The following is a 144,179-nucleotide window of genomic DNA, read 5'->3' on the forward strand; positions in this document are numbered from 1 at the left end:
TACTGTATGTTTTGATCTTTCAAATCTTAGCTTCCACTTATTACATGAATGCTTTCCAAGGTACTATTAAGTAGAAGAATACACATTAAAAAATTAGTTTTTTGTAAGCTCATTCACATTTAGGCAAATAGAGGAATAAGCACATATGGAGAAGTTTTTCCAAATACAGATGGAAACCAGGATTGAGTAGTTGCATAAGAGAAAGGAAAACTACTAGAATAAAAATCCAGTTTAAAAAATATTGAAAAGGATGAAAAAGAATGAAGACTGAGAAAAGACCCTTCAATTTGTCAAGAAAGATCTTCAAGAAAGCATTTTTAGTAGATTACTACTAATAGAAGACAGAGGTCTAGTGATTACAGAGGAGTAACCAGTTTTTACCATGTAATCATTTAAGTAGTTTACATTGAATGGAATTAGCACATAGTAGCAGTAGGAGCAATAGAGGGTTGTGATGTCCAGACTTGAGTTGCTGCTAGTTACCTGCAGTATCCCTAGGAGGGGTCTTGGCTCTGTTTCTATCAGTGTTTCTTTCTACATGAAACATGAGCATTCTTAAACTTTATTTTGATATTCTGAAGTTACTACGGCCAACAGATAAAGTGTATTTTTAAGGAAATGAATCATACTGGATCTTTTGAATCATTTTGATAATCCAAACCAGTTATTTCTGGGGATAGGCAAGAGCTTGAAGCAGTCCATAGAAAACCTAGAAGAAATGATAGGATTATTGTGAAGGACAGTCTTGGTTGGCTCCTTTTTCATGTATTAATATACCAATGAATTCTTTGTACCAATTGTAAGTTACAAATCTCATTTTTAATAAAAGCATTCTCGCGGGATGCCTGAGTGGCTCAGTCGGTTAAGCGTCTGACTTCTGCTCAGGTCATGATCTCACAATTCGTGGGTTCGAGCCCCACGTCAGCCTCTGTGCTGACAGCTCAGAGTCTGGAGCCTGTTTCCAATTCTGTGTTTTCCTCTCTCTGACCCTCCCCTGCTCACGCTCTCTCTCTCTCTCTCAGAAATAAATAAAACATTTAAAAAAAACTATTTAAAAAATTAAAGTGTTCTTAATTCTTAAAGAATATCATAACTTCAGCACTTTTTTATTTACCAAAAGGACATGCAGCTTTGCATAATATCAGGTCTGTAATTGGGGCCTCTTTTCTTACTTGAAGCATAGTCTGATTTAGGAGTGGAGCTGGCATGATGCTGAATATTTCTTTCTCCTTTATTCTCTCATTTTTGATAGTAAATTAAAATTTAGATCAGAGACAACATTTTTACTGTCTGGTTTGCCTTTGTATCTTAAAATTTTAGCAGGTGGAGTTTAATGGATATGTTGGGATATTAGTGAAGAAAATTTGGATTTTGTATAAATAACTGAGAAAAAGAGCAGGCGGTATCACCCTTCTTATTTTGCTTAGACAGTTATTAACTTTGCTTAGATTTCCAAAGATTTTTGTGTTACTACTTAGTAGGAATCATGAATTTTACTCAGTCTTAGGGCATGTAGTCTAACATAGCAATTTCTAGCTTTGGAGATTAAAGGGAGTAATAACATCTTTGAAAGTTAAACTGACATAACACTATCATATGTATTATATATCAACATCAAATATTACTTTGGCAAGACTAGTGGATAACTGAGATTTGTTTAACTCTATCTTGTCTCTGGTAATGCATATCCTGATTTTTTTGGGGGGGGGCGGTCACCTCTTCCTCATGACTACTCCATTTTATTTACAGGGTCTGACTCTATCTTTGGGGTTATTCATGGATAGACTATTGTTAAAATGATTGGTTCAGGGTTAGTCATGTGACTTAACCATACCCAGTAGGACTTTTCTGGAACTAGCAGGAAGGAAAGACGTTTTCTTCCCACTGGTAGGGTTTACAGTAAGAATGATGCAAGTGTGAGTGTTCTGAAGCTGCCATGTAAAATCTGAGAATGTAGCCTTAAAAAAAAAAAAAAAAAAGAGATGCAGAGAGAATGAGTCCTGAAAACATCAGTTGAATCCTGGATCCAATCAGAGTTCATATATATATATATATATAACAGATAATGTATATATGTATATTCCATATGCCAGTAAATTGTTTAGCTTGAACTAGTTTGTTAGGTTTCAGATATGTGCAGCAAAGGGAGTTGAGACAGAGCAAGAAAGACCATTTAGAAATACAAACTGCAACCATTTTTATCGCTGTCATTTAAATTTAATAAATTTTACTTTGTAGAGTAGATTGTGGGGGGTCACTTAGTAGAAAAATGAACATCTTACCACAGGGCACATAGGAATGGCTACTTCATTAGGATGGTAACAGGTATGAGACTTGACAAAAGGTTTAAGTTTCCCTTGTCTGAGTTTCTATTTCATCAGGGAGTTACTTAAAGTATCTGTATCTTGACCCCTCAGTTTTTAACTTGAACAAGTGATTTCTGTGTAGCTACCTCCTATACTATTTATGAGGAGAAAAGTAGGCTATTACTTGCCTATGATTATGACTTGACAGCTAGAGAAATTTTAATCTCTAGTGACTGTCAAACTGAGCTGCATCTCTGCATCCGTGCAGAATTTTTCAAAGATTAAAACATCCTTACCAGTCACTACAATATATGGTTTCAATTTTATCTTTGCTAACATTTTGGGTGCAATTTTACTTTGATGTTATAAAATGCACATCCATTGAGAATGTTAGAGTTAAATAAAATGATATTTTTCAAGAATGCTCACATCGTGTGAAGAAATGAACATCTGTTTTATAGGCTAATTATGTGATGTGGAAGGCGTTTCGTTGTTCATAGCTGTGTTTTGAAGGATTGGTCAACGAGCCGTATCATAAACACTGTTAAAATGGGATTTTGGTGCATGAATAAATCAAGTTCTTTTCTATATTCTCAGCAGATTTTTTTAAGAGACTTGTTTTTAAATGGATTTTGTAACCAGAATAAAACAATTGACTCTAAAAAATCTCAACAGACCAAAAGTCTGATTTAGTGAAGTCCAGTGCTTCTTTACCAGGGGACTACTTTCTTTGGTTTTGTTATTTTCAAAGTTCTGGGTAATAAACGGAGTTTCTGTGACTCTGGGGCCAGTGGAGAGAGAGGGGGTATGTTTCTGTGAAAGGAAACCTGCTTCATAGTGGAGAATTTGCATCACCTCCAATCACATTTGGCAGAAGAAAGAGGAAAAAGAGGAAAACACATAAAGCAGTTGGGACTGTGCTTGAGGCCCCCATAAGACTGCTCCTGAGGCCCCCAAGCCCCCTCCTTTCCTGAAAGGACACAGTGTGTCAGTTTACATTGTCCGCTTACTGGCAGCTTGCCATTCAGAAAAGTGTTTCTCTTTCTCTCAGTTTGCCTTTGAAGTTTCCTGTTGCAGGGACCAGAGGTAATGGGCCGTTTTGCACAGTTTATAGGAGCAAAGCGAAAGCAGCAATTTCTCCTTCAGAAAGCTACTGAAATGTCCCCTGCAGTGAGCATATGTTTGGCAACAACAAGGTCATGTACTTGGCCATTTAAACAGTTTGATCAAAACAAAAGTTATGGTTTTTTGGAAGGGATACAACTTTCCTGGAGGTATTATGACTCAGCCCAAATATGTCAGCACCTTGTTTTAGGCAAGCAATCAGGTGGACACTATAATTTTTCTGAGTTGAGCTGATCCACTGATTCTCCCTGTGCGGAATGTCTTCCACAGCTAGGCTTCAGTGACAAATAATGGGGTAGATGAAGCAGGTGGCCTCTAGAGCCAGACTGTCCTGAGGTTCAAGTCCTGGTCTGTCACTAGTTAGCTGTGGGATTTATGGGAAACCTCCCTTAGTTCCTTGTACCTCTATTTCCTTACATGTAAAATGGGGGCATAGTTTGGCTGTGAGGATTATATAAATTAACATACGTGTGGGGTGCCTGGGTGGCTTAGTCGGTTAAGGGTCCGACTTTTGCTTGGGTCATGATCTCGCGGTTCGTGGGTTCGAGCCCCGCGTTGGGCTCTGTGCTGACTGCCAGCTCAGAGCCTGGAGCCTGTTTCAGTCTGTGACTCCCTCTCTCTGACCCTCCCCTGCTCACGCTGTCTCTCTCTCTCTCTCTCTCTCTCTCTCTCCTAGAAATAAAACATTTAAAAAAAATTAAAGAAAAAAACCATATGTGTAAGTGCCTGGCATGTTGTAAGTGCTCTATCAGTGCAATTATTTTAAATTATGATTATGATCCTTTCTTAAAACTATCATTAGAGAGCATGCTAGTTGGGGAGATGGAGGGGGAAGGGGGGGGAGAGAGAATCCTAAGGAGGCTCCTCGTTGTCAACACAGGAGGATTTGGATCATGATCTGAGCTGAAATCAAGAGTTGGATGCTCAACCGACTGAGCCACCTAGGTGCCCCTAAACTTTGATAGTTAATCCTCTTCTTTTTCTTTTCCTTTCTTTTTGGCTGACCCAGAAAAAAATCAGGGTATTGCAAAATTGGTTCTGGAATACTTATTGACATTATTAGTTCTCGAATATCTGTGGTGATGTCTGACATAGGGATATGTGTGACACAGAATAAACATTGGCAGTTTTCAAGAGACCTTTTGCAATTTGTTTTGACTGGGTCAGTTAACAAGCAGATCATGTATAGCACTTGGTGCTGTACTAAAGGCAATGGGCAAGGCATTGGAAGGTCAAAGAAATAAACTGGGTCCTTTTTGATTGATTGAAGTACCTTGAATCTTAGTCACATGTCTGTACATTTAGGTTTAACATAACATCTGGTTTCTAAGACAATGCCTGACACATAGTAAACATTTGTTGAATAACTGTCACTTTAATTTACAAAGCAGTTTCACATATACCATCTCATCCAGAGTTTCTCAAGCTTGGCACTATTGACTCTTCTGGGCCAGATAATTCTATGTGGAGGGCTGTCCTGTGCTTATAGCAAGTTTGGTAAAATCCCTGGTCTCTGTCCACTACTCCCTTCCCCTCAGCTGTGATAACCAAAAATAACTACAGACTTTAAAAACATCCTCTGGGCGTCAAAATTACCTTCATTTAAGAATCAGTGTCATTTTATCCTCAAGCTTTCTTATTGGAGGGATGGTCATTATTAGGTTTCTAGTTTACTGCTGAGCTAACAAAATCTTAGTGTTTATCCTTTGGCTAGTGACCTATAGAGTCACCACTTGAGCTTGGAAGGGGTTTTGATTGAATCTTAACTTAATGACTTAAATGATCATACATAACATGAAAGTAAACTTGATTGAAGCAGGCAGAGTTTGCATGATTGTAGCATTCAAAGGCCACCTGGCTGATATTGGCCTTTCTGGAGTCAGGACTACATAGCAACTCTTAGGCTATGTTTCCATTCAAGGCTCATCATTGGAAAGACTAAAAATAGCCATAGTGATTGTTTCTGGGGCTACTCCCAAAGGGAACATCTGTCTACTGACACAATAGGGCAACAAAGTACCTGTCTTATTTAGAGAAATGGGAAGAATAGCTTTCTTAAGTTTTCTTGGTGATGGACACAGCTTCTTGATATGGAAGGACATTCGGATTGCGTTTATATTTGTGACAGTTTAATTTAATTTCCTTTCCTTTCTCGTAGAGAACAAAATATTCTAATCTTTCCTGGGGGAAGGAGGAAGGTAAGGGAATAGAGTGCCTGCTGTCTAGAGTTTGGTCTAAATCATCTGTGAAGACCAACCCGTGAAATACAATTGCTGCGGCTTCCAGGCAGGTGTACAGACACAAGAGATCTAAATTTTACATAACTGAAAATAAATCAGGCCTTCTCCAGATGATGCTTCCTGAACTATAAATCTCCTTTGCAGTTTCAAATTCTATCTAAACAACTTGGCATTAAAATTCATTCACTATGATAAGCTGGGCTAGAGCAGGTGTAAGCAGTGATCACCATTAATATAAAGAGGCCAGAGAGAAAGAGATAAAGTAGAAACAGACGTGGAAAGAGGAAGCTGAAGAGAGAGTTGGAGGATACCATGAAAATGAATACATGAGAATGATTTATATGAAGCATTTGGTTAAAAAGAGAATTCTCCGTTTTTAAAATCAGATCTTTTTAAATGCATCACAGTGAACATAAAGACCCTCAAGATAGTTTACGAAAGCAGACAGTGAGACAACATGACTTGACAGAGGTTTATCATTATTTCCAAAGTTCTCAACATCACCAATAAAACAATTATTACATCAACACTAAAATCAAGGTAGGTAAAGCAAAGCTGGAACTCAAAGCATTGAAACCAAGGCTTTCTCATCAGTATAATTTTATGATCTTAGACCAGTGCTTTTCAGATTTTAGCTTAACATGAATCCTGGAGGGCTTGTATAAACAGGTTACCAGGATTCAACCTGGGGTTTCTGATTCAGTAGGTTTGGGGTAATGACACAGGATTTGCCTTTCTGACAGCTCTCCTGTGATATAGATGACAAGGAGGCCATACTTTGCCAACCTTCAAAGTATGGGCTTAGGTCATTGGACCTTCACAAATGTTGTTCTCCTTGGGCATAGAATGAGACTGAATACTGTCTACCACCACAGTATTCCTGCGTGGGGAAGTCTTTTAAAAGTATAAATTAAAAATAAAATTCTTTCAGCTGCAATCTAGAAATATTCGACTGGTTTGGCCTTTTTTTTAATTTGGAACATAATCAGATTATTCTAGTGCACCAAGGATAATTTTATTTTTTAAAGTTTATTTTTGAGAGAGAGAGGGGCATGCTTTTGAGTGCGGGAGGGGCAGAGAGAGAGAATCCCAAGCAGGTTCCTGGTTGTGAGTGCAGAGCCCGAGGCAGGGCTCTATCTCACAAACCATGAGATTATGACCTGAGCCAAAATTGAATTGGATGCTTAACTACTGAGCCACCCAGGTGCCCCCAAAATGGACTTAAATTTATTGGGGGGAAAATATTGGCTGAAATTTAATTTATTTTGGGGGAACAAAATATTGGCTCTCAGCCCTTTTAAGATAGCACATCTCTGGCTATGCTTTCCTTTTGGTTTCTGATTGCTTTTGACAGTTAGAAAATGGGAAATGCTCTTGTAACAGAGAATATGGAAATAACCCTTGCACAAATTGATAATCCATTTTTCAACTTCTCAGAATTCTAGGTCACTAGTAAGTGCTATCCCTCTATATAGTGTTAAGTTTTATACTCCTGTACTAATTTATAACTTTTCTTTACAAATGACCCATGGAGACCCCTAATATAGAGAGTGGCTAACCTGAATTACAGATTTCCAAAAGACAAATGTTATTAAAAGGTAATGGTGATTTGAGTATTTTGTAATCTCCTCCTCAATCCTTTATGTAGTTACATAAACAAGAGACACTTAAGACATCTGGGAAATCAAATTGTTATTCACAAATTAGGAGGAATTTTTACATGTTTGAACAAACATATTGAGTCATGCTATGTTCTAGGCATTATGCCAGTTGCTGGGAAAACACACTTAAATGAATAATTCTAGTTTTAAGAAGCTTACAGTACACGAGGAAGACAACTTACAAATAGCTAATTATGTATAATAAATACCAAGTGAAGGCTGCTGTAATGGGAATACATACAAAATAGTATGAAAACAGGTAAGGAGGAGTAAAAAATATAGTATAAATGGGAAACTGTTTCTAGAAAGTACCTCCTAAGTTACCAAATAAGCTTGTAAAACTACTTAGCTATATAAAACCATAAAAAAAAAAAATGTTTGATAGAGCTAAGTAGCAGAATTAAACTACCAGGAATTTCTAAGAGACTGTCTTATATACTATTCAGGCCAAAATTAGTATACTTTATAATCCTGTCTTTCCATACCTACATGTACATTTCTGAATGGTTCTGAATGGTTCATTGTATTTGAAATAATGATCACTTGCTGATTAGTAAAAGGATATCCTGATGCTGACTATCATTTACTATTATTATCACTGCTGCTATGTTTCACTACTCTTCCTGAAATAAGTATTTCTCTGTGCTTGTATTTTTTAATCATCAGTATTTTTATTTTGGATTTAATAATAAAATATTGAAGTTGGAAGGGAGTTTATATAGTGTCACTGGATGTCAGCTAAGACTTTCAGATCTCTTTTTATGATATGAATGGCATTTCTGCTACATGATAGTGCTTCCTTTTCAAAATTGTAATTGAGCTGTGTTTTGAACCTACTGAAGGAGCAGTAGGCTTCAGGTGATGAGTTTGCTAGGCTTGGAGTGGCAATTGTGTTGGTGAGTGGGCCTGGATAGGGCTACATGGAAAAGTAGAACTGCAGTTATAGTTGAGCAGTGAACCACAGAATTAACCTCCTTTTAATGGGATAAAGATTAAATTTTTTTACATGTGTATATATGTTATGTCCTTCCTAATCAAGGTCATCTGTGTCTGTGATTTCTTAAACATAGCAATAGGGTCTTTTTTATTGACTAAGATGGAAATTACTTGTAACTGACTGAATTGCGTCCCCTCAAAATTCATAGTTAAAGCCTTCACCTCCAATGAAACTGTATTTGGAGATGCGGTCTGGAAGGTTAAACGAAGTCCTAATGGTTGGGCCCTAATCTGTTAAGACTAATGTCCTTACAAGGAGAGGAAGAGACATCAGATATCTCTGTGCACACAGAGAAAAGGCCATGTGAGGACATAGCAAGACAGCAGTCCTTTGGAAGCCAAGGAGATTGGAATCCCCAAAAGACAACCATAGGGGTATCTTGTTCTGGGACTTCTAGCTTCCAGAACTGTGGGGAAATAAATTTTTGGTGATTTAAGCTACCCATCTGTGCTAGTCTATTAGGGCATCTGGAGCTAATACCTTACTTAACAGTAAGAAATAACATATCTTGATTTTATCCCTTTGATCTTATTAGTCTCAATCTATACATTATGTGATGAGATGAAACTGTAAGTTAGGTTTTTCCAAATGGATTTTTCTAAAATACTTTTTTTTTTTTTTGAAGTTTTATTTATTTCTAGGAGAGAGAGACAGCGTGAGCAGGGGAGGGTCAGAGAGAGAGGGAGTCACAGACTGAAACAGGCTCCAGACTTTGAGCTGGCAGTCAGCACAGAGCCCGACGCGGGGCTCGAACCCACGAACCGCGAGATCATGACCTAAGCGAAAGTCGGACGCTTAACCGACTAAGCCACCCAGGCGCCCCTCTAAAATACTTTTGAAGGGATGTATAGGCTCATTGTTTGGAAGGTTAGAAAGCAATGGTCAGAAACTGCCTTGTGGCAAACATGGGTGATTCTATATAGTAATTTAATATGATGATGAACTGTTTGACCTTGAAGATGTCTAAATACTCATCTCTTGGATAATGATTACTTCTTGGCATATTTTAACTTTGCTCAGTACACTTCTTAAGTTCATGTATGGCATGTGCTGTGACTAATGCATACAGAGAGGCCATCAGATCCATTTCATTAAGAGAAGATTAGGTAGAGATTCTGAAAATTTCCCATGAAACTTTGCACAACTCATTCCTTAATTAAAAGCAAACAGTGTTGCTTTCTGGGATTAGACCACCTAATTAGGTAAGAAAAAAGATGTTGATAAGAGTGTTTGGGTAAAAATGAGGACACAACCAAAATTTGCCCCAAGTGAATGCCATTCCAGAAAGTGGGATGCAGGAATGAAAATCAGGGTTTTTTGAATCACCAGTGGTTCTTCTAACTCGTGAAGAATGAAAATCACCAATGCTCCAGCAGCAGGCAGGAGCTGAGCTGATAAGACTTCGGTAAGAGTGTGGAGACTGCAGAGGCTATTGCTCCAGACTCGAGAGAAGGCACAGGGTTTGTTCCCACCTCCATTTGCTAACTCACTGTGTAACCACAGGCAAGTGAGTTAATCTTTCTGTGACTTCATTTGTGCCTTTGTCAAATGGAAATAATAACACCTACTTCATGGGAGTATTTGGAAGTTTAATTAAATCAGTGCTTTCAGCATCTTAAATGAAAGTTGCTATAGAAATGCAAAGTGCAGTCCTTGAAGTCACTTTTTTTTCCTTGCATAGAACATGATGATTGAAACACATTTACTTTAATTGGAAAATTGACTAATTGCCAAAGAAACCTTTCCTTGTGGCATGTAACATGTGTGACAATAGGTCATATCTCTTTATAATAAATTGGATCATAATCTAATTCGTAAACTTAACTATAAAAAATCTAATCTGCATCAAAACAGTTACTTCAAAAATCATTTAACATGTAAAAAATTTTACACTTTGAGGTGGCAGCAGTGGAATCTGGATTACAGTCTAATCTAGAAATGTGGTGTCTGTGTCTCCCACACCACTGTTTATAGGATTGGTTGAATTTGCCAGCTCTTTCTGGTGATTTGATTGATTTTTTTTTTTTTTTTTCTTCCTGGTTTAAACAAAACAGTGCTGTTTAAGAAAAGAGCATGACAACTCTCTGAAGAGGGGAAATTTGCACCAGGAAAAAACAATTTGTGTATATATTGCCTTGTCTGGGGTATAGCCATGTAAGCAAGTAGCTCACTGATAGAAAAGAAGTCAAGGAATTGAGAGGTTCCAGTATTGAAGATTATCTACAGTGGCCGTATTGGAGAGAGTAATGAAGAGTCAGGGCACAAAATTCTGAAAACAAAGAGTGGGACCTGAGGGTCTATAGATGATTCTATAATGAGGTGTAATGATAAGAGATTGAAAACTGAGTCATGGCACCATTAGGATCTATGGCCAATGAGGAATAATGAAGAGCAGAGAGTACCCAAACTCCTTTCCACACTCCAGCGTATTCCTCTTCCTGGGAATGGAAATAGCTGTGTTTTGAACGAGGTAGTTGTATCCTTCAAGGAGAGCCAGGTTTCTCTTAGACTCAGCAGGAATTCTCAGCTGAGAGCACTGACTATATACTAGAATCTTCTCTGTAACTTTAAAATCAATACTGCTGCTGGGCCCCATTTCCAGACCAATTAAATCAAGATCTAAGGGGATGGATCCCAGAGAACAGAATGAAAAATCAAACATAACCCCAAACATCTGTCTAAGAAATTGATTGGGATTTAAGAACTAGGACTCTAGGCAGGTTTCAGTTAGATCAAGATGGCAAAGGGAACATTGAGAACAGAGGTTAGAAAGGTAGAGGATTATGCTTGGATGGACTTTGAATTCTAGAGGACACTCAGTGGGAGTGAGAAGTCTGAAAATCCTGGGATCCCTGAACTATAGAGAGGTTAGACTTGATGACCTCAGGCTGTGAACATTGCATAGTGGGGAGGGCAGGCAGGGAGTCCTCACCAGGGGTGTGCAGAGTTCCCTGGCATCCCTTTCTCTTGTCACCATTAAACGCAAGGAGGGTAGGGGAGGGAATAAATCTGTTCTTACCAAGAAAAGGCCTCTTTGACCACTGCCAGTGGGACTAGTGATGAGTACAAACACAATCCAGACTATCCTTTTATTTTGCTTTATTTCCAATACTTTTTTGATACCCAGATACCAGCCTTGTTACCTGTTTTCTTTAAATTAGCATTGGTTAATATACCTTATAAAAATGTGAATTCTTATTTTGTGGTCATTTCTTATGCTCAGAAAACCTGTGTCTCATGTAGATGAGTACCTTAAGCTTTGATGAACTAGGAGTCCATCATGGCTAGTATACATATGGCATTCAATAAAAGTGAAATCCTCTTGACACAGCCCCCCTGTTAAGGCCAGAAAGGTAAAAGCAGGTCTCTGGGGAGAGCACTAAAACTCAACTTGGTTCTTCTGAGGATTAAATTCTGCAGTCTGGCCACTTGAATATCTGTAAGTTGCTGGTAAAATGAGACTTCACAACTCCTGTGTCTCAGAGAGAGTAAGTTATAGAAAGAAAAATCTACATGAACCGAACACGCTATATGGTTTGATTTAAGAATCTGGGAAATCAGTAAAGGGAACACAGCATTTATATGTATAGGATAACTTTATGGGGCTTAACTTTTCTTATCCCCTTCTTATTCTATAGTACTTTTGTGGCATTTAGGGAAAACAGAACTTACACAAAATGAGAATCAGGAAATGTCCCAATGTATTTAGTTTAATGGGAATAAATGACTATGTCATATACACCCCTGCAAACTTTGCCTTCTGTACCTGACGATATTCTGTTCCCTTAGACCATTACATCACTCTCACAAGGCAGTTATCTTATTTTTCTTGATGAAGCAGTGGGTGTAGGCAGAGCTCTGCAGGATGTTCTGAGGAGACTCTAAAGGCAAGTTAGTTATGACTACAACAGATGTTGCTGATTTTTAGGGAAATGCTGACTTTATACTGTGAATCTCTATCTCTTAGGGAAAAATAAGGAATTTCCAATTGCCTGCTAGCTATAAGAACAGAAGGGCTAAACAGCCTAGCTATAAAAATGGAACACTAAAATTCTGCAAGGAAAAAAAAATGAAGACATCTCCATGCTTATTAGGAAGCAAATTTCTCTCTCAGTAGTTCATTATTTGGTTATGGCTCCATGGATATGAGTAGAGGAAGAGGTAGAAATTTAACCCTTAATTCAAAATACTTGTCCTGCTGTTTAAAGCAAAACCAAACATAAAGGCTGACCACAGAAGTACTGACAGACCTGATCTTCCCCTCTGTTGTTAGTCTAGCATTGTTATTAGTAGTGGCAGTTGTTGTAGTAGTTCTAGAAAGTCTAATAAGCATACTGTTCTACTGTTATCTCTTATAGGTAAAAACTTGAGGTATTTGGCTGGTGTTATTGCAGACTTAAGACTTGGAATTTGTCTTAACCAGTTAATCACAGTATTTAAACAAACATATTTAATCCTATTACAAACATAAATACAAAAAAATGGAAAGCAATTAAAAAGTTACTGAGGAAATAAGCAGCTACCATCAGATATTGAAATAAACAATCTGGAGTTGTCTAAAAATATCAACAATCTCACTCACAATTGATTAGTTCATTCATTTATTCATTCAACAGTTATTTATTGGGAAACTACTTTATTCCAGGCTCCGATTTAGACAGTGCAGATAAAAACAACTGTAAGACAACCATGATCCCAGCCATATGGAGTTTACTTACTGTTTGGCACTATATGAAAATTAAAGAAAATAAGCAGATTCAGGGCATGAAATTGAATCTTGCAGCTGATTCAGAAGCAATAGCATTTAATGAAGTGATGAATGTCTACTTCCTGTTCTTATGAAATTCAGGGCACACCTAGTGTGCACACATAAAGTCCAATGGACTGCAAAATTCATAATAGGGCCTAAGTCTGCCTTTAATTTCTGCATCCATGGTAACTAGTACCTAGTTAACTAGTTAGCTGAAAATAAACTGGTGTATAACCTAAACTTCTTGTTTTCTTCTTAAAAGCTTATTTGGGGAACCGGGGTGGCTCAGTTGTTGAAAGATCTGATTTCTTGCTTTTGGCTGACGTCATGATCCCCCTGCTCAGGAGTTTGAGCCATGCATCAGGTTCCTCGTGGACAGTGAAGAACCTTCTTGGGGTTCTCTCCCCTCTTTGCCCTTCTCCACTCCACTCTCATGTGTATGTGTGCATGCTCTCCCTCAAAATACACACTAAAAAATGCTTTATTTTGTCTTATCCTATTGCCTGCTTTCTTTCTTTCCTTTCCTCATTACACATTCTGATTTGAACTGGCCTCCCTTGTTTTGTGGGAGTTGAAATACTCAGGTTCTAAGAAGCTTTCATTGGATATAAGTTTCAAGAATCAGTCTAAAGGACGTCCCAGCAAGGTTAAGGCTCCCAAAGAAGAATTTCAATGTAGTTCAAATCTATTTATGCTGTAATACTACAATTTCCTTTCTATTTCTCAGGAGCACTAGAAATTATATCCTTCCTCCAGAGTAACATAACCAGTGGGAGTTCATGCAATGACATGTTGGTTCAAATATGGGTTTATTTGAGAGTTTATAGCATCATGAGCCAGCTTCTATAGAGCTTGGTCTAACAAAATCATTCAAACATATTTGGGAAAGTAATTAATTGGACTGTAGGGTCAAGGGCAAGTTTTTAAGTCTGTTTTATAAACATGTTAGCTAGTTCTTCCCCGAGATTTATTTCACCAATACCACTGTATACTTCTGTAGAGGCAAAAACCACGTGTTGCCTTGCAAATTTCTGACTCCTGTTCTCTATTACTTTTTTCTTTCTTAGTTGAAGGATAATTGATACACAATATTACATTACTTTCAGGTGTACAATATGATTTGACAGGTCCATATATTATTCTACGCTCATCACAAGTGTAGTTACCATCTGTCACCAGATGACACTATTCTAATAGCATTGACTATGTTCTCTATGCTGCATCTTCTATCACTGTGACTTTTTCCATAATTGGAAAACTAGATCTTCCACTCTTCCTCACCCATTTTGCCAGCCCCCCTACCTATTCTCTGACAACTACCAGTTTTCTATATTTATGGGTGTGTTTCTGCTTTTTTCTTTGTTTTGTTTAAGTATAAATGGGATCATGTGGTATTTGTCTTTCTCTGACTCATTGCAGTTAGCATTTCATTATACCCTCTAGGTCTGTTCATGTTGTCGCAAATGACGAGATCTTCTTCATTTTTATGGCTGAGGAATGTTTCATTGTGTATGTATATGTACACACATACCCCCCACATCTTCTTCATTTATTCAGCTATGAGTGGAGACTTGGATTGCTTCCATATCTTGGCGATTATAAATAATCCTGCCGTAGACATAGAGGAACATGTATCTTTTTGAATTAGTGTTTTCCTTTCCTTCAGGTATATGCCCAGTAGTGGAATTGCTGGATCATATGGTATTGCTGCTTTTAATGTTTGAAGAACCTCTATGCTGTGTTTTGTTGTTGTTGTTTACAGTGGGTGCTATAATTTGCATGGTCATGAACAATGAATGCATGAGGGTTCCTTTCTTTCCATATCCTCACCCACACTTGTTACTTCTTAGCTTTTTTTTTATCTTAGCTATTCTTACAGGTAAAGTGATATCTCCTAGTGGTTTTAATTTGCTTTTTGCTGATGTTTAGTGATGTTGAGGGTCTTTTCACATGTCTGTTGGCCATCTGTGTATCTCATTTGGAGAACTGCCTTTTCAGATATGCTGCCTCTTTTTTTTTTTTTTTTTTTTTCCAACATATCGTTTGTGGGGGTTTTTCTCCCTGTTTGGTGTTTTGTGTAAGTTATTTACGTATTTTGGGTATTCACCCTTTATCAGATATATCATTTGCAAATACCGCCTTTTCATTTCATTGATAGTTTCTGTTGCTGTGCAAAGGCTTTTAATTTTGCTGGAGTCTCTATAGTTTATTTTTGTTTTTGTATCCCTTGCCTCAGAAAAAGGTTTCTGTGGCTGATTACCAATAATAGCTTATGTTTTCTTCTAGGAGTTTTATGGTTTCAGATCTCATATCTGGGTCTTCAATCCATTTTGAGTTTATTTTTGTATATAGTAGAAGAAGGTGGTCCTGTTTCATTCTGTTGCACGTAGCTGTCTAGTTATCCCAGCACCTTCTATTGAAGTGACTTTTTTCTCTTTTACATTCTTGCCTCTTTGTTGTAGATTAATTGGCCATATAAGTATGGGTTTATTTCTGGGCTTTATCTTGTTCACTGATCTCTGCATCTGTTTTTATGCCAGTGCCATACTGTTTTCATTATTATAGCTTTGTAGTATGGCTTGAGATGTGTGTTCTCCCTTAGTATTTCATATTAATATTTCTTAGGGAATTATTTGGACTGAGTGGGCTTTATCTTGGGCCGAGAAATAGAAGTAGATTCAGAATAGGGAGATAAGCCTAGAGGAAAGAAAGGTTATGTATATGGGTAAGTAGAAGGGCTTTATGATTGGCCTAGAGAAATATGTTAGGTAATAAGGGAAAATCAAGTTACATGTTGGGTGTATTCAGTCAGAAGAGTCTGAAACTGATGTAATGGGAAGCAGAAAACTATGGTGTGCTAATGAACAAGGAGTGTCCTAATGCTTTGTCAAGATGAACCTGACAGTAGAATGTGGATTAGATGTTGTGAAGGCAGGTTGGAGATAGAGATGTGACAGCAGAATTTTGCAGTACCATCTGTAGATATACTATGATGAGGTCTGTATCTCTTGTGGCACTGGGGTGAGTCCGTAAGATGGAGGGGAAAAAAATCTTTTTAAAGGAGAAACAACTGATTTTTGTATTTTAGTGAGAGTTTGAACATAGGGACTGAAAGGGATGGAAGAATTAATGATGTCTAAAACAGTGATATTGGTGAAATGTAAGGGTTTGACTGGTCAAGTCCTCAACATAGAGAACCTATAGTTTACCAGGGAATAGTATGCTAATATAGATGCCATTTATGATATCGAGAAACTTAGAGTCCAGGGTGGGAAGCAGACAAGGAAATGAATAATTGATTCATAGGAAATGTGCTATAATTGAGGCAAGTACAAGGTAATAATGACAGCAGAAAGAGATCAGATAGCATAACTTAGGGAATAATTGGGAAACTTTCTAAAAGAAGCAAAGTCTTAAGCTCATCTTTGAAACACAGGCAAGAATTAATCACATTAGAAAGACCCTACATATAGTGCTGTAAGAAGGAATAGCAGGAGAGGAATGATGAGGCGTGAAACCTAAGTGTTCATATGTTGAGCATTATGGTGGTTGTATTGTGTTAAGGAGAGTAGACTTTATCCTCCAGGGAAGCTAGTGTATGAAAGATTAGCTCACTTATAGATGTGTTGTCTCTAGTTAATGGAGGATTTGTGTATAGGTATCATTTAAATAGCTTGAGATCCTCAACTTGGAGACATGAAATGGACTTGGGAGTCATTCAGTAATAGCTTAAACCATGTGAGAAGGTAAGTTCTTAAAAGGAGTGTAAAGAGGAAAGAACCATGGGTTTTTAAGTGAGTTGTAGATGGGGGATATCCCTAGATAGGTAGTAAGTTTTAGTTTTGGAAACTGACTTAGTAAACTTTCATTTTTATCTCTTTTCCTTCTTGTATTTTCCCTTTCAATCTGAGCTATACAAGGGTCTGAGTCCCAGTTCATGCACAGCCTTTATTGCTCATTTAGAATAACAGATTAGGAGAAAGTTAGAGCTGAAAGAAACCTTTGGGACCATCTAGTTAAGTGGTTTTCATACTTTTTTTTAAACAACAGAAAACGTCTTACAGTAAAGCTAATAACATAGGAACATTTTAAAAGATAGATACAAGTGAGGTTGCTTTTATTGAAAGTGATAGTGGAGGGTTTGTGGCTCATTTTCCCACTTCAATTAAGTTTGTCTATTTTCTTTTTTTGTGGTAGATTCCAAACGAATCTATAGAAACCTCAAGCTCTAAAGGACAGCTTTTGAGAACTGCTAACAGAGCCCACTGCTTTGAGTTACAGAAACTAAGAAATTTTCTCAAAGTTGTATAGTTAGGCCTAACTTTAGAACTAATATGCTGCCTCTCAAGGAGAGAGTAACTCCTCTTGACTGACGTTACTTAGAATACATTAAAAGATGCATTTACTTTAGAATCATGGACAAATCAATGAACATCGAGTTTTTTGCTGGTCCATCCTTTGAAGATAAGGAAGGGGGGGGGTAGCATAGGAGAAGGCAGGAGTGGCTCCTTTACTTTGCCACTTTGCATTTACTCTTTTGAGAAAATCTTGTCCTGCTAAAGAGAAAGTGTATTTCTAAGAAGTCTTTACTTACAGAGGAAATAAAGGCAAACTAAGAAAAATTGAGTGGGTAAAAATGTAAATGCTTTTTCCTTTTAAAAAATGTGAAGGAGAGAAATAATGCACATAACTATGGTAGCCCTTTTAAGGTATTTTGTCCTTTAATAAAACTATATGATAGAACAATTCACCCAAAAGTAAATGAAACCATTTACATCTTTTTTGTTCTTCCTGTGTTTAAAAGCTTACTTTAGTAAGAGATGGGAATTTATCTCCAATACAGTACATTTGGAAAAGTTAATTTCTCATGATCTCAGAACGGAACAAAGTTTAGTGTTTTTAGGTATGAGAAGATATTCTATCTTATACTTTTTTGGTTATTAACATTTGCTATGGGATTATTCTGTTAGACATCGTGAGAATATATAAGGGAAAAAATTGCCCCTATACTTGACAAGTCCTCACTAACGTGGAGGAAACAAATAATGTGATGCAATAATTTCAATACAAGATTAATATTTTGGGAACATGAAAGAAGGACCTTTTTTATAGACTTCAGACATAAGGTAATATTTTAAGTGAATTCTGAATGATAAATAGGAATTTAATGAAAGAGAGTAAGAGGTCAGTCTTGAATGTGGATTATGAAAGAAGGTATAAACTTTAGTCTGACTTACAAATGAGGGACTTACTTGGTCAGGAAGCATTTTGCAAGCCATTGGAAGTGCCCTTGGCCAAACAAAAGGTAAAACTGATTACATAGGAGAGGAATCAGAGGTCAGTAGTCGAAAGAAGCATTTCCAAATAGGGTACTTAATTCTGAGTGTAGAAATGGAGACAAGAGGGTGAATTGAAGAGAGCTAGGAAATGAGTGAACAGAACGAATAGGGAGGTAACTGTTGGGAACAAACATCTGAAATAGGTATTGATTTATATTTTAGACACCTTTAGGTTTTATCTCATTTTATTTATGGAAATCCTATAATGTAAGGGAAGGTACATGTAAACAGCCAAATATCGTAGGAAGGGAGGCTGAGGATCATGTGATTTTTCTTCACTGAGGTAAGAGGGGGAAAAGGAGAGTTGGTGTGGGCAGGTGAAGGAAAGATCAGTACTTGGGTTTAGAACATATTTAGTGTAAAGTGCCTGTGGAATATCTGTGGAGAAATATAAACATTGAAACATAAATGCTCTGCTTTGTTACTTGTAAAATAAGGATGATAATGTTTGTCCTCCCTATTCTATAGGACTGTTCTAAAGCCTTCCATGAAAGAATAGAAATGAAATTGCATTGAAAAATAGAAAGCAATGTACAATGGAAAGTTCTTTTCATTATGTTTGTTTAATGAACATTTTTAAAGAAAGAATGGCAAGAAAAGCTAATTGAAAATTAATTATGTATCTTAGTCATTTTGCTGGGTCAAATTTTACCTGAAGGGCAGAAATATCATTTGAATATAAGAACTTATTACTTATATAGAGACATGTTCTATTCCTTTTTCAATGCATACTTCATATTCTAAGAGTAGCTTCTAGGGGTGCCTGGGTGGCTCAGTCGGTTAAGCATCTGACTTCGGCTCAGGTCAGATCTCATGGTTCATGGGTTCGAGCCCCGCATCAGGCTCTGTGCTGACAGCTCAGAGCATGGAGCCTGCTTCCAATTCTGTGTCTCCCTCTCTCTCTGCCCCTCCCCCCCGCTCATGCTCTGTCTCTCTGTCTCAAAAATAAATAAACTATATATAAAAAAAAAAAAGTAGCTTCTAATGAAGTTTAATAAAGACACTGGAGAGAATAAAAATGCTTTTTATTACTTTTGGTGCACATTTAGGTTGAACCTAATGAGGGTCTTCTCAAGTTCTTTGTGGTGGTGGGGGGGGGAAGATGACCTCACTGACAAGCAGCACTGACTCTATTCGGCATGACTTTGTATATGTAATTGGAGTTTTGTTTGTTTTTAGCGGTCAATTGCATGCATATCAATTACAATAACATCTAAACCAAGGCAACTGTTACAACCTTTTTTTTTTTTTTTTTTTTGCTATTTCTGTGTTGCCGCAGTTGCTAATTTCAGAAGAGGAGTTTGCATTTAAATTTGATGAAGCACACCACATCTGCTCAATTTCAGTCAGATTCTAATGGGGCTGCCGAGGGGCTATGATAGAACTAAAAAGAATGTTCTCCAGACTCAAATAGTTAAAGGAACCTCATAATAGAGACTCTGGGTCACAAAAAAAAAAGATTTGGTCAAAATATTAAATCCCTTTAGAGTTTTTATAGGGAACAACTTAATCTTGAGTTCTGAGGGGGAAAAATACTGATGATAGGATGTTGATAGAAGTAAGTTTTCCTCTCTGCTGAAATTCTTGGATTACAAAACAGATGACAGACATTCAGTGCTCATCATAAAGATATTTAATAAATTTGGTATTAAATTAGATTGCATGGACATAGTGGTGATCTTTTAGGTCCTGGTTTTTTTGAGAATGTGATGAAAGCTGTAAATCCCCTACATGAAAGAATGTACAGCCACATGTAAGCACTAAATACAGCCCATGTTTTCCAGGTTCTTCAATCCCCAGAAGTGTATCCTTAAACTTCCAGTTCAAGAGAAACCAACTTCTGTAATACAGAAATCTTAAGAAATATCTGATCCATGGATTCATAGGAACATAAGCAAGGCATTATGTTTTGTGTGGGGATCGGATTGGGACATTCTATTCTTTGACTGAATTTACCGTGGCAAGCTGCTTCTAAGAGAGCTCTCCATGGACTATTCCTTCATTACATGACTTCCTACCCCAACCCTGCCCTAGCAAACATCCACTAACTTTTTATGACTTAAAATGTTTATTTCCTTCACAACAATTAGTACAATCAGAACTTATTTTTCATTAATACTTTTGTTGCAGCCTGTTCTAACTAAAAATGTAAGTACACGAAGACCTTATCGGTTGATAGCTATATTGTCTAGCACGTAGTTTTGTTCAGGGATTATTTTTCAAATAAGTAACAGTATTATCTAGCTAGAAATCCCATAAAACTACATATTGGTAGCATAAACGAATTCATGTGAAGTCAACAGTGGTATAGACAAAGAGCTTAGCTGGGTGTGTATTACCAAGCTCAGTATAAATTTCTATAACCTGCTTAAATTTAAAAAGGATAATGCTTCTTTTAGGCTGTCCGTTTCTTGATCTTTTCAAGACCTTTGTCATATAATATTCACTTTTTGGAAATGTCTGCTGATAAAGTAATATTTCCAGGTCTGATTGTGGTAGGGAATGATCTATTATGGCATTATTTTAGTGTGTGTGTGTGTTTTTTGTTTTGTTCTTAAGAAAATGGGTTCAAGCTCTTCTAGGCAGACTATAGCATTGGTAGGGATGCCGATTGGTACTGAACTGCATTTGTGTGTATGGTTTATCAGGAAACTTCTTGCAGCACTAAGGTATTTCTGATAACTTCTCCATATTTATCACGTTGCTTCACATCTGTAACTAGGATTAATGTTTTAAGATGGGTATAGTTATGAAAGGTACTGTGTACTCTTGGCAAGGTGCAATCCTATGTCCTTATATCATTTTCAAGTTGTGTTTAACGATAATTTGTACTTGTAAAGCATATTTGGGAATCAATAAATGGAGCTTAAAAGGGGATAAGTTTTCTACCATCTGGTTTGACATTTTGGAGACAAAGCAGGCTCTAAACAGGATTAAAATTCCTCTCAGCTTAATGGAATAGTTCAACCCAAAGGGATAAACTGTATAACAGAATTTTAAGATGTGAATCAGATAAATCAGCTTGGTAAACTCAGTTTGGGAGGCTTTCTTTCTGACTGGTTAAAAGGTAGAATAGTTTTCTAGTCAATAGATTGTTATCAGTTGAATTCATTATTTCATAGGAAAATAGCTACAAGAATTCGATTTTTTTTCCCCCCCAGTATAAGCTCATTTCAAGAATATATTTTCTAAAGCCCCCGGACCTTCTCTGAAGAATCACTGATGATGAGAATTTTTAGCTAAGATTTATTTATGCTGAGCTTACTTAATTTTAGAAGCAGAAACCATTCCATGATCTTGACTTCAGCATGGATACAGTCTATTTAACTGAGTGATAATTTAGTGCCTCTGAACCTTTTGGGGAAATGACCATTTCTAGCTATGAGCAGTCAGAAATTAAGGCTTTGTGTTCTCCTATAACAGCTAAATTTTAATTTGATGCTCCCTGCCTGTAGTGCTAGGTAGACCACTTTATAGTAGTTCTTTTCGTGGGCCACTTACCATGTGGTGATGGAGAAGGCAAAGTAAGATTTGTCTGTAAATGCCCCTTTTTATAATGCTGTAACTCAAGATGTACATAAAGGATATAATCGTACCTTCCTTGTCAGGTCAGCAGGGTGGCATTTTAAAGTTCAGTTTACAAAAGTATCTTATATATTCTTAGAAGGCATAGCTTTTAGAAACTGCAATATCTATATTTTTCATATTATCACTCAAAGGCTACTTTTAATTTTGCTATCAATTACATTCAAATTTAGCATTTGCAGAAATGATTTGGTAGTCCTGAGTGCTAAGTATACCAGTAGGATTTTCTTAAATTTTTTGGAAAAAGAAAGGAAAATTAAGTTAAAGGATTATAGTATGTAAAACTTACATACCTTAGAAAGAAAATAACTCTTAATGAGAACATAAGAATGATTTTGTATATTATATTTTAAAAAATCTGTTTGAAAAATTTATACTTGTAAGTTTGATTTTTTCAGATCTAAAGACCATTTCCCTATTAGGAATAAATTATTTCTGAAGCCGGTATTGAATTGGAATGAGTACTGTGGATTACAAACCTGAAATGACTGAGTGTGGTGATAAAATCCAAAAATTCCAAGTTTATGGTAAATCTTAGTAATTATAATGTTCTATTTAGGCATCTATCATTCTTTTATCCTACATATTGATAATGTACTGAAACGCTATGATTTTATGAACTAATAGATACAAGTGTAGATAATAGCTGTTGTGATTCAAGTGCCACAATTTCAGATGTTACACAAACACAATCAGACCATGATCATGTTAATATGTGAATGGCATAGAAGTTTGTTAATCTGATTAATTCAGAAAATACCAGTTGTACAGTTCATTTAGGATTAAGACTTTGTGAGCTCGGATTTCTTTACTGATTGGATTATGTAGATGATTTTAAAATGCTATTTCCCTCATAAAATTTGAGATTAAAAAACCATGATTAGAGTAAGTTATTTCAGGCACAAAATTGATAATAATTTATTAAGAAAAATGTTTTTGAACTGTAAATGTTTAATGCAAATCACATTTTAAACTCTGACAATAATAAAATCTGTGCTTGTCCTAGCAGCACATACACTATAAATTGGATATGGCGATGAAACCTTACATAGAAAACAATAGAGAGCTTTACAAGCTGCACATCTCACAAAAAAGCTGTGATCATCCAGGTTTTAAATGTGAGTGATACTATATTACATCATTAAAAAAAATAACCAAACAAGTAATGAAGACCCAGATACCCGTCAGAGGCCATCTGCTTAAAAATTCATTCATTTTTTGAAGTTGACTTTGTTTCTTCATACAAACTCTTGATATACAAAGTATTGGCTGATTTATTTTCATGATGTGTATACAATGGCAAGTGAATCCCCTAAATTTTCTAACTCTCAAAAGCAGAGGAGGACTTAGATAAACATTTTTAGAAGAGAAGACAACCTTGCAAAAGGACCCGAGTGGTCACTAAGTCATGCTAACTTTTTGTAGGCAAAAAGGAAATGAAATCTTTGTTTAACTTTGACAGTCTTGAGAGTGAGTTACTTAGTCCTATGACTTTGACAGTGAGATATTTGAGAAGTATGTTGTACTTGTGACATTGGAAATGAATTACTCTTAAGTGTTAACGTTTTTTTACACAATGCCTTATCTGAATTATTATATCCTTACTTTACAAAGGAAGTTATTATGTATGTGTGAAACTAAACATTTACCACAATTTAAGTTATACGTTATTTGTTAGAGAATATACTTTTTAAAATTTTAAAACCAACCCACACTAGTTTCTGTAAAACTGCCTTAGGTAAGTATTCTTAATATATGGAAAGTACATCCAAACTCCATGAAATGTGTGATAAATACTGATTATATGTTTTTGGAGTTATTAACATAAAATATTATTAAAGCTTTCTTGTTTAGCTACATTATTTTGCAAATATAATGAATCAGGGTAATAAGGGGTTGCTTTCCCATCTTGTTTTCTGAATTGTTCTTTGTACAGTTAAACCACAGACCACTCCCAAGTCTTCCCATTTTCTTCCAGACTAATACTGCCAGTAACTCTCCAGAGCTCATAATGTAAATCTAGACGACTTCACAGGAATTTTCTTTTTATGAGTCTTCATATGTGCTTCATGTACTTTCAGATTCCTGACACAAGTAATTACATTATTGCAAGTTGTGTGTAAAATTTAAGTTAAAATACTATACATAATTAAGAACAAAATTTGTTTAGTTGTATAATAACGGAGTAAAATCAACTCCAATCCAAATTTTCTGACTCCGTGGCATTTTTGCAAGCAACAGTATGGGTTGCTTTCAGTGAACAGAGTAACTCCTTACTGAATCAGGTTTAGCATTCAGTGTTAGTGAGCCACTAAACTTGGGGTAATATAAATATTTTATGTAAGGGATTTAGTTGGATTTTTTTTTTCTAGTTTATAGTTTTAAATAAAGGGTTAAGCCGAGAAGATACTTCCTTCTTGACCACACTTGAAAATTGGCCCATAATAAGTACTGAGATTAAACGTCAGTGTATTTTATAAAAAAATATTACTTATTTCAAAGAAGTGAAGAGATACAATTGCACAATGGTGGTTACAATGGTAGAAATACATATTGCCAATAAAATGTTAGCAAGAGATTTAAAAATGACTGTACAGCACCGCATCAGAATTCTAGAACAGCAAAATGATTAATATAATTTTTCCATATAAATAAAATCCTTAAATCTCTTTTAGAAGTAAATGGGAGAAAAGTGCTTTTTTTCCCCTAATTCCTACCAAAATATTTCCTGATGTAGAGCAAAAGACAGTAAAAAAAAAAAAAATGACAATTAAAAAAAAAAAGACATTCATGCATTTAAGCCATCATTAGTCTTTGACTCTAATATAAGGCAGGTCATTAATCTTTTGCAAAACTATAACTTGAGCCATTTAAACTCTTTTTAGTGCTTTTCATGATAAGGACATGATAGGCCCTGTAAATTTAGGTGTTATGATGTGTTTTCAACAGGTGGATTTAGACAGGCTCAGCTGTTGTTTGAAAAACCACTTTATAATAAAAAAAATGCTTTGGAGAAATGATGAAAAGTTATAATAAAGGAACAACAGAATGGATTCTATAGAGTTTATCACAAATGACACTGCTTAGATCAATGAAAACAAATTACATTTGCTTATGTGTCATCCTCAGTCTTAATGATGTGGAAAAGTGTGACATTGAACAGGACCTGGTGACCATTGTTCCAGGCATAAAGAGCTCTATCTCTTGCATTGTAGTCAAGCATGGATATGTGAAAGTATTGGTTATGAAAAGGAATGTCCGTGTACTCATATGTAGAGGTTTTGGTGGAATATGAATAATACACCTTGGCTCCAGTTAAGTGGGAGTTGGTGACATAGAGTGTCCCACAGATCATGAAAGATTCTCCTGCACTTCTCTTAGGATAGCCAGTGCTCCAGCTCTTCATCACCTCCAGGGTGTCTTGGTTAAGTTGGCTGATGACAATATTGCCTGCATTCTGGTTAGTTGCGTACACAGCCCACAACCCAATTTCATCAGCCATTAGGTCGATATCAGAGAATCCACCCCATGTGTAGGGGTAAACGTTGTGAAAACCAGCGTACTCCAGGCTTCGTTGGGCAAGCACTCGCCCCATATCAAAGCTGTATTTGATGATGATGTTACTCTGATACTTGTTAAAATAGAGTGAGCCATTGTAGACAACATGGTTAGTTCCTGCCCATTTGAAAGGGAGGTTGTATGTCCTTGATTCAGCCCCACTGACAAAGTCTGCAATTGACTTGTACTCACGAACAATTTTATTGTTAGTATAACTGTCCATGTACCAGACCTGAAGAAAAGGGGGGAAAAATAAAAGGAGTGACTAATGTAATTTTCTGAGGATCCAAGGTAAAGACAGAGTCCACACAATATCACTGTTCTCTGGATCTGGAAGCCACATTCTCTTACTGGTTACCCCCTGCAATATGATAGTACTACAGGCAAAAACCATGGTATTTTCTATGTGGAAAGTAAACAACTGACTTTACTGCTTTTGAAGACTTTCTTTTTGTTTTTTATCATTTGACCATTCAGTGCATATCACTGAGTGAACTAAACATGTATCAATGCAAATTATGTCACTTTGTTCAGTTTTCTAATCAGTGCAATGTGATAACTGCAAAAAATATCACCTGCAGCAAATTTATTCCATCTTTTGCTCTGAAAAATATATGGTCATGTTTTACACATTGATTTCTCCCTTATGGATACCATATAAATGCTAGTAATGCTTGTTCATTGGATTGGCTTATAAGTACAACTACTCTTTAGGAAACTATTTTACTAATTTAGCCACTAACCTCATTTGGATGTAACCCTTGAGAATCTTAATGTAAACAGAGTTCTGTAATAGACTCTAAGTAGAGCTGTGGTAAGTTTCCAGTATGTAGATTTGCATACTGCAGACATTGTGAACTTCTGAAAATACACCCAAAAGTTTCAGTGCTGTTGACTTTACAATTACCTCTAGATTCCAGAGCTATTTCCACCTTGTTGAGTGAGTTGGTTAGCTCTTGAGTTTTTCACTTAGTGTTATTTTTTTTTTCCTCACACTAAGGAACAGGTTTTAGGAGTATATAGAAAATTTTGTAGACTTGTAATCAGCATTTTTCTAGCATAAACCATAATTAGAATTTACTGGTGAATTGTAGGAACATTTTACTAAAATGTTCTGTAAATATACTAATATTATCAAACTAAGAATACTTGCAAACTGTGTAACACTTCCCAAGTTGAAACTGATATTCCTGAACAAAATAAATAGTTCAGTCGACATAAAGAGCAAGTAAAAAAGAATTCCAAGCAGACATTTGTGGAAGGAACCTACTCTGTTATTCTTCTCAGATGCTAAAGGATCTGTCATCCAAGCACCAAATCGGGTTCCAGATGTCTTGACTGTAATTGGGCCTGTGATTTTCATCAATTTGCCACATGCTGAAATTAGAGAAACATAAACATGTTGGGTGAATATGACCAATGACTGCAACACACATAGTTATACCAAAGTCAAACTCCTACCACACTCATAGGATACCGCACAAGAGTAAGAAAGGGATCCTGGAGTAAAGTAAAACCATGAGATTAATATCACATATTCTGAATTAATGATCATTCATGTTGGGTTCTGTGCATTTATAATTTGAAACATGAGTACTTGGCTTTTTCAGTGCTCTAAATCTAAGAGTGGGGAGTTTTGATTTTTTAAAATTTTTTATAAGTTATTTTGCTTTTGTTGTAAATTTTTTAATGGTTGTTTATTTTTGAGAGACAGAGACAGAGCATGAGCATGAGCAGGGAAGGGCAGAGAGAGTTGGAGACACAGAATCCGAAGCAGGCTCCAAGCTGTCAGCACAGAGCTCTCAGTGCTCGATGGGAGGCTCGAACTCAAGAAATGCCAGATCATGACATGAGCCGAAGTCGGCCGCTTAACCGACTGAGCCACCCAGGTGTCCCCAAGAGTGGGAGTTTTAAAATGGGAAATGATTTGTAAAATCTGGAAAGAAATAGTGAGGGAAGCCATTGTCATTATACCAATTTAGCAGCTGCTTCATCTAAATCGATCAGAAAAATCAAACAACTTGACCATGGGCCTGTTTACCTGATCACTTCCTCTGCTACCCCTTCCTACCCCATACCTTGAGATTTTGGACAACTTCTACAGGCCAGAAAGAACTCTGTAAGCTGATTTAAGGTTTGTTTTGGTGAACAGCTCCTGTGAACGATATTTATAGAATATGACAATAAAATTCAATCACAGTGTACCTGAAAGAGGAGAGTTTTGAAGGGTAAATGCCTTGTGTAGATAGCAGGGGCTTGATACATCAGCCATTGAAGGTGCAAACAAACAAAACCTAAAAAAACACAAACCCTCAAGACCCTGTAGTCACATGCAGTGAAAGATAGAGTATCAATCAATGCAATACACAATGAAAAATGAATGACTTTGTTGAAAAATCGTATTTTTATCATCCTAGCTGTAAGATTTTAGGAAAGCTTCAGACTTCATTAATGCCAAAACCTAAACCAAATAGAAACCCAAATGTTTCTAAAGACTTTAGATAGCAAAAATTAAAAGTGACTTATACACATGGTGAAAGGCAATAGGAGTGCCTCTAAATGTTGACCTTTAGTCTAAACAAAGGAATATCCTATCCATTTATACCCCTCCTCCCTTATTTATTTATTTATTTATTTTTTTACTTCATTTGTTTTTTTGTTTGTTCAATGTTTCTTCCATCCTCCTCTGCCTATCCTTGGAATTTATAAATTTCTAGTTAGTTCCTAATTCCATGTATTTGGAAGATAACCTATCCCTGAGGCATTTGGGTTGCTCAGTCTGTTAAGTGGCTGACTTGATCTCCACTCAGGTCATGATCTCACAATTCATGAGGTGCAGCCACGTATTGGGCTCTGTGCTGACAGCATGGAGCCTGCTTGGGACTCTTGCTCTCGGTCTCTCTGTTCATTGCCGGCTCTCTTTCTCTCTCAAAAACAAACTAAAAGCAAACAACGTATTCCTAAAGCAAATTAAGGACATAACTAACTCCAGCTTGGATTTTATTTTGATTCCTTTTTCTCTATATATGTTCCTGGTAAGAATAATTTGAAACTAGGAGGATACTAAGCTGTTGAGTTAGGAAGATGATAAATGAGAACGTTATATTTTGTGCTATTACTTTAGTGATAATGACACATCTAGTAATCTCTAGGACTTCATGAAACATGAATAGACTACATTTTTTTCTACTTTTGTGAAAGAAATTAGATATGAGGCATTTTATATACTTTATATAAAAGAAATACTTTATAATTTCCTTATACCTGATAAACTAGGCAGATAATTAAGCCTTTATGGCATTATCTATATTGAATAGCAAGATGTTGGGTTAAACCTGTTAAAAATATATCAACTTGGTGTAAGCATATGAACAATATATGGGTAAGTAATATCTGAACTGGACAAAAACAAATCTATTCTGAATGAATCTCATTGAGTATGTGCTCTGAAAGCACAATAAATGAAAGTAATATGATCTTTAATGATGTCCTACATATTATTTCTAAGTTCATCGATGATAGTGCACAAAACATTCAAGTGAATTGAAATAGGAAGATATCCCATCTCCTGAAAAACACCACCAAACAGGTTTACCCCCTTAGGCATGAATAATAAATTCTTTTATTAAACAAAATATAATTAGGTAAATTAGGTAAAATTTGAAAATAACTGGCTTAAATATGATGGACTAATATATGCTTTTATCTTCTTGCTTGCCTAAGATCTAATCGAAATGATAGTAAAGGAGTAAAACATGGATGGAAAAAAGCCCCCAGCAAAAAGAATGGTATAAGAGTTAGTAGAGAAGAAACTGTAACCAATTTCTAGAAAGCAGAAGGTGATAGAGAGTGGTAATTAAAGATGGAGGATAAGATAAGATGCATTAGTGGCCAGACAGAAGAGGCAAATGTTAAGGAGGGAGTTGCTTTGCTTTGAACAAGAGAAGGGACTCCAATACTGGAAGGGAACTGGTGATAGAGTGCACTGAGAGCAGGCCTGAAGAGCAAGTCTTTATCCCTAGATCTACGACCCCAGGAGGCATTTTAAATAAAATCTAAAAATCTGTCTTAAATACTTGAAAAGGATTAGGGCAACCAACGTAGGCATTGGAGGCCCAGAGTGAGGGCTCTTGCATTCTGACGTTGGCAGTCTCCTGCCTTACTCCCTATGGATTAGAGTGACAAGCCATAGTTTCCAAGCAGATTTATTGTTCAGATTTTTAAAAATGAATCGATAAAGATAAGCATGTGTTTTCCAAAAACAAACGGCAAGAATGACTAAAGTAAAAGTGCAGAGAAAACCGACACCATAAGGGCAATAATACAGACAGCAGAAGAGATCCTAGTATCTTTAGAGTTTTGTAAATTGCAAACTGTTCACTGTAAAAGGAAAACAGAAAACTACTGGAAATTAAAAATACTACATTTTTTTAAAAAAAGTTGGAAGATAGCTATCTCAAAAATTAAAAAGACCATACAGAAAAAATATGGATGCATGTAGGATCAATTCAGAAGTTCCTATATCTGAAGAGCAAGTTTTTAGAATGAAAGAGAGAAAAAGTAAATTATCAGGGAAATTATACAGGATATTACCCCAGTTACCAAATCTAAATGCAGGTATTCTATACCCTTCAAAAGTTTGTGTTACCCCTGGAAGTGAAAATGGCATCACCAGACTCCTTCCCTGGGAATCCTACTCCACACATTACCATCAAGCTGCCATAGCTTTGAACTTTGTCTAAGAGCATCAGTGCTTTAACTGAATTTGTTTTGAGCATCTGTTAGTAAAATGTGCCCTAAGATATCAGAAAAGCCTGAGAGAGATTTTTTTGTTTGTTTGTTTAGAAATTCTTAAGAAGTTTTCCATGTACGTTAACGGTGATTGCTTCTTTGCTTTATGCCATTTTGGATTTGGAAAGTTTTCATAGGAATGCTCTAGCACTCCTTGATAGTGGAGGAAACCTTTGTTCAGATTAAAAGGTCATGCTAAGGGGCGCCTGGGTGGCTCAGTCAGTTGAGTGTCTGACCGGCTCAGGTGATGATCTCACAGTTCATGGGTTTGAGCTGTTGTTGAGCTGAACCTCGCATTGGGTTCTGTGCTGACAGCTCAGAGCCTGGAGCCTGCTTAATATTCTGTGTCTCCCTCTCTCTCTGCCTCTCCCCCATTCTCTCTAAAAAATAAACATTAAAAAAATAAAAGGTCATGCCATAATGAACAGAAAAAGATTTACTATTAAAAAATGACTGAAATTTTAGATAAAAGAAGAAATTGGAACTTGCTCAGAGAAAGAATGGCATTTGTTCACATGAAAACATCTGAGAATTAGACTGGCATTGGGCTTATCCATACTGGATGCTGGAAGACAGTAATCAGTATATTTAAGGAGAAAAATCATGAAGATAGAATAAGGATATTATCTCACGTGAAAAGTTTGCAAAAGTTTATCTGCAATATACTTAAGAGGTTACCTGAGGGTATATTGTAACAAAATACACAGTAAACCAAGACAGGGCAAGGCATGAGATCAGGAAAACAGTAACTTCTTGCCCAAGAAGGACAACTGTGCAGTAGACCTTGAGAGCAATCCGACAAACATCTGCAGTAAGGAGGTCTGGACCTAGATCAGTATAATGTCTCAATATGAAGCATACACATAGTGGAATGTTCATTTCCATAACACTTTATATCCAGAGGAAATGGCCAAGTAAAGACACCGTAAGAAATTATAGTGACCTCAAGTTGTGTTCATACTGAAAGCGAATGGAGACTTTGGAGTTATGGAGTTTGACTTACGGCCAGACCATATAATTGAAACTCAGAGTGAGATTTTTAACCTTCTTTCTCAGCAAAGTCAGCTCCCTTAACATAGGTAGCCTCTACTGCCTGTAGGCTGAAGCACAGTTTGGACAAATCAAGAAAGCCAATCAATATTTGCTTCAGATAAGTGCATATTTCATGTTGATTCATTTTATGGGTATGAATGAGCCTCTGAACTCAGTTTATGTAATATGAATTGAGTTGGATAGATAAAACCTGTACAAGAACTGTATTTGGGACTAGAAATCATGCCAAGAATCTCCTATAATCAACATTTCCCAAAACTGAGAGCACTTGGGGTGTCTTGGCTTCTGTGGTGTCCGGGTTTATCCAGCATTATATCCATATGGCAAAGGGATACTGCTGAGCCTAGATCACTTAGACCAGGAATTAAGATAGAATTTACACCGGGACTTAAAAGCTTCTGACACCTAAACTAAAAATGACTTTGCTTTCTTCTTGTAGCGATGGAGATTTTCTTTCATACATTAGAAAGTAAAATTAATATTTAATACTCATTTGTTTGAGAGAGAAAGTGCATGAGAGGAGGAGTTAGGAAGTAGGGGGAGAGGGGGAGGAGTGGGAAAGAGGGGAGGGGGGAGAGAGAAGATATAATACAATCTCAGTCCCACAGCCCTTGAATCATGACCTGAGCTGAAGTCAAGAGTTGAATGCTCAAACGACTGAGCCATGCAGGTACCCCAATATTTAATATTTAAAAGTAAAATAACTTATTCATTTAACAACCATTTACTGAGAGATTATGTACCAGTATTGTGCTAGGTGATGGGGATATACGGGGAACAGGGAGACAAAATAGGTCCATATGTTGTAGCTTCTCAAAATACCATTGCTTATCCTTTCCATTTCTTATTTTATTCTTCTTTTTTTAATCAACTAAGAAGAAGTCATTTCAGACCAAAACTATATTGAGAGGAAAAGGATGTAGCATCAAGTGCACTGAATATCTGTTGATACTAAATAAAAATTATAGAAAGCTAGCCCTGAGTACTAAAATTTATAATGGCACCACTTCCATTAAGATCATTCTCCTTAGAACCTGAAATGTATCTCCTTTTAAATGACATTTACCTTTATTCTTCTACAAAACATACTTCTAAACTGTCAAACATAGAAAAAAACAAGCAAGTGGGGCACCTGGGTGGCTCAGTCGGTTGGGCGTCCGACTTCAGCTCCGGTCATAGTCTCATGGTTCATAGGTTTCAGCCCCATGTCGGGCTCTGTGCTGACAGCTCAGAGCCTGGAGCCTGTTTGAGATTCTGTATCTCCCTCTCTCTGACCCTCCCCTGCTCATGCTCTCGCTGCCGCTCTCATTCTCGCTGTCGCTCTGGCTCTCTCAGAAATAAAACATTTTAAAAACTTTTAAAAAAACAAGTTCAATTAGTTTCTCATGTTTAATTTTCTGTAAAAAAGAAAAATACATGTGAGGTTCTAGAAAGGTCACATTTAGCAACTGTATTTCTTATTAGGCCTCACTGACTTGCTCTTATATGTGCCTCATTGGTAGTTGTCCTGTGTGAAGGAAACTTCTCTCTATAACTTAGTAAATCAGTACAATTTTGTAAATTTTAACTCTAACATTTCTCCATTTTTTAAGAGATGTTTGAAAGGTTTTTCTTTCTTTTTTTTTAATTGAGAGAGAGTGTAAGTAGGGGAGGGGCAGAGAGAGAGGGAGACACAGAATTCAAAGCAGTCTTTAGGTTCCGAGCTGTCTTCACAGAGCCCGACATGGGGCTCGAACCCATGAACTGTGAAATCATGACCTGAGCTAAAGTTGGATGCTTAACTGACTGAGTCACCCAGGCACTCCTAGATATAAACCATTTTAAAAATATGCATGTGAAACTATGTCAGCTCTTGTTCCAAGTAAACATATTTTATATGTAAGTCTCTGGCCAGAAATATTCCTGTAACATTTACAAACTTTGTGTTTTGCATTCTTTGATTATTCTATGTGATCCTCTCTCCATCATTTTCCACTATGTTGACCACCCATCAGCTATCTCCCATCTGCCCAGTGACTCACAATGTGCAATGCCAGCCTCTATATTTCTGGTACCACCTGAGTTTGACCTGGATCCACTATAACTTCCCATTGCACAGTTCTCTTCTTTGAGTAAACCAAATTTAATAGCATTAATCTACAAAGCACACTTGAGGTGAAAAATTAACAGCCTACGTTATTAAAATTTTTAAAATAGCTTAAATGAATCATTCCTTTATTCATTTCATTAGTCATTCATTTATTAAGCTAAGAATTAATGAGCATGGAGCACTGTTCCTATGTACTAGAATTCCAGTGGTAAGCAAGATATGACACCTTTTTTTCTGATGAAGCTTTGGTTTTGATGGGAAGAAAGAATGAATAAAAGAAATAAGCAAATAAGGAAACATATCAGGTAGGAAAAAATTTAGTGTAGATATTTAAATAGAGTAATTTGATAGTGTTTTGAGGGCTGCTTTAGATTGGATGAGTAGGATGGATCTCTCAAAGGGTGATATTTAATCTGAGATCTCTAATTGACAAGAAGTCAGCCATGAAACCATAAGTTGAAGGGAAGGACATTCAGACAGTGGATCAGCTAGGAGAAGGTAGCATCTTAAAGCTGGAGGCATGACTTGAGTCTGTCTGGATTTGGATCCTGATTCTATCACTTATACTCGGGGATCTTTTACAATTTTTGACCTCCAAGTGTCTCATGGGTATCAACCGTAATAATAGCTATTTCACAGGGTTATTGTTATGAAATAAATATATATAACTTAATAAAAGTTACTCTTTTTTGCAGAGGCTCTGTATCTGGACATGTGTGGTGAGTTAAGAGAAGTAGAAATTATTTTTAAAAAAGGCCAGTGTGTTTAGGGCATACTTGGAAAAGCAGATGAGTTTGGAGAGGTGGTCCAAAAAACAGCTATATAAAATCAGAATATTTGTATTTTATTCTAGATATATTGGAAAGCTATCAGAGTGGTAAGAAGATGGGAGGAGTGACAGAAGGCGAGCTACATTTTAAAAAGATCACTCTAGCTAGTAGATGGAAATTAATTACAGAGCAGATACAGTATGGGCAGAAAGACCAGTTAGATTATCCCATTGGTCCAGGTGAGAGATGGAGAGATGATAGAAGTGGTGATGGGGATGAAAATAGTAGATGGTTAGGGTTATATTTTTTGAAATAAAATTGATAGGACTGGCTTCAGAGCAGATGTTAGGATGGAAAGTTAAAGGAGAAACTGAAGAAAATCTTAATAAAGAATAGCACATGATAGCATAAAAATTTTGGCTTGTTCAGCTGGGAAGACCGTAGAGCCATTTACTCATATGAAGTGATTAAAGAAGAAATGGGTTTGGGAGAAAAGATCAAGAATTCAGGTTATTTTAAGTTCATGATTATGAACGTGAACATGAGTATGCATGCCAGTGGAGGTGTAAAGAAGGTAATATAAAAATATAGGGAGTAGAGTAACCCTTTTGAGACCCAGTTTTGACAGTCTAGTGAAAGGCAGAGGCTAAATATTGCCTTGGAGAATGTATACAGAAAAGACAAAAACATTTAGAACAGAGCCCTGGGTAATTGTAATCGGCAAAAGAGCCCCCAAAGAAGCTATAACTGAGATCTAAAAATAGTGTTGTATTAAGGGAAGAAAAAGGCAGCCTTTTAAGAAGGATGAAGTACTGACGTGTGGGGGATACTACTGAGATATCTAATAAAATAACAAAAATGACCATGGAAGTTAGCAGCAAGAAATCACCGTTGATCACAGGAATCAAATGAAGATTGTGTTAAAAACAGAAGCAGTTGGTTTTGAAGACTGTGAGTCAAAGTAGCACTATAGAAGATTCTTTCAGAGGAGAAGAAGCAGGGAGATGTGGGTGGAGAAATATCGGGCCATGGGAACTTTTTATTGTGCTGATGTTACTCATTCCTAAAGGCGAACAAACTCTTCTTAATCTAGTAGAGGGAGACACTGAGATGGAAAAGAGTATAAACAAATGAACCCTATGAGTATATGGTAGTTTATTTAGACACCGAGAGTAACCATGCTCTGTCTTTTAATACTTTTTGGGGGTGGGGAGTGAGGGAGAGGGGTCTGTTTTTACTTCCACAAATTCACAGAAAATTTCCAAGGAAATGTTGTTTGTGTAGTACATTCCATTCAGGTTACAATGCTGAGGAGGGTGTTAGGAAATCTGGTTCTTACTCTAAGCTACAGCATTTTGGGATATGTGCTGTCGGAACGAGCCCCTGAGCTGCAATGTCAAATAATCATGTAAAATTGGATAACTCACTTAGTCTGTGGCGTGGAGTTTCCTCATCTCCAAATTGGAAGTTCTGAAGCTTGCCACTTTGTTACTAATTGAAGAAACAGTGAGGGAATATGGAATCAACAAACTTTTACATGTTGCTGGAAGGAAGGTGGTATTTGTGGTTGTGGTAAAACACACACCATCAGGGTGATCATGGTTGTTGACATCATCTACTCTTGGGAAACAAAAACCCAGGGCTCTTAGTGTTATTGACTTCTTTCCAGCTGAAGTGTATCTTCCAAATATTTACTTGATTCTAAGCTAAAATTCATCTACAATTAAAGGTTCAGGAACTTGTAAACAGTTGGTTGCTTTTTTTAGTTGTAATTTTATGGATCTTACATAAACAGAGGTATTTTCAGATTCTGATGGAGTGGAGAAATTGAAAAATAAAGTAAAATAAACAATAGAAGTCATTTCTAGTTCTTGGCTCCCATAAACTAGTTTTTGTTGAAATAAATCATTATCTTATTTCGTTCATTCTCACTTTATATGAGGATAAAGCCAGACAGAAAGGATAATTTCCCCAAATGCCTGGAAGACAAATGTTCCTGCAAAAGTGGATGGCAAAGAAGGAAGTTGAGTTTTGCTTCATTGATTTTTATCCTGCTATGCTCCTCTGTCTATAGTGAGACACATGAAAATAGTAGTATTTTGTAATTTATATAACCATACACATGGAATATATTCAGAAAACATACATACAGATAAAGGAAGTGACCATTTTATTTTGTGATGACTTGTAGATATTAAACAACTTAAAATCAGTTGCAATCCATATTTATCAATCAGTAGCTCAGGGAAATCTATCATTTGGGATTAAGCAGATCTGTTTGGATCAACGAAGCATAAAAACCATCTGTCTTCTGTTTTTGTCTTTAATCTATAATTGTGTTTTTTAATATCCTGGACTAACAGCTTCTGGATTTAAATCCTAAGGCCATGCCTCTATAAGTAATTTAAATGGGGCAGTGTTATGAATATGTTTATGACAGAATGTTTCTTTTTACTTAAGGCTATTGGAGAACTCATATAGCAAATAGTAGATAGGATTTGATCTTTAAAGTCTATCTATTAAAGCTACTTAAAATAAGTTTGTCTCTACTTTGGGGCATCTGTGTGGCCCAGTTGGTTAAGTGTCTGACTTCGACTCAGGTCATGATCTCCTAGCTTGTGGGTTTGAGTCCCGTGTCCAGCTCTGCGCTGACCGCTCAATGCCTGGAACCTGCTTCAGATTCTATGTCTCTCTCTCTCTCTCTCTCTCTCTCTCTCTCTCTCTCTCTCTCTCTGCCCTTCTCTGGCTTGCACTCTGTCTTTCTCTTTCTTAAATAAATGTTAAAAAAATTTTTAAAACAGTTTGTTCCTACTTTACATAGTGAATTCAGTATAGTAAAATCTGTGTTACTTAAACTTTTATTTGCATATTTAATCCTACCTTTACACTGCTGAGAGAAAGGTGGTGAACATGATGAGTATAATTGATGTAGTAGCAGATAGGGCACTAGAGTGAGTTGTCAGTGGTGTCTAATAAAAAAGATCAAGAATAATATATTTCTAAATACTTGCATTTTTTCAGAATTAAGTTTTAAATGTATTATAACTGACATTTTATGCATGTGTATGGTTCTCTATATTCCTAAATATACTGAATAGGTAGTTGAGGAAAGTGACCATTTTATTTGTTGTGATTTGTTTTACAAAACTTATTTTTGTTTTTTGTTTTTAATTTTTTCACTGTTTACTTTTGAGAAACAGAGACAGAGTATGAGCAGGGGAGGAGCAGAGAGAGAAGGAGAGACAGAATCCAAAGCAGGTTCCAAGCCTTGAGCTGTCAGCACAGAGCCCAAGGTGGGGCTTGAACCCCTGAACTGTGAGATCATGATCTGAGCTGAAGTTGGATGCTTAACCAGCTGAGCCACCCAGGTGCCCCTACAAAATTATTTTTAAAATTGTGTCAACTATTTATGGAATAGAGCTTATATTATGAACATATGTTTAAGGAAAAGCCTATTTAACATCCAGATTAAATGGAGAATTGTATTATGAAATCCCAAATAACTAACTCATGCTGGCCTCTGAAGGCATAACTTTTATATCCTTGAAAGTCCTAAAATTTCGTTGTAATTTAGGACATAAAAAGGAATAAAGTAATCAATTTATGGGTAAAATATACCTATTACCCCAAAATATGATAAAATAACTCGGTCCTAGGATTCTGGAAGAATGAGTCATCATCAAGCACATGGATACTGGAGCAATTGCAATCTATATTACAATCTAGAATTTTAGGGAGTGTAGGGCTGTCCTTGGTGAATGACTCATTTGAAGATCTCCTCAGTTTAATCCATGGAGTTATTTTACTTGATTTCCCCTATTAAATTTCCAAGTTAAATCTCCATCCACTGTGGGCATACAGGTTGACTTTTCTGTTAATTTCTGCTTTCACTGAGATCTTCAATGTCCCTTGTTTTTAGTGCTACATAGAACCCAGTATCATGATGTTTGATAGTGAAATGTTGCATTTCCATTGAAGAAAAAACACATGGCAACAGAAACAAAGGTGAAAAAAGGCTGTGCTTTTGTTGTCTTTTTTCCCAAAAGAGTTTTGGCTTTGTAGAAGAGCTTTTATATTTGACATATATGGATTTATTTCTTGAAAGTAACAAAGATTTTTGTTTTAAAAATATTTGGTCTCAGCTCTGTAGACACTAATTTTTACCCACTATGTTTCAGGTGTTTTATGAGAGTTTTTAGGAATTTAGCTGGAGTAAGACCTAGATGGCCCCTGACCTCTCAGATAAAGGACAACTTGTCTTTAAGGGAGTAAAGATTAAAACGTTAAAAAAAAAAGGCAAATGGAAATTTTCTGGAAAAAAAATGCTGCCAAGTTTCATGAGAAGCAAGACAGGGAAATGTGGGAAACCATGTCAGGGGCGTCCAACCACGTAAAGGAGCAGTCAGAAAGGGCGCCATTAAAAATTTGATGTCTCATGTGTACAATGTAAAATAATAGAATTTGGATAGGTAGGGGGAAGAGTGTTCTATGAAAGGGGAGAAGAAGGTCAGTGTCCAAGTAAGAAAGTATGCATGACTGAGGAACTAAAAGATTGAGAGTTAAAACTTACAGTGAGTGCATAGGGAGAAATTGTGAGAAAAGGGCTGGAGATTGAGGCAGAAGCTAGGTCATCAAGACCACCACGAAAAGCTATTTGGATTTATTTTTTAAGGAAAATCACTTAAACATAGGTGTAATATGACTGGATTTGCATTTGGAAAAGACTTCTCAGAATACCTACTGTGGTGGAGGGGGAATGACTTTAGGTAAAGAGGAGTGGGTAGGATGCCATTGCAGCAACCCAACTGAGAGAGTGATGAATGACAGTCTGGATTAGGGTGGTGGAAGTGAGGAAGCAGGTAAGAGATGGTTTTGAGAGATGGGTTGGAGAGAGGAATGGGCTGAGTGCATGTAGATGAGGTTTAGGGAAGAATGAAAAATGACTTTCTGGCTCCTTTCTACAGCAAGCAATAAAGAAATCTGGGGGGAAAATCTGCCTTTGAACTCAGGGATTGGATTTAAATATATTGCCTCTAACATGTACTTTCGGTAAATTAATTCAAACTGAGCACAAATTGCCAGGAATATTGCCTAATCCAGAGTTCTTGCAGCAGTGTAAAACAGCTGGCCACACTGCTGGTCAAGCAGTAGATGCTCAGTACTGCTGTACTGAGCCACTTTTATGCTCCTTGTCTCCACTAAAATGCAGGCTTCTTGACAGTAGAGAGAGACCATCTGCCTCTCATTTTTGTATCCCCAGATACCTACCAAAGTGGCAGCACATACTGGAGATTCAGTAGATTTTTGTTGGATGAGCATTTAAGACTATTGCCACATACACAATTTGGTTTGCCTTTTAAAAATTTGGCATAAGCATGGTTAAGACTGTAACCCGGATGTCATTACTTGTGACCTTAAGTTTTAAGTGCTTTGGATATTTCTATCGAACATGAAGCCTCAAAACTGTTTGTGTTAATAGAAAGAAGGCATCTTGTGCTTCACTAGATGGCACCACACCATTGCCCTAAAATAGAACTGACTTGAGGGAGTAGAGGGGCAGAGGACTGGAAAGCCTGATTACAGTGCACATTAAACATCTATTGATGACCTCAGGGTGCATGTAAGAGCTTTAACTGTGCTTTCTCCATCAGATTCTCACATGCATATAATATTTTACATGTCTAAGAATGGGATACTTAAGCACAGGTGACTTTATTCAGTCTCTCAAAGGAGAAAATTAAGTGCTTAGGAAAGAGCATTACTGTACTTCATTCAGGCCGCTAGAGTGCATTACTGTTGAAGCTTCCCCCCACTCCTCCCCAACTTCTACTTTGTCAAAAACTTTTTTTTAATGTTTTTATTTATTTCAGAGAGAGAGAGAGAGAGAGAGAGAGAGAGAGGGGCAGGCAGACAGACAGACAGCATGAGCATGGGAGGGTCAGAGACAGGGAGATAGAGAATCTGAAGCAGGCTCCAGGCTCGCTGTCAGCACAGAGCCCAACACAGGGCTCGAACCCACGAACCGTGAGATCATGACCTGAGCTGAAGTCGGATGCTTAACCGACTGAGTCACCCAGGCGCCCCATACTTTCTCAAAAACTTTAATTCTCTAGTAGGAATAAGCCGAATGGTATCCTAGTACTCTCAGTGACTTGTGATTCCTTCAGCGCCTTATTTCCTATTTGAGAGTAACTTAGACCTTGTAGGCAATGAGGGGCTAGTTTGTTTTTTAGTATCTTAAAATTTATGTGATATACAGTGTGGCATTTTTACTGAAAGCAAATTCATTGAAAAGGTGAGTGGAAATGCATTCATCATTGTTGCAATTTTATTCTTTCCCCAGTCTATTTCTGCCCTCTGCTAATTGGTTGTTTGTGTTAAAAGGCTTTTGTGAAGAGTGAAGTTGCCATTGATGGATGAGCCTTCTCGCTCCTGTTACTGTATTGAGGATACTGTAATTATCCAGTGTCCCACTGTAAATCCAAATTGCACGGCAACTGGGTTTTAGATGCTTTTGGAACATTGAACTCCTGATGGTTTTTTTTTTTCCCCCTACATTTCCTGTTAATGGCCCTGATGTTGATTTATACCTGTTTTTTGAGTCCATGGGATCTGATATTTTGATAATCTGGCATTTACTTAAAAATTAATAGTAGGCAGGGCATTAAAAGGGTTCTCGGAGATCATAGGATCCAATCTTTATTAATTTCCGGGAGGTATAAATACTAAGTAGTATTAATAAAACTATAACTTAAGACACCACTCATGATCATGTGTTTGTGTTTTCTTCTGGAAATATAGGTATTAGATACTTCCTTTCAAACTAGAGAAATTTTTAAATGGACCACATGAAGATTACATCATTTTTTCAGGGACTATGTGACTTCATGCTTCATGGAATAAGGGCTGTCTCTCTCTACCTGAACATGTTTTTTACTTTGTAATAATTATGATCCAGTTGATAAATAATCCTCTTTGCTTAAGAGACTCTCAATAGATAGGTTTGCTTATTTGACATAAAAATGGTGTGATGGAGAAAAGTACCCAGTTCTTAGAACAAAAGGCCTAAGTGAGTTACAGGAGTCCTTTGAGTCACAGGCCTATCTACTAGGTAAGTAGGGATCTGAGAGCTGCTAATAATCCAGGAAAGAGTTTATAACATGTGAGAATTATTTTCAGTCTCTTGTAAGGACATATCAATTAATTCAAATACCATCTCATGAACTAAGAAAGTTGAATACCATTTATTGTTGTCTAATATTTGTATTAGTTGCTAGGTTCTGTTTCTGGTTAGTTAAAATGAAGTATTAAGTAGTTAATGCAGTTTCTTTGACCATCATATTCTTTCAAATTTTGTTTATGAAGGAGAATTAATAAAAAGAACCTTTAATTAAAAAAAATATACATTGTGGATTTCAGTCCTAAGGCTTAAGGATACCATGGAAACATCATCCATGTTTCAGTAAGGAGGAATAGGATAAATTTGTGTCTACTTAAATTAAAGCCATTTTCCCCAAATATAGTTTTCAATATTGAAGGGGGCTGTGTGCAGGGAAGTTATATGTGGGTTAAAAACACAGGATTATGAAAGAGCTGAGAGGTGTGTAGATTTCCTTTCCTAACTGTGGTAGACATTATTTCTAGCTGAGTCAACTCTGTATTTATGTTAGAAGTGAAATTCATTTTTAAAAACTGAGCAAATTCAAAGAATTTTCCATGCTAGTCCCTCAGAAACCTGGCTGGCACATTTTAAGGTTTTCAAGGTGTTTACTGGCTATTCTTTTTCTTCTTAAAAAATTTTTTAAAATGTTTGTTTGTTTTTGAAGAAAAGAGGCAGAGCATGAGCAGAGGAGGGACAGAGAGAGAGGGAGACATAGAATCCAAAATGGGCTCCAGGCTCTGAGCTGTCAGTGCAGAGCCTGATGCAGGGCTCAAAGTCCCGAACTGGGACATCATGACCTGAGCCGAAGTTGCTTGCTTAACCAACTGAGCCACAAAGGCACCCCTATTGGCTAGAACTATTCTATTGCCTGCCCTTCCTTTGGCCAACTGCATGTGTACTTAGCAGATAACTGGTGTCACTGTAAAAGCCTATGGCTTCCGTTTATTGCGAGATGCTAGGAACAACCAAGTGAATTGATTCTCAGGCTCTGGAGCAATTCATCTGTAACAACCAGACCCCTTTCAAAGCAAGTCAAAGCCGTACACAGACCAATCCTGCGCACTGTCATTTACAGAAAATCGTTAAATATTTTCTGAGCTAATAAAAATGGATCTGGATATTTTTTGGTAACCCCCAAGGTAACTTAGACATTGAAAGTACTCAACCAAGTCTTGGCTTGAGATTTTCTTAACAGGTTTGGTCAAGGCTTCATCTGGTAATCTATGTAGTTTTAAAAATAAAATGTGACTTGGGGTGCCTGCATGACTCAGTTGGTTAAGTGTCTGACTTGATTTTGACTCAGGTCATGATCTCACAGTTTGAGTTTGAGCCCTGCCTCCAGCTCTGTGCTGACAGTGTGGAACCTGCTTGGGATTCTCTCTCCCTCTTTATGCCCCGCCCCCTCCCAAAATAAATAAATAAACATTAAAAAATATATAAAAATATCACTTATATCAGTAATATTTACCTATTAGCAATAAGCTTTATAACATTAATTATACGGGAACAGCATATAAGGAAATATTTAAGTGATAAATAACTTTTGCTTAGTCTGTCAGTCCTGTGCCACTTGATTCAAATATGTGGCTAAGAAAGCTTTTATTTTTTTTAAATAAGATTTGAAATAGCTAATATTTACTCTGTTGAAATTTATAAATTGTTACTATATGATGCCTTATAGAACTTAACAAATATTTACTGAGTAATTTTTCTTTACTAGATAGTTTTCTAGACGTTGGGGACTAGGATATTTAGAGGGAGTATTATAGACATTGTTCTTGTTCCCAGGGAACAAAATCTAGCAAGATAGCCATCCAATTACACATGCAATGATAATGAAGCTTGAAAAGTCCAATCGTTGGTGACATACCAGGGTTTGGGAGCACCTAGCTGGGGCACACAGTATACATAAGGAGGTCAGTGAAGGAGTGTGGCAAGACGTGACATTTAAATTGAGACCCGAAGAATGAATGGGAGTTTGTCTCATGTGGCAAATGCTGACACAGAAAGGATAAACAGGGGACAGACTGTTCAGGGGAAGGGACAGCATCTCCCGACTCGGATGAGAAAGTTGAGAACACACATAACTGGGATGTATGTAGCGTGTGAGGGGCGGAGTGGCAGGATGTGAGGTGGGAGAGGTAGGGAGGGCTGCATAAACTGGACTATATCACAGGATGTAAAGGAGTCGCTCATAGGAGGGTTTCGGCGGTGCAGTGGAATTTCAGATGGATGCTGCAAAAAATCCTTTTAGCAATAATGTGGACAAGGAGTGAAGAGGTGCAAGAATGGGAGACACGGAATCCACTGCTGTCATGTTTGTTAGGAGACTAGTTAAGGTGAAAAAGTGTGGGCCTTGGCTCATGAGGAATAAGGAGCTGAAGCTTCCTGTGTTTAGCTTTAGGGTTTTGTTAACTGCCTTCTGAGTAATTTTGTTGAAATCTCTTGGATACCCTGGGTTATGGTAGTGGGGCCTCTAACGTGGCAGTTCCTCACATTTTCAGCTGTACTGAATGCAACTTCTTATATATTCACCTTTTTTTCATTTGAATTGAATTTGTAAAATAGTCTTTAAAATATTTGTCAGCCATTCAAGTTTTAAATGTTTACATTTATTCTCTGAAGTCGTCCTTACTAGAAATTATCTTTACCAAATTTTTTACTCCTCTCTATAGTTTATTTTCTATTCCAGAAAAGCCGCCCCCCCCCCAGCCCCCTTGGGAAAATACTTTTCTGTAGTCATTGACTTGTCCTTTTTGTCATGTTACTTCATGTCAGCAACTAAAATACTATTCCTAAATGGTCTTAACAGTTTCTCCTTACTCACTTTGTGTCCATGTATTTATTTTGCATGTTAGAGACTACTCCCATGATGATCTTGGCTGAATAATTACCTCATGAATACAGCAGAAGAGTTTGTATATTTAGACCAGGTTGAACTAGAAGGAATCCAGGACTAGAGTCCATATCTCATGTCATATACTTGGCCCCTTGCAGAGTAGTGAATATGTATTTGAGTAGGTGTCACCTTTTTATGTCTTGTGTGAATCACAACAGCCAACTGATGACCACTGTCTACAGTAGAGGAATTGTTTTTGTTTCATTTAATCATTGCTGTTTCATATTTGGTCCCAGGGTAACTACTTTTTTCCTAGCCTCTAACTTTCTCCACTACCAAAAATGCCTCTCTTTCCCTCTAGCCAAGCAATGATGGACTATCACATATTATCTGTCTGTAATAACCTGTTGCCGTTAGTGTAGCCAATAGAATGGTCTGTATTATTTCAAGTCACCAAATGTGAACAGGGTGCTCTGAAAATTAGGCAACTGTTAGTCAAGTAATATTGATTATACAGGCATGCTTCAGTCATTAAGGAATACTTACTTTACACTTAGAAAGCAGGCATCAGTTTCCCTATAGTTAGGTAGGTATTCATGATTATTTGCAGAGTGTAAGAATGCAGTTTTCATTGAAACCACTTAAAAAGATAATTCAGTGTTCTACTCACTCAGCTTTTTCATGCAGTCACGAAGCCTGGTTTCTAGGCTAAGCACCCTTTGGTGCAGTTCCTCATAGTCATAGGCGCCAATTTCCTCTTGAATCCCAGTGAGGACGGCAGACAGATTCCGGATTTCCTCTTTAAACTGGGTGATTAGCTTGGCATCTGTTTTGTACTGTTCCAGCACTGGAATCAAGGGCAGGAGTTCATCCATCTTCTCTTTCAACTCCTGCAAAAAGCAGCCAATTGTTTCGGAGAGTGATTTAAACAGATAAAGCAGCTACGTTCTTTTTAATATGATACCTAAAGGAGATTATTAAAACAGATTCAAAATTCCTTTCCTTTGAAATTAGAAGAATTTTATTAATGTATAATCAGGATGTAACCTATTAGTTTCAGGTATACAACATAATGATTGCATATTTGTATATCAAAGTATATCAAAATTCATACTGATCTTTGGTTAAAATTAGGTACTGTGAACATGTAAGTGGCTACTGTCATCAGTAGTAGTAAATCCATTTATCTCAATACAGGAACTTCTCTTTAAATGGTTACATGCTTTTCTAGTAAATTGATCCTTATCATAATTACAAAAACTTCTTGTAGCATTTAAGGGTTTATGTGTTATTTCACTTTCTGGTAGCATGTTATAAAGTGAACAGTGCAGTATTGATTCAGCAAATAAAATCAGTATCTATCTTCTGATTACGAATTACCAGAAATAGGTCAAATACCCTATGTCTGTCAAGTCTAATTACCCAACAGCTAATTATCTATATTATGGGAGGTACTTAAAGGAAATTTTGGATCCTAGAACAACAGCTTTTTCTGTAACACTTAGAATACTTCCAACAATGGCCGTCTACCACTCTGTCCTTCCCAGTGCTCAGGTATTCCTCATTCTGTTTAATATCCATCTTAGCATAGCATCATTAGGAAGGTAAGTTCGGCAAGTGTAATAAATCATGCAAAGCTTCTCAAATCTCAAATGCATGCTGCTGTGTACCATTTTGAATTATTAGCTGCACTCTGACTCCATTTGCCTTAGCACAGATAATTCAGAGCTCTTTTAGTAAGGCAGAGTTGCTTACCTAAATAGTGAGCACTTGCTCACAGTTGATGGAACAAAGGACCTAGCTATACAGAGTTGTTTGAAACTGCAGAGTTGATTTTTCATCAGGACAACAAGAAGCATATTTTGCAACATGGTGTCTCTCATTCCTAGCATCGTGCAACTGAGCCCCACTTGCAGTTTTTACTTTCAAGGTCTAGGTGTGTCACCTCTTCTTTTCCTTTAATTTGGTGGTAGTAGTAAGTGAAAGTATTTCATGAGGTGACTCAGTTGTGAAGTTTTTTTTTTTTTTAACAGATGATCTTATTTGTGGAAAGAGCTGTCACTGTGATGATCATTTGAGAATAATCCATAGGTGCTGTCAGAAACCATGCTGTACACTAACTAAGGAGCTGAAAATTGCATTTTAAAATTACATTTGGAAGATGTTATTACTATAAATGTATTAAAATAGCAGGAGCTCCCATTGGCACCCTGATTTATGTGCTTATGTTCCTTGAGGGGAAATTTCCACTTGTTCTGTAAGCTCAGATGTTTTTTGAATATGTCTATATGTCCACGTTGAGAGGGAGGAGATAGAGTCTTAATGAGAAAGATTCATAAATACCACAGTGAAAAGGTGGAATTGCATAGCTTAACTCATTTTGGTGGCCCATTTTGAAATAAACTTATTAGTTTGAGTATGTGTGGCATCCCAAAAGGAAAACACAATTGCTTCATTATGATTTTAATAAGAGTTCTGTTGGTAGCATTTGCTACATATTATAGCAACAGTTACTATGAAGAGTTTTATGTTACACAATGGGGATACTGAAAAGAAAGCAATATGGTGTCAAAATTTTGGTGACTTTCTCTCCCCTTGAAATAAAAAATAATAGTTAATTACATTTTTTGGATCTTCTCAAAAATTCATACTCTGATTATTGGTAATCAGTTTTGAAACTCTGGATGCTAGTCAGGGAACAATGGAAAGTTTCACCAGTATACATATCAGATTCTTAAAAGGTTAAAACAGAATAGCACAGATGTTTACTTATTTCTTCCAGAATTTTACTTCACTTTGTTGCTCTTAAAGCAAAGGTGGTAGCTAGCCTATCTTGCCCAATCATGATCTCTTCATACAAGAATGATAGTCTCAAGTATGATGACTAGAATAAGATTTTCATCTTCAACAGAATAGAAGAGGGTTGCCTGGATGGCTTAGTCAGTTGTGTCAGACACGATTTAAGCTCAGCTCAGTTCAGGTTATCATTACAGACTGGTAGGATTGAGCCCCGCATTGGGCTCTGCACTGAGCATGGAGCCTACATAAGATTCCCTCTCTCGGGACACCTGGGGGACTCAGTCAGTTAAGTGTCCACCTTTGGTTCTGGTCATGATCTGCAGTTGATGAGGTTTTTTTTCTAATGTTTGTTTGTTTATTTATTTATTTATGTATTTATTTATTTCTGAGAGAGGCAGTGTGAGCAAGAGAGGGTCAGAGAGAGAGGGAGCTATAGATCCAAAACAGGCTCCAGGCTCTGAGCTACCTGTCCACACAGAGCCCACAAACCGTGAGATCATGACCTAAGCCGAAGTCGGATGCTTAACCGACTGAGCCACTCAGGCACCCCTGCAGTTGTTGATGAGTTTGAGCACCCACTCCCCCCCCAGGCTCTGTGCTGACAGCTCAGAGCCTAGAGGCTGCTTCTGATTCTGTGTCTCCCTCTCTCTCTGCCCTTCTCCTGTTTGTATTCTCTCTCTCTCTCTGTCTCTCACTCTGTGTCTCTCTCTCTCCCTCAAACAAAGAACATCAAGGAAAACAACATTTCTCCCTCCACGGCCCTCCCTTGCTCATGCATGCCCTCTCTTTCTCTCAAAGTACAGAAGACAAAATGTACTTCGCATTCTTGCTAAGTTGAAAATAGTTTACCAGAGGAGGATTTTCTTCCATCTAAAAGGATTCTTTGATGGATGTTAATGTGGAATGTTCCAGTTCTTGTTCTCAAATATGGCACCTGAGTACATAGTGCCAAATCTGACTGGATATATAAATCTGACTGGAGAGATGATGAGTTGGCAGATTCAGTGAATACATAAATTCAACAATATACAAACATATTGAGCAAGTCATTATTATTCCTAAGTATCATCTGTAGTCAACTTAGAGAGGCAATGCAGCATTGGTATTAGGAGGTTTACCTCTAGAGCTGGACTTTGTGGTTCTGATGAACATTAGATATACAAGGCTGAACAAATTACACCAGTTTCTTCATCTGAATGAGGGAGATAAATATAGATCTTACTCTATAGTATTGAGAAGATTAAATTATTCATTATGTAATTAGAGTGTCAAAACCGTATGTTGAATATAATTCTTCAGAAAAATAATGGATTTTTACATACGACTTCAGTATCTACTTGGATTTTAGAAACTAGTAAAATCAAAATCATTATGTCATATGGTGCTGCCTGAAAATTAAGTTTTCTTATTGGCAGCCTGGCTGCTACTAGGCAAACTTACAGAAAAGACCAATGATTTTGACTTTCTCTCAGCTTTGTGGTGTTTTGAGTTGATCTTCTTTCAAGAGTCCCCACAGATGCGCGTGTTTCATCACGTTTCCCACCCTGCCAGGCCTGGAGTCCTGAAACTGTCCCTTGGCATCGCAGAGTTCTGCATTGTCCATCTGAGCATGAATAATTTTCACTGTGCGCCAGACACCCTGAGCACCTCTCCTTCTGTCCTTCTTCCTTTCTGGGAGTGCTTCTCCTGTGCTGGCAGTGCCAGCTCGCCATTTCCTGCTTTGGTGATGGCCTGGGCATTAGGCTCATGTTACTCCTCGGCAGTCTACACCCTAACCCTGAACACTGAGAATCTTCAGATCTTCTGGTTCTCTCCATATCCTCTGTGATTCAGGTGGTTGGTTGGTTGGTTGGTTGTTTGGGGTGTGTGTGTGTGTGTGTGTGTTGGCACCAATCCAAAACTGCTTTCTTGAAAATTTCCAGATTTTCTCACTCTTCCCTTGATCTTCTCTAAATAAAATTAAATTTCTCTTTTCTTCGTGCTGCTAAATAATATAGGTTTCTATTTGCTGTCAATTTCACATGCCTTGTTTGAGTTGTCTTTCATAGAAGAGAGATCCTTATCCATCCATCAGAGGGCCCAGCATTGCCTTGCACACAGTGCATGCTCAGCAAATACTGGGTAACATCAACTCATTTGCCCCTCAGCCTTATATTTTTTTCGCTGTTTACCATTCCCTCATAAATCCTGTACTCCTCCAGTTCACTCATTCTCTCATTTCCAATTATATTTACATTTATTGTATCTTCTGAGCTTTGCTCTAATCTATTCTAATAACCTCCTGGTTTTGCTCTTCAGTTTAAACTTGAGCCTCATCTCTTGTCCCCCCTTTTCCTTCTGTTGTACCTCCCTGGTAAAACTTTATTTTTGAGAGATAGACAGAAAGTGAGTGGGCGATGGGCAGAGAGTGGGAGATGCGGGATCTGAAGCAGGCTCTGAGCTGTCCTCACAGAGCCTGATGTGAGGCTCCAACTCCTGAACCGTGAAATCACGATGTGAGCCAAAGTCAGGTGCTTAGCCGACTGAGCCACCCAGTTGCCCCACTCTGGTGAAACTTTAAAATTAGTTACGTGCAAAAACTGCTTTCTGTACATTCCTACTCAGCCTCCTGAGCACCACTGAAGAAAATGAGAAAGCCATGAAAATATCTGCCATATCAAAATGTGCTATGCGGAGATCCTGTTACATGTCCCTGAGTGGCTCCCTGCTCTCACCATTCTGTGTGAAAAGCACTTCTGACACTTAAATTCAGGCCCACTCCCTCACCATCAGCAGTGACTCTGGCTCATTAGAGAAGGGAAGGAAAACAAACCATTATGTTTATAAAACCATAGTATGTTTTATAAATGATGTGCTATCCCCTTGGAGGCAGATAATTTCTCTTTAATACAGGTTCAAATGGTAGTATCATAGTGAGACTTTGAAAATCTATGGCACTGTCATATGTAGGTTCTAAAAGCCCACGTGGCATGCTTAAAAACACTATTTCTCTATTTTCAGTGTTTCCAGATAATTGCCAAAAAATAACTTACAGTCTAAGAAAAGATTTTGTGTAAAATGAGGAAACAGCCCCCTTCTTATTTTTGTATGATATTAATAATGATATTGTTGCCACTGTTAATAATCTCTATTCTCTACAGGTCTCCTCGTATTAGCAGGACATAAAGTCATCAGAAAAAAACTTTGATAAATTTAGTTATTACTTTTCCTTGAGATTTCCCCTCGTCTTAGATATTGAACTGCCTGTAAATCTATCCAGAAACTCCACCAATCGCTAAGAGGATTAGGCTCTTTTTATAGCAAGTTGTCTAAGCATCCCTACTGGCTAATGGTCAGTTTCAGAGGAGAGATGATTGATGTCCCCAGTGAGTTTTTAACCTTGCACATATGGGCCAATGCACAATTATATCTAGCTGATTGCCATGCTGGCTGTCCACTGCACTCAGTGTCTGATTTGGATTGACAAGATTGCAGAAGTCAAACCTACTTGAAAATGCTTGGTCATTAGTGTCTTCCGGTCATCCTCAATCTGCCGAAACTTGGCCTTCAGCCCTTTCATTTGGGTTTCCATTTTTAGAACATATTGGAAATCTCTCTGAGTTCTCAAGTTTAAGACTTCAATAGACTGGGACATGTTCTGAACCTGTAAAAGAAGAACATTGACTGTACGTTACTATCTGCTTAAAGGTATATGCGATTACTAAAGTAGCAAAAATGACATTAACATAAAGAACTGAAAGTGCCAAACCTGTAGTTAGATCCCCACACAATGTTTTGAGAAGGACAATTCTTTATGATAAACATTCAAACAATTTAGCAAGGGAAAATTAAATCTAGGCAGGAAATAATAACATGGACATTCTAGGATGAGAGAGAAATACTTAAAATAAAAATTTAATAGATCAGAAAAGTAAATTTTAAAAAGGGAATTTCAATTCCAAGACTCTGCAAGTTTATGATGTCCCAAGCTGTTAAATGTTAAAATAAGTTGTTTCTGTAAGTGCTAACTCTGGTTTCTTCAAGATCTGGGATGTTTAGCAATTGTGGATGGTAGTGATGGATTCAACAGACTTAGACGGCATTCATTCCTGTATTGTTTCTTTAACATCTTAAGTTCTCCCAAAGGTGAGATTGAATGGTCTAAGAAGTGTGGTAGCAAGCCTGGAGAGTGTACTGTTTAAGAGACCTGGGAATGGCAGCTCTGTCAGATGGTTGGTAGGGAGGCAGTAAACACAGTAAGCTGATAGTACCTTGTTAGGTTGATTGGGCCCCAGGTTACACACAAGTAGGAAACAGGTGACCTATAAGACATCTAGAAATGAGGAGGGCTGCTCTAATTTTTGTGTCAGTAAAACTTCAAAACAAAGTGAAAACCTCTAATAGTTGGAGAGCTGTTAGATAAATGGTGGAATGGAGTACAAATACACCATATTAAAGGGTATGCTAGATTTCTGTACTTTGGTACTCAAAGTATTGTGTACAGAGCAAGTTTGGCATCACTTTGAGACTGTTAGAAACAGAGAATCTTGGGGATCATGCTACAGCTGAGTCAGAATCTGCATTTTATCAGAATCTGTGATTCTTGGTTTTATTAAACTTTGCTCAACATGGAGAAATTTCCATGAGAAAAGCAAGTGAGAAGAGCGTGTGTGTGTTTGTGTCACACATAAAGGAAAATGGAGCATATGAGCAAAAAGTCATGGTGAAGGAAAGTATGTAAGGATTAGAAGAATATATACTGGGTTGTGATTTTCTTTTTGTTGTTTTGTTTTTAGGTTATTTAGAGAGAAGGAGAGTGAGCAGGGAAGGGACAGAGAGGGGATCTCCACACTGACCGTGCAGAGCCCAATGCAGGGCTCGATCTCATGAACTGTTAGGATCATGATCTGAGCTGAGATCAAAAGTTGTATGCTTGACTGACTGAGCCACCCAGCCACCCCTGTTAGTTTTCTGTTAGGGTGTGAAATGTGGGTAAGAGGAGAGGTAACAAATATTGTAGAAAGGAGTCCCTGTTAAGCAGATTATCTATAAATCTGCATAGAATAATATGCTTTATATGCAGAAGATGAATACATGAAAGCACCAAAAAAAGTTGTGGTGGACTTTGAGATGAATTTTACTTTGTTTCATATATTTTTATACATTATTCTATTTATTTTAAATAAATACATATTGTATAACAAGTAAAAAGTTATTTTCATTGCAACAATGGGGAGTTACAAATAAGGAAGGAGTGATTTATTCAAACACAAGTTTTTGTCATCAGGTACATCAGAAAGCTCAGTGGACTAGCTAGCTATGAAGAGCCCATTGTTGGTACATTCCTCAGACTGGAACATTCCAATAAGGCAGAGCATTCTGCTGCCTTGGCTTGCCTACTTTATCTACTTTTCTTGTTAAAGAAGGTTATCTTTTTCTGTTTTTTTTTTCCCTGCTGTTTTGATCCATAGTCCTGCCCTTTATGAATCCTGTCTTAAGAAATATTATAGTCTAGCTTAAATTAAAACTAATTGTGTAATGTATGTCGGGTGGGAGCACAGAAGTGGCTGCCTTTCTGTGAGCTACAAAGGTTAGAACCTGCATTTTTATACCTTTTATTTCCAAGACCTTACACAGAACCAGGCACAAAATAATTAATCAACAAATATCTATTGGGTAAAATTATCTTATGCTTCCAACACTTGTAATAAGTAATTAGTATTTTTAAGTCTATTATGTTGAGAGAGAACACACAGTGTGTGAGAGCTAATGAGTGGGGAAAGGGCAGAGGGGGGGAGGGAGAGAGAGAATCCCATGCAGGTTCTACATTATCAGTGCAGACCCCAATGTGGGACTCAAACTCATAAACCGTGAGATCATGGTTAACCAATTGAACCACCCAGGAGCCCTGGTTAATAGTATTTTAAGGAAAGTTCCTTCCTTTTGTCACTGTTAATTTTAGCATTACCTGACTCCCAAGTATTTCTTAATCTACTGTCACTGCTACTTAGAAAGCTTCATTCTTTGAAATCTTTAGTGGAGCACAAAATTATTGAGACAACATTGAAACTTGGAGAGGAAACTGCATCTTGGATAAATGTAATGCTCTCAAAATAATTTTGAACTTCATTATGGTTAAGCATGAATAAAGAAAAGCCATTTGTATTAAACTATCTACACATTTGAATACAGCATTTATCTCTGAAGTTACCCACTATTGGCAGGACTGATATTTTTCTAGGAATTCCCTATACTTAGGCAGAATCCATACAAGCAGAAAATGATAGGCAAGTGAAATATTCTGTATAAAATTAAAACAACCTTTCTTCTAGTTTGCTTCTGCCCTATTTTCAACTTTATTTGTGTTGTGAGCAAATGCACTGGGAGAATTTTTGCTGACACTTGATTGTGACCTTCTATATTGTAGAAATATACATAATTATAAGAACTGCACGTGGGGTAATGGATAGAGATGGAGCTGTCTAATTGGAGAGGCTTTGGCTCTGGGCTGTCTTTTGCTTTTCCTTGTGTCTATACCTAGGAATGTTTAGTTTCCCACTGTTTACAGAGACCCACTCCCAGTATCAATTTCCTGATGATACCTGAGACTAGATTCCCATAGTTAACACTTGTAGAAAGGAGATCCGTTTGCTGTGGTTCCTCTTTGAAGCTTTTTATCTCTGCTATTCTACAGGTTTTTCATATGTGTCCCTGTGCTTAGCCCTTCTCTACAGTTGTTTGACAAGCTCATTGTCTCCCTTCATCAATAATTTTTTAAACTATTTATCTTGGTTCTGTGTATAAATGTTCTGTGAACTTAACAAATTAACTTAGATTTTCAGTCTAATTCATAATTAATGTGGAGGTTACTTGGAAAAAGAATGGACTACAGTTTAGTATGTTTGGATAACTTTGGGATTAACAACTAAAGTTCTTTGCTGTAGGTCTTCACAGAACCTTTAGTATTAAACCGTGTGGCAGAAATCTTCAGGAGTGATGTATCATAATGTGTTTTTTAAAATCATTTTGTTGGGAGGATGTCACTCACTGGTATCCTATTACAAAAATCATACTTTAGCAGATACTGTCCTCGGCAATGCAGGACATCTTCAACTGTATGGAGAAGCTACACAGCTAACAAATTTAAAAGTTTATTTCTTTTGAGGGAGAGAGTGTGCAGGGGAGGGGCAGAGAAAGAATCCCATGCAGACTCCTTGCTGTCAGCCCAGGGCCAGATGCTGGGCTTAATCCTGCAAACTGTGAGATCATGACCTGAGCAGAACTGAAGAGTCGGATGTTTACCAATGGAGCTACCTGTGCCCTGCTAAACAACATTTTTTAAATGAACAGTTTTAGTTTGGGCATATTAAACCTGAGATATTATAGATGCAATTGTAATTCTTTATTAAGTAATGTAGATACTGGTTGCTTAAATTAGTGCGGGTACCACCAGTGACATTCTGGATGACACTAGCATCATGTTGAGAAAACGCAGAACTGAGCCGGTAAAGCCCCATAATCTGGTGGAGTGACATTGGTAGGTTCTTGAACCTCAAAAAGCAGTTTCTTTTTATGTAAACATAGAAGGGCAGGTACCTAAGCTGTGAGGATTGAATGCAGTGGATACAGATATGGGAAATACTGTTATCAATATTATTATTAAAAACATTTCCTTAGGGGTGCCTAAGTGGCTCAGTTGGTTAAGCATCTTACCCTTGATTTCAGGTAAGGTCATGATCTTATGGTCCAGTTTGTGAGTTCACGGCCTGCATTCGGGCTCTGCACTGACAGTGCAGAGTCTGCTTGGGATTCTCTTTCTCTCTCCCTCAAATAAATAAAACTTTAAAAACCTTTCCTTATTATATGACTAAATTAGTTCTTTGGTTAATGGTGAATGGGCTGCCTAAACTCAGGCTCCTGTTTTCCATCTGGTGCCTTGGATATTTGTGAGACTATAGAGAAGTCAGTAGGAAACTGGCTCAGTCTGGATAAGGAGTGCTTAGATGGCTTTTCTTTGGGTCATTGCAGCAAATCCGTGCTACTTACTTCCTTCAGCCCACTCCAAATAATGTACATAATTTACTATCCCCCTTGACCTATAATATTCTCAAATGGTAAATTTATTAAACATAACTTGTACACATCTAGATTTTGTTTATATTGTGGGGTTTGTTATTTAGATACAATGATTTTTTAAAGGTCTGATTTTCCTCGAACTTCTTTAAATCATTAAACAAATTGCATATTAGTTGAAGTGGTCATATACATTTCAGTGATTGCTTTTAGTCAACTTTCTTGGTTGTATTTATTTTTTTTGCCTTATTCATACTACACTAATTACCAGTTTTCTCATAGTTCTGGAGTACATTTCACTTTGGACCTGTAGAGGGTATTACTCACTTCCTGACACTTGAACTTTTTCAACTGATTTCAGAAGAAATCTGTTTTCTGTTTTTCTTAACATATTCAGAAAAGATATCTGAATCTGTATGGTGTGTGTGTGTGTGTGTGTGTGTGTGTGTGTGTCTATATAATGCTATACTGAAAAGCGGTAACACAAATAAGGGTATAGTATCTAAGAATGTTTCTCACTATAGTTGATAGAGAAAAATGCTTTTGCATGGAAAAAGAATATAAGAGCAGAAAGTTTATAATTTGAGGGGAAATAGAATTTAATAGAAAAGCAAAATTAGATTTAAAAGATTAAATCTTTTTACTAATGTAATTTCCCTAGTAACTAAACAATATTAAACTATATATTTGGATTTTTTTCATAGAAATAAAGTCAAGACTAGTAAGCTGTGCCCAAGAAAAATCGCAGTTCATATGTCATGATTTCTAATAGCTGAGACTCCCATTAGCTAGAATCGTTAACTTGAATGAAAATGACATTTGCTTTTGTCTGGGGGACAGATACTGAAGGAGCAGAGAAGATGGGATCTTATAAAAGGAGACTTGAGAGAGTCAATTGATTGATGATAGCTCTAAGGAGAGGGGGAAGAAAAATGACTCATCATTGTATAAAAACAAGCAGAAGCTTTCCTAAAACTTTACAGCATCAATAGACTTCCAAATAATGTACGTGGAGGAAATTTATTTTCATAACATGGCAGTGGAAGAAAGTTACTGTTGCTAGGCTTGAAATTGCATAAAGTAGGCATGTCTGTATTAACAAATTTGATGCTTTCATTTTTCTAGCTTCTCTTAATTTTCCTTAAAGTTCCTATTCAATGTCATCATTGTATGAATGATCATAGAAATGATACTGTACTGAGTGAATGGTTGAGCATGATGTCCTCTAAAAGCACATACTACCTAATTTATCTTATTATCTCTGAAGGCACTTAAAATTCCCACATGTTGCCCTCCTTCCATCAGTCTGGCCACCCAGCTGTCCTACTATATTCAGAGCCTAACACACTGAGATTCTGAATGACAATAATTGAAAGAACCATTCATTGTTTTCTTTTCCTCCTAGAACTAAACATAAATAATGTTTCATGAGCTGACTTTTATCTGTAAAAAAGAATAAATCAAAGGCATTCTGCATTTGATAGTTATGGATCAGCTTAAGTAAATTATATGGAGAGATTGCTATTGAATGAAATTGAAGAGCTTAATGTTCAAAGGAATGACTTAGAGAATGATGATAAATACTTCAAATTATTCATTATCTGTTCAGATAGCTTGCATATTGCATTCTATTATTTTAACTTCCTTGCAAGGTTGTTAATGTGATTCAAATGCATGAGCTCAAAGAGCCTAGTGTGATCCTGGGAATTGAGAATAAATTTCTGGCATAGGAATAAGACTACTTGCCTTTTTTTTTTTTTTTTTTATTAAGGAGAGACTAACTGGAGAGTAAGGTATATGATAGAAGCCAGTCTTAAGGTAAGACTGAGAAAAGTAAGAAGTAATGTAAATAGAACAGTAGAGCATGAGTCTTGAGGTACTCCTTTCAAGGAAGGAAAAAGTTTAAGGTGCACAAAAATTGGAAGGCCCTTCCTCATTATTGCTTGCTTTCCTGCATTTACTTTTCAAGGAATGGTAGGTTTTTTAAAAAATGCATGGAGGGCAGGACACGTACCTTTTCCAGAAGTTGGCGAAGCTGCCTGCTTTTGGCATCCCTGGAACACAGGTTTTGTTCTGGAGCGACCACTGTGCAAATGCATCGTCCATCAGGATCTTGTGCTGAACTGTACACTTGCCACCCTTCTTTGGGACTAATCTGAGTCTGAGGAAACCAATGGCAAACAAACAACACAGACCCCAGTTAAAGGATAAAAAGACATTTTAAGTAAAGCATCATCTTTGATAAAGTTTCTGATTTTATTCTTTAAAGCTAAAAAGAGATTAAAGAACTTCTACAACTTTTATAGGCAGCATAGCTTCATTCAGTTGCATCTTCGTTTTAATTTTCTTTTTTTTAATGTTTGTTTATATTTGAGAAAGAGACAGAGAACAAGTGAGAAAGAGGAGGGGGGCACAGATGGTGGTGGAGAATCCCAAGCAGACTCCCTACAGAGGTGATCCGGGGATCAATCTCACAACCATGAGTTCATGACCTGAGCTGAAATCAAGAGTTAGATGCTTAACCCACTGAGCTACCCAGGCATGCAGAATTTTTATTTCAATGGGCTATATTATTAACTATTTATTGACCCTACAACATTTTCTAATGCTTTTTGTTGTATTTGGACATTTTAGTGCAACTTTAGAAGCATCTGATAATCACTTAATCACATATCACCAGTCTTTCTACATAGGATCTGTTAGTGTGTCTCAACAGTAAAAGTTAGTAGTATATGTATATTTTCCCGATTTTATTCACGTGTGATCTTCTGAACCAAAGCCCTATCCTAGGGAGCTTCCCGTGTATTGAAGAGCTAATTATTAATAAAGTTGGAGAAGTAGCATATAAGGGTAAAAGCATACAGGGTAAAAATAATTAGATCAGCACAGCTTTACAAAGGGTACAGAGTCTCAGAGAGGTGAAAGAGAGTATTTTGACATGGTCTGCAACATTCATCTTCCCAAATTACCTCTGTGTACTTACCACCCTACCTCCCTAGAACCAAAGCTTAAAGTGGGCTTACCATCTAGGAATGAGGCAGCTTAGAGTCTGCCTCCTATTTATGTTTCTAGTTTTACCTCCTGTATCTTCCTATAGAAACTTCTTTCCAACCAAATTGGTCTATGTGTGTCCTGAAAGTATGTTAACTGGATTAATTTCTTTAAATGCTACTCATTTTGTATCTCCTGCTTGGAATATCTGTTTTATAAACATTCAATTTACTAAACCCTTATGGTTTCTACCTATTCCATATTACTCATTAGGCATTTCATATGCATTGCTTAGTATTGCTATTTGCCTTTCATATGTCTTATTTCAATGCTTAGTTTATATTCATCTACTAAATATATTAGATATTTACTACCTATCATGTTAAGTACATTCTATCAGGGACAAAGATATGCTTCCTCATTTTGTGCCCAGTTACTTTTCTGGAAGAGCTCTGCTTTAAATGTATATTTTGAGACAGAGTCAGGGAGGGACAGGGAGAGGAGAGGATAGAGAATCTCAAGTAGGCTCCTTGCTGTCAGCTCAATCTCATGAACCATGAGATCATGACCTGAGCTGAAATCAAGAGTCAGATGCTTAACTGATGGAGCCACCCAGATTCCACTGAACATACATGCTCCATTGTACAAGCAGAAGCTGTTGTGGATGCCATGATGTACTGCCCAGAGAGGCAGTCATTCAATCCTCCAGCTGCTAAGATTATTAGTGGCTTGGCTTTCAGTTGAGTGACTCTTTGGGGATTGCCTAGGCTGAAGAATATTGCTTATTCAAGGTCAGGCCCTATTCCAAGGGACAGCTCACGTGCATTGATTTGATGATGCAGCAGTACAAAGAAGCACCCTAAGAAGCAGGAATTATTATTTTCATTTCACAGAAGAGGAAATTAGCCCGCTTGGGAACACTTAGCTTGAATATAGTAGAGCTTGAATGAAGCAAGGCAGATATTCCAGAGCAGGACTGTCCAATGGAAATACAATAATTTTAACTTTTCTAATAGGTTTAAAAAAGTAAAAAGTAATCTTAATATATTTTAATTCAACATATACAAAACATTACAACATTTAATCAGTATACAAAGTATTCATTAGATACTTTACATTGTTTTTTTGTACTAATTTCAAAATTGTTCATTTTATACTTATGACTTCAGTTTGGATTAGCCACATGTTAAATGCTCAATAGCTACACGTGGACTTCTCACTGGACAGTGCAGCTCTAGAGTCTTGCTTTTATAATTTTTTTAATGTTTTCATTGATTTGTGTTTGAGAGAGAGACAGCATGAGCAGGGGAGGGTCAGAGAGAGAGGGAGACACAGAATCTGAAGCAGGCTCCAGGCTCTCAGCTAGCTATCAGCACAGAGCCCGACACGAGGCTTGAACCCACAAACTGTGAAATCATGACCTGAGCTGAAGTCGGACACTTAACTGACTGAGCCACCTAGGCACCCCAGAGTCTTGCTTTTAATTATAATGCTATGGCGCTATGGCTGTATCAGTATGATGCTGAACATCCAGATAATTGTTTTTAAAGGTCAATCGTGGATATTGGGAAAAAAAAAACAAACCTACCTAACAGATCAATTTTATCTGAATTTGTTTTTCCTATGGAAATCAGATAAATCAATGGGCCTTTTTCTAGCTAAGCTCTGGCTTGCTTCTATAGCTAAGATCTGTAATTTGTCTCTGTCCTGTGGTTTCCAGAGATTCAGCAGATAGGTATTTCGTGTATGATAGGAGAAGAGGGAGATGAATTTAGTTTAGAAGATAAGGTATTTAATGAATCAGGTTGGAGGTGTGAGGCTGAGGAAGGTTGAGAGAAAGGTGGAGGGTTGGGAGCTGAGATGAGGTTAGGAACCAAGAGGTGAAGGGAGGCCAGCAGACGACTGTGTTGCAAAATGCTCAGTGTTACTGGACTTGGATATTTGCCTATAGACTGGAGTGTTTTACCAGGTTCAAAGCCACCCCTTTGAAGGACTAAACCAGGCTGACTTCCCTTTCCATAGATCTGCTATAGTCTGTGAGATCCTCTGTATGTGGAATTCACTGCAGAACAGATATAATCTCCAACTTATTTTGTCACAGGTCCTTGCATACGATCAACCAACACACACTGCATTCTCTTTTCAAGGGCTTTAGCAGTAATCATTACAGGGTGCTCCAAAAACAATCATGAACAAATACTGGGGAAACCATAAGTTATAAACTCAGGAAGCTCATAAAGATGTCATAGTCCTTGTCCTTGATCTATAATGAGAAGCAAATGGTGCCAGTGGTCTTAATCTCCCTTTTCAGATAATTAGTGGAAGTGTCCTATGCTGCCTTTTATTTCTGAAGTATTGGATTCATTACCATTCTTTTCTTTTTCATTCTCTTATTCCTTCTAGCATTTGTGCCTGGATATCCAGTTAGAATAGAAATATGTACTTAGCATTATTATCAGAATCAGAAAGCATCTTAAAGATTATTATATTTTTATGTTAAGAAAAATGCAGAGATTACAGAACGGAGATAGGAATAGTTTAGCAGAGTCATTTCAGTGATACAATTAAAGGTTTAAGCTAAGTAACAGTATGGGATTAATATATCTAGACACGGGTCCTATAGTTTCACCTAGTTTTCACTTAACATTGGATATCAGTCTCAAACATGTAAGAAAATTAAGTCTTGTCCCTAGGATAAATGTAGCTTTAGAATAAAGGAGCAGAGGTCACCCAATTATAATATTAATATCTATTTAACAGCAGTGCAAACACTGATTATTAAACCTGGCAGCATTAATATTGGTGTTCACTTGCCAAGTGTTTGGCTAACTAGTGAGGAGCTTATCATGACAGGGCAAGGTGTCAGTTGCTCTCTGGAATGAGGGGATCAGGAAAGGTGAAGAGGCTTTGATGTTCATTTAGCATTCTCCCTGAAGTGTCAGCTTAATAATAGTAGACTCCAGCCTTGTTTGTACTTCCAATTGTCTTCTTGTAAGAATCATTGAAAAGAGCCCTGACCTTATCTACTACAGAGTTAGTTTGAATGATCTCAACTATAACAACTTAACTCTTTGGTAAGAAAAAGATAACTCGGAAGAGAAAAAAGCTAACATAAAAGATGAATGCTTGACAGTTCTGTGGGTTTTGATAGAGGCCTCTGTGTCAGGGTCAGTGATAAATAAAGGGAATTTTATGAACATCTTTGGTGCTCTTTTAGGGCATCCATACTGGCATTGAAAAGGGGCTCAAAATAAAACCAACTGAGACCTCAGGTGGAAGGAAATATTTGGACAGCTTTTGGATACCCATGAAAAAAAGACCTCCCATTTTAACTAACAGGACTGATTATTCTGGTGTCTGTAAAACTGCCCTAATAGTAATAGCAAACATTTATGGAGCTCTAGCCATCCACTGTTGACTTTGAATATCACAATAGATTTATGGATGAGGTTATATTATTCTGCCCATTTTATAGGTAAAGAAACAGTAAGGAACTTGCTCAAGGTCATTCAGGGGGGTTAATAAGCACAGCTGAGATTTGTACTTTGATGTCAGAGACTGAAAGTTTAACCACCACTCTTCACCACCAGTTATCTGAAATTCCCTTTTATAAATGATAATGGTAACCCTGGAAGCATTTTCTGAACTGCTATGAAGGCCAGTACTTGGACCTGGAGGGTGCATGTGGTTTATTATTATCCAAAACCTTGCTAATCACCGTGGTTACTGATGCAGCTCTCTTTGAACCTTTTGTGTTAATTAGAAGAACTAAATGAACTATTTAGCAGTTTTTAATATTGCAGAACTCATGAAATATTTAAGAATACTCTAAATAGGAGAATTAAAATGATAATTTTAACAATTGAATTTCAAGTCTGGATTCTTTGCTTATAATTTAATTACCAAGCCATGCTTTATAAACATAAAGCTACCGTGTGAGAGTTCTCCCAAAACTCTGGGGTCTTCGTAGCAGAAAAGAAAGATCCTAAGGACTGAGGTAAAGGTAAAAATAAATAAAAATATCTTGCATTTCAATTTGTTTCTCTGTTTTAAAAATCCTCCCCTTTGTACTAGTCTTAATTTTTTTCCTAATCAACTACTTAGACATATACATTATCTTAAGAGTAAGCTGAAACTCAATATAAGCAATTTTTTTCAAGTCCTCCATTTAGCAAATGTCATGTATAGGACTCAGGCCAGTTTTCTTCCACAGTCAGTCCAGAGCTCTTTACTCTCATCCTGTACAGATAAAGGAGTCAGATAGTCTATGACCACTTACCAATATCCAGAAGTTAGGCTTTGGAGGAGATGCACCCAAGTAGGGGGAGGGTATTATCTAAACAGTATGGAAATAGGTAGCAATTGGCACCTGGAGAAGTAGTTATCGGTAAAGGCTCAGCAACACCCAACTGGATGTTCCTGCAGCGGGCTCTGCAGTCATGTATCAGGGTCCAGGGGAAGGGGCAGGCAAAGGACAGAATTCTGATTCTTTTAAGAGAACCAAATCACTTAGTGGAACATTGCTAGGTCTTAGGTTTTGTCTTGAGTTTCTAGGCATTTGATATAAGTACAGACTGAGGCAATAAAGAATAAGGAATCTACTTATGGAAAGTGGTGCATAAGGTAGGGGGAAATCAGCACAAAATCCATTTGTTAGATGCTATTGAATTTAGAGTGGAGATGCCTAACTGATGAAGCCCCTTATAAATTTTTGTCTGAGGATAGGTTTGATCTCAGAGTGAAACGTGGCTTAGCATGCTAATGGCTTTCATTGTGAAGAGAGGAGCAGTGTGAGGAAAGGAATGAGAGAGAGGTTGACAGACCACGCTGAAAGAAGCTGTGTTCTGGAGGATGTGTTAATAAAGATGTCACTGCATGGCAGCAGTTTTCTTCCTATTTCTTATGAGATGAGTTGGAACTGAAATAAGAAATGCATATTCTTCTATAGGAGAGTCATGATTTTCACCTCTTTTAAAATGTTGTCCTTCTAACGAGTGAAACAAAATAGAATAAGAAATGGAAAGACTCCTTTCTGAACCCTTGGAAGACCACTAATGGTCTGGTCATCCTGGGGGCAAGTTGGATAAGAGGTGGTGACCAGTGAAAGGTCACTCAGCATGTCACCCCTCCTCCTACGGCTTGTCTTAGAGGCTGTCCCCAGCGTTAGGAGCTTGCCTAGTTTTCTTTGGTGCAGGACTACCTGGGTTCAGCTCATGGCTCCATCACTCAAACTGTGTTTCAGTGTCTCCTTACAGAAAATGAGGATAGTAATGAAACCTATCTGGTGGGGCTGTTGTAAAGATTAAATGAGTTAATACTTGTAATTCTCTTGAAATAGTGCCTGGCCCACTGGCAAAACGAAGTCTTAGTTAACACTATTTGTCTGCATGACTGAATGAAGTCTGCTTGAAAGTAGACCAATCCAAAATCATATCAGTGCTCCCCAAGAAAGTGCTATTTTCTTAAAAATAAATGCTTATTCTTCACTCAAGGAAACTTCAAGGCTCTAAGAAAAGCAACTGTGAAAACAAAACAACAACTAGACAAAAAAACAAAAAAAACAAAGATTGAAATTCAGGTTGGTTGGATGCCTCATGTTTTGGAAGTCAGAGACTGAGTTGGAAAAGACTCAGAGGTTGTATCTGGTCCTGTGTCCTTCCACTCCATCACACTTCTGTCAGTTACTGTATTTCCACTTGAGCTCTGCATGGTAAGAGTTTCATTGCCTCCTAGACAGCCCCTTCCTCTGGGGGAAAGCTGAGGGACTTGACCTGAACATCTGTCTTTGTAATCTTCCCTTCTTGGCCCTACTTCTGCTTTAAGTACTTAAACAAGAATAAATCTACTCAGTAAATAAATCCATGTCACAGTTCTTGTCCAGAAAGGCAATTATCACTTTCTCTGTGGCTCTCAAGATTTGCAGTTCTGTTCTCTCATCCATTTCCCACTCCTTAAATTTGTTTAGTTGCCCTTTCGCAAAAGGGGTATTGCCTAAGGATTTGAGAAAGAAAATCAGTCTGTAAAATACTGAAGTCAGGTGTCTTCCTTCATGCAGACTGTAAAAAGATGGTGAGCTGAGAATAAGAAACTTAGAAAAGTATAGAGAGTTTGCATCAGAGCATTCTACTCATTTTAAGGAACTTAAAACTGACCAACTCATTGAAATAGTTATTTATGGGACATCAACTAGATATTTGAAACTGTAGTAAAACAAATCACTTTGGCCTACAGGTTCCCTTTGAGGCCTCCTGCCACCACAGGAGTGGGGCTGACTGGGGACAGCTAGTGTCTGCTGAATGTCCTCTGCTTGTTTAATTGCTCTTTTCCAGGTTCTTCCTGGTGTGGAGTCCACAGCAGTGGGGGTTGGGGAGGGAGAGAATGTGGATTTCTCAGCTCAGCCTCAAGGGCCAGTTCCTCTGCATCAGAGAGAAGTGCCAGACCGAGCCTGAGCTCTCACCGAGCCAAGGCTTCACCTCTGCAGACAACAGCTTCTCCAAAGGCTGATGGGCCCAGTGATAAATTGGAAGGAAAAAAGAAAGAAGAAAGAAAACAGGGCTGCAGAGGACAATAAAGAAATGTTTCAAGATTCTAACAAAACCCAGAGGGAACATATTCCTCTATTAACGAGCTGTATTTAACTACTTATTAACAAAAATATCCTGGAAATTTAAAAACCATTTTTAGCTTTTGAGGCCATCAAATGGACACTGTTTCAGAGAGACTCGCTATAAACAGATTTAACCATATTTAATTCTTAAAACCATTTTTTCAGATCTTTTGAAACTACTCTCCTAAAGAAAGACTTCACATTTGTGTAAATCTGCACTTTTTACCATCTTCACATCCCATAAGCACTCATATAACAAATTTTAAGACCTTTTTTTTTAATCTTTACATAATTGCAGGTGCATCCCATTCATACTGTTTAAAGTAAGAATGTAGATCAAGAATGTTGAAAGGTGCAGGACATCAAAACCCAACCTCCAGGGAGGGGTACTATTAACCCTTCTGTCTAAGGGAAGTGGAGGTCAGAATTATGGGAAACCACCTGAGCAGGGTAGAGAGAACCTACTGTGGCCACCAGGGCCAGGACGGGCAAAGACTTGTAAGAACGAGACCATTTTTCTGATCAGGACTGTGGCCAGGTGACTTGCATCCACCCTTGCCTCTGTCATTCACCAGCTGGGGAAAATGTGTTGAGTCCCACATTTTGGGTCATTCTTCCCACTTGTAGCATGAGGATATTGGATTAGCTCATTCATATTTCCAATTCAGCTCTTGAATGCCATAAGGTTTCTCTGGAGGAATCTTGTCTAGGGCAAGGGATTGATTGTGTGGGAAGGGAGCTGATGGTAGAAGCCCAATGCCTCCCCCATCACCCTCATCACTTATTATTTGACCCATCACCTGCTTTACAAATTGGATTTCCACTTCAGGATTGCTCAACAAATATTTGCTCAGTGTGTATTACATAAGATTTAATGTGGGGGACGGGGCGCCTGGGTGGCTCAGTCGGTTAAGTGCCTGACTTCGGCTTAGGTCATGATCTCACAGTTCGTGGGTTTGAGCCCCACATCGGGCTCTGTGCTGACAGCTCAGAGTCTGTTTCAGATTCTGTGTCTCCCTCTCTCTGACACTGCCCTGCTCACACTATCTCTATCAAAAAAAAAATTTAATGTGGGGGGAAAAAGACACTGCTGCCAAAAACAGTGTGAAGATAACTGGCCTGGATGGTTTCAGAAATCCTTTCCAGCATTAACATTTTATGATCTTAATCTGGGAAATAAAGATTCATTCGTTCTTCACCATGGGAATTGTAAGGTCTGAGCAATTATCTTGAATAATTAAGGTAAGGAAATGTCATAGACATTGTTCTTCTGTAAGGTATGCCACTTCTGTAAAGCATTAAAAAAAATTTTTTTTGCAAGCTGATTTCTCCTTTCCAGTGAAGAGTACCATCATGTAAGCTTCCCTGATTTTTTGTCACTTAAAGGAAAATTGGGTTGTGTCAGAACATTCACAGACCATAGCAATGCTTTATATTTTTCAACCAACCAATTACTAATCAGGAAGTAAAGAAAATGAATTTACTTTAACCTTACATGATAACCAAAAGTCCTAAAAGAATCATGCATAACTTTAGAAATTTGATTCTTCTCCATTAACAACAGTAGGAAGTAACAAAACTAATGTCCATTTACACAAAAAATATACATGTCAGAACTAAGGTACCAAGTTTGGAATATGACTTATTTATGAATTTCTTAGTTTAGATTCATTTTCTGAAAGAATTCAACTAAGTTGCTGAGAACTATCAGGTTCTTGAACATCAAGCAAATTTAGGGCAGTATACATTACATAATGTAAATTGATTTTATAACTGTTGAAGACCTAGCATGCTTCCTTTATAACTAGAAATCTTTTAACATCTCTCCTGCCATATATACATCATGCAGCTAAGGAGGAGACATTTAACAGCAGAGGTGCTGAGGTGGCCTAAGGGACCTACGGGAGGTAAACATAAAAGTGGGTGACAGTGTGCCTCACATGTGCTCTGCTGATACCCTAAGCATTGGGGGAATCTAGTAAATTATATAATTAAGTTGATTTGACTTTACTCAGTTAATTGCACATTGCTGGATTAATTCTTAGTAATAAAGCAAATAAGTCTTGAAAATGGAGGGTTACTATTCTTTTAGTATCTGTCTGACCTTTTAGTATTAGACTAGAATAATCCAGTGGTAAAAAACAGATAAAAACAAAAAGGTAAAGAGCTCTAAGTACTACTATTTTCTATATTCTTATTTGACAGCAGGGAGATTATCTTTCAAGGATATTCCTTCTGTTTGAATTTGTAACTTCTGTCTTAAAAACCTTTGTTCGAAAGGTTTTCGAGTATTGCTAAGTAAACCATGGTTCAAACTGCCAGAAAAGACTCTGCTATATTGTGAGAAGGGTTAAAAAGACACTACTTTTAGGTGAACAAAGACTGCAGGAGCTAGACTTATGATAGAACAGTCTTTATAAAAAATTAAACAGTAAAGGGAGATTTCATCAAGTGAGTTATATATTGTGTTTCTTAGCTCTCTTAAAGTCGTTTTGGCAGGCTTTAAATTGCTGAGGTTTTTTATTTGTGTTTAAAAGAAGTTGGTTTCTCCGACTGGAGGCATTGCAAACAGTCACAAGAATTGAATTCCAAGGAAGAGACTGCTAGAGTAAAACTACATTAGATAGAATATACTCCATTAGGGGAATTTTACAGACATTAGAAGAAGTAAAATAATGAAAAACAAAACATATTTCTTAAAGAATCCTTCCAAACCTCAGATTAATAGAGTTAAATTAAAGCTTATCATTCTTAAGAATTTAATGAGTCTAATATTTCCTTTCACAGCTAATTTCTCAGTGCATTTATTTTTTTGGTGTAACTTTAAAGTGTTCACCAAGAAATACCATGACTAGAGTTAACACATAAATATTGTATCATTGAAGCCTCCCTGTAAATAGAGAAACATAATCTCAGCCTTTGGCATTTACCAAATCAAGCCCACTGGTTTAATGTACTTACTTCCCAGGATAGCCAAACCCACCGGAGTGACTTACTAAGGTATCTGGCGTCGACAGCCTCGTGGTGTTCAGTCCTACCAAGGATGGGAGAGTTTGGGACATCCAGTTTGAGATCATTGCCATGGTACTAAGCACAGCGCCAAGCTTCAGCAGTGGAGGACTCATTGCTGTGGAGCTAATGAGTTTGCATAGTGACTGATTAAGATCCCGGTGCTGGGCTGGCAGTGGGAGGCGCGACTGCCGCAAGCCACATCGACAGCATGAAAAGAGATCAAGTCTCCCGGTTCTAATCAGTGGGGAAAGCTCACAGAACCTCTTTCCCCCACCCTCGTGGGAAGTGCCTTGCTCTTCGTTTTCCTTTCTTGCCGGACACTTTGCTGGTTCATCAAATGAAATATTCTTGGTAGGGCTTGGTTGGTAATTATCAGAGCAAAGGTTGGAGGGAAAGGGAAACTTGAGCGCTTCCCGCTCCACTGTAGGCAGTTATCAACAGAGTCTGTTTCCTCTGGGGTTTTTGTGAGTATAATCAGCTCCTCTCTATTCTTCATAAAAAATATACCTTTACATGGAGGTCTGCCAAAGTGCACATTTCAAACATCAAACTTAGTATCTACAGATTGCTCCCGGCATACACAGAGTACTTTTAGGCAGAGCGTGAAAACAAAGTCTGCAAAGAATTTCCAAGATGATATTGAGATATTGAGAATAATTTTTTTAATAGCAGCAACCTAAATTAGCATTTTTGTCTCTTAAAAAAGGTCAAAGATTAATAGCTACTGCCTGTAGAGAACATTACCCTAGGCAGCTTACTTGTGAATAGAGAGAAAAATGCAGCCTTGGAGGAAAGCTTCTGTTATGGAAATCTCATATGTTCCCAGTTTTGCTTGTAAGAATGAGTGCTTCCTAGTTGCTCAGACACAGGACAAACCCAGTTAACTGTTTTCACCTTGTGAGGAGTGACAGATGGGTACCAGAAGTCTGTGCCATGAGAGAGCATGTGACTTACTTAAAAAGATCACAGAACTTGGATTTCGAGAGGCTGAGGGTCTAGTCCTATTTTCCTCTGGTTGGTTGAGTGACTCTCCAGTGACTTAAAAGTGTTTGGCTTTCAGTTTTCAAGTTTGGATTCCATGCTCTCTAAGGCTGCTTTCAGCTTTAAAATCCAATGATCTGTTTGTTAGAGGTTCTACTGGTGAATGTATATATTGAATTTGGGGCTTATGGGTAGTTTTATTATATTCTTTTTATAAATACTACGAATTGCCCATATCCTAATCTCAGGTGCCAAATGGAATAAATTAGAGGCCTTTGTCTTATATGTGTTTTAAAATAAAAAAATGTAGAGAGAGACATGAAGGGAAGTATGGCTGAAAGAAAATTAAATGAAAAGGAACCTGTTGTAAGAAGGAAACATTATTTTGATTCCTTAGGAGAATTATGGAATTGTTTGTAGCTGGAATTCTCAGGCAAAGATACATATTTTTCATAAGCAGTTTTGGCAGGAGAAATAAAGAAAATGTCTCTAATAAAATCGAAAGAGATACATACTTATAGAGGTGTGTATGCCCTTTGTTCTCAGAAAGAACTTTAAACTAAGGTGAATACTGAGAGACTCTTCAAATCTTCCTTGCTTCTAATATTTAGGAATCTAAGCTATTTTTTTTCCTTCAAAAAATATCCAAATGATTCTAGTCGACTCTTACTTTTTTTAACCACAGGCCTAGAAAACCAAATATTACTTTTTTGTGTCTTTAAACAATCCTATCATATGAGAAATCAACCAGGATAAAAGTACATTTGTTTATATATTATACTTAGCCTTGAATAACAGGGTATTTGTAGAAAAGACTGTGAAATTTTACAGTAGTATTAGAATGTGGCAATAAAAAAAAGGAAAGTGGATTTACAAATCTAATTATTAGAAAAATACACCTGGAACTCTATCTGATTTAGAAGAGGAAGTATCTTTTCAAGAGCTTAATTTCCAAAATCGAAAACTAATGTATGCAACTGCTGGGTAATTTAAGATGCAACATAGCAGATGGTAATTATAGTTATTAATGAACTATGAGTAAACAAAATAATAGCATCTTTAGAAGAATATAGGATTGAATATTGGGAGAATCAATGCTCTTATTTTGCATGTTTTTAAAAAAGAAAGATGGGCACCTGGGTGGATCAGTTGGTTAAGCATCCAACTCTTGATTTTGGCTCAGGTCATGATCTCCTGGTTCATAAGATTGAGCCCTCTGTCAGGCTCTGCACTGAAGGAGCAGAGCCTGCTTGGGATTCTCTCTTGCCCTCTCTTTCTGCCCTTTCCTGCTTGTACACTAGTGCTCTCGCTTTCTCTCTCTCAAAATAAATGTTTTTCAAAAAGAAGAAATAAAGAAAAACAACACAAATGGAATGCTTCTTGTAATTCCCATAGATGCAAGTAATTCAAGAATGGAAAGAGAACAGTAGTGAAAAGTTATGATTCAATGGTGTTTATCAACAACATCAAATCTGTAATGTATTGTGTTTAGAACAGGTTTAAATGACATACATTGAAATAAAAATGCTTAGGTTATAATTATTGTGGAAAAATAGCTATTAGAGCACAAGGAACTAAATAGTTTCTTGTGCTCTAATCTAGTGAAGTGATTATCATCATAATTGCCATTTTAAAAGTTGAGTTCTAGTTTGCAGATGGGGGAGATGATTCTATGTAATAACCTGTTGTAAGGGCAAGAGACCCCATGTGTATAGAAGTTCCATAAGAATAGTGTGAAAGGTGGTAAGGGAACAAGTAGCAAGAGTGATTCTGGAAATGGTAGCAGTGACCAGCTCACAGACCTCCAGGGTCACCCAAAGATGTTTGTAAATTATCTTCTTCATAACTCAAGAATTTTAAGCAAAGCAGTGAAGTCATTAGTCATTGAGATTTAGATCTCAAATTATTGTTTGGGCATTTTTATGATGCACCATACACATATGGGTGTTGCAGGAACAGCAAAGCACATCAGAGACAGGAAAGTCACTTAGGGGCGTATCCTCATATTTTAGGCAAGAGAGGAAGGATGAGGTCCTGGAATAAGAAACTTAGTAGAGTTCAAAAGGATGGATTTTATAAAGATTTGAGGTAGAATTGACCCGACTCAGAGTAAAACAATATAAGTGAGGGAGAGGAAGTTACCTGGAGGAATTTCAGATTTGGGGCTTGGGTGGTGAATACTATTCATCACGATAAGAAGTAGAAGTATGACTTGGGGAGAAGATAGAGTTCATTGTCACATACTGGATTTGAGTTGCGTTGCCTGTGGTAGAGAAAATCCCTGGTTGCTATTATTACTATACCTAGAGATGGAGTTCAGAAAAGAGTTAATTTCCCTAGACCAAAAGGACCTAGTAAAAATGTCCTACCTACATAGATGACAAAAAAGGTTAATTTGGGCACACACTGTCCTAAACTACCAACAATTTTATTTAGACATGTAGATAATATCTAGATTTATTTGCCTATATATGATATCCTGTGTACTTTTCTGGAAAAAAAATAAAGTTTTCTCATTAGTAAATAGTGAAAATATTACTAAATTTAGCAATCTAACAGAAAATGTGACCTGACTACATCCTTATTTCCTTTCATAGTTTGTGTAAGTCAATAACTGTAAAACCTACAACAGTGTATCACTGCTCCTGGACTGCTGATAAATACTGATTAATGTATTTATTACTTTTTTTTTTGTTAGCCTGTCTTTCTATTACCTAGAAAATATTTCATGATAAACTTCTATAGTAAATAATTAAAAAGCCAATATAGACCAAGGAAGAATTATAGGTAAGCTTCCATAATATTGGGATATTCTGTCATTAGACTTTTTTCCCTTGATTTGGAGCACAAATGTTTAACAGTCTCTTAATGCTCAAAACACTTCCAAGTTTGGGGGCTATTAGGGTGGTGGTTGTGTGTGGGTTTTAGGGGGAACCCAGCTTAGGCAGACACAAAAAAAGTTAAATACATGAAAAGACCTGATGGCCACATAAAATAGGATAGAAAACCAAAAAGTCTGACTTCAGGCAAAATGAGAAAGTGGCTGATATTACATGTTTAACAGTAGAAACTTTAATAAAGAATAGGCTACTTGTACTTTATTTTTGTAGTTTAAAACATTTAAACTTTGTGGATGGTTTGAGAAAGAGAGGAAAATAGCATATTAGATGTAAAGATACAACTGTAGGGAGTAAGGAAATAATTGAAGGAGGAAGAGAAGGAGGGGGAGGGGAGAAAGTGAAGGGGAAGGGCAGGGGAAGGAGAGGAGGAGAGGCAAATAGGGGAGGAAGAGAGAGTAACAATTGGGCAGAATACTGAAAGATGAATTGTATTGGTTGGTTAAAAGAACACTTAAGTCAAAGTGATCTCTGGAAAAAACAAAATGGATTCCCGTTAGCATCCTCAGTAGGAAAAGTAAGAAGTGTGGCATCAAATTGAGGAAAATAAACTGTTGAAATCACTTTGTTGATGCTGTGTACCCCACATGGCATGGTATGTAAGTGATTAAGTACATAAACTGTTCAGTTGACAAGTCTGCACCTTCTCATCTGTAAAGTAATGAATAAATGAACCTATGTGGAAGGACTGAATGAGAGAATGAGACTATACTGAAAGACAAAATGAGAGACTATCTTTGAAAGTGCCTATAGCATGGCAGATGCTCTATAAATGGCAACATTATTTTTGGTAAGAAATGGCATGATTGAGGCAGGGGCAGAAAGTGTAGATCAGTTTAAGGAACACTGGGCCCTGAAAAGGTGGGAAGGTTCTCTTTGCAAGGATTGGCTGAGTTGGACTTGGAGTGTATGAGGAGATTAATACAACTCTGCTATGCAACACAAAGTCACTCTGTGTCTCTCGAACTAATAGTCCAACTCCAAGCAGGAAAAACAGGGACTGATAATCTTCCTCCTTCACTGAGAAGTCAAAGTAATTAGAATTTCCATAAGGTCCCACTACCATATCTACTTAGCAACCTCACCTGGGGCCACGTATACCACCTTTTCTCTTATACAGATAACTTGTCTGTGTTCCTAGGTAAAATTGATCCCTCCCCTGTGCACTAGATCAATTCTTTTCATACTGTCCAATGTGGAAATAACCACGGAAGCTTATAAAGATCCATGTCCTTAGGGCCCACCCTCAGAGTTACTTGGCTCTAGCATGGGGCCAAATAATTTGCATTTCTAACAGTCTCCCAGTTGATGCACATGCTGCCAATTTTGGACCACCCTTTGAGTAGATTGCCCTAGATCATACCCATCTGACCTACTCAAAGACCGCTTTCAAAATTCTCTCTGACATCAAGAAATCTTCCCTCTTGAATGGATCACTCCTTTATATCCCTTATTTTATATACAAAGGACACTTTCTTGATCCTACTTCTATTCATTTATTCCTCTTTCTCACATCTGGACAGCATACCTTCTTGAAAGAGTTATCTATAATCACCATTCAGTTTCTTTCTTTCTAATGAAGTTTTTGTCTGTACTTCTCCATTCTACTGATACTACTTTTATCGATGCTACCAATAAGCCCACCTTGCTAAACGATCCCACATCTAGCAGTCAAGTCTTAGACCTCAACTTTCTTGACATATGAACAGCATTCATTAGACTTTTACTTTCTCTTCCTTGAAGCTTGAAGTAATTTCTTCACTTGGCTTCAAGGATACCACGCTTACCTAGTTTTTCTCCTACTCTCTGGCCTATCTTTCTTAATCTTTGTTGATTCTTCCTCATCTATATGCTAATGACTCCTAAATTCATTTCTTCCTAGCAGACCTCTCCTATCAATTCAGACCTGTATATCCAATTACCTACTTGACATCTCCACCAGGATGTTTAATAGACATCTTAAATTGAACATGTTAAAAAATGAGCTCCTTCCCCATCTCCAGCAAACCAGACCAACACCCCCCCCCAAAAAAAAAACCCACACACAAAAAGAACATAACCATATGCATGCAGATATTCTTATAGTCTTCCCATTTCAATCCATAGTTCAGTTGGTCAGGCCAGAAAGATTTCAAACTTAACCCCCCCCCCCCCCCCCATCTCTTATCAATTACGTCAACAAATATTCTGGTCTCTACTTTCAAAATATATCCAGCATTTTACACCATGCGCACTGCCACCATACTGTTCCAAGTCCCCATTATCTCTCATTTAGTTTATTAGAGAAGCCACCAGATATTGACCTTGTACTACTCCAGTCTATTTTTAACTCCCTGAACCTGAGTGATTCTATTAAAATGTCTCATTATGTTATCCCTCTGCTTAAAATTCTTTGATAGATTTTTATCTTGCTCATGGTAAAAGTCAAATTGTTTAGCTTTAACCCTAAGGTTCTACATAGTCTGGTTTCCTTTTATCTTTCTGATATCATTTCTACAGCTCTTCCCTTTGTTCAATTCACTGGAACTACTCTGCTCTTCTGGGTGTTTTTCTCTGAGATACAAGATAATCCTCCAACACAGGACCTTTGGACTTGCTCTTCTCTGGTGGAATCCAATCTCTCTAGCCCTTACTGTTTTATTTCAAAAATCACCTTCTCATAAGGTCTTTGCTGACCATGCCATCTCAAGTTCCTACTCTTTTTATCTGGTTACTCTTAATGTCTTCTGATATTTACTTTGTTTCCTTGTTATAACTTATCACAAGTTAGTATCCCAATATATTTTATTTATGTTCATCTTTATTATTTTCTCCACTAGAAATGAAGCTTTGTGAAGGAAGGAACATTACCCATTTTGTTCACTGAAGCATTCTCAGTGCTTAGAGTACAGAACACAGTAGGTTCTGAATAAATATTTATTAAATGTATGACTAAATGAAAATGCTACTGTTTTATTCCTGACTTGCCCTTGGTTTTAAAAGGAGCCGTTTTTCAGTGTGAAGTTAAAATAGAGCCTACATTATTGCAAGACAAATTGGTGTAATACATTGCATTTTGCTTGTGTTTTCATGTGTGTGTGATGGATATCTATGTGACTAAAACAATTTTGTAAAATATTGAAACTTTATGTCTGTAGTTAGGAATGCTTTTTCCTTTTCCAAATTCAGATTTAGAATGCAGAGCACTTTTGGTCTAAGCCAGGAAATACTGTCTCTAACTCTTATGTCTCCTCTTGATAAAAGGCTACATACATATGGAAGCAGTCCTCTCTTCCTCTTGCCTTTGGCTAATAAAGTTTATCTCTAATAACCTAGGGAAGGTGGAAAGGATTGTAGGCTTGGAAAGGATGAGTTTAAATAAAATGACTTAGAGAAGATGGAGACCAGAGTGTCCATTCACCCAATTCCCCTTCATCTGGCCCTTGGCAATCAATTAAAGACCACTTGTAGCTCCTAGAATTAAGTGTTTTGCTACTCTTGCCTTGAGCTTTCAGAGTTGTCTTAAAAGTGTTCACTAATGAAAGAATGAATTTAGAGTGCAAAACATTAGCAAAGTTCCTTTAAGGAGGGATTTCTGTCTTTTCATCTTTGCCTTCATCTGTGAAGCTGACTGATGCTTTATAAGCTGGGGGATCTTGGTTGGCAGCTGTTGTTGCTACTTCAAAGGAGAAAAATGGATGTGTGGGGGAGGAATGTATTCAGAGCAAACATGGTTTTCCCCCTGACTTTCTACTCAACATTGAAGAAGTGGGAAAATACAAATTCAGGATTAGACTAGAGGAAACTAGGATGCAGAGCGGTGTGACAGAGAGGCCCTCAGACTAAGGCCCTCAGACTTAGATTTTACATGAGCTTAGTCACTGTCTTGCTGTGGGTTCTTCAACCTGGGAAATGAAGGTGTTAAACTGAATTTCCTGTGCAGTCCCTTCCATAATTAAATGCCATTCTTAATTCAGCTTCTGTTTCTGTAGTCACACAGACACCTCATTCTCTGCTCTGATACTACTGGCTCTGTGATCTCCCAGAGCCTTGGTTTCCCTGTATGTAAATTGGTGACAATAAGAAAACCTGATTCCTTAGGCATTTGTGAGGATGAAATAAACTTCTACATATAAAGCACTTAGCCTACCACCTGGTAAACCAGGAGCTTTCAATCGATGTTAGTCATCATTATTCCAGTACAAAAGATGTTTATCTTTTCTCCATCTTTGTGGAAGATAGAAACTGTTAGTGAAAAAATGGTGAAGGTCGTCAAACTTGGTGGCACATTACCAATAAAAAGGCTTACCTTTGCGATTCTTAAAAAATGCAAAATACTCTTCATTCTAATGTGGTTGGTTCATAGAGACTGACTGCTAATGGTATTCTAGAAAGGGTCTAAAACATACCCATCATATAGGTAGCCTTGAGGAGCTGCCTGTGTAAGCCTGCCTGATGGACACTGTTCTAAGAACTTGACTTGTATGAACTTGTTTAATTGGTATTGTTACTAAAACCAGATGAGGAACTGAGGCATTGGGAAGTTAAAGGTAGCTGAGGTCACACAGCTAATAAATGGCAAGGCCATTATTTAACCCCCAACAGTCACATTCTAAGTATGATCTTGACTGTTGCAACACACACAAACACACAATATTGTAGCAAATGCTGATTGCAAATTTTGTCTCTTAAAAAAATAATTGGTATCGGGGCGCCTGGGTGGCTTAGTCGGTTAAGCGTCCGACTTTCGCTTAGGTCATGATCTCGCGGTTCGTGGGTTTGAGCCCCGCGTCGGGCTCTGTGCTGACTGCCAGCTCAGAGCCTGGAGCCTGTTTCAGTCTGTGACTCCCTCTCTCTCTGACCCTCCCCTGCTCACGCTGTCTCTCTCTCTCTCCTAGAAATAAATAAAAATATTAAAAAAAATAATAATAATTGGTATTACTTGGGGGAAGCATTAGTTTAGTCAGTGACATACTCTTAGTAAATGAATCCTTAAAGTTGAGCACAAAAATTGAAAGTAACACCTCTCCACTTGTTGAGTTGATACTTAAGTGCGACAAGGGCAAGGCTCTCGTTAGGGAGACGTGGAGTATCCGGTAAGTTCAGTCTCTGCTTCATTTTCATTGGGATCTATTTTCAGTTTTTTTTTTTTTTTTAATTTACTTAAATCACTAGGGCTGACTAAAATGTTAAATTATTGCCAAAAGCTTTTCTGAAAAAAAAAATTGTTCAGGTAGAGAAATCTCAGAGGTAGGAAAAATCCCTCATGATCAGAAGAAAGACTGATTTCAGTGGTAGCATGAAAGAATGAAATTGGGTCCTTAGAGGTGCAATTTTCTGAAAAGTTGTCACAAGTTGATTCATAAAGCTTATCTCTGCCGTGAAATTTGAAATGTATGTTTCACAGGAACCAAAAATCTGGTGGTGGTAAATAACCCCAAACATCAAAGTATGAAAGAAGATGACATTTGTAGCCTGGTTTTTAGCAAATTCACATCAAGAGCAAGAGCTCTGTGAGCTAATTCTCATGTAGTGGCATTAGCTATTTTGTCAGCATGGCCCCCTCATCTGTACGTGTGGTCAAGGTTGTTTTGTGATTTGAAAGCTTTGGACAGATAAACCTAGATGTCTAAAGATCTGGGATTGTCAGGCATGTTTTGTCATTGAAGGTGTTGAGAGAGTTATACAGTTATATAAAAGGAGGTCAAAAAAACCAGGAGGCTGGTCATTAAAACCAGATAGATGAAATTCACCAGATAGATGTAAGCTATATAAAGTCATTAACTAGTTGCCTTGTCCTTTTTTGTCTCGATGTAATTAGGAACTATTAACCTTAAAAACAGTTTTAGGAAGACATAAATAGTAACTTAGAAATAGCTCCCTTTTTAAACACTCATCTAAAAGGGCCCAATTGACATAAATAAAGTATAAACTTGACAATAGATAAGTAAAGGAAAACAGTGTTGACAAAGGTTAGCTCTTGTTATTGAAAGTAAATAGACGGTTTTTTTTTCTGCTTTGTAGTATTCTTTGTATATTTTCCAGTTTATCTATTTTCTGGCATTAGAAAAAAAGCAGAAGTATGTTATTACTCTCATTGACTGTTAAAGGCTTGGACATATTAAATATTTATCAAGTTAATTCATTGGGCCAAGAACTGGACTATACTGAAAAATGAAAGATTGGTATGATATAGCCTCATCCGTTAAGTAATTTATCAACCTGGGACTATAATAGTGCATAAACAGTTATGCACATTTGAGTCAAATAGTTCCTATCATGTAAGTATGGACCTACAGTGCCATAAAAAGGAAAGGTTAGTACCATGTGATACAATGATCAGGAAAAGCTTCATGGGAAAAGTAGTGCTGAGCTAGTTTTAAAAGTCCAGTTCTCATGGGGAGGGTACTTGTTAGGATGAGCACTGGGTGTTATATGTAGACCAACTTGACAATAAGCTAATTAAAAAAAATGTCCAGTTCTTAGTTGCTTAATTTTCAACTCCGGGAAATGGACTGCAATTTATTATGGGTCCTTTAATATGATAAAATTTTAGTCACAAGGAGTTTGGTTCCGTGCTTCAAATAGTAGAGATTTATGTACTTCAGCCCTTCCTTTGTCACTATGTATCTTCTGTCCTAGTATTTTACATTTTGACCTCTCTTTTGGGTAAATACCATGATTTTATTTTTGTTAAACCATAATATAGGGTTGCTGAGTGTAAAGAGACTAGTTATTATGAAAACAGCATTTTTCTTAAGATAGGAGACAAATAGAAAAATCGGAGCTTCTGAAGGACCTTGCATCATCAAGAAAATAGTATTCAAAATTTTATGCACACATCAGCAAGAAATAGTATGAATCCTAATATTTTACACATAATCTGAGTGGTAAACTATACAGCTGAAAATTTAATTCTAGGGTAGAGGCCTCTTGTTAGGTCTCTGCAGAAAGCAATGCAGACACACAACTTGAAGGTTGAAACAAATATTTGCTATTATTGGAAGCGAATTGTCTTTGTAGTGCGTTATCTTTTTCGTTCTCTGCCCTTCTTTCCTTCCCTTCCTCCCTTCTGTCCTTTCTTCTTTCTCACCCCTTTCCTTTCCCCCACCCTTTCCTTTTGCTATTTTTCTCTTTCAGTTTCATTGAAATTGATTGAGCCTTTCTAGGTGTCCTGCCTTGAAGTAGTATCTGGGTATGGCTTGCAGGGGCTCCCTGGGTGATACTGATGTGTTCCTTCATTTTTTGAGAGAGAGGGAGTGGGAGAATGAGTGGGGGAAGGGGAGAGGGAGAAGGAGAGCGAAAATCTTCAGCGTACTTCCCATTTAGTGCAGAGCCTGTTGTGGGGCTCAATACAGGGCTCGGTCTCACAACTGTGAGACCATGATCTGAGCTGAAATGAAGTTGGACGCTTATCTGGCTGAGGTACCCAGGCACCCAGATGTTTCCTATTTTTAACTATTGTTCAGGTTAAGCTTGGTTAATACTAATATTTTGTAATTCACATTGGAAGTTTTATGTCTTACCTCTCTACACCTTCAATAGTATTTGAAACAAAACTAAATAAGCAAAATCTCCTGTAAGGTTCAAGCATACATGCTTAGGTTATAGTTTACCTCTTACTATAGTCCATGCAGTTTTCAAGAAGTTATTGAGTTTAAAACTGGGGACAACTCATAACTAGTATTCAAGAGTGATAGTACATCATTCATCTGAATCTCATTAATTTTTTCTACCAGGAGTGAATAATATGTACATCAGTGACTAAAACTAAGTTTGTCTTATACATTTTTGCCTTTAATAATATATCTATTAGTACCTATCAAAATACATACGTAAGTTAATCGAATTTTTCTATAAAATTATATTTATTTCAGGAGCAGGGTTTGTTTCATTGTGAATCATTAATGTACTCAACAGATTCATTGATCATCCTCTACATTCTGAACACTAAATGCTAGAGATCAAAGTTTAAGAGAATTCACTCATTCTAGATCTTCTATTCTGGTTGGGTACTGATAAGAACAAGAAGAAATACATCTATACATATTATGTTAATATAATGTGACGTATAGTGTGTATAAAGTGCAATGGAACACAACAGGTTAGCTATTCTGTTGTGGGATAAAATTCCGGGCGAGACAGAAAAGGCTTCAGGGGACATTGGATTTAGGTGGATTCAGTAGAAGTTCTTACATAGATCAGGAAGGAAAAGCCATTCTCCCCTGGGGAGAGAATGTGAAAATGTACCACTGAGGTCACATATTATTTAGGGAATTCTAAATAGCTTGGAGTGGGGCAGTGTAGAGTGCATGATGGGGTAGAGGAGGGATAAGATAATATTGGGGGAGGGAGCAAGAACAAGCAGAGGCTTGTGGTTCTCCAAGGAGATTAGATCTTACTCCAACTACCCTCTCAAGAATAGCAGAAAGTGGAATGATACCAGACCTCTTTGATATTTAGGGGGAGATCACTGAGAAAAAATGCAATAAATATGGAGGAGAGGAGTGAGAAGGAAACTGACAACTGGAAGAGCAGGATATTTTGGTGCCCTGGTAAGAATTAAGGGAAAGACAGAGGAGTGGGCACTTGATCAAGAACTTTGTCAATGATTAGATGCAGAGACAAGACTGACCTCTAGATCTCACAAAATTGCAGAAAATGTGCTTGGGTATCTTCTAGAATAGTGCTTCTTAAACCTTAAGGTGCATATGAATCACTTGGGGATTTTATTAAAATGTGGAAGTTGCTTCAGAAGCAGGGAGCAGGGCCTGAGGTTCTGCATTTTAACAAGCTCCCAGGTGATAGAGAAGTGCGGGTCTACAGAAAGCACTTTGAGTAGAAGGGGCCAAGGAAGCCAACTCCGAGAGGGTAGAACTAAGTGAAGGTTGACTAGAGACTAGAACTAAGTGAAGGCTAATCCGTGTGGACAATATTAAGGAAGTTCAACAGAAGAAAGAAGGAAGGGGAAGGAAAAGGACAAGAACAAGGACAAGTTCAGTTCTGCCAGAGAAATGTGAGGATCCCCAAAACAAACATGTTTCTTACCAAGAAAGGGGTTCAGAAGTTCTTACCATTCAGAGACGAGAAACATTTAAAATTTATCCACTTTAAACGAGTACTAAAGTTTCTTAGAAGTGAAGAAAAGTTGTTGAAATTTTATCTTAAATAATGAAGACGAACACAAAATAAATGACCTTACAACTGAGAGGATGTGTTTACAAGAACATTAACTCAGCATGAACAAAGAATACGTGAAGTGTGTGTGTGTGTGTGTGTGTGTGTGTGTGTGTTGTATGTGTTGATGTGATTTAAAACAAATCTCATTTGGTTTCCCAGTACAATCATTAAAAAGATTAGATTTTACAAAACTCTTCAAGAACTTCTGTATTTTTTTCTTTTCAGGGCCCCTCTTATTCCTTTGGTGCTGAAATCATCATTTTTTGAAGAGCCCATAATTTCTCTCTTCAGCCGTTAAAGGATATAAATCTGCCAGTTACTCTTTAATAATCCTTTTGCATTTGAACAGAGCAATTGTCTTATAGCACTTCCATCAGTTTCATGAAAGCATGCATTTTTGTATGATTTTGACTATTTTTTATTGTATTTGTTAATAGCATGATAGTTGCAACATCCAAAAATCAGTAACTCGGGATAGATGCCACTGTTAGGCGGTGGGAGATATTGTAGTGAGATTTGAATGGATTCACTGATTGGTGACTATTTATGAATTCTGATGCCTGTTGCTGCCTTACACAGCTTCAGAATGGCAGGACGTGGGTAACTATCCTCAGATAACTATAACTCAGGGTTGTAGAGACTTAGGCAGAATAGGTAGTCAGCCTTTGTACTCTGATTTTGGGATGGGGTGGAAAAGGAAGGAAAAAGATAATTATACATAATTCATTTATTTTGGGAATTTAGTCACTTAGCTGTATCTGGAAGGTTGATGCATTGGATTTCAGCACCATGGACACTTGAAAGGCAGGAGTTTGATTTGGTTATACTCTTATCTGCCAGAGGATAATCAGAAAAAACCTGGAATGCTGGGTACTGCCTGAAGTTACAAGCATTAGAGTCTTAGAGAAGGCTCTACTGTCCCAAAAGCCCCATGAAAATACTGGGTCCACAGAAGGTACAGACAAACAGGAAAGCCTGAAAATTTCTGATTGGCAAATTAACAAAAATATAACTACCCATGTGATGAAGGTTGGGAAGTCAGGATACTTAGATGCCAGGCCTAATTCTTTGTTTAAAGTTACCAGGATGGCACGTCTTCCTTTACTTTTCAGCTCCAACATGCTCTGACTTTATGCACTCTGTATGAAGAGCATGAAGAGTTTGAAATTAAATAGATCTGGGTTGGAATCCCAGTTCTGCCACTTACCATGGGATCCTGAGTAAGTTCTTTTCTGGACATTATTTTACTGATCTTTAAGGACTACAGTAGCTACTGATGAAACCCATGTGATAAACAATACTAAGGATATACCTATAGTCCAATAAAGTTGGGCTTATTAACTTGTTGTATCAAGAAAGATTGCACGTTCAAGGAAACATGGAGCATCTCACTAGGCCAAGGAAGATGCATGGTGATAAAGAGGTCTTGGGAAAGACTAGAGTTTAGACAATATTTAATATTTAAATAGCCTTGCTCTTTATAGCATAAATTCTGCTCTATCGTGTAAAATAATTAATATCAAGCTTGCCTTTGAGAGGGGTAACTCTGGATTCTGTTTCCTTGGAAAAGTTCGTAAATGTTGCGCATTGTGTCCAAAAAGCCCCCTTCTGAAGTTTTGCACCTGGGTTGAAAATTGAGGCTGCTTCTCAGTGTCACAGGGCCTCCAAATCTCCAGACTAGAATGGACTGTTCCAATTGACAAATGGATTTCAAACAGCCAAGGTTCTGAGCCTATGATTTTAGACATCAGGGTGTCTCAGCAGTACATTCTTCAGCAAAGTAACAAAAACAGTATTTAGAAGTTGGCCTAATAGGCTCATAGTAGTAAAATTAGATCATGCATATGAAGTGCTGACTGAGCACAGTGCCTGTTTTATAAGCAATTATCCCTATTATTATTAGTAGGAGTACTACTGCTTAGCTGTCCTTTCACAAATATACTTCCCCTCCCCATAATAGAATTGGCTGTTGGGTTAAAGTGGCACATGAGTCCCTAAAAAGCACAATTTTGAAAACCTAACCAACCGGCAAAAGGATGGACTCCATTGTCTAGACGTTAGGAGCCCTGTGCTACAATCAGGGATCTGGGAGCAGCACAATCACCTGTTGCCTTTGAAAATACAGAGTTCTGGTCCCACTTCACCAGCAATGATATGCAAAGGGCTTAAAATGGAACATGTATTTGCACTTTTCAAAAGCTTCTGATTTTGATGTACAGCCAAATTTCAGAAACATCCACATAACCAAATGAGCACGGAGAAGGATCATCACAGCATATATGTTACTCCCAAGTGGTTAAGGGTAAAGGTTGAGAACATCAAAGCATGTGGCTTAAAAAGATCATCTAGTCCAGATTTCACGCAGCCTTGAAAGGCATTTTGCAGCATCCCTGATCCATTGATTTTTCAACTTGGATACTTTCAGTGTTGGTTAAATCAATTCTGTGCAAGTAGATGCTATGATATCAGATGTTTCTAATCATGAGTAAGTCCTTGTTACCACTCACTCCATTCAGTGCTTAGTTCTGCCTTCTCAGTACCGGGTGAAAGGTCTACTTCTCACTGTTACATAATGGCCCTTTAAAATGTCAGGTTTTCTAAACTTGTCTTTTTCCAAGAAGAATATTTCCAGACTCCTTGACTGTTCCTCTTATGACACACTTTCAGGGCTCCTGTCTTCCTGGTTATCCTCATCTGGGTGCACTCTTGTTGGTGAATATTACTATGCTAAGAACGGAATGAAATGCTTTGAAATACTCCAGGTTGGTCTGATCAGCCTAGAAAAGGAAAAAGGCTTATTGATTATGATACATTTTTTTCCTTTATAGGATTAATGAAATGTATCACAATTTAAGTGTTATCCTCTCCCTAAAGAATTGTGACTATGATTATAAGAATAATAAAGAAAACATTTTTCACTGTAATATGACAACTGCTATCTGTTAAGTCCTGTTTCAGAGAACTTGGTAATTTTGCACTTAGGTTAATACATATCTTACTGATGAATCAGGTTTAAATTTTCTCATCAGTTCACAGACTGATTTAAAGTACATCATATTTTTAAATCCCATTACGAAGTTAGTAGGTTAGGGTTCCCCAAATAGCTGTTTACACCTACAGAAAATTTCAGTCTTACATTTTGGATCTCCAAGCATCATGTGGCTTTAGAAATGGACTGAGACTCAGACCAGGCCAAAGGCCACCAGTGCCTCTTCTCTTCTTTTTTGACTTTGAACTTTAGATTTAAATTCAATACTCTACCCTATCTCCTTACTCTCCTAACAAACACATAGTGGCTTAGCCAATACACGACTGGTTAATTCATGAATGATGTCAATATAATGTGAACTTATATTAATTCATACATAGTTTTTTTCCAAGTCATTAATATTCTGAAATAACAGAAGCAAAGTACAGTAAAACAGGTGAACATAGCAAGCTGCAGAGTTCTATAGTTCTGTACATGATACTTCATCCAATATCAGTTTTCCTGACTTGATGTGGACATGCACTCTGTCTCTTCTGCTTGTGGTGTTCCTAAATACTACCTCTTGCTCTTGTCTCTGTAGCTCAGCAGCCTCCATAGATCCTTCCATCTCCTTCCATCAAGTTGGTTTCAAATTTTCTTGAAAGTTAAATCCTATATTTACTGAAATACTTCCTTATTTATTAGAAGCTATTTTTTAGCTGTGCCAGTATACTAACACTGTTAGCATTTTTGCTCTCAAACCAAATTATATAGGTTTGAGTGGTCTGGTATGACCTATTATCCCGTCACCCTTGTTGTTTTTAATGCATGACTTCAGAAAACATGTTTTCTTCAGGAATGTATATTTTGCATTTTATTTGCAGAATGATCAGGAGTCTCCTAAAAGGAACTGGTTGAGGAACTACGTGGTTTGAAGGATTTTATGAGGCTGGGGTCCCTATAACTTTACCCAGCTTAATGTCTATCCCTCCTCTAACCCAAACATTTGTGCTAATATGCCTTTTAATGCCTGTCTCTCTTCTAACTCAACATCAGTGCTAATATGCCTTGCTAAACGTGAAAAGTGAATCACTGAAAAGGTGACACTTTTCTCTCTCAGGAAATGTAAGCTACCTCATACCACTATATATAGAGACTGGCTCGTAAAAACAATTTTTCAGGATTCCCACATTTCTCTACCATTTCAATGAACTCTAGCCCATTCTACTCAGTCTTATCCAGTATAATTGTGCTTTATCTTTACTCCTTGGCTTCAATTTCTTGTCTCAGACTCCCTTGGTTGATCAGTATCGCTTTTCCCTCTGTATGTGGAATTCACTTGGCCTTTCTTCATAGGTTTGCATTATGGACTTTCTGCAAGGTTTCTTGTTTGTTCTGTCGATTGCTCTACTTCTAAGCACTTTGGAGCCTGCTCAACCAGGCTGGGTTTCCAGCAGTGTCTCTGACTGGAACTGTAACCAAGCCTTAAGAGGAAGTTGATTTAGAAAGACTCTGTCATGGGAGTGCATGATGACATTTTTCATCCTGCAGGCTTACTTTCATAGTCATTATTACTTTACAATAAGACTCTGCCTTTTCAGTCTTGATATCTGCAAAAGTAATCTATCAGCACAAGGCCAAATTGGAATTCAGTCTACACTGCCTTTGGTTTTTCTTCCATAAGGTTTTTAAAAGTTATTTTATATTTTAGGAGACTAAGTACATGCTGTTATTCTACATATGGAAGGATATTTGTATAGAAGGCATATTCATTCCTTTAGATCAGTGGCAGGTCATCCAGGAATGTTTGGTGCCAATGCACCATGTAACAACTTCTTAATCTAAAACCATTAGTATTTATTCTAGCCTATCTAACAGCCCTATAAAGTCACAGCCTAGACAAATCCTGGGAGACACTGACTGCTTCCATCAGTCCAGGGTGAGTAATGCTCATATTAACTCAAGAGTTGGCAAGTTCACGGATTACCCGCTGAAAAGATGAAACTTTGAAATATTTGTACTAGATTTACTCTTAAAAAAGAAAATAAGGAGTTTTTATTGAAATCTAAGAGAATTTGCACATTTCCACTTGGTTGAATGTTCATTTGTTTGGTCAGAATCCTTCTCAAAGAGAAAGTCCAGTCATATGCCATTATATATAACAAAGCCTTTTGCATTTCTATATGCACACAAAAGAGAAAACAGCAATCATATTTCATCAGCTGAAGGAATCTGTCAATACGTAGACCACTAATAACCATTCATTTGTGTATTTAAAATATAGACAGATCAAATAAAAGGTCTCTGATTCCCAGAAAATTGTTTCAGCCAAATGTATTTAAGAAAACATTATTTATGTTGGGTAAATAGAAATGAGTATAATAGTATCTCTACTTTGAAACTGTAATTGCTCTTTTGAAAGTAGAAGTGCAATACTTTTCTGTTTTAGTCAATAAAATCATTCATTTGGATTAAAATGTATTTTTGTGCTGGTATTAAATTGAATAAAACTTCTTTAACTTATCTATTCTACTTCTCTTTTATCAAAATTAAATACCTTCAGTATCATTGTTCAAATGCTGTAATTTGCTTGCTGAGTCGATAGATAATAAAATTTTAAAACATAATGCCATATCTTTTTAGCTTACAGTGATTACTACCTTAATTTAAATGCTTGGCTTCATAACATTGTAAGTAGTGGTTAAATGTCATAGTATATTAGGAATGCAGTATGCATTTAAAAGTCTGGTTGATGTTAATCTAAAAAAGAGCTAAAAAAAAAAAAAAGTGGGGAGTTAAAGAACATTTAGTAGTACGTAATGTAAATTCAGTAAATTATGCAAATAAACATTCAGCTATTCATATTAATGTTTTTATATATGCATTCTGCATACAGAATATGCAAGTTAAGTAATCATTGAAATGCAATATGTAATGATCACTTATCATTGATTCAAATATTTGAAGTGTTTTTTTTTTTAATAGTATGCATGGCTTACTACTGGAATGTAGATAGCTTCAGTAATTTTAGGTTTTGTGGTTGTGTATAATTTAAAATATTTATTTGGCTTTACTATATGTTGTGCCAAAGAGAAAGCAAGCAAGGGCATTATATTTTGCTGATGTTGGAGGATGATACCATTCTTTGAAATTGAAACACTTGACTCTTTTCTGACACGGGTAGCAGTGACTTAGAGGTCTGCCTCTCCTGCAGTCATGGGGACAGGAGTATGAAAATACATAGCTTTAATAATGAACCCAGAGTGGTTAAAAACACTGTTACAAAGCAAGGTAGCAGACAAAAACCAAACCTCAGATTCTTAGATCTGGAGGTTATAGGTATTGGTAATTTTATTCTTTGTGATCTTCTATGACTAGTTTTTTTTTTTTTTTAATCAGAACATTACCACTAACCTAAAAATAACAGCTGCTATTTCAGTCTACTAAGGCAGTGATGTTCTTAAGTTCCATGGAGAGTGCTACTGAAGGGCTGTGTTACTGTGGCAGCTATACCGTGCTTATAAAGGGAATCTAGACTAAAATCTTACTCCAAACTCCGTTGTTTTCATGTTAGGCAATATTCTGTTCTTTGACGAAGAGTGAGGTTCATAATAATTTTTCCAACCATATCAGTATAACTCCGTGATACGGCACTTGTAGTCTTGTGTCACCCAGACCTGGGTGTGAGCTCTGGCTGTTTCCTAACAACTGTGTATGCTAAAGAAGTTTCTTCACTTAAAAATGATTCAGTCACCTTATTTTTATAATAGGAATAAACATTAGTAGTTAGCTGATAAAGTTACTGTGAAGATTATTATAGAATAATTGACCAGCTAAAATACTGAGTGTAGTGTCTGAAATATGTTAATATTAAAAACATCAGCTATTACCAACAGGAAAGACCAGAAAGGATCAGAAAAAACCTTAAACAACCAGAAAACAAATAATAAAATGGCAAAAATGCATATCTATCAATAATTACTTTGAATGTAAATGGACTAAATGTTTCAATCAAAAGACATAATTTGACATAATGGATAGATAAACAGGATCCAGGTATATGCTTTCTACAAGAGACTCATTTTAGATCTAAAGACAGGTGCAGATTGAAAGTGAGGGGATAGAGAAACATCTATCATGTAAATGGATGTCAAACCTGGAGTAGCAATACTTGGACAAAATAGACTTAAAGCAAAGACTGTAGCAAGAGACAAAGAAGCACAGTATATAATAAAAGGGATAATTCAACAAGAAGACACAACAATTATAAATATTTATGCACCTACCATAGCACCCAAATACATAAAACAATTAATAACAGACATAAAGTAATCAGTAATAATACAATGATCATATGAGACTTAACACCCCCTTTACAACAATGGACAAATCATCTAAAAAGAAAATCAACATGGAAACAGTGGCTTTTGATCATATACAGGAACAGGTGGAATTAATATATGTATTCAGGACATTCTATATCATAAAACAGAATACATATTGTTTTCAGGTGTACACAGAACATGCTCCAGAATACATCCTATATCAGCCCACAAAAACAGCCTCAACAAATTCAAGAAGATCGACGTCCTACCATGCAACTTTTCTGACCACAACATTATGAAACTAGAAGTCAACTACAAGAAAAAAATCTGGAAAGATCACGAATATATGGAGGTTAAATAACATGCTACTAAGCAATGAATGGGTCAACAAGGAACTAAAAGAAGAAATAAAAATGTATGTGGAAACAAGTGAAAGTGAAAACACAACTGTCCCAAATCTTCGGGATGCAGCAAAAGCATTCTGAGAAGTTTTATAGCAATATGGGAAGTTTTATAGCAATATGGGCCTATCTCAAGAAGCAAGAAAAATCTCAACACAATCTTAAATGTAAAGGAGTGGGATAAAGAACAACAAACAAAACTTCAAACCAGCAGAAGGAAAGAAATAATACAGCTTAGAACAAAAATAAATGATACAGAAACTAGAAAAAAAACAAAACAAAACAAACAACAAAAAAAAATCAATGAAACAAGGTTCAGGTTCTTTTAAAAATCAATAAAACGGATAAACCCCTAGCTGGGTTTATCAAGAAAAAACAGAAAAGACTCAAAATCACAAATGAAACAGGAGAAACAACAAACAACACCACAAAAATGCAGAGAATAGTATGAAAAAGTATATGCTTCAAATGCAGGACCTGGAAGAAATGGATAAATTTCTAGAAACATAGAAGCTACCAAGACTGAAACAGGAAGAAATAGAAAATTTGAATGGATCAGTAACCAGCAAAGAAATTGAATCCATGATTGGAAACAATAACAAACAATAACAAAACCTCCTACCCCCCCCAAAAAAAAAAAAAAAAGGAAGAAAACTCCCAAATTCATTCGATGTGGCTAGCATTATCCTGAAATGAAAAACAGATAAAGATGACACTAAAAAAGAGAACTACAGGCAAATATCCCTGATGAACATAGATGCAGAAATTCTTGATAAAATACTAGCAAGTCAAATATAGTAATACATTAAAAATAATTCACCATAATCAAGTGGGATTTATTCCTAAGTTGCAAGAGTGGTTCAGTATTCTCGAATCAATCAACAGATCACACCACATCAATAAAACAAAGGTGAGAACCATAGAATTTCAGACACAAAAAAGCATTTGACAAAGGGCAATATCCATTTATGATAAAGACCCTCAAAGTAGGGTTAGAGGGAACATTCCTCAATATAATAATGGCCATATATGAAAAACCCACAGTAACATCATCCTCAGTGGGGGAAAAACGGAGCTTTTCCCCTAAAGTTAGGAACAAGACAAGGATGTCCACTCCTACTGCTTCTATTTAATACAGTACTGCAAGTCCTAGCCACAAGAATCAGAGAAAAAAAAAAAAGACATCAAGATCAGCAGTGAAGAGTAAAACTTTCACTATTTGCAGATGATGTAATACTCTAGGCTCTACCCAAAAACTGCTAGAACTGCTAAGCAAATTCAGTAAAGTCACAGGACACAAAGTCCATGTACAGAAATCTGTTCATTTTTATACACCAATAATGAAGCATTGGAAAGAGAAATTAAGAAAACAATCCCATTTGCTACTGCACCAAAAACAGTAAGATACCTAGGAATCTAAGATAAACCTAACCAAAGAGGTGAAAGCCCTGTACTTTGAAAACTATAGAACACTGATGAGAGAAATTGAAGATGACACAAAGAAATGGAAAGATTCCATGCTCATGGATTGGAGGAACAACTATTGTTAAAATGTCTATACTCCCCAAAGCAATATACACATTTAATGCAGTCCCTATTAAAATACCAACAGTGTTTTTCACAGAATTAGCACAATCTGAAAATTTGTATGGCACCACAAAAGATCCTGAATAGACAAAGCAATCTTGAAGAAAACAAAACAAAACAAAAATCAAAGCTGGAGGCATCAGGGTCCCACACCTCAAGTTACATTACAAAGCTATAGTAATCAAAACAGCATGGTACTGCACAAAAATAGACACACAGACCAATGGAACAGAACAAAACAGATATGAACCCACAACTATAATGTTCATTTAATCTTTGACAAAGCAGGAAAGAATACCCAATGGGAAAAGACAGTCTCTCTAACAAAAGATGATGGGGAAAACCAGACAGCAACATGCAAAACAAGCAAACAAAAAACTGGACCACTTTTTTTTTTTTTTTTTTTACAAATAGTTTATTGTCAAGTTGGTTTCCATATAACACCCAGTGCTCATCCCCACATGTGCCCTCCTCCATGCCCATCTCCCCCCCCCCCCCCACCCCATCAGTCCTCAGTTTGTTCTCAGCATTCAAGAGTCTCTCATGGTTTGCCTCTCTCCCTCTCCCCCACTATTTCCCCCCTTCTTCTCCCCCATGGTCCTCCGTAAAGTTCCTCCTAATCCTCCTATACGTGCAAACATATGGTATTTGTCCTTCTCTGCCTGACTTATTTCGCTCAGCATATCACCCTCAAGGTCCATCCATGTTGCTACACATGGCCAGATTTCACTGTTTCTCTTTGCCATGTAGTATTCCATCGTATAGATAAACCACATCTTGTTGATCCATTCATTTGTTGATGGACACTTAGGCTCTTTCCGTGATTTGGCTATTGTTGAGAGTGCTGCTATGAACATTGGGGTACATGTGCTCCTATGTATCAGCACTCCTATATCCCTTGGGTAAATTCCTAGCAGTGCTATTGCTGGATCATAGGGGAGTTCTATTGTTATTTTATGAGGAACCGCCACACTGTTTTCCAGAGGGGCTGCACAAGTTTACATTCCCACCAACAGTGTAGGAGGGTGCCCGTTTCTCCACATCCTCGCCAGGATCTAGAGTCCTCTGATTTGCTCATTTTAGCCACTCTGACTGGAAAACTGGACCACTTTCTTACACCGTATACAAAAACTCAAAATGGATTAAAGACCTAAGTGTGAGATCTGAAACCATAACAATCCTTGGGGAAAAAAAAAACAGGCAGTAACCTCTTTGACACTGGCTTTAAAAAACATTTTTTCTAGATATGTCTCCTGAGGCAAAGGAAACAAAGACCAGGATAAACTATTGGGACTGCATCAAAATAAAAGCATTCTGGACAGTGAAGAAAACAGAAAAAAAAACTAAGATAGCCTATGGAATGGGAGAAGATATTTGTAAATGACATATCTAATAAAACGTTAGTATCCAAAATATATTTTTTAAAAAACCTTACCAAACTCAACAGTCAAAAACAAAGAATCCAATTTAAAGATGGGTAGAAGATATGAATCGGCATTTCTCCAAAGATGACATCCAGATGGCCAACAGACACGTGAAGAGATGCTCAACACTCATCATCAGGGAAATACGAATCAAAACCACCATGGAATTCCACTTAGCACCTGTCAGAATGGCTAAAATTAACAACTCAGGAGCCAACAGATGTTGGTGAGGATGTGGAGAAAGGGAAACCATCTTTTACTATTGGTGGGACTGGAAACTGGTGCCGCCACTCTGAAAAACAGTATAGAGGTGCCTCAAAAAGGTAAAAAAAGAAATACCTTATGATCCAACAGTTATACTACTTGGTATTTACCCAGAGAATACAAGAAAATTAATTCAAAGGGATACATGTACCTCTATGTTAATAGCAGGATTATTTACAATACCAAGATATGGAAGCAGCCCAAGTGTCCATCGATTAACGAATGGATAAAGACACACACACACAGTGGAATATTACTCAGCTATAAAACAGAGAATGAAATCTTGTCGTTTGCAATGATCTGGATGGAGCTAGAGAATACTATGCCAAGTGAAATAGGTCAATTGGAGAAAGACAAAGACCATAGGATTTCACTCCTTCTTAGAATTTAAGGAACAAAACAAGCAAGCAAAGTAAAAAATATAGAAATCAAGAAATAAACTTAATTATAGAGAACAAATTGATGGTCATCAGAAGAGAGTTGTAGGGAATGGGTGAAAGAGGTGATGGTGATGAAAGGGTACACTTATCCTGATGAAGACTGGATGATTTACGGAAGTGTTGAATCACTATACTGCACACTTGAAATCAATATAATGCATTATTAACTGGTATTAAAATAAAAACTTTTAATTGTTACTAATATTAATATTCCCATTATACCTTTGGACAGATATTTACAATAGGTAGCATCTAGTCAGTGAGTACTTAAGAAATTTTGCCTGGTCAGTTACAAAACAGTTGCTTCACCTTTCCCACATAATGGGGATATTATCTCATTGAATCTGGACATTCTAGCTCCAGGGATATTGCTGATTGCCTTAAAAGTCTTCTATAATTTATTAAGAACATTATGCTCACTTTTGCCTTTCCCAGTCTTTGCAGACACCAGATTTCGGCTATACTGCACAAGGATGACCTCATTTGTTTCCCCTCATTGATATCCCTGAGAATAGTGAATATGAAATTATCTGTTTGAATTAGCCACAGACAACACAGTTGCCTTGTCATACTAGTGTGGGATTTCTAATTGTTCATAAAGTATCAGTAGCTCCTGCCTAGCTTTTTTATTTTATTTTAGAGAGCGTGAATAGGGAGAGGGGCAGGGGGATGGGGGGGTGGGGAGACAGATACGGAGAGAGAGAGACAGAGAGGGACCGAGAGACAGAGAGAGACCGAGACTGAGAATCTTAAGCAGGCTTTTTGCTCAGAGTGGCGTCCAACACGGTTCAATCCCACGACTCTGGGATTATTACCCTGAGCCAAAATCAGGTAAGAGTCAGGTGCTTAACTGAATGAACCACCCAGGTGCCCCTTTCCGCTTACCTTTCTTATTTTTTTTTTAATTTTATTTAAATCCAAGGTAAACATACAGTGTGTAGTATTGGTTTCAGAAGTAGAATTTAGGGATTTATTACTTACTTATAACATCTAGTGCTCCTCCTAACAAGTGCCCTCCTTATGCCCATCACCTATTTAGCCCATCCCTCCAAAAAACGCCCCTTTCGCAACCTTCAGTTTGCTCTGTGTATTGGAGTCTCTTATGGTTTGTCTCGTCCCTCTTTTTTTTTTTTTTAATTATTTTTTCCTTCCTTTTCCCTATGTTTATCTGTTTTGCTTCTTAAATTCCACATACAAGTGAAATCATATCCTTACCTTATTTTGCTTAGCACAAGACATCTAGTTATATCCACATCGTTACAAATGCCTGCTTAGTTTTCTAATTGTGTGTTCTGCTTTGTCCTCACACATTCAGTATAAGGCTTGCCCTAATTACTAAGTTTCTGGTTCATCTGTGCCCTTACATTCAATTTCCTTCTTCTAGAAGGCTACTAAACCTCTTACCCTTAAAAATTCAACTAAAAATTTGTTCTCATCTTAAAGGTTTTCTCAAGTCCTGCCCTCTGGTAAACTCAGAGCAGAGTTGGGGGTTGGGGTGGTCGTCTTCCTCCTCCCCCCCCCCCCAGTGGATCCCAGTAGAAGTAGGAAAAAGTCAGAATTACCTAGGGACTAGAGAGGGGCTTTTGTGTTTTGTTTTTGCTCTTGTCTTCATACACTGGGGGCTTCTCTTCTCCAAAATGCTGTGATTATGAGCACAAGAATTTGTAATATAGACACCTGGGTGGCTCAGTAGGTTAGACATCAAACTTCAGCTCAGGTCATGATTTCCTGGTTCTCCAGTTTGGTTTGCGAGTTCGAGCCCCACATCATGCTCTCTGCTGTCAGCGTGGAACCTGCATTAAGATCTTCTGTTGTCCTCTCTCTCTCTGCCTCTCCCCCACTTGCATGCTTTCTCTCTCTCTCAAAAAAAAAAAAAAAACAAAAAACTGTAAACATTAAAAAGAATATGTAATATATAAAATTTCCCAGATACTTCTAATAAAATATCCACTACTTTATCCTCCTGTTGCCCCACAGAGAAATAATGATTCTTGATTCTATGCTTCTGATATACCTGGCTAGGATGGAGTCACCTAACCATACAATATCTTATTTCTATATTTGTCACCTTACCAAACTTTTTGAAGATGTTTCACATTTTTTATTCCAAGAAAGTGTAGTTCTAAGCACCTGGTGGAAATTAATAAGTAGACACCTATTCTGGTACACAAATGAATGTATTTAAAATGGACCATATAATGTATTTCATTATCACTTAAGTAGACCCCTCAAATAGAATAAAGAAATCCATATATATGTGTGTACATATGCGCGTGTGTGTGTGTGTGTGTGTGTGTATTCCAAATAGAGAAAAAGAGTCTGAGCGTTAAAATGAAAACACTTTGTTTCATAAAAAAGCCCCAGTGTCATCATTGACATTTATTGTATACAGAATTATAATAAGGTTAGTTTGCTAGTGTGGTAGCTCACAGTAAATTGAATAAAAATTTTGAATGGATTTAGTTGGAGTATTTTGCAAAAAGATACGCTGTTAGCCTGTGAAACTATCAATTCTTGCTATCAAGAGGCAAACCCCAAAACAGACATCTTAAAGTTGCTGAAAAGTTTTGTGTGTTCTTATTCAACCCCAAACATTCCACAGATAGGTCACTTGGGAATAACCAAAACAAATCCTATGCATGTATATGACGACTCTAAGTTATAGTAAAAATGAAATGTTTTATAGTACTTTGAAAATAGAATTTTTATTAAAGCGAGAAACAATATGTATCTTAGCTCTCTGTCTTAGAACCTAGGAAGCACACAGAAAAGTGAGGCTATGGGCCCATGACATAATGTGATAAATGTTGCCATAGAAGAATGACTTGTTACAGTGGGATCACAAGAGGAGTTCCTCACTTTGAGCTGATGAGTTATCAGATGCATTAGAGATGGCCCAGGAGAAGCTGAAAAGCCATGGAAAGACTCCTCGACCATCATGAGGATGTCGGAGTCAACATTAATAGTCCTGGGGAGGTAGCAGAGATTGTTAGCAAGGTGAAGATGTGATTAGATTTATTTCTTTGTTTTGTTAAAATTAAATACAAAATGGAGACCACATCTGAAAATTTCCCACAGTAAACTCTTATTAAATGCAATTTTGTTGATCTGGTTTTATTTTTGATAGCTTCTGGATTTTGACAGGTGTTTTTTTTGGTTTTTTTTTTTTTTTTTTTTTTTGAGAGAGAGAGAGAGAGAGTTGGGGAGAGAGGTACAGGAAGAGCAGAGGGAGAGAAAGAGAGGGAGGGAATCTTAATGAGGCTCCATGCTCAGTGTGAAGCCTGATGCCGTGCTCGATCCCACAACCCTGGGATCATGACCTGAGCTGAAATCAAGAGTCAGATGATCAATTGACTGAGCCACCCAGGTACCCTGATAGTTCGTGTTATTCAGGAAACTCTGATGAGTGAATGAAGAGTGGCTTTGGAGTAGCTGGTTAAGTGGTCATGGCAAGAGTTCAGGAAAAGCTTGTTTTTTAAATTTTTTTGTGTTTAAGACATACAAAGGCCTAAAGAGAAATGACATATTAGAAAAGTTATTTCAGATTGATTGGAGTGGGAAAAATGAAGAGATGGCTGGAACTACTGAGGATGCCCCCCTAAAGGGTCTAAGAAAATCAAGATGAGGTGTATAGGTTTTGGCAGAGAGAAATGTGGGCACCTTTGCCTCTGATAAACATCAATAAAATGCCCATGGGACAGCCAAATGAAAGTGTTTCATAAACAGAAATCTGAAGTGGTGATTTAGGAATTTGTTGGAGCAGGGGATTCAGATTTGATCACTCTTACTTATGGAAGTTGATGGGCACCACTGAAAAAGAACCCACAAAATTTAAACAAAAAAGATAATCACAGACAGAGCTGAGATGGCATTGCTTTAGATCAGCAGAGAAGATAGGGTGAGCCTATGCCACAAAAAGCAATGTTGCAGAGGGTCAAAAGATTAATAGAGTTTTGTACCCTGTGCCACAAAGAGAGCATCACAGCACCAGCAGTGTCACGTAGTGCAGGACAGTCGTATGCGGAGTGGGTATTCCATCAGTGTAGAAGCCAGTTAGTAGTTGGCCAGCCTACTAGCCAAGGGATTAGTAGGGCCAGGCTTCTAAATGGTGCAGATTAGGGAGCAAGTGGGAGTGTCAGAATACAAACCATATCAAGTCCTTTTTGCAGAAGTTTGGTCCCGAAGGGGCTCAAAGGGAAAATCAGATACAGTTAAATTACCTGCGGGAATTTTTTTTTTTTTGCTAAATAATAGAGTTTGAGTCGTTCTGAAGTTTGAAGTTTTTCAACAGTTTCGTATCCCATATGCAGTTCATTCAGCTATAGTAAGCGTCTCTCTGCTTGAATTCAATGCTGTACTTCTTAGAATTTGGTTTTAAAAATGAAACTTTAGCCTTTCACCTTTTAAAAATAGTAAGTGCAAAAGCTATTTATCTCTCTTCCCTGGAAAGATCTCACTTGTTCTAGTTTAATCTTGTTTTCCTCAGAAATTAGATTTTCCAAGTTAAATGATGATGGATGATAATTACTTTTAATCTGGCATCAATAAGTTAGGCAGCATAGGATGTGGATAAAATTGCTGTATCTGATTACTGTATTTAGTAATTAAGATTAGCACTTTGGTCCTTTTTTAGATTTCGGAAGTGTTCTGTCATTTTTGCTTTTCTATCAATTCTGTTGAAGATTGTCTCTCACTCTGTATCCTACTAAGTACATTGCGAGAAAAAATTCCAGAAGACTTGGAAAACATGAGCGATTTTCAGAATCTTTTTGTCTCCAGCAAGGCTCATTTATATCGGTTAGATGGTCATAGGACACTCAGAAGCTGATAGATGAAAAGTTATGGTTCAGTGAATAATGGGAATTTTCTAGATTTTCATAAACAGAGAATTGCTGAAATAAGGCTAAGCCTCTCAAAATATCACTATAAAATAGATTTATTTCGGTATGAAAAAACTTGAAGTGGGACCAAATAATGCAAATATGGTAATAGAAATATTAGCAAGAAAAGGGTGTCCAGTATCTTTTCACATATGCAGCCTCCCCTTGGAAAAGCTCCAGATGCTTTTCTTTCTGAGAAGATGTATTCATTTATAGGAATGTGAGGGGGGAAACATCAGCCTCAAGGAAATCCCTGATGGAACTTAACATTTTATTCCTGTTGTTTATTACAATTTATTTTGTATAGGGGAAATAGTCTTTGCTATATCAGGTTCATGTTTGTGAAATTATAGGCTAATAAAATCATAAGCTTTTATGTTAAATATAAAAAATATAAACATTATAATCATATAAGTCATTTGTGGAAATTCTGTCGTTTATACAGCAAGAGATTTTACTGCTAAATGTCAAATTAGAAACTTTCCTAGCATATCTTTGTATGTTCAAAAGGATGAATTCCTAGAGGCAATTATGTATACTCACACACACACATGCATATCTCAATAATTTTCCAGCCTGTTATACACTAAAAACTAGACACATATGTGACTACCCAGAAAGAAACCAGGAAAAGCTCTACAGCACCACATGTGTTTTATATATATATTTATATATATTATATATTTATATATTTATATATGTTTATATATTACATATTTATATATGTTTATATATTATATATTTATATATGTTTATATATTATATATTTATATATGTTTATATATATTATATATTTATATATGTTTATATATATTATATATTTATATATGTTTATATATATTATATATGTTTATATGTTTATATTATATATTTATATTATATATTTATATATATTTATATATTTTTATATTTTTATATATTTTTATATATTTATATATAGCTAATAACTTACATTTCCTCTTGCAGCTTTCAAAGTCTTTTTATTTGATCCTCAGAACAATTCTATGATATCTATAGGACCTCGCTTTAAATAAAAGGTTTTAGGAGGGTTGCCACTTTTCCATGGTCATGAATAATACATGTGAGCTCTTGAGATTGCATTTAATTCTTCTGATTCTTAATGTATTTTTCTTTCCTAGTATGATGATGGCATAGGCGAATGCAGGATCTTTGTAACCACACATTCTGGGTCCACATTGTTTCCACCATTAACTAGCTTAGTAGGTTACTAGAAGATCTTTTTCTGTGTTCTCTGATACAGAATGGAGAAAACAATGGTCCTCAGAAAGTTACTGCATTTGGGCTAAATGATGTAATACTTGCTCAGCATTTTAATTTGGTCATACCAATTAACCTGTAAATATTATTATTATTCCAAAATAATTTAAATTTACTTAGCAAAGTAAGTGTGTCTCCAAATTCATGATCTAGAAAAGAAAGTATATCGACTTTTGAAATATCTTCTCCATTCCTCAGTCTTTCATTTCTTCTTAGCTACCTTGATTAGTATGTGTACATTATCCTTTTATTTCTTTTTTAAATTTTTTAAATGTTTATTCATTTTTCAGAGACAGAGCGTGAGCAAGGGAGGGGCAAAGTGAGAGGGAGACACAGACTCTGAAGCAGGCTCCAGGCTCTGCACTGACAGGCTGACAGCAGCGAGCTTGATGTGGGGCATGAACCCATGAACCGTGAGCTCCTGGCCTGAGCCGAAGTCAGACACTTACCTGACTGAGCCACCCAGGTGCCCCTGTAGGTTATCCTAAAAAGAGAGATAATACTCACACCTTTGTAATTCTCTAATTCTTAAAGTTGGGGAAAGAAAAGATTTGGAACTTTGAAAATACAGTTTTTCTATCTGTGGTTACTTTTGACCATGGCTTCTTTACCTGTTTACCATATGATTTTTAAAAACAAATTGTAGGGGCGCCTGGGTGGCTCAGTCAGTTAAGCATCCAACTTTGGCTCAGGTCATGATCTCACAGTTCATGGGTTCAAGCCCCAGGTCCGGCTCTGTGCTGACAGCTCAGAGCCTGGAGCCTGCTTTGGATTCTGTGTCTCCCTCCCTCTCTATGCCTCTCCCCTGCTCCTGTTCTGCCTCTCTCTCTCAAAAATAAACAAACATTAAAAAAAAAAAAGCAAATTGTAACTAATTGTAGTAGAGTAACTATTAGTGAATAGAAAGGTGTCTAATTAACCTAGAAGGAAGCCAGGAGAAATTCCAATAAATGCTTCTTGATTTTAATGCTATCTCCACCGCTAATATGCTAAACTATGCTGGCTGTACAGCTAACACTATTCATATCTGGGATGCAAATTCAAATACATTTCTTGATCATTTTTGTCTTGTATTGCTATGGTTAATTTCTTTTTTGAATCTCTACTGTATAATAATTATAATAATGATAACATTAATGACAAACACTGAGTAGCAGTCAAATATCAGGCACTATATTAGGAATTTTGAATACACTAATTTGGTCATTGTAGAAATTAAGTGAGGTAAGTGTCCTTCTGAGATAAGGAATTTGAGACTCTGCAGTCTCAAGTACCTCACCCAGAGACCCACTGTTAAGCTGGTACTATTTCATCTCTAGTGTCAGAACTGTTGTTCTAACTACATTGTGATACTATATGAGGGAAGAATGGGAGGAGAAGGCAGATTTTCCACAAGTCTGACTTTAAGGGATAGGGATATGGATCTGGTCTTACCTACCCAACTCCCTACATAGTTTCTTTCTTTCTTTTTTTTTTTTTTTAATGTTTTTTACTTATTTCTGAGACCGAGAGACGGTGTGAGCAGGGGAGGGTCAGAGAGAGAGGGAGACAAAATCTGAAACAGGCTCCAGGCTCTGAGCTAGTTGTCAGCACAGAGCCCAATGCGGGGCTCGAACCCATGAACCGTGAGATCATGACCTGAGCCGAAGTCGGACATTTAACCAACTGGGCCACCCAGGGGCCCCTCCCTACTTAGTTTCTAATTGGCTGGTAACGAACAGATATTAACTGAAAGTCATTGCAGAGGCCTAAATCCCACCCTCTTATTTGTGGATTAGGCTTTCTGAATCACAATGACTGTGAATCCCCTCATGACTAATGATTTCATTAAATGGAATTATTTCTGAACTCATAGTTCTGGGTGAAATTTATTTAAAGAAATTAGTTTATGAAACATGGTCATTAAATTCCATAGTAATGATGAAAAATGGGATGACTCTTCTACCCCAGAATTTTAAAATAATCTCCCCTAGACTGAGAGGAAAAGTACTGGGGTGGAAGTTAGTGAGCAACCTGAAAATGCAATTAAAATGCAAACTGTATTAAGGACGTGAAGTTCTGTACAATATCTTAATGGTGGATACATGTTATACATTTGTCAAAACCCATAGAGTATACAACACAGTGAAGTATAATGTAAACTACTGACTTTGGTTAATCATAATGTATCAAGATTGGTTCATCACTTGTAAGAAATGTACTACATTATATTAGTTAGCTGGGCTGTTGTAGGAGAACACTATAGACTGGGTGTCCTAAATAACAGATTTATTTTTTCACAGTTCTAGAAACTGTAAGTCAGGAAGTGCCAGCAGAGTCAGGTTGTGATGAGAGCCCTCTTCCCAGTGTGCAGATGGTTGTCTTCTCACTGTGTCCTTTCATGACAGAGAAAGACTTCTAGTTAGCTCTTCCTTTTCTTACAAGGCACTAATCCCATCATGAGGGCACCATCCCTCCTGATCTCATCCACCTAAACCGGATTATCTCCCAAAGGCCCTATCTTCAAATACCATGACATTGAGGGTTAGGGCGTCAACATCTGAAATTTGAGGGGGATGCAATTCAGTCTGTAGCCTACATTAATGCAAGATGTGTGTGGACATGTATGTGGCAAGGAGTTGTGTATGGGAATACTACTTTCTGCTCAGTTTTTCTGCAAGCTTAAAACTGCTCTAAAAAATGAAGTCTATTAATTAAAAAAATTTAAATACATATTCTAGGACACAAGAATTATGTGAGCAAACACAAAGTACATAAAAGGAATGGTGGTTTATAATTCCTATAAATAAATTTCATAAAGCAGTATTTTAAATACATTTTTTTTTCTATGTTTGGACCACTTGTTCCCATTTTGAAGTGATAGCAAACCCCCAGAGTGCTCACATGGAAGGGAATTAGAAAATATCATCCATTCTTACATGTGACTTCCAGTAATCTAGCAAAAATGGCCTTGGCAATTTGGAAATAATTACAAGCAGAGACTTCCACACCATCATTTAAGTGAGCCTCGTGAACTAGATTTTAGATGACTAGCAAAACAATTTAACTTTGCTTGAAAAATAATTTGCACAAAAATGAGTAAACCACTTCCATAAATGACTGGTTTGCACCTGCTAAAGAGGATCTAACAGAATCCTCTGGCAGATTCAGTGTTACTCTCCTAATTTATTTACTGTACTTCAGATTAAAGATTTCAGAAGTAACACAAGGAGGCTATAAATATTTAAAAAATGATGGCTTAGATCAGCAATTCTTAAGGTTCTCTCTGTTTAAAATTTATTTTTCCCTTATACTTAAAATGAAGTTTGGGATTGTTCATAAATATTCATTACATGGATATCTTTCCACAACTCTCTTCCTACGGCGGAAGCCACCTGTTCTGAGCAGCCTTCATGTGCAAAGCATATTGGAGGGAATTGGCAAATGCCAGAAGGCAGTGGTGCCAAGTGTGGCATGTCTTCTTCCTCCATACGGCACCTCCCCAGACGCCTGGGCAGCTAACACTCAGAGAAATGCTGGCTGCAGGGCCACTATGTAATGGCATACCTTCTAAAATGCTTTTGCAGACTTATTAGAGCATTTCTATGTCCTCTGGGATGAAGAATGGGTAAAAGATAAATATTACCTTCAGAAAAGAGCAGTCCATTTAAATAGCTCTAGCTCTGTTGTTTTGTTTGTGTTTGTTTTGGGTTAAAATGAGTTTAAGTCTGACTAAAGTGAAAAATAATTTAATGTTAAAATTCCAAATCAAATATTGCCACTTACCAAGTTGGTGAAGCTTTTTTATATTTTGATTTTCATTTTTTCCACCCATAATAACCATCATATATTCATTCTGTATGTCAAAATCTTTTAGGAGACTGCATGGTTTGTCTAAGATTTCAGTATAAGCTATATCAAATCCTTGCATTGTATTGTTTTCATATTGTCCTGTGAGGCACAGTATTCTATAGCAGATGAACACAGGCTGGAATCACCACATTAGCATCCCATGCCTACTAGCACTGTCCCTCTGTCAATTGTGTGACTGAGATTAAAATCTCATTTTTCAACAGACTTAATTACAGGATATTGGAAATATATTTGTAGGTGATGGATCTTTCATTGAGTCACTTTAAAGAACAGACAAGCCTACATGTGAAAGTTCTTTATGAACAATAAAGCACTATGCAAAGATTAGTTAGTAAATATGCAGATAATTGCAGTATTTAGTAATCAATGTTATAAGCCATTATTTGTAACTCATTGATAATTTGAAGCAGCCTGCAGTTGAACCAGAACTTTGGAAATGTTAACCCTTCTGTTCATTTAAGGTAAACCTGCAAGAGTGGCACAATCAGAACTCCTTAGGAAAAACTAGTGCCCTCTCTTTTCATCCACTTCCCTCCTTAGTCCTGAAAGACTTCCTGAGACTGGATATGGTGCCGTGACCTCTATTTTATAAGCTGGAGGGTGGTAGATCAAAATACAGAAAACGTATTTTGTTCTGGTTAAAGTTGCTCAGGTTTTTTGATGCCATTATTACATCTCAAAAACTAGTTTTTCAAAGAGCTCTGTTTCCAAGATAGCGTTAATAAATAAAACAGAAGGCATCATCTGAAGTTACATTTGTGTATTTCATTGTTTGTGAGAAAGTGCTGTATAATTACTTTGGAATATGAAGAGGAGAGAATGACAAATAGGTGAAGCCTATTCTAGACTTGTAATTTTCAGTACTACTTTAAATATAAACCTATTTCTTAATTAAAAATAAGAGCTACATTGTTACATGAACAGTCTTAGTAAACCATGATCTTAGTTTAAGTATTTTAAAGTAACTTAGTTGGTTACATGGTACTTAAATACTTAGACTTTAATGAAATACATTGCTTTCAGATTTTATTTTTACAACACATTTTCATTAAAGTTTAGTTGCGACTTTAATATTATTACAAAAACTTAGGACTGTCGATATTTCTTCAGAGTTTGCTGGAGACGTTTTCTCTGTTAAGTATGAATCTGGTTAGGAGGTACATGGCAGGTGAAGCACTTGAAATGCAGCCAGGGAATTGAGAAGATCTCATGAGCATGCTCATGAAGCACAGTGGGAATTTAAGTGCCTTCCTCAGTGGAAGGCTTTCAGTGCAAGAAAAAGAGCTTCTGGAAGTCGACAAGTCTTCAGAGAGGCTCAAAGCTTGATTTTATACTTTGATGAGACATACTATTACCTAGACAGAGAAGCCTAGATAATAGGCTTTTTTAAAGTTTTTTTTTTTTAAAGTTTATTTATTAGAGAGAGAGAGCATGAGTAGAGGAGGGGCAGAGAGAGAGAGAGAGAGAGAGAGAGAGAGAATCCCAAGCAGGCTCCCTGCTGTGAGTGCAGAGCCTGATGTGGGGCTTGATTTCATGAACCCGTGAGATTATGACCTGAGCAGAAATCAACGGTTGGATGCTTAACCAAGTGAGCCACCCAGGTGCCCCTAGATACTATTTTTAAAAAATTGTAATGTTTGTTTATTTTTGAGAGAGTGTGTGCACATGAGCAGGGGAGGGGCAGAGCAAGAGGGAGACAAAGGATCTTAAGAGGACTTTGCCCTCATAGCAGAGAGCCTGATGTGGGGCTCTAACCCAGGAACAGCAAAATTATGACCTGAGACGAAGTTGGATGCTCAACTGACTGAGCCACCCAGGTGCTCCAGTAGACAGTATTTTTAACTAAGGGAATGATATGGAGGATTGTTTACTCCAAGTTCTCGGGTCAATACTTAAATGATTCTTGGAGATATCGACTGGTATGGAATGATAGTACATCATTCCTGAGCTAACCTCTGCCCAGATTGTTCTGCTGTGGATTTCTGCTGTGGATCTCGTCAGTGTCAGAGAAACCAGATATACAGTTACCATGTAGAGCACATAAACCACATAGGCATCTATATAAGTTGGTCAGCCAATTAAATTATCATACCAGAGGGAAATAGGCTGCCTAAAGCTGATAAATTTGTATCCAGCATCAACTACAATGATGAATAATGGTGCCATCTGCATCATTAAGGCCCTTATCTGGTTTGAGAATGATGATGGTAGGTAACAGCAGGGGTGGACATAATAGAGGCAAGATTCCAGCATCAAACTGGACTCATGCCGAAAGCCATTACTTGTGAGCTATCAGTGTCCTTAGTAGTAATGTATCTTCTGGATAATCTTTTGAGAAATGGCAGCAGAATTCTAAGAAGCAAGCTCATAGTGATAGCAGAATATCTTAGATGGAACTTTAGAAAACAAAGGCAACAATGAAAACTGATTCTGAATTAGCTTCATTACATATTTGTTTGTGCTTTTAGGGTCAGGTGTAGTTCATTTAGTAGAGAACAATTCTGCAAATAGCATTTGAATAGACCTTATCGTGGATTTTAAATCACTGGTCATTTTCCCTCAGAGAAATTTTGTCACCCGAAAAATACGTGGTGTGTGTGTGTGTGCGTGTGTTAACCCTATTTATTGACGTGTTGACCAGCAGTGATTGTGAAAGTTCTTAGGAATATCACCAAGGGATGGGGTAATTTGGAATGAACTGAATTATGCCTTTATCCATGAAGTTCTAACAAAGTTGATAGAGTTAGAAAACTCCTTCGGAGGATGTCATGGATCCTGGTAGACTGTGGTAGCATTCTTTTGTCAGTGACTAATGAGAATCAGTTTTTGTCTGAAACACAAAGTATGGTTAGGGGTTGTCTATGAATCACCACATTTTCTTTTTAATATCAGTTTTCATGGTATTTATGTGTGCTGCTGACTCTACAATATAGTTTGGTGACTTTCTGAGTTTATTCATATTTCTTCCTATTCTTGATAGTATGTATGTCTTAAGTAAATGAGAAACTATTTCTTAAAATAATAACCTTTTTCCAATTCAGTATTTTAGCTGTTTGCTGTGTGTATCTTAAATTATTTGATGCTGTGTTCTGTATCATTTCATCTGTTCTTGGTAAAAATGTGTAGTATTTCTCGGATATTTTATATATCTGTCTTGGATTTAATGAGCTGTTTTGCTTTTTGAAGCAATACACTGGGTCTGTCTTCAAATTCCTTTTCTCCTACCTTTTATCATGGTTGGAATATTACTAATTCACATAATAAAGGTGGGTTTATACAGAAACCTAGATTTAGCTATGGACTGATTGAAAGCGATTTTGATAAATAGAATTCTGACTATGAAATAGCCAGATAGCTTCTATGCTGTATTCACAAATTTTTAATTTATAGAACACTGATACAAAGACCATTTGGTAAATACATTTCCTGAATTTCTTAGATATTCAGAGTCAGCAGTAGCATGAATTTGTAAGAGGCAAAACTACTTTACTATCAGGTTTTTTGTAAATTACATTCTTACTGTAAGGAAAAACAGTTTGTAGTAAATGAAGAAACTGCATTTTATGGAATGTCCTCCATCCTTTAAAATCTGGGATTATAAAAGGAGCAGTTGATAAACATTCAGATCTTTTCTGTCAGAAATCCTAACTGTTTTTTCTGTGCTCTTGCCTAAAGATTCAATATTATCTAGCCTTCTAATGAAAACATGTTGAGGTGAATATTTTCTCACAAATTAATAGTTTCATTAGCTGTATGTACAGTGGGTGGAAAAATGAGTCTAATGGAAAAATATATAATAGACTTTAAGATACCATTGATTATAAGATGTAGCATTAAGATTAATAGTGTTTTTGAAGAAAACTATTAAATAAGTATTGATTGTGAAATAATAACTTTCAGAAATTTTATATCAAAGAAAATAGACTCAACAAAAATAACACCATGTTATTTCTACTCAATATTATTGCACATATGTATTTTCTGCTAGTTCTGGTATTATGTAATCAAATAATTCAATTTCTATATATATTGGAATAGGGTAACCCTGAAAAATCTCAAGCCAACTTTAAACCAAACCTGTTTCATGTCTGTGCCATTGACAGTCAGCACAGCTTCCTAATCCTGCAGCTGTAGCTGCCTATAAGATGCTACTGATCTGGCACTGCTTGAGCTTTTGGAATCTGGAGATTTTAGCTTCAGGGACAACACTGATGGAAGCCGGGAAGAGCATGAGGAGGTAAAGTATAGGATTCTGACTATGAGTTTGACATCTGCCTCATCTTTGTATAAAAAACCTCCAATAATAGACACTCTAGACAGTGCTAGATGTCGCTAATCAGTTACAGTTGCTGTTAGTGAGAAACTTTATGAAGGTCTAATCAATCTGAGCAAAGAAGGGATGGTTACCATGGATGGTAAGGGCCAGGAAACTATCTGAAAACTTTATAGAATCCAACCTCCTATATAGAAAGGAGTTGATCACTCCTTCTACAATAACACCAGTGAGAATGATTCCAATATAGATCACACTGAGGACCATCTGCCCTTCAGTGAAAGTCTAAATAATACTAATGTCTGGTCTTACCATTTTAGAAGGAATAAATAGTTTATAAGAAGGTGAGATGGGGTACTGATTGTAGATTATGAAAAACTCTTCAGGACATTGTCAGATATCTGGAGTGTCTCTTTATAGAAAACATCATGAGGCTGAACCTACTCATTGGTATTCTAGTTATTTAGTGCTATATTAGTTTCAGGTTTACAACATGAGTCAACAAGTCCATATATTACTCCATGCTCATCAGATGTGGAAATGCAATTCATGGAAAATGAAAATAGGAAATATATGACTTCAGTAATAGAAAAAAAGTTGAAAACCTTTCTTCTAACCTTATTAAAATAAGATCTAAAACCTCTCAAGTTAGTTTAATGTTGGAAGCTGGATGTCTCTTACCCAGCTTGATTTGCAGGGATAGAGACAGAAGGCACATGAATTACTAAAATCTTTTGTAAATTTAGGAGCATCTGTTAAAATTCTACCAATCCCACCATTCAGACTATTCCAGAGGAAAAATCATCAGTACATACGGATATATGTACCATGCTTACTGCTGTGCTGTTTCAAGCAATATGAATATCATTTGATAAGATAGTAATTAAATAAATTATCATATATTTATATTGTGTGGTAGTATGCAGCTATTAACATGAATACTTTTTATACATAATTAATGACTTGGAAAGGTTCTTAAGTTATATTTTTAATCAAAAAAATCAAATTGCAGGGTAATTATAGTATCATTTTTTTATTGGTTAAGAATAGAATTAAATAGGAAATACATACGTAATAAATTTATATAAATATTTGGATATACCAATCTAGTACAGGAAACATATAAAATACATAAAATTGTCAGGATTAATTGACTAAAGGGTAACATTGGAAGGAGTAGAAAGATGGTTACTTTTTTCTTTGTATATTTCTAATACTTAAATGTATTATTTTTGTAATTTTAAGTATCTTTTTGTATCATTTGAACCAACAATTCTACTTCTCAGAAGTCATCCTAAGAAAATAATTGCAAATCCAATGAAAATATAGAGCAAATATTTTTATCTATATTACAAATAACTATTAAATTGGAAACATCCTCAAAATCCAAAGAGGGCTGATTAAGTCCCATTGTGTTTCTAAGTGTGATATTCATGGCCATTAAAATTGTGCCATTTGAAAAGGCTTTTAATGATCTTGGAAATGGTTATGATATATTAAGTGGAATAAGGAGACTGATGCACACACAGGTAATAATCTCAGTACTTAAAACACACACATCCTTCCATATGTGCTGGTACACAATTATACAGATACATGCACACAAAAAGGGAAAACAAGGGGTGCCTGGGTGGCTCAGCTGGTTAAGCTTCTGACTTTGGCTCAGGGTTTGTGGGCTCGAGCCCCACGTTGGGCTCTGTGCTTACAACCAGCTCAGAGACTAGAGCCTCTTTCAGATTCTTTATCTCCCTCTCTCTCTCTGCCCTTCCCCTGCTCTCTCTCTCTTTCTCTCTCTCTCAGAAATAAAAAACATTAAAGAAAAAAAAAGGGAAAACAATCTGGAAGTAACTATTGCAATGAAATATTTTGTTGGGATTTGGAGTAATTATTTTCACTTTCTTTTTTAAACTTTTCTATAATTTCTAATATTTTTGTAAAAGCATCTAGTGATTTTTTTAAATTTCTCAAAAGAAAATATAACTAACATGAAAACAGCAGAATGAGTCAGAATATTTAATTGTTTAAATGGGAGTTGAATATATTTCCAACCAAGGTAAAACTCTTTCTGATATTTGTATAAAAGAGTTATTTCATATGCTTATGTTCTGTGGTTATTATGAAGAAAACAAAATTGAACACACAGAACCCAACATTTTTTTTTCAGTTGTGCTGGATATACAGAAAATCCTAAATTCTGAAACTCTGTGAAGGAAGAACCACTTGCTACACACTTAAATCATTATAAAAATATAATTCTTGGATTTCTATATTAATGAAAAGAGATTGTGGCTTAGCAAATCTAAGACCCTAGAATAGGTTATTATCATTGAAATAAATCTTTAAGCAGCAAATATTTTCATTTTATAGCTGATAGTCTGAGTCTTTCAGACCTTATTTAACACAGTGTAATTGTAATCTAACCAAATATTTGGATAATCTGAGAATTTGATTAAAAAAAAACCCTCATCCAAAAAGTATTAATAGTACATTAGTTTTCACAGTGATGTAGCAAATTTATCTTTCCAATGATTCTGGTTGAACTCATGTAAGTTTTTGGGGGGAGAGCATATTACTTCTACCCAGCTCTCAGAACTAAGAAGGATTTAGCCAGAGATTTTAAATTTGCACATAATCCACCCCATGAACCAGTAACTTAGTATGTAAAATGTGCAGTGTTTTCTTGTTTGTGTTAAGCAGGGCAATTTAAATCTTTTTCAGAGATTGACACTTGATCTTAGCCAAAAGGCCAAGAAGCGATTCCTTTTTCAGAGATTCAAAGAGGAAATTTTAAAATAGTCATTAATTCTGAAAAAATAACACACTTTGTCAAGTATTCCATACAAGGACGCTGGACACAAATTCATAACATGCTAATTATTATTAGATTAATGTATTAAAATAAAAGCAATAAAAGTGTAAGCACCAGTGGGAAAGAACAAAAATATTGATGATCTACTGACCACTATTACTCACAGGAAGCACAGTTTTTTTATATTTGGATCAGTGTCTTACATAGTATTTCCATTTTCAATGGATGTCTTTTTTCACTTAGGTTCACAAATACTTTTAATATTTTCATGATATGATAAATGATGAAGACCAGCATTTATATCCATTAGATCATCTACATTAATGCTAGTTTCATTTTTGTAAAGCCAAGTATGGTGTTTAGCTATTAAAGAAAATAGATGTTAGTGGCAAAATTTCTAATGAGTATATGCAAAGCTATCTACACTCAATATTCATTCCTAGTATTGAACATTTCAGATTTGGAATGGACATTATTGTGAAAATCATGAAATGTAGTGATGATTACACTATATAATACAATCCTCTGAAATTGCCATTTTTAAAGATAAAAATATTGAGTATCATCAACTTTATATGTTTAACATAAGCCTTATTTCTCATAAATTCTAAAATTTGCCTTTACATACACCCTGGATAATAAAATTGGGCACACTTAGGACAACACTTTTTATTTTTCTAATGAGCGACTTACTTAATCATACATAAATATCACAGTCCTTTCTAGCTAAAGCCTTATATTTTCTGTTTCTGCTGGAGAAGAATAAGATTCTACACTGAATGAAACTTTGTTTTCAGTAATAAATGATTCTGCAGTTTATTTTTCCTACCTAAAATGTACTGATGTGCCAAGCAAGAGAGGCATTAGTACTGGCCTCAGTTCTGCACCAGAATGCCTGGGAAAGCCTGGGCAGGTGGTAAAAGTCTTTGTACTCCTTGCCTCCCCAACTCTTCTAATAGCATGCCGGTTAGTTGAGAGACCTAAAGCAGATAATTGGTCAACTTTATTGTTCTATTTGAAGATTTCATCTACAGAAACTTGTGAATAGCAGTTGAAACAGATTAAAAAATTTATTGAATAGTAAAGTAACATTTGCACAATTATCTAACAATGACCCTTTCCCTAATTTTTTTTTTCAGAATACAACCTTTGTAGAAAAAAGGGGTCAGTTTTTAACCTAGAAAATTTTTTCTTTGAAAAATTTAGTTTACAGATGTTCACATATCCTTTTTCCTCCCTTTTTCCTGCCTTCATGTCTCTGTTAGTCTCTTTTCTCTATCTCTCTCCTTTTCATTTTAATGTCCAAGCCTGTTGAAGAAAACCAAATAATTTTGCCTACTTGTGTTTTTAAAATGATGAAAAATTTACATTGCATGCAAAGTGTAGTAGCTATGATATCCAAACCTACTTGCTTAACACCCATGAGTTGCTCTTCAACATTATCCTGTCCTCAGTAAAGAAACCACAATGACTGATAGAACCCTACAAAAGAGAACCTGTATAAAGCAAATATTTATTCTCCTTATTTAACTTCTAATTGCTTAATAAATTGAAGGCAATTGTATTCATAATTTGCTATCATTTTCACTCTTAATATATTTGGTGAAGAATAAAAGAAACAGGACTTCAGTTTTCCAAGTAGTTTGGTAGATCGATCATTCATTCATTCATTCATTCTACTGATAAACCTCAATCCCTAAATGCTTGATTTGTCCTCTTGGTGAAAAGATCATTAAAGATCTGTGTTAGCCAATTTGTGGTGACTAAGAAAGTGGTCATACTGATAAGGATGAACACAGTCAACAAAGCTATCTTCACTTGTGCATCAATTGGTTTAAATTTGGTTTCCAGAATCAGTTCACAGAAGATATTCCAGAGAATCAGAAATATAAACCAAGTATCATACTAGTGAGATATCACAAGGGAGATTATTACTCTGTTTTACAGAATATCAAATTACAATAATCTCTTTTGAAATATTAATAATTACTGAGACCTACAAAATGGGAGGTATATAAATTATCTGGTTTAGTGAATCAGTGTTGATACTTTGAAGTCCAAATAATTTAAACATTTAGAATAATTTTTCAGGTAGATTGACTTTTATTCATTTTATGCTGTGAAACTCAAAAGTGAATTGTATTTCCTCAGAATGTCATGTAATATTTTCTATTTTAACAGAGAAAGATTTTCTTGCATAAGAATGACTTTAATATTTAACATCTGCCTCTGTCCTATTTAAACTGTCGTTTCAAAATTCATTTTAAATAGGTTTCTCAGTCCAGTGAATGTAACAATAAATACAAGTTACAACTGTATTTAGACAACTTAAACTCTTTGTTCCATAACAGTGTAATTTTAAGCATCTTTTTAAAATTTTCTTTAATGTTTTATTTATTTCTGAGAGAGAGACAGCACAAGCAGTGGAGGATCAGAGAGAGAGGGCGACACAGAATCCAAAGAGAAGCTCTAGGCTCTGAGCTAGCTGTCAGCACAGAGCCCAATGTGAGGCTCAAACCCACGAATTGCAAGATCATGACCTGAGCCAAAGTCGGACGCTTAACCGACTGAGCCACCCAGGCGCCCTTAAGCATCTTTAACACACAAATCACATGCATTAAAAGAACAGTTGCCTTCTTTGAACTTGCCATTAGCCTATTTGGAAATATTTTCCCCAAGTGGAGTTGGAAATATATATATCATGTAGAAGCACCGGAGAGATTTATTTTATTCAGAAGTCTCAGGCTATAGAAGTCATGACCCAAGTATTGAGCTGTTTACTTTTCATGCAGAGAATGAACACAAATACCAGTAGATGTAAACACTGCTTACTTTCAGGTCAGCTATGGGTGGAGTGACTAAAAAAGATGAATGAGTTCAGTTTTAACATGTTTATCTGTAAACTCTTTCCTAGGAGTCTTTATGTCTTTGCACATGCAGCTAACCTTTTTTCCAGCCTCAATTAATGGGATTGATTTTTTCATCAATTTTACCACTGCCCTGGACTAAATCCCTTTATTGGCTTATTCATTTGCAATCTGTTGTCTTGTTTCTAGTGGATTCTGCTATACCCCCAAGCCTGCAATTCAGTTGCTAAAGATAAATTATGCATATCGGTACATGCTGACCAAATCAGTTTTTATTAAGCCATGATTTTGACCTTAGACTCATGTGCTGCTCCACTTTGGTAAACCTCAAGGAAGTGTGTGTGTGTGTGTGTGTGTGTGTGTGTGTGTGAGAAAGTAGACCTAAATTCTGTGCTTCATTCATCGTTTTATATGAGTCTTATACTAACAACATATATTAATAAGAACTTATGATTTTTTTCCTCCCATTGAAAGATCTATCCCCTCCTATTGGGCCTAATTCTGGCCCTTTGATTCACATTGATGCCTCCTGAAAGGATGTTAACTATTTGGCAAGGTTCCTGGAACAGTGGTTTACAAATTATATGTTTTCACTATTATGTTTCATATATAAATTAACAGGTCATAAATACCTTTTGAAATTGAAATGGAAGATAATAGAATATCAGAAGAATTGTAAAATTTTTATATTTTTGATGTAGATGTAAGAACTGGGTACTTTTAGGGGTGTGGTGTGCTCACTTGTGGTAAATATATTATTACTTGCTTTGCTTTGTGTTTGTAAAGGTGTCTTTTAGTTATTTTGGGAGAGAAAGAGCATGAGTCAGGGAGGGACAGAGATAGAGGGAGAATGAGAATCTCAAGCAGCCTCCATGCTGTCAGCAGAGAGCCTGATGTGGGACTTGTTCTCAAGGCCATGAGATAATGACCAGAGCCGAAATCAAGCGTGATGCTTAATTGGCTGAGCCACCCAGGTACCCTGTGTTTGCAAAGTTTTAAAGCCTAAAGTAGGTTTTCTCAGACTAGAGTAATCAAATGGATCCATTTAACACATTGATGATGATGATGATGATGATGTCAATAATAATAAAATTGTGGGTAACATTGTTTAGTTTGACTTTTCTAATACAACATTTATAAACACATGAAGTCCATGTGTGTAAAGGTTAGGGATAAAGTTATTATTCACTTTCTCCTATATAACTAAAAAGCAAAATAATTACAAGTAAGAATTTAAAGTTAAAATAATAAAATCTAAATTAATATTTTGGCATGCACAGTTGCTTTATTGAATTTAATCTGACTGAGCCAGGTTTAGTAATACAAAGATATATTGGCATTTAAAATTTTTTGTTAGTGATTTTATCTTTTTAATTTTGACATTGTTGTATCATCTTTGAATCACTGTCCTGGTGATTGAAGTTATTCACATTTACCGTGACTCTTACTGGTAATGAACTCCTGTAAGATGGTATGTTCTAGAAAGAGTGGCTGCAGTTTGTACACTTACAATTTGCTCAGGGTACTTCAGTTGTGTAGGTCATTTCATTTATTTTATTTTATTCTTTTCATTGTACCTTATTTTTTATTTTAGAGAGAGCATGAGCATGAGAAGGGAACAGAAGGAGGAGGTGAAAGAGAGAGGGAGAGAGAATGAATATCTTAGGTGGTTAGTTCCTGTGACTCTGGAATCATGATCTGAGTCAAAATAAGAGTTGGGGGCTTAACTGACTGAGCCACCCTGGCGCCCCTGTTCAGGTTTGTTTTATTTTTTTAATTTAGCATGCTTATGCCCTCTCTATACATATATCTCCATTCTCTGAAAACTTTTTCTATTTGAACTGAAAGTATTTGTTTTATATCATTCCTTGACCTCACTGTGAATATATTCATGGAGCTCAAGAAGTTCATACTATAGAACTCAGTGTAAAAACTTGCCCTAGAGAATTCCTCCAACTTTTTTGACTTCAGTGTGTGTGTGTGTGTGTGTGTGTGTGTGTGTGATGTGTCTTAATTATCTGTAGAAAAGTAATCTGTGATAATAAACATATTGAGAGAAAATGGTAACAATGTATGAATTTATAAGTTCAAAATTATCACTATCAGTTATCCTGAAAATATATTAATTACTACAAAAATATTTAAAAGAATAGACACCACTACCAACACAAGATAACAGTTATGACCTCATAATAAAATGTTCTTTCTATAAGTTAATAGAATTCCAATAATTTGTATTTGCATATGTACATGTTAAACTTTGTAAAATGTTTAAGTATTAGATGACAGAACACTAAGTTATAATACTAAGTATATTCCTCAGTTTTAATTTGTGAATCTCAAATTATAATCTCTATTAATTCTTTTAGCAAGTAACTAGTATAGTCCTCAAGTGAACATGAAAATGAAAATCGATGGAAAGTGTATGAAATTAAAGTACGTATTTTAAAAATTCAGTTTCCAGTCATAGGAGTCCATGTGGGTAGTAAATTATACACTAGAAAATACTGCACTGAAAGTTTAAATATAATATTAGAAATTTTTGTAAGTTTACCAACCTTTAGAGAGGTAAAGATGATTATTCTATATTAAAACATGAAATTGAACTCCATATGTAACCAATGAGTTTTGTAATTACAACTAATAATAGATTAACATAATTTAGGTAACCCATTTGATGAAAGCAGGAAAATCATTATTTCTAAAGTCAGTACAACTTTTAGGATTACAATTAGGAATATAGTTTCTAAGACCATAAAAGAAAAAAAAATCCTGTGTTTCTAAGACAACTTTCTGAAATTTCTATTGAGATAAACTATATTCACAGTTAATACATTTGAATTAAGTGTCTACTCAGCTTGAAAAACCGTGTGTGTGTGTGTGTGTGTGTGTGTGTGTGTGTGTGTGTGTATTATGGCTCTTATAGATCTTTCAGACATATATTCGTTTTGGTATAAAAAAAGTTTTCAAAGAAAATGAGTCACATCCTTTAATATTTATCCATATTGGAAATAACCATAACTTACTAAAAACTATTTTAAATAGGTCACTCCATATATTGTTTTATAGAGGATGATTTTAAAATTTTAATGTTTTTGAGCTAGGTATTGTGTAGGAGATAATATTGAGTAGAACACCTCATTTTCTTATTTGTCAGAGATTTTAATATTGCTTCCTTGATGTGACTTTACTTTGAAAAGAGCATATTTACTTTACAAGTAGGATTTTTCCCTGAGGTTTATCATTTCAAAATAACTCTATTCCAAGAGAAAAACATTTCTTAACTATGTAATATATTTTCAGACTATGCCAGGATATAGGGAAAAATAATAGAAAAGTGTCATTTCTTGGCATTTTGAAATGACCTCTCAATTTCAAAATTATCATTAAGGAAAGAACTTAACTTGATGGATAAGGATGTGCCAGTTGGGAAAAACTAATAGCAATTCTGTGTCCTTTGGTATTTATGCATACTAGACAAAAACAAAACTGTTTTTCCATTTTGCATAGCTTCCAGGACCATAAACAAACAAAATGAAACGATTTCAAAATTCCGTGACAGTTCAGCCTCTAAGTTAGAGATTCTTAGGTCGTATAATAGATTAATACGGTCTGGGTCAAATGCACTTTAGAGTGCAGGATAAATGGGAACATTCAGTATGGGTTTCAGAGCTTAGCAAAAAGAATTCTTTTTCAGGATGTCTTGTTTGTAGCCAAATTATGTCAGTGACACTTTTCCTTATGTTGGTCAAGCACATTACTTAATCTTTATCAGAACTTTCTTTTTTTGTTTTTTTTTTTTAAATTTTTTTTAACGTTTTTTTTTAATTTATTTATTTCTAGGAGAGAGAGAGAGAGAGAGAGAGACAGTGTGAGCAGGGAAGGGTCAGAGAGAGAGGGAGTCACAGACTGAAACAGGCTCCAGGCTCTGAGCTGGCAGTCAGCACAGAGCCCGACGCGGGGCTCGAACGCACGAACCGCGAGATCATGACCTAAGTGAAAGTCGGACGCTTAACCGACTAAGCCACCCAGGCGCCCCTATCAGAACTTTCTAAGGTGGGTAATATACTCTGTTTTTGACAGATTAGGAAACTGAAGGAGTTCACTAAGGTTAAACTACATACCCCAGGTCATATAACTAGTAAGTAGCAGATCCAGGGTTTGATTTTCAACCGATTCCAAACACTTAGAATAATAGCACTTTTACTTGTGAAGTGATTAGAAGTTTTGAAACCTAGTGGGTGATTAAATGTAATTCTAAACCATGTTTTGATCTGACTTCTTGATGTTTAAGTGATTATATTTAATATGAGTGACTTGGGGAACTAATTTATATAAGCAAGTATGAATTTCTGGTGACAGAAAAAAAAACAGAATTGGAGAAGACTAGAAAATCCTGAACATTTATTTAATCCTTTCCACAAGCATTTATACAGATACGCTAGACCAAGAGAAAAGGCAGTTACATTAGGTATCTATTGCTTTGTAACAAAGTCCCCCAAAACTTAGTTGCTTTAAACAGCAAACATTTATTTTCTCAGTTTCTCTGTGTCAGGAATCTGGGTACGGCTCAAGTGGGTGCTCTGCCTCAAAGTCTCTCACAAGGTGAGGAAAATATCACAATCAAGGTTGTGGGTGTGATCATATCTGAAGGATCAAATGGAGGAAGATCTGCTTCTGAGTTGGCCTGTGGTTGTTGACAGGACAACCTCATAGATCGTTGAACTGATGGTGCATTTCCTCACTGGCTATTAGCCTGAGGCTGCATTTAGTTCCTTGCTAAATAGGCCTATTTCTCATGACTTGATAGAATAAGAACTAGTAAAAAAAAAGGTCGGGGAAGCAGGACTACAACCACAGTCTCTTGGTGACCTCATATTGAAGGTATAGCTTTATCGCTTTAGCATATTATCTTCATTAGAATGGAGTCACTAGATGGGGCCCATACTCTCTTTGACAGGATTACATAAGGGCAGAATACCTGGCAGGGATCTTTGGGGACAGTGTAGAAACTCCCTACCAAAGGGGGCGCCTGGGTGTCTCAGTTGGTTAAGCGTCTGACTTTGGCTCAGGTCACAATCTCAAGTCAGGGTTCGTGGGTTCGAGCTCTGCATCGGGCTCTGTGATGACAGCTAGCTCAGAGCCTGTTTCAGATTCTGTATCTCCCTCTCTCTCTGACCCTCCCAGCTCACGCTGTCTCTGTCTCTCTCTCTCTCAGAAATATATAAAACATTAAAAAAAAAAAAAAAACTCCCTACCAAAGCAATCAGTATTTGTTAGTTGTTGGTTAACATTTGGCATCTGAATTCAGAGTCTTACAAATTAGCATACCTTTTATTTAATGAGTTTAATCTATAGGAGGGTCCCCAAAATAAATGATTCTTATCCAGGAATAATTGTTAATTGCAAAAATTGAATTTTCAATAAAAGTAGATTGAATAATGATGCATGGATTGAATATATTAATATGTGTTTAATATGTAAATAGTTTAAACATGGAAATTTATATTTAATTAACATTTAATATATACATTATTATTTATTAAACTTCATTTCTGTCTTTGTTTTCATGTTGAGAGGGCTTCTCTACCATATTATGACCCTAGTATCTTAGGTTGGATCATAGAAATGTAATTGTCACAAGACATTTTAAAATCCTTATTTGAAATAGGACATTACTTTATTCTTTATTTTTCCCTATTGCTTATCATAGTCTGACATTACATTAGTCATGAATTTACTTATGTGTTTAATATTTCCCTCACTAGAATGTAAGTTTTAGGATAGTAGGAATTTTGTTTGCTTTCTTCATTCTTGTATATCAGTGGTCTAGATAAGTCAGTCCATGGATTTACACTTAAATATTTACTCAAGAAACACATAAAATGCATTCACAGATTGGAACATAGGATAAAATACCTAATCAGCCTTTAAGTACATGGCATGTTTGATAAAGAAAGTTTTCCCATAGGAAATATTACTTGAATTGGAGTTAAAAGAAGGGAAGGTCCTGAATCCATATTATACCAGTCTGTACATATACTTGATCTTGCCTAGTAGTTCATGATCTGGGTGACATTAAGTCAATCAGTGGGTTGCAGATGGCTGTGGAAAATCAAGATGGGGAAGCAAGCAAATTGGATATTAAGGCAAGAAAGTTTTTGGCACCTGGGAATCCTGGTGCCATAACTAGTGAAGGAAGGAAAGGGCTGATAATGGAGAAGAAAATTGTAGAGTCAGTGGATTGGGAAGTGGAGATAATCAGTTGTGGAAGGCATACGGAAAAAGGAAGCAGTCTGCATGGCGATGGGATGCTTTCATATATGGGGTGTAGAGACCTAGGGCTGGAAAGTAAGACAGGTAGAGAATAAGGCTACAGGAGTAAGAATTTGGACTTAATAGAGTCTCTGAAGGTTTTCAAGATGGCAAATGACATGATTGACAAAAGGTAAGATGGATAAGGGAGCAGATTAGAAGCAGGAGAAGCAGGGTTATTGGAACAGTTCCATAAAGGAAAAATCAAAAGCCTGGACTAGCATAATGAAATTATGATTGGAGGAAGGCATAGATGTAAGAAATAGATGATGATCTATAGACTGGATAAATGCTGAGTTGTGAGGGCAATTAGAGAGCAGGACATTAAAGATGACTCCTTGATTTCAACTGAGAGAATGGTGATACTTTAACAGAATTGGGGAAACTCAGTGGAAAATTAATAGGCAGAAAGAGTTTGATTTTGCCTGATTTAAAATGTTACAGGTAAATCAAAGTGGGAAAATACCATACACAACTGAGGAGTAAGGCCATACTTAGAGTTTCAGATTCAAGAGCCATCTCAACAGAGATTAGAGTCCAGAAAAGTTCAGAATGAATGAAGACAATTGGTAGAGAGCAGAGAAGGCCAAAAGAACACATCTTTGACAGGAGAGATTACTGTTGAAGGTTGAAAGAGGAAGAGGAGCCAGGACTAGAGACAACCAAGGAATGTTTGGAACGAAGAGGTGGTACTATTACCTAAAAGCCAAATGAGGAGAGATTTCAAGAAGGAGGGCATGATTGGTGATTACAAAGTCAGTAGTAGTTAGAGAAAGATTTCAATGTGATATTCAGTATATATTCAATAGAATAGGTTCACATTGAATCCTGATTACAAGGGATAAATTTGAGGAATAAATGAATTCTGAGTAAGTGGAGCCTTCAAGATGTGCTCTATTTCCATAGTTTTGGCAGCAAAGGAAGGGGACAGATGGTATGGAAACTTGAAATAGTAGCACGACAAAGAGGAAATGAAGGAATGTTTGTCCCCAAAAGAGGAAGGAATTCTGAAGTACAGAGGAAAGATTAAAGATGGAAATGAAATTAAAAGGAACTAGGAAGCTTAGAATAGACAGAGGTCAAGAATACATATTAAAAGAGAAATTGTTATAAGAAAGAATCATGGTGATTAGATACACAAAAATAGAAGTGAGAATGCCAGAAACAATTGATAAGGAAATCCCAGTTGCTTAATCCTAATTACAATAATCAGTAAAACTAAAGGTATCTATTATTGGTTTAGGCGTTACTGTTTGCCAGGAACCATACTTAATAGTTTATATGCAGTAATTCATTTGATCTTCCCAAAAGCTCTGTGAAGTATATACTTTAAATACTCTCATTTTAAATGTAGAAAAACAAATCTTTAGTGAATGTAACTTGTTCAGTGCTCTCAGTGAGGGATAGGTCTGTGAATGAAACTCAAGACTCAGTGGCTCCAAAGCCTATACCTTTGATCACCATGCAAGGTGGGTGGATTAGGTGAACTTGAGCGTACAGGGGATTTCTTAGCAGCTGTGGTGGTTCACTCAGCATGGCTCATAATTTATTACTTAGTCTGGTTTTGTGATTTCTTCCAGCAGAATTTGGCAGCCTGAGGAAAGAGAAGATCGTAGAGAATTTCAGGAATGGTAGGACAGATACTGCAAAAGGACAAAGGAGAAGAAAAGTCTAAAGTGAGAGCAGACACTTAACTTGAAATGACTGACATTAGAGTATAATCTGGGGAAGAAAAGGAGAGAGGCCAAAAGAGAGTAGATAGTTGGAAGCACAAGGAATAATCAAGGCTCTGGACTTCACAAGAAAGACAAGGACAGAGTGAATAGATAATGAGAGAATGAACAAGTGTATTAAGAGGGAAGCTTCATTCCTTCCAAAATATTTAGCGCCAAATAGATGCCACAGTGATAAAGCTTGTATATACAAAGGCTAATTAGACCTAGTTCTACCTGAGAGTAAAAAGGTTTCATATGGCTGAAATAGAGTGAAAATGGGGGTCGCTGTAGTCATGGAGCTAAGGATGGTGAGACCAAGGATAGGCAAGGATTGTCATCAATGCATGATGTTAATTACTGAGTTGGTGAGAATTGACGATATTGGCTTTAGAAAGGTTAGACACAATATGATTTCTTAAGTTTGTTCTTTTATACTTTATGATTAGTGATGCTTCAGAAGCACTTGCTCCTGTTGAAATCTATGAATTCTCTCATGTCCTAGCAAAGGAAAACAATTCGGGAAACTATTTTGTGAGCTTATAGCTTTCTGTATTTGGATATATGCCCTTCTCAAGGGATTTTGAAATCTGAGAAACTCTTTGAAACAAAAATAAAATATTTTTTAAAATACAAGTGTTTTTTACAATAGTCACTATTTGTTACAATACATTATTTCTGGTTATTTTGAAACTATTCTCTAATTACAACAAAGGAATAGGATTGTGTTTTACTGATACGCTGCTGAAAATATCTATACTTCATTCAACTTTTCTGGTTATAAATTTGTGTTGTTCAAAGGGCTCTGCATACAAAAAACAAAATCTCCTCAATTACCATAAAATTGAGCTTTTACAAACATTACTATTATTTAACGTAATATAAAATATATATATATACACAAGTGTGTATATATATAACAAACAACTTTTATATACTAGAGAAATGGGCAGTTGTGGAATATTCTGTTGATTCAGTTATCATTATAGTTTGCCAAGTTATAATTCTTTATATTAGATAGTTCAGCATCACATACTTCCTTGAAGAAACTATTTAGTATCATCAAAAAATAAATGGAAGAAGTTGAAAAAGTAATATTCTTGAGTGGTTGAAGATGGGAGAGGATATAGTCAGGGTAGTTGGAACAGAGCTTCAAAACTAATCATGTCAAGTAGGAGGGAAAAAAATCTTGAATTTATTTTAGGAACCAGTCAGAAGTTATTTGTAACATTTAGCAGGATAGGAGAAGAAGGGATGTCCCATTCTTCATTTCTGAAGATGCAGCTGCTGGCTGCAAGTCCTAGACTGAAACATGGTCTGTAGTTCTACAATAAGAGCGGATGGAAATGAATTTTGCAGTTTCTAATTTTTAACTTGGTATATATTATTTATCCTTTGATACATGGATGAAGGCTAAACCTGTTTTAACACTAAAATAAATGGTTGATAATACATGGAAACTGTGTGTGAATAGAATTGCCAAAAGCTGGTGACCAGCATTACAATTCAGTAATGACAAATGACTCTTTTTCAAAGAGTTTTTCTTCTCGGGAGGTGAAAATTGATGGCAAACAAATCAAGGCAAGTAACTTTCTATCATTGAAAATAACTTACAATTATGGAAATCAGCCATCCAGAAAAAATGAAACTGCTGACATCAATTCTCCTCCCGATTATTTTTCTCTACCTCCTCAGTGACCACCACCAGCTAATATATCAGATAATTTACTATCAGCATGCAGTGAACACAGACAAAACTTGTTGTCTTTGGACACAAAGGAATGCAAAAAAAAAAAAAAATAGAAGATCTGAAGAAGTATTTGTTAAAAATTCTTGTATTATGCTAAGATAATAGAAATCTTTCCAAAGATTTCCAAAACAAGCTTTGGGTAGTGAGGGTATGGCCACAGAGATTTGATGGGTGTGCATATGTCACAAATACTTGGTACATTCCAGTGTTTTTGTTTTTCACTAGTAAGTCTTCAGTTAGCTATTCTTGGTCCTAGATCCATTCTTCCACTCTTCAGGCCATCTCCCCTTCCATACTGCAACCCATCCATGCAACTATGGAGGAAAACCCCTCCCCCAGTTTTTAAACACTGAAAGTAATCTCAAGACAACTTAATATTCATTGGATTGCAATTGACTCCAACTGAACTTCCTGGAACATCAAAATCTCATTAAAAATAGTCACTGAATAAGAATATCACTTAGGATACACTCAATGATGGACTCAGGCCAAATGTAATTTAGTACTAGTATCCAGACTGGGCATAGGGAGCTGCTAACTTGTACAGGTGTTCTATTGCCAAATGGGTTATTTTACTTTTGATCTGTTTACTTCTTAGGGGAAACCTACAATTTGTTTTGTAAGGGTTCCCCTGCTGATTTAAGAAAGTTGTAAAATAAATTTCTCAGTGGGAAGTGATCATCAAGCTAACAGTTAGTTACCAGGGAGTAAATAAAGCCTCTGAAACTGGGATTGACTGCATCACAAGGAGGCAGCACTATAAAAATGGTGATCATTGGCTTTCAGAATTGGGAGTGGCCATCAATGCTTGAAATCACAGCTGCAGTCAGTGTTTTGAAGACCAGAGTTACTGGCAGCAGCTGGGTTCTCTGAGAACACTCAACAGCTGGCTAAAAATTGCCTTTAAGGTTTAATGAATAATTCAGAAACAGAAATAATCTGCCTCTGACTTAGAGCAAAGGACCACGATTCTCACCAGCAGGGATCCATTCTTATCATATTAATTTTGTAGGAGCTTCCCCACCCCCTTTACTATCTGGTTAAATCACTAGTAATCAGTAAGGATTGGGGAAAACTTCTATATCTCTTCCATTTTCTAAAATGAGTGGGAATAGGGCTGTAATGGGGCTTCTTGAGGAGCCAGAGGAGGAATAGCTACACCCTCTTAGACCTCCTGGTAGAACTAGAGGTGTTTCCTTGACAGGCAAATCAATTTCACAGAAACCAAGGTCTAGACTCTCTTGGAGAAATGACTTACAGCAACAATTAAAAAAGAAATGTTTTATTTATTTCTGAGAGTGGGGGAGGAAAGTGAGCAGGGGAGGGTCAGAGAGAGAGGGAGATAAAAAATCCAAAGCAGGCTCCAGGCTCTGAGCTGTCAGCACAGAGCCCGACGCAGGGCTCGAACCCATGTATCCCGAGATCATGACCTGAGCCAAAGTCAGACGTTCAACCAACGGAGCCACCCAGGCGCCCCACAGCAACAGTTCTTCATTCTTTGGTGTTAAATATACTCATAAAACTCATCTGATTTCTTACATGATTGCTAAATTATTGAACTAAAAGATACATACATTTATAAATGACACGGAAGTAAGTTTAATCTGAGGCCTAGCAATAATGAAATAATTTAAATACCTGAATACAAATGGTAGGTTTCAGTATTTCCAACTGCGCATTACCTAGTCAGTGTGCCTGTATTTTATCTCATGTGTTTTATATTATCAAGTAGATCATCTTAGAGGTAATTTATTTTAATACCCTAATTATACTTAAAAGGAAACTGGGGCCCAGTGAAGTTACATAGCTTTCTGTGATGAGATAATAAATGGAAAGCTGGGTCCAGAACATAGGATCCTTTGATTCTAGCCTAATCTTTCTATAATTATGTAACTTCTGCCTTATTTTGAAACAAAATGGTAAAACCATGGGAGAAAGTCACACTTTCCAGGTCCCACAAAACTAGAGCAAGAATGAAGCTAAGCTTTTGACAGAAGAAACGGAAATGTACTTCAATCATTTGGAAATCTGACAGCTAGACTCACTCACTTGACTTCCAGTGATCTTTGCAGCCACCAGTGACCAGATTTGAATAGACATAGATAGGAATTGTATATACACATGAATTTAGAATATGCATGCATACGTAAACATGAACATGTTTTTAAACTAAACTAATAGAGATTTGGGGGCACTCAGTCATTATTTTTCTTATTCACATTTAATTTTTTTCATGTTTTAAGCTCTTCATTTTATAAATAAAAATGTTCAGTTTCCTAACCATTCTCTATTAAAAAAAAGGATTAAAATTGAGCTAAAAGGCAAATGTGACTATTTGACATATGAGCTTGAACTAGGCTCCCATTATAATAGCAATCGAAGTTTTTTTGTACTTTTCAAAAATTTTGCCCTGGAATTCAGATAAAATCATAAGCTAATTGAGACATTTGGACAACCACTTAAGCATGGTAAAAGGGGAAATGTCAAAGGAATTTTAAGTTTTTCATTTCTGCAAAGAATATAGTTAGAATATTCCTGCTTATATACACATATACGAGTCACAGGTCAATTATTAGATTGAATTATTAGGACTATTTCTATGTATCTTAAATGCAAAATCATCATAATGACAATGCCATTCTCTGACCACGTGGTATTAAATCCAGACAATGGAATGCTGGTTTCAAAATTTGCCTTACTTATTTCAAATGCTTGACATTACTTGATCTTATCTGTGCAGACTGTAAAGGAAAATAACTCAGGTTACTCTGACTTTAATAGCTGCTTCTGTGGTTTTAATTAGCACAATTGCAGAAAGGACCCAGCCCTCCCAGCAAGATGAGCAAAGGGAGATCTCCAGGTGGGTTCCAAATAGCATATTTATAAATACTCACTTTAAAGTTTTTTTTTTAATCATCATGTGTCATTGGTATTATTGCAATGTCAAAGCTTTTTTTTTTTTGGAACTTGTACTGCTCTAAGGCTAACTCTAAGGCTAACTTCTAATGAAGAGGGGCAAAAGTCTCTGATCAATCTAGGGCATCTTGTGATTATCTGTTTTGAGCCCACAAGGTTCCTTTTGCAAAAGGAAGAAGGTCCTTGGGATCTTTAGAATGTTTAATTTCTTTTCAGAGAGACTAATGGAAATAGAAACTAAATAACTGAAAATTTTGGACCGTGTCAAATGAAATTTTCTACATGTCTATCAGCTTCCACTTACATATTGTTACTTTACCTCTATGGAGCCTCCAAATATATTAACTGTGAAGAAATGTTACATGGAGATAATAGTATATACTATTTTCAAGATTAATCTACTTAGATTTTATTTTCCTCATTAAATATGGAGATAATCAAAATTTAACATTTAAATTTATTTTTACATTGTGTTCTATACATTAAAAATGAATTTAACTGTATAACTTCATTTAATCATAACATATGCCTTTGAGGGATTCTTTTTTTTTTTTTTTTTTAAGATTTTATTTTTCAAGTAATCTGAATTCCCAGCATGGAGTTCAAACCCACAATCTGGAGAGCAAGAGACACATTCTTCCACTGACTGAGCCAACAAGGCACAAGATAGAGGGAGCCAGTAGGTTCTATGCACCAGAGAAGCATAGTACTTTTGGAGGAAAACCAGACCATCTCTTAGGATCATCATGCTTAACGTTAAGGTTTTTTTTCCCCCTTCTCATTTATTCTAAAGGAACTTGAACTCTACAGTTACATAATCCTCTTCCTCATAACTAGATATTTATTAAGTCTAACTACCATGTCAAAATGCATTCTGATCGGACTATAAAAAGTATAAATTCAGACTTCTGTCCTCAAATATTTATCAACAACATGAGCTGCAAAACATATGTACATGAACTAGATTTAAAATCCTAGTCAACTGTGTCACTTTCCAGGTTGGTTCTCTGGTTAGTATTTTACGTCCTTTAAATTTTTTTTTTTTTTTTGCCAGTGTTTTCTTAGATTGTGAAGTCCTGGGGGTTTAGGACCATATTTAAATAATTCTCTTTGTAGGAACTGTGAAGTAGTACAATGCAGAATTAGTACTTTAAAATTCTTTTTGATGAGGGAGTGAAATTATGCCTAAATCCCTGATAGAGATCATCACTATTTTCCAAATTATAAAACCATTAAATTTAAAGCTTCTGCGATGGAGTAATTAGTAAAAACTAAGATTAAGTGATGCATTTGAGGAACTTGGAATTCTAGTGAGCAGTTTTTTTTTTTTTCTGTCACAATCCTGAAAGGATGTTCACTCTATAGAATTATTGGCATTGTAGTGTTAAAATATTTGAAAGGAAAACAGCACAATGGCATAGCAAGTCATAATGGTAATATTTTATGAACCTCGTTATTATTTCATGCATAGCTGCCCTGTGAGTAGAGGAATTATAAATACAGTTAATGATTTACTAGGGAACTCGGTGGGTATCCTTTGAACAAAACGGAAGCAAATATCTGCCAGAGCAAAGGCATAATGTCCTGCACCCTAAAGTAAACAAGGTGATATTTGATGAATGACAAAGAAGCTAGGGGAAAGGGTTATAGCATATTAGAATGGGACTTTTAATTTAACCAAGGAATGTAAATATTAAAAACAGGGTAGTCAATACTAGAAGACCAACACTCAAATCTAGAACAGTGAGTAGAGGCCTCATAGCAAATTCAGAGGCCTCTGTCATAAAACAGATAAATGTCATAAAACAGATAAAACGTGTGGGTGTATTACTTGCTCTTGCTAGAAAGAAAAAGGATTTACTTTAAGAACTCTGATGACATGTCTACTTAACCATAATAAAGTGGAAGGAAAGGAAACAAAAAGAACAGGCTCTGGGTTTTTACTTTCATGCTTATTACCCGAGTTGAACCTCACAGCAGACCTCACAACAGACAATTCTAATCACACTTAGAATTGTAATATTTCAAATTACTTTCTTGAACTCTCTCCTGTATTTTGAATCTCTGACCTTACTTAACTTGATAATTTCAAAAGATTTTATTTAAAAGTTCAACTTGTATTTTTAATTTCATATTGAATGCATATGTTATTAATATAAAAAATATCACAGGTAGTGAAACTTTGGCAATGAGGTATGACAGACGTTTAGGTAGGAGGGAAAGAGGTTTACCAAACACCTCTTTGTTCTGCCTGACATTCCTTTGGTCTACATATTTATTCTAGTTGTTACTCTGGCAGTGAACTGTGCAGGTATAACCTGAATGCGCCTATTGGCTGCATCATATGACTTTCAGTTTCTCTGCATTGGGGCTTCTCTACTTCTATCTTTTGAAAATTTTTTTAATGCTTTATTTATTTCTAGGAGAGAGAGAGACAGCGTGAGCAGGGGAGGGTCAGAGAGAGGCTCTGAGCTGGCAGTCAGCACAGAGCCCGACGCGGGGCTCGAATCCACGAACTGCGAGATCATGACCTAAGTGAAAGTCGGACGCTTAACTGACTAAGCCACCCAGGCACCCCTCTACTCCTATCTTTTGGAATGCCTGTGGAAACCCACTCAGATACGGAACTCATTTATATATGTGCACATCTGGAAGTGGAAGTAGTTGAACACTGCAAATCTTAACCAATAGAAGACCTCAACCAGAAGATAAATACTCTTCTTTCCATCCTTTGTGTAAGCAGTTTGAGCTGTATTCGACATGGCTGCTCAGAGGGGCTTCAGCAAGTGTGAGCCCCAGCTGCCATCCATTTAATCTTTACAACAGCCCTATGAAGTAAGTTTTACTATTCTCCCTACTTTAAAGATGAGGAAACAGAAGTTCAGAGATGTAAAGCAAAATGCCCAAAGTCAGGTTTTTTTAAACTTATTTTTTATTATATATATGTTATATATATAATTATAAAATGCATGCATGCAAGGGTGTATGTGGTAGGGGAGGGGCATGAGAGAGAGAGAGAGAGAGAAAATCTCAAGCAGTATCTACCCTCAGCACAGAGTCCGACACAGGGCTTGATCCTACAACTCTGGATCGTGATGTAAACCAAATTCAAGAGTTGGAAGCTCAACCGACTGAACCGCCCAGAAGCCCCAAAGTCAGTTTATTAATGGGGGGTCTGAGATTTGAATCTTTATTTGTGTGATTTCACAGATTACACTCCTTCACTGAAGCAATACAGTATGACTGAATCTGTTGGCTAAAGGGATTTAGGACAGAGGTTCAGAAAGCCATGGGGATGCCTACAGTTTGAGAGAAACTATACAATTAAGGCACATCAAACCTTGTATCTTCCAATTTACATAGTTTAAATAAAATCCAGGAGCTAGATTATGCCCATCATCTGGCATCTGCTATCTTCCTTGATAATCCAAATTTCCTCCATTAAATATTTATTAGATCTTCAAGATATGTTAAAATACAATTCTTTTTTGATAAGTTGTAAATTAAACTCTGAGCGGCTAGTTGTCAGTCAACTGGGAGCAGTAGCTTTGAGAGAGTAGAATCTATTATCGGTTTACCGAAACACACACAGAAGGAACTGAAATTAAAAGAGGTAAAGGTGCCAGAAAGTCAGATTTTACTTTCATTTATTTTTGTTAAGGTTTTTCCTACCAGGAACTTTAAGGAGTATGAAATTTAAAAGCAGAGATTCCTTTAAAAGTGCTATTTTCTCCCTCCTAACTAACACACTGTAATGCCAACCTGACGATTAATTAGTAGGAAGGCCTTCTGACTTGAACATCCCTGAAAGTGTATAAGGAGCAAAGCAATTTCTAAAGCAGTGCTCCAAGTTTAGCTTTCTAACTTTAGGATATAAAGAAATAATTATATATCTGGCTTAGTCATAATTGAACCATCTTCCCTCTCATGAAAGGCTGCAGATTATATAACTGTAGCTATTGATTTTCCACATCAGACACTTTAATTGAAAGGTTAAGAGGAAGCTGGATCAGCAAAGTTTGAGGTTACTAATTCTGCATTAAATAATTTGGGACTTAAACTCCCTCAACATACCAGAGGCTAAGAATTTTATAAGAACAATTTCACTCCTTGGGAAAGGAGTATTACTATTACCAATCAATGGAAAGATATTTAAAGCTGGGACTGAAATAAAAGACATGAACTATTTGTAATCTTAGCTTTTGAATGGAATGTTCTGGTATTTTTTGTCTTTGTTGATTGTGATCTAGACTGCCAACCACCCTACTGCCACTTGACAGCTGACAATGTGTTTCATTGACGTTGACATTTAGGTCACTTAGGGGAAGAATATGATGTCAGAATGATCATGTAGTAGCTCCTGGCATCCAGAGTTCAATCTTTAATCTTAAAAATCTTACAGGAAAAAAAAATCAATACTCGCTAATCAACTGCCTAAAATACTGATGCCCAAGATCATGAAGTAGCAATAGAAAGCAATAACTTCGATCACCATTAGAAGTGGAGATCATCTGAAAAATTGGCACAAGAATAAAATGATTTCGATGCTTCAGGAAAAGAAATGAGTTGAATGAATAAATATTAAAGGGACTTGGAAGATCAAAACATTACTAAGTCTAGACATTGCTCATAGGACTTATTGTGCAACTCCAAATATATTTTCTGTATATTGAGCTAATTAATGTTATACTTGGGGCACAAAACTGAAAATATAACTATTTGCAGTGAGACCCTTATAAAGAATTTCAATTACTCTTTGACAAAATTTTCCAAGTCAGTTATACATTACCTATACTATCTTTTTTAGAAAAAATTCGAGACCTACCTGAATAAATACATTGCTTATTAAACATCGTGGCGAATTGGCATCTAACAGCTCTTACTCATTCTGCAAGTCTGTCTCACTGATGCATTATCATGAAGCATTCTGATGCTTTTGTCTGAATTGGGTTTTCTATGTTGTGCTCCCACTCTCTTGTAGCATGCTGCCATACCCATTTTTAAAAGGATTTACCTTATTCTTAAAACAATTTTTAATGTTTGTTTATTTTTGAGAGAGAGGGCACGTGCCAGAGAGTGAGCAGGAGCAAATGAGGGAGTGGGGGTGGAGGAGAGAGAGAGGGAGACACAGAATCCAAAGCAGGCTCTAGACACTGAGTCGTCAGCACAGACCCCAACGCGGGGTTCCAACTCAGACTGCGAGATCATGACCTGAGTGGAAGTCACTTAACTGACTGAGGCACCCTGGAGCCTCATGTTTTGAATTTAAATATCAGTCTCCTCCAGTATACAGGTGCATAAGTGAGGGTAATGACCATGTTTTTATACAACTTGGTAATACACTGCTATCTCCATATTACTTGGTGGATGGCCGAGTCTGACATCCAACAATAACTGTTAAACTGGACTGATTTACAAATTCAGAATTTAACCCATCCAGTTGTCCATCCCTGACAACCCAGTTTTTAGAATACTATTTTGGTAGAATTGGGTTAGCTCATTGCTTTGGAGCACTGTTCCAGTGACCAGTACCACCACAGATATCACTTCTAATAATGCTGTGATGCCAGAAATCACTCAGGGGTGAAAATACGCTGAAGCACGGATCAAGTGACAGAATTTAATGCTGTGTAGGTATGACTGAAGGGTGAAAACCTGCATGAGGCTCCTTCCAGCCTTTAATATATGCTAGTGGTCAAAACAATAAAAGAATATTTCCAAATGGTCTGAAGCAAAAGCATTGGCGTTATATATATACACACATATACTCATGGAATGCAGATGTGAAAACATTTAACAGAAAGAAGAGAGTAGGAAATTTCTTTTAGAATAATAATTAAAATGTTTGACAGTTTCGGTAATGGCTGCATTATTCATCACTCTGTACTCAATGAAAGACACTTGTTTTTTAATCTCAATTTTGTAATCCACTTGGCCTACTAAAGTATACATATTTCAAGTAAAGTCAGCAAATGTTAACCATTTTAAGAGCTCCAGAAATTATGCACATACCAAAATTACATAAACTGGGTTCGTCGTACTGTGTGCATTTTATGTATATGATACATATTGTTGAGGAATTAATAGGATGTATTAGAAGTAAGTACAAAGTGGGGCGCCTGGATGGCTTAGTCGGTTAAGCGTCTGACTTTCGCTTAGGTCATGATCTTGCGGTTCGTGGGTTCGAGCCCCGCGTCGGGCTCTGTGCTGACTGCCAGCTCAGAGCCTGGAGCCTGTTTCAGTCTGTCACTCCCTCTCTCTCTGACCCTCCCCTGCTCACGCTGTCTCTCTCTCTCCCAGAAATAAATAAAACATTAAAAAAAAAAGTAAGTACAAAGTTGCATAAAAGAAAATAAACTTAAGTGGCAAGAAATGCAGGTGAATGTCAGTATTTTATGTACAGTTGGGCTAATATGCTATAAGGGTACAGAAAATACAAACTTTTTCCTGATGTCCTTATTTAACCAGCTGGAATTGTTATCTTTTAAATTATGTCTAGTTTAGTGTTGTTTTAATCTGCTGTGAATAATTTTTATCTCGTGATTCTCTTTTAACTGTCCAGAAAGAAAAGTATCTTTAAAACAAGTAAAAAGGCACTGATGAAGAGGGTTTTGTTATCTTGAGGTAAAAGATGAAGTATGCCGTTGAAGCAGGGAAGTACTTTATCATAAAGTTCATGCTTATATTTTAAAGCTTGATTCTCTACTCTTGAAGAACCTAAAGATGATTATAATCATTTGATAGAGCTAAAAATGTAATAACTCTCCTCTCTTAGAAATAGCTCTAAACCCCTCCTCGAAAACAACTTGGCAAACATTCAAAACCTGGAGAAATTGATGAATGTTAAAATAAAGTAATAGTCATCTTTGCAAGGTAGAATGGTTTCATTTCCTGTTGCTAGAAACTGCACAGTGGAGGATATTCCAGCTTTGGCATTCTTTCAGAAGTATATTTCTATACACTTGCCAATTCATTGGGAACTTTCTATCCTAAAAATAGATCATTGTAATGTTCTCAGTAAGACAACCCATTGTTGTGAATTAATGCCAGATTTATCTGTGCTATTAAAATTATTATGAGTATTAGCACAGCTATTAATAACACCACTTTGTGGTTTTCAAAGAGCTTTTCATTTGTATTGCCTCATTTGATTCTTTCAGCAACTCTGAGAGGTACAAAGTACTGGTTATTATCACCCTCATTGTATAGATGGGAAACTGAGTCATAAAGACTGAATCGACCTAGGCAGTCACACAACTGGAACTATGATTCACTGATTAAGAATACTTCTAATTTAAAAAGTAGTAGAAATGTTTATTAAACATGTATTCTGGGCAGTCATTCTCACCTTCAAAAATAGTTACTATGTATTCTGTGTTTGCTTTGTGTCCGATAGTTTGGCAGACCTCATCTTTAAGAGTGCAAACAAACTTTTGGGGCGCCTGGGTGGCTTAGTCGGTTAAGGGTCCGACTTTCGCTTAGGTCATGATCTCGCGGTTCGTCGGTTCGAGCCCGCATCGGGCTCTGTGCTGACTGCCGGCTCAGAGCCTGGAGCCTGTTTCATTCTATGATTCCCTATCTGACCCTCCCCTGCTCACACTGTCTGTCTCTCTCTCTCTCTCCTAAAAATAAATAAAACATTAAAAAAAAATTTAAAAAAAAAGTGCAAACAAACTTTCAAAGATACTGTTAATCTCCTTGCCCAAGTGAGAATACCAGAAGCCCAGGAAGGTAACATACTAAGTTTTAAGTTTAGGTCTGTTTGATTTCCGAGTTGAAGTTGTTTCCTCTGAGCTATTACTTCATTTAATTCTCATTCTATCCTTCTGAGATATATAGTGTTTCTTTCCGTTTATAGTTCTGCAGATACTCTCACGAGAATTAATATAGGAGAGATTGGGGGAATTGGCTTTCTGACTGGCTGAATTGTCGGTTTTCATGATTGTTAACTATCTTTTTGAAATACATAGGTAAATTTCCTGTCTCACTAAAAAACAGAGTAATTGGAGTTTTTGTTGATGATAGTTACCTTTTGGTGCCTAAGGATAATTATTTACATTTTGCATTAATTGTGTATAAGTAGGTAGCAAATTGGCCCTAACCTGTACTGACATATATAGCTGAATGTTTTTAAAAATATATCATTGATGTTGAGGGGTTTTTATGACTGAGAGATCTAGGTAATTTCTTAGTAAGTACCTACTATGAGCCAGATATTAAACTATATACTGAGTCTACTTATCCCTATTTACTGAGTATGTACTAAGCACATCTATATACTAAGTGTATAGTGACTGTACCTGTAGCAAAGGAGACACATGAACAAACTAAACACATAAACTAGATTTTACAATATCAAGGGCATTACAGAGTTCTGAAAAAGATCAAATGAAAATTTTAATAGATTAAGTCTGATGAAAATGCTTCACTAAACTAAGAACAATATAATAGTAATATGTCTAATGGAATCACAAACAGGAAAACCGTTCAATAGACTTATATTACTTGTTAAACATAACCCAGTTTTGTTTTCACACAATTTTACTTATTTTCAATTTTGTTTGTTCTGTATGATTTGATAGTACAATATTCTGTTATGTGTGTTAAGAGAAGAAGTTAGTATGTTTCAGAGTTAAATCGAGAGTTAAGATCTCAGTGATTTTTATACTATTCCTAAATTGCAGTATCATCTGTTGTAGTGAAAATATTGCAATGAAGGATAGAAATGACACACAAGATTGTTTATGAACATAGTCGTGGACTGTGTGGTATAATAGGAAAGTTGATTTCATAAAACATTTCTTTAAAAAAGATTAGTTGTTATTACATTAACTTTTTGGACATGCATGCCAAAAATAAAAAGTAATAAACATAGTTTACATATCATAATACTGTTGTTGAAATTTTAAAGAGATACTCAATTATATCACTTCTGTGATTAAAAATATGCAAAAAATATACAAATCCTGGAATGCAGTTATGTTAATTTTTGGAAATCAAATAGTGTCTTTCTTCTAATGTTTAGCAACTAATAGTAACATCTTCCTGAGTAGGAAAAGGTCATAAAATTTATATTAATTCAAGATGTCTTTTATTTATGTTGATAAATTCACTTTTTCTTGAAAGAACACTGAAGATAAATACATTCTATCATTTTCTCTTTTAGGAATTCCTTCTTCATAGACATATTAATAATGAGTGGTTTAATTTTGATACGATACTCAAATATGAATTAATTTTCCAATAATTCGATAGCATTTACTAAGTAATTGATGTAGGCAGGATATTATAGAGATGTGTAAGAAAAAGAGAGATAATCAAGACCAAAGCCTGACTTTGAGGAGTCACGGTTTACTGAGGGATATAGACAAATACAGATCCCTAATGGTATTTTAGTTATCTATAACAAATTACCACAAACCTAGTGACTTCCGACAACAGAAGTTTATTATCTTACAGTTCTCTAGGTCACTGGTGTGGAATGAATTTCCCAGAGCTAAACTTATGGTGTTAGCAGGACTGTGTTCCTTCTGGAGGCTCTAGGAAACAAACTGCTTACCTGGCTTTTTTCCCTTCTAAAGTCTCTGCATTCCTGGGCTTGGGGCTCCTTTACATCTTCAAAGCCAGCAATCACATGACTCAATCTCTACCTGACTTCTTTTTTTTCTTTCATTTATAGAGGCTCTTAGGGTTAAATTCAGCCCACCTGGATAAGCCAGGATAATCTTTCCATCTCAAAAATTTTAACTTAATCACATCTGCAAAGGCCCTTTTTCCATGTGAGGTAACATATTCACAGGTTCTGGAGATTAGGATGTGGACATCTGCCTACTACAAATGCTAATATGATAAATAGATTAATACCTATGTCTTATATGTTAGCTATAGATGTGGATGCATAAAAAATTCACCATTTAGGTTTTCTTAATCTAATCATGCAGAAAATATTTAAATATTAATAGAGGAGCTTATAAGACCAAAAGTTTAACATATTCAAGTAGGCAAGAATAGGAATGAAATTTGTTGTTAATGTATAGATTTAGTTAATGGGCTTACGTATATATTTTCAATTCACTGTCACATATCAGCTTAACTCAGCTGACCTTGAATTTACTTACAAAGTCTGATTATCAGAGGGCAAGCACAACCAGATAATGGAACTTAATCTGGTCCTTATTTACTTCCTTATGACAAATTGTAAAACAATGAAATACTAGATTTGAAAGAAATTTTAATATGTGAGATTGTCTAATCATAAATCTTTAAATATCTTTCTAACCATCTTTTGATTCCACATATCCCTCTATTGGCCCATTTCTCTGTTCCTTGTAAAAGTAAAGTGAGTTTTCTGAACTATCTCCAATTCTCTTCTTCCCATTCTACTTTTAACCTACCTCAGTCATGTCCTCTCCCATCTACTCCACAGGAACTGCTCTCGTCTGCTATCGATGAGCACTATACTGCTAAAGCAGAGGTAAATATCTGTCCCCTTCTTACTTGATCTCTCAGGGATGTTTGATACAGATGTTCATTTTTTTCCATGAAGTATTTTCTTCATTTGACAACTCAAGTTCTTACTTCTCCTCCGTTCTTACCATCCTGTTCTTCTCAACCTCTTTTCCTCTCTGCTTTAGCACCCTAAACTTGGATGGTCAGCTATCTGAGGAATAGTCTTTAGATTTTTACTTTCCTTGTAGCTCCTCTGCTCATTCCTAAGTGATACTATCTTAGTATCAGATATTTAGCTATTATCTGCCTGAAGTCTGCCCTTAAAATTTTACTTCCAGTCTGGATCTCTCTCCTGGGCTCCGAATTCATTTACCTAAATAAACTCCCTATATTAAATAGATATTAAATCTCTAATTGGATCTCCACAGGCCCTGTATAATCAACATATCCTAAATTGCATTTCTTACTTCTGTCCTGTCCTCTCACAAAAAACAAACAAAATTGCTCAGGCTGTCTTCCCTATCTTAGTAAATGGCAACTCTATTCATTTTTTTTTTAAACATTTTATTTTTAAGTAATCTCTATGCTCTATGTGGGGCTCAAACTTATCACCCCTTATAACTCTTGAGATCAGGAGTTGCATGCTCTACTGACTGAGGCAGGCACGTATCTAGTAACTCGATTCTTATGGCTCAAATGCTTAAGCCAAAAACATTGCAATCAACCTTAAGTCCTATTCCACATGCAGTCCATTGACCAATCCGGCTGACTCTACTTTAACCATGGCTTTGGAATATGAACATGCTCACCACATCCATCACTGCCATTTATCTCTCAAGATTACTTTCATGGTTTCCTAACTCATCTCCTTATTTTTACACTAGCTTCCCAACAGTATATTTTCAACCAACAGAACGATCCCTTAAAGATGTACATCAGAAATTAATTCATCTGTGCATAACCTTATAAAATCTTCAAACTCATTCTGAGTAACATACAAAGTCATTAAAGTGGTCTGTAAGCTCCTGCACTGCTCCACTACCTACCTGAGCTCAACTCCTGTGACTCTTTACTTACTCTACTTCAGTATCACTGGCCTTCCTGATATGTTAACTCACAGATTTTCACATGCTGTTTTCTTTTCCGGAATATATACCCCTTACATATCCTCCTGGCTTGCTCCATAACATTTTTAAGGCCCTTTTTCAAATGTCACTCTTAATAATAAGTCTTTCCTGGCTACCTTATTTAAAATGGTAATGTTTCCCTATTAATCCAGTTTTTCCTGTTCTTCTGTTCTTCAGTTTTCCTTGTAGTGATTAACACAGTATAGTATTGTACATCTTCTGCACTTATTTTTTCTATTATCTCTCTCCTTTTTATAGAAGATAAATTCCATGAAGTTAGGGATATCTGTTTTCTATTTCCATTTCAAGAATAGACTGGCACAGTGAAGGCATTCAGTGAATGTTAAGTGAATTAATACATGTAGTACAAAGCTTAATGCGAAGTAAAATATGTTTACTACTCACCTTGCGCTTAGAAAATCTAGTGAAAGCAAGTGTGCAGATGGATTATTTTTTAGGCATGTGTTTAGGATATGATTCCAAAGGAATTTATAATCTGGGCATTGGTAGGTAGTTAGTGACTTGCTTGTACATTTCTAACGGTGTCCACTTGCCAGGTGATGCAGGAATGGAGTTAAGTTCATTTCTGCTCCTGTCAGGGCTCTTGCATCAGCCAACCTTAAAGTTACTTATGGTGCTTTAATATAAGTGACAGACACCTGTTGCCAGTTTCTTCCTCACTGTCAGTTTGCCTGTTGCTCACAGCAACCTGGCTGATTGTGTTTTGTGTTTGTTTTGTGTGTATGTAAACATCTAAAACCATTACAGTTTCATTGTTTTTCTCAAAAATTGGTTCCTCCTTTGTTTATTCTGTTATCTGTACAATATTCTATTAATCAATTTTTTCATACGATTCACTTTCCTTTGCTATCATTGAGACTTCTTCACATACCCAGATGGGAATGCCTTTGTTGCTTTTCTGGTTCTCAACCTGACACTCCGCATTTAGAGATGTTCAGTGTTGAGTGGAAAAATATAAATGTTGGTAATAAAACATAGTAAAAATAGTATGATAAATTCTTAGAGATATGATCCTTTAAAATATCAAATAATTGATCATATAGTTTTAGTAACTTAAAATCTTTATAGTAATAAGCTTCTGTTAAGCCTGGTAGGCCAGAAGAGCTCTTGATTCAGGGTGGTTTTCCTATAGGAGAATGAGACTAAAGGGGCCAGATGCTCAACTCTCAGCTACGACCTCTAAATCTCAGGTGCAAAGGAAACGTATTTGGAAGAACAGAGGGTGCTGCAAGTTGTCTGTTTCCCTCCACTGTAAATGCTTCACTGGGCTAAAGAGAGAGGAACCACAGTAGGGGTGTGTAGTTACAACTGGTGTCTTTTTCAGAAGACACTTGGTCCCTTGTGGGATAGAGTGATGCTGGAACCCCCAGAATGGCTTGGAGCAGAGGCCAGTTGGGCTCATTTCCTTCTGGGACCAATGATTCAATAAGCCTTAGAATTCTACCATTCATTGATGGTGGGGTAAATTCTTCATAAGGAGTAATAATATAATTTGTTAAGCATGATAAATGCTGTAAAGATATTATATAGGTTAACTTTGCAACAAATCTGTATGAACTGATGAGGAAACCGACATTCTGAAAGTCTAAGTAACTTGCCTACAGTTGTACTGCAGGAGATGGCATGATCACTGATCTTTACTCCCTTGGTTGAATCCAGGTTCTGCCTCCTATCAGCTGTAGTCCTGGGGAAAGCTACTTTAATGCCTCCCAATCTCATTACTTCATCTTAATGCTAATAATCAAATCTGTTTTATATAGTTCTTATTAGTATTAAATGAGTTAATACACATAAAGTTCTTCAGTCTTAGTAGGTGCTTAATAAAAGTTGACTAAGTTTTAGGAGTCAAACTGTGGCTCCTCTTACTCTAGCCCATGCTTTGGAGAACATATATACGCTGATCAGATTCCTTCTTATTCTAAGAATTGAAGAGAAGAGGATATGAGTTGACTTTTAAGAATATCAGCTCCCTGATTCTGGCTAAGCAGAGCTGGTTGAAGTTTAAGCTGACTCATTAGAATTTTGCTTTATAAGGATGTTCTTTTGTTGGACTTTATCTCCTCATTTCTTCATCCTTTCTATGGTAGAACTGGAGCCATTTAGAATCAGTTTTCCCATGAGTATCTTTCAGGGGAATCTGTAGAGTAAGAGACACCAAAATCATTACAGAAAGCCCTACCCCTCTCTAAAAATGGGTTGTTTCCTGGGACAGTTTTCTCACAGAGATTGCAAATATGCCTAGGGATATGTGAGCCATTCTTTGGAATCAGAATCTGTGAAAATGTGAAGAGGAATTTGTGAAAGGAAATAACAGCTAACATATAGTCTATGCTTTGGAAGGCACTTTTCCAACCAGCTGGCATTCAATAACTCAGTCCCCACAGAAACCCTATAAAGTATTTGCTATCATTTCTCCCAGCTCACAGATGATGAAACTGCAACCCTGAAAGTAACTGGCCCGAACTAGTAAAGTTCCAAAACCTAAATACTATACAGGCAGTCTGACTACAGGGCCCCACAGCATAACCATGAAACCCAGAAGCTTCTGTCCACGGATTTTCTGGATATCAGGTGGTGGTGGGCAGTAGCCAGTGCCCTTTATTTCTTAGGCATGTTTCTGTAGAATGATTGACTTTACCTGACTGCCCCAGTGAATGCTAATTTTAAAATTTACACAAGGATATGGTCCTTCCTGTGTGACTTTTCCTTTACTTTTGAATATTTGCTCCTGAATTTAATATAAGGAGATTTGGCAGAATTTATAAATATTTTAAAATTCTCCTGTGGCCATGTCCTTTTAAATCTGTGTATCTATAATCACAATCAAATTACTTATTTTTAACTTGTATTTTTGCACTAAATTCTACAGGGGAGTTTCAGAACACTTCAGCATTTCTGAAATCTGAACAACCTGGAAATAGGCATGTCTGAAATATATTCTTAGCCTCATCTAAGAGTAGAGTAATTGAAGCATGGGTAAAATCTGTTTAAAGTTTATGTAATTAGCAAAGCTTGTGGGAGAAGTCCTATTTAAATCTAACAAATGTATATTTTTTTTAGTTATGCACAAAAGTTATAAGAAAAACTTGAGTCAACAATCTGAAAGATCTAGACTCTGAAAGTTTCTTACTTAATTATCTGGATCTTCCCTACTTATAATTCTCTTGACAGTTTCTCTGACTTTCTAATTCCATTCATGTACAGAAGTATAGCACTGAGTCAACTGTGGGGCTACAGTGGCTCCCCTTCAATATAATACTGGGACTGTGTTACCTGGTGGTTTTACTTTATTATATTTTATCCTAACATTTTCATACATACTTTAAACAATCTACAAGTTTGTTCCTTATCTTTAAAGATACAACTGTAACAATAGGAATTTTGAAAACTGATGATTGAGTTTAATTTATTAAGAATCAAATTTTCCCTCTTGATGTCTTTAATGTTAACAGTACCCATGAGTCCTAAGCATGGTCCCCAGTGCAGCAAAAAGTGTTTGGAATTGAAAATCATTTTCATTGCCTAAGAAACAATACCAGAGGCAAAACACAGTCTTTGATGAGAATATTTTTATTGCATATATTTAACTTAGAAAGTCAACCAGCTTTGTTAAATTTAAACATAAAAGGACCAGGGCACCTGGGTGGCTTGGTTGGTTAAGTGTCTGACTTTGGCTCAGGTCATGATCTCATTGTTTCCAAGATGGAGCCCTGCATCAGGCTCCTTGCTGACAGCTCAGAGCCTGGAGCCTGTCTCAGATTCTGTGTCTCCCTCTCTGTCTCTGTCCTTCCCCTACTCATGTTCTTTCTCTCATGTGAAAATAAATGAACATTTAAAAATTTTTCTAAATAAACATAAAAGGACCAGATATATCAATTTTGCATTGATGACTAATACATTTATAGTAAAGTCTTGGTATAGTATTGGCTATAAATACTTTTATTGACCTTTCAGTAGAACCAAAGCAAAAGCCCACTATCAAAAACCAAAGAGGAATTCACATTCTAGTAGCTTATCTTTCTGCAAATAAGAAATCAAGTGTATGTTACTGTGGTTTCCACATCCAATTTATAAGCAAGAGTGACATGGAGCTTAATATGACTCTAAGGTGTGTTATGCATATTCAGTACATCATTACTATAGCTTGAGATCCGGAAAATTAACTGAATTGTATCAGATTCCATTCATATGATACAATACTATATATCTTTGCAAAGTATATTTGCTTTTCTCATGAACTTTTATTTGTCACTATGACAATTCGTGTAACACTGTCATTCTTAGTAAATCAAGGGAAGTAGTTCTACTTGTGTCCTGAAAGTCACACTCAAAAGCCTACTTCTTGGGCTCTTAAATCTAATTTTTATGGAAGTTTATTTTAAACCCTTTATTTATTCTAGCAGTACAGTTCTATAAATGTTATATCTCTGATCTGATCAAAGCCCTTTAAGAACAGGAGTCAATTATTCCAGATTCAGTGAATATTTATTTAGTTCCAGGGATAGGTCAAGTAATGCAGTCAGGAGTTGGGAAGTTGTAAATGTATAAGATATTCAAGAAATTTGAAGTAACTTTGTGTACTTTAGTGTGAGAAGCACTATTATATAGATGTTTACAAAATAATAAGGGATCACAGCAGAATGAGTAAACATTTTAGGACAGAAAGAAGTGCAGGGATGTGAAATAGGGTATGAAACATTCAGTTTTTGCTTTACTGGATGAGTAGATGCATTTCTGCTGAGCTAGAAGGAACAGATAAGAAGTAAGGCAAGCTATCAATTTTTGAAGAATATGGTCTGCTTGGGATGGAGAGTGATAGTGGTATATGGTGACAGGGTGCAGGAGAGAAAATAGTGGGAGATAACGTTACATAGATGGAATTCACTCAGGTTGTGAAGGGCCCAAATATTATTTTTTTCTTGAATGTTTGTATTTACCTTGTAGGAAACAGGTGGACATTAATTTGTGTTATGTAGGAGTGTTTAAAACTAAATATTACTTTCTGTAAGAAGACCTATACTCTCCGCCTGTCTACTAGGTAACTTCCCATGTACTTCCATATTCCGTCGTGTGTTGTATTTAGTTCTACCATAGTAGCTACCACAAAGTTCTTTTGTTTTTTTTAGCGTTTTAATTTTTTTAAGACTTTATTTTTAGAGCAGTTTCAGGTTCACAGCAAAAATGACAGTAAGGTGCAAAGACTTCTCATGCACCCCTGTGCCCACACATATATAGCCTCCCCCATTATCAACACCCTCCACCAGTGTAGTATACTTGTTGCAACTGATGAGCCTATATTGACACATGATCACCCAAAGTCCATAGTTTACATTGGGGTATATGATAGGTGTATAATGACCTGCATCCATATTACAGTATATACAGAGTATTTTCATTGTTCCAATAATCCCCTGTGCTCCAACTATTTTTCTCTCCCTCCCCTTTTCAGTGTTTTGTAGTTGTTTGTGTTTGTCTGAATAATATATCTAAACTGTAAGCTCCCAGAGGACTCTGACAAAGCTTAATCCCTATGATACTCTCAGTACCCAGCACTTGGCTTAGACCATGGTGGATGCTTAGTAAATGTTTGATGAATATGTTTAATCACATTCTTCAAGAGAATAACTCGGATTCAAGTGTCAAGGACGTAGAGAAGTAAGGCGAGATAGTCAAAGAAGTGGCAAAGTCTAGATTTGAACCTGAGTGATTAAAGTACAGAGTAGTGAATATACTACACTCTTGCTCATGATAAATAGCTCAATATTTAAAGCCTTAGGTTAGTATAATTGAACTAGACCATAAAAATACTAGAATTGTCGAACTATAGGTTTAAGCCAATTAAGCCATATATTCAAGCACATTGAACTATTTGGTCATAAACCTCTCTATGGCAATAGAGATGGTACTAAAATAGGGATGATAGTTAATCTATATCTAATAGGGTAGTCTGTCACAGACAAAATCATGTTATAGTATCTAATATTAAATCTCTTATCTTTGATAGTATGAATCAGTTCCCCAAACTGTTTCTATTCAGTCTGTCACAATATTCATGTATATCTTTGAACAGTCAATGGTACAAGGCATGCTGGTATAACACGAAAAGCTCCATGTTAAGATAGAGGTCTGGAGCACCTGGGTGGCTCAGTTGGTTAAGCGTCCAAGTTTGGCTTGGGTCATGAACTCATGGTTTGTGGGTTCGAGCCCTACTTTGGGCTCTGTGCTGACAGCTTAGAACCTGGAGCTTGCTTTGAATTCGGTCTCCCTCTTTTTCTACCCCTTCCCTGCTTGCTCTCTCTCTCTCAAAAATAAACAAACATTTAAGATAGAAGTCTGCAGTAACAATTTCAGTTCTGCAATTAAATCACCTTGTGACTTTGGACAGTCATCATAAACTGGGCCTAATAACTCTGATTTCAAGTTGATTATCAGATTTAAATGAAGTAAAAGAGATAAGCACCTAGTAAAAACTGTCATATCAGAGGTATTGGTTTTGGGTCACCTCCCTGAGTTTCTTTTCTTAGTCATATAGGAAGAATAGTTGGAACCATTTCTGGTGTCTTAATGAGTGTATAAATCTATAAAGATGGGCATTAAAATTACCTGTTTAACATTTCACATATGTAGACAGTTGTGTCTCAAATATGGTAGAACATAAAAAATAAGAACTGAACAAAATCTTCCAACTTTGGATTAAAAGAAAATTTAATTTTTTTATTGAATTTTTAAAAATAAGTCTTTTAATTCTAGCATTGCCTGTTGATTAGTGAAGGCCAGAGCATTCCTTGGAACTGAAAAGAATTCGAGAACCACACTTAGCTGGAATTCTTTTAAAAGTTATTTAGCCTGCTTCTAAGGAAGGATGGCTTTCATTTTTTACTTATAATCCTTTTTGCTTTTTTAAAAACTAGAAGGACTGAAAATGACAGTCCTCTATAACCCATTGCTGTAAAGGGCTAGAGAGGATTGTGAGTAAAGAGGTAAAAGCTGCCTGAAATGGTCTGATATAAAACGGCATTTTTTTCTAAAATGATTTGACTTGACATTCAGAATTTTTTTGAATTGAAACAGAAAGGAAGAAGCTTTTCATTAATCTAGAATGGGTTTTGAAAAATAATCCATTCAAACATTCATTGGCAATATGGAGGAAGATTTATCCCATCGCTGAATTTTTTTTTTTTTTTTTTAAGAAGCCTTGTCTGATAAAGTCAGTCCATCTTTTAAGATTTTGGGAATAATGACCATTTGGTAAGAGGATAATCAGGTTGAAGCTGGCAGCTCTGTGGAAAATTTCCTTTCATGACTCTGCAAGGACTGTTTGGTATTTTTAAAACCTAAAGGTTTGTGACCAATTGCTTTGTTTTAAATTTAAGTTAATTCAGAACCTGCAGACTTTATTAAAAGGAAATATACTGAGTAATGGCTGTGTTTTCGTCATTATGTTAAATAGTATAGATTGTATGCTAAAATGCTCTTTTTGAGAAAGTAATGATATGTAAATATAGAGAGATTAGAAAAAGGAGAAAACTGCATGCTAGACTATATTGATGGTATCAGTTTTGCAGAGAGTGAAATGATAAAGTCTTCATTCTATGCTATATCTTTTTATTTTGTGTGCAAATATAAATGTCTTCAGTGATTAGAAAAAGGTACCATTAAATTAATAGTAGGCCAACATAAGGAGAGAATGAGATGTGAAGGTGGAAGCCCCATAAAGAGAGGCCCCACTCTCTACCTTACTCATGACTGGATTTCACA

General features: G+C 36.5%; 1 protein-coding gene across 1 annotated transcript; it reads right to left on the reverse strand.

The window, feature by feature from the left end:
* Positions 1 to 22,934: 22,934 nt before the first annotated feature.
* On the reverse strand, positions 22,935 to 67,914 carry OLFM3 (olfactomedin 3). Its single transcript, XM_039223358.1, has 6 exons — positions 67,711 to 67,914; positions 57,131 to 57,277; positions 50,552 to 50,707; positions 44,936 to 45,155; positions 26,832 to 26,938; positions 22,935 to 25,793 (listed from the first exon to the last, which is right to left on the reverse strand). Exons 1-6 carry the CDS (start codon positions 67,837 to 67,839, stop codon positions 25,116 to 25,118), a joined length of 1,437 nt encoding a protein of 478 aa, XP_039079289.1. The 5' UTR covers positions 67,840 to 67,914; the 3' UTR covers positions 22,935 to 25,115.
* Between the last annotated feature and the right edge of the window lie 76,265 nt (positions 67,915 to 144,179).

Source organism: Hyaena hyaena, unplaced genomic scaffold (genome assembly GCF_003009895.1).
Source record: "Hyaena hyaena isolate Hyena2069 unplaced genomic scaffold, ASM300989v1 scaffold_1335, whole genome shotgun sequence".
Taxonomy (NCBI): domain Eukaryota; kingdom Metazoa; phylum Chordata; class Mammalia; order Carnivora; family Hyaenidae; genus Hyaena; species Hyaena hyaena.

Bases quoted from the DNA above. Each gene is read 5' to 3' on its own strand.
- OLFM3 (XM_039223358.1), bottom strand. From the start codon at position 67,839: ATGAGTCCTCCACTGCTGAAGCTTGGCGCTGTGCTTAGTACCATGGCA. The intron at 45,156-50,551 runs GTAGGTTTGACT...TGCTTTTTGCAG, and splicing joins TAATGACCAAGCATTTTCAA to GAGTTGAAAGAGAAGATGGA. The intron at 26,939-44,935 runs GTGAGTAGAACA...CTCTAATTTCAG, and splicing joins TGACTGCATGAAAAAGCTGA to CATGTGGCAAATTGATGAAA.